The 133,356-nt window shown below is 31.3% G+C and overlaps 15 protein-coding genes and 1 non-coding gene across 55 annotated transcripts; 9 read left to right on the forward strand and 7 right to left on the reverse strand.

Annotated features, from left to right (window-relative positions):
• The first annotated feature begins 3,942 nt into the window (after positions 1 to 3,942).
• On the forward strand, positions 3,943 to 5,030 carry GUN4 (protein GENOMES UNCOUPLED 4). Its single transcript, XM_068632296.2, has one exon. The coding sequence runs from the start codon at positions 4,151 to 4,153 to the stop codon at positions 4,946 to 4,948; it is 798 nt and encodes a 265-aa protein (XP_068488397.1). The 5' UTR covers positions 3,943 to 4,150; the 3' UTR covers positions 4,949 to 5,030.
• A 1,046-nt stretch (positions 5,031 to 6,076) lies between these two features.
• Positions 6,077 to 10,645, reverse strand: LOC137826365 (glycosyltransferase family protein). Of its 14 annotated transcripts, none has more exons than XM_068632307.2 (11): positions 10,295 to 10,645; positions 10,087 to 10,162; positions 9,902 to 9,974; positions 9,739 to 9,790; positions 9,308 to 9,369; positions 8,312 to 8,375; positions 8,107 to 8,167; positions 7,923 to 8,009; positions 7,489 to 7,582; positions 6,735 to 6,837; positions 6,077 to 6,499 (listed from the first exon to the last, which is right to left on the reverse strand). In XM_068632307.2, the coding sequence occupies exons 1-10, from the start codon at positions 10,572 to 10,574 to the stop codon at positions 6,745 to 6,747; spliced, it is 942 nt and encodes a 313-aa protein (XP_068488408.1). In that variant the 5' UTR covers positions 10,575 to 10,645; the 3' UTR covers positions 6,077 to 6,499; positions 6,735 to 6,744. The 14 variants fall into 14 exon arrangements, with proteins under 14 accessions (XP_068488408.1, XP_068488423.2, XP_068488431.2 ...); XM_068632322.2 differs by having other exon boundaries at positions 8,107 to 8,164; positions 10,295 to 10,562; XM_068632330.2 differs by having other exon boundaries at positions 6,077 to 6,476; positions 8,107 to 8,164; positions 10,295 to 10,541.
• A 4,105-nt stretch (positions 10,646 to 14,750) lies between these two features.
• On the reverse strand, positions 14,751 to 20,963 carry LOC137825201 (aspartate--tRNA ligase, chloroplastic/mitochondrial). 6 transcript variants are annotated; one of them, XR_016517502.1, is made up of 15 exons: positions 20,581 to 20,963; positions 20,232 to 20,375; positions 19,871 to 19,980; positions 19,366 to 19,477; positions 19,160 to 19,231; positions 18,378 to 18,469; positions 18,032 to 18,152; positions 17,289 to 17,411; positions 16,884 to 17,079; positions 16,603 to 16,790; positions 16,446 to 16,512; positions 15,783 to 15,881; positions 15,590 to 15,670; positions 15,322 to 15,379; positions 14,751 to 15,070 (listed from the first exon to the last, which is right to left on the reverse strand). XR_016517502.1 is itself a non-coding variant. In XM_068630875.2 (15 exons), exons 1-15 carry the CDS (start codon positions 20,947 to 20,949, stop codon positions 14,904 to 14,906), a joined length of 2,004 nt encoding a protein of 667 aa, XP_068486976.1. In that variant the 5' UTR covers positions 20,950 to 20,963; the 3' UTR covers positions 14,751 to 14,903. The 6 variants fall into 6 exon arrangements, 4 of the variants coding, with proteins under 4 accessions (XP_068486976.1, XP_090153594.1, XP_068486981.1 ...); XM_068630875.2 differs by having other exon boundaries at positions 16,446 to 16,517; XM_090297468.1 differs by having other exon boundaries at positions 16,446 to 16,517; positions 18,378 to 18,465; positions 20,581 to 20,926.
• Positions 20,964 to 29,092: 8,129 nt separating this feature from the next.
• On the forward strand, positions 29,093 to 39,896 carry LOC137826387 (protein SEMI-ROLLED LEAF 2). 6 transcript variants are annotated; one of them, XM_068632353.1, is made up of 21 exons: positions 29,093 to 29,209; positions 29,527 to 29,578; positions 29,698 to 29,895; positions 30,504 to 30,578; positions 30,807 to 30,922; positions 31,620 to 31,734; positions 32,070 to 32,198; positions 32,609 to 32,656; positions 32,825 to 33,021; positions 33,111 to 33,307; positions 33,399 to 33,691; positions 33,761 to 33,910; positions 34,006 to 34,323; positions 34,589 to 34,738; positions 35,206 to 35,281; positions 37,118 to 37,245; positions 37,388 to 37,582; positions 38,264 to 38,404; positions 38,487 to 38,615; positions 38,859 to 39,065; positions 39,456 to 39,896. In XM_068632353.1, the coding sequence occupies exons 3-21, from the start codon at positions 29,761 to 29,763 to the stop codon at positions 39,615 to 39,617; spliced, it is 2,961 nt and encodes a 986-aa protein (XP_068488454.1). In that variant the 5' UTR covers positions 29,093 to 29,209; positions 29,527 to 29,578; positions 29,698 to 29,760; the 3' UTR covers positions 39,618 to 39,896. The 6 variants fall into 6 exon arrangements, 3 of the variants coding, with proteins under 3 accessions (XP_068488454.1, XP_068488467.1, XP_068488460.1); XR_016517298.1 differs by having other exon boundaries at positions 29,135 to 29,209; positions 29,687 to 29,895; positions 37,140 to 37,245; XM_068632366.2 differs by having other exon boundaries at positions 29,135 to 29,209; positions 29,687 to 29,895.
• Positions 39,897 to 42,738: 2,842 nt separating this feature from the next.
• On the forward strand, positions 42,739 to 50,851 carry LOC137814952 (cell division cycle protein 48-related / CDC48-like protein). 6 transcript variants are annotated; one of them, XR_016517282.1, is made up of 11 exons: positions 42,739 to 42,947; positions 43,584 to 43,867; positions 45,759 to 45,860; positions 45,950 to 47,773; positions 47,855 to 48,051; positions 48,201 to 48,343; positions 49,136 to 49,381; positions 49,493 to 49,679; positions 49,821 to 49,886; positions 49,983 to 50,223; positions 50,436 to 50,851. XR_016517282.1 is itself a non-coding variant. In XM_068618120.2 (11 exons), exons 2-11 carry the CDS (start codon positions 43,646 to 43,648, stop codon positions 50,795 to 50,797), a joined length of 3,582 nt encoding a protein of 1,193 aa, XP_068474221.2. In that variant the 5' UTR covers positions 42,780 to 42,947; positions 43,584 to 43,645; the 3' UTR covers positions 50,798 to 50,851. The 6 variants fall into 6 exon arrangements, 4 of the variants coding, with proteins under 4 accessions (XP_068474221.2, XP_068474146.2, XP_068474069.2 ...); XM_068618120.2 differs by having other exon boundaries at positions 42,780 to 42,947; positions 47,863 to 48,051; XM_068618045.2 differs by having other exon boundaries at positions 42,788 to 42,947; positions 43,637 to 43,867; positions 47,863 to 48,051; positions 50,433 to 50,851.
• A 1,696-nt stretch (positions 50,852 to 52,547) lies between these two features.
• Positions 52,548 to 60,846, reverse strand: LOC137829724 (uncharacterized). The gene is made up of 11 exons (XM_068636614.2): positions 60,711 to 60,846; positions 59,790 to 59,943; positions 58,743 to 59,343; positions 58,486 to 58,636; positions 57,859 to 57,969; positions 56,943 to 57,306; positions 55,195 to 55,437; positions 54,713 to 54,782; positions 53,943 to 54,100; positions 53,260 to 53,326; positions 52,548 to 53,056 (listed from the first exon to the last, which is right to left on the reverse strand). The coding sequence occupies exons 2-11, from the start codon at positions 59,925 to 59,927 to the stop codon at positions 52,908 to 52,910; spliced, it is 2,052 nt and encodes a 683-aa protein (XP_068492715.2). The 5' UTR covers positions 59,928 to 59,943; positions 60,711 to 60,846; the 3' UTR covers positions 52,548 to 52,907.
• An 8,244-nt stretch (positions 60,847 to 69,090) lies between these two features.
• NTH2 (endonuclease III 2) lies at positions 69,091 to 74,438 on the forward strand. 10 transcript variants are annotated; one of them, XR_016517666.1, is made up of 11 exons: positions 69,091 to 69,382; positions 69,509 to 69,655; positions 69,782 to 69,860; positions 70,416 to 70,481; positions 71,358 to 71,476; positions 71,858 to 72,010; positions 72,914 to 73,005; positions 73,197 to 73,334; positions 73,413 to 73,517; positions 73,916 to 73,999; positions 74,146 to 74,438. XR_016517666.1 is itself a non-coding variant. In XM_068634355.2 (11 exons), the coding sequence occupies exons 1-11, from the start codon at positions 69,134 to 69,136 to the stop codon at positions 74,293 to 74,295; spliced, it is 1,296 nt and encodes a 431-aa protein (XP_068490456.2). In that variant the 5' UTR covers positions 69,095 to 69,133; the 3' UTR covers positions 74,296 to 74,438. The 10 variants fall into 10 exon arrangements, 5 of the variants coding, with proteins under 5 accessions (XP_090153740.1, XP_090153741.1, XP_090153739.1 ...); XR_016517664.1 differs by having other exon boundaries at positions 71,898 to 72,010; positions 72,909 to 73,005; XR_016517663.1 differs by having other exon boundaries at positions 71,898 to 72,010.
• Positions 74,439 to 75,499: 1,061 nt separating this feature from the next.
• LOC137832007 (gamma-secretase subunit APH1-like protein) lies at positions 75,500 to 78,285 on the forward strand. The gene is made up of 6 exons (XM_068639958.2): positions 75,500 to 75,801; positions 75,996 to 76,151; positions 76,724 to 76,809; positions 77,095 to 77,220; positions 77,529 to 77,656; positions 77,914 to 78,285. Exons 1-6 carry the CDS (start codon positions 75,689 to 75,691, stop codon positions 78,052 to 78,054), a joined length of 750 nt encoding a protein of 249 aa, XP_068496059.1. The 5' UTR covers positions 75,500 to 75,688; the 3' UTR covers positions 78,055 to 78,285.
• Positions 78,286 to 79,151: 866 nt separating this feature from the next.
• LOC137832016 (uncharacterized) lies at positions 79,152 to 80,755 on the reverse strand. Of its 2 annotated transcripts, none has more exons than XM_068639980.2 (2): positions 80,634 to 80,755; positions 79,152 to 80,281 (listed from the first exon to the last, which is right to left on the reverse strand). In XM_068639980.2, exon 2 carries the CDS (start codon positions 80,245 to 80,247, stop codon positions 79,444 to 79,446), a length of 804 nt encoding a protein of 267 aa, XP_068496081.1. In that variant the 5' UTR covers positions 80,248 to 80,281; positions 80,634 to 80,755; the 3' UTR covers positions 79,152 to 79,443. The 2 variants fall into 2 exon arrangements, with proteins under 2 accessions (XP_068496081.1, XP_068496071.1); XM_068639970.2 differs by having other exon boundaries at positions 79,152 to 80,310.
• A 2,934-nt stretch (positions 80,756 to 83,689) lies between these two features.
• On the reverse strand, positions 83,690 to 83,761 carry TRNAT-UGU (transfer RNA threonine (anticodon UGU)). The gene has a single exon. It is a non-coding gene; the product is annotated as a tRNA-Thr (tRNA).
• Positions 83,762 to 86,165: 2,404 nt separating this feature from the next.
• CPK24 (calcium-dependent protein kinase 24) lies at positions 86,166 to 90,351 on the forward strand. The gene is made up of 8 exons (XM_068625360.1): positions 86,166 to 86,975; positions 87,612 to 87,735; positions 87,850 to 87,993; positions 88,116 to 88,268; positions 88,757 to 88,872; positions 88,951 to 89,118; positions 89,420 to 89,653; positions 89,727 to 90,351. The coding sequence occupies exons 1-8, from the start codon at positions 86,436 to 86,438 to the stop codon at positions 89,865 to 89,867; spliced, it is 1,620 nt and encodes a 539-aa protein (XP_068481461.1). The 5' UTR covers positions 86,166 to 86,435; the 3' UTR covers positions 89,868 to 90,351.
• Positions 90,352 to 91,822: 1,471 nt separating this feature from the next.
• Positions 91,823 to 99,830, reverse strand: LOC137832026 (putative E3 ubiquitin-protein ligase ARI7). Its single transcript, XM_068639993.2, has 15 exons — positions 99,443 to 99,830; positions 98,670 to 98,794; positions 98,391 to 98,496; positions 97,543 to 97,633; positions 97,135 to 97,307; positions 96,132 to 96,239; positions 95,955 to 96,043; positions 95,324 to 95,431; positions 94,893 to 94,983; positions 94,679 to 94,768; positions 93,632 to 93,679; positions 93,256 to 93,327; positions 92,843 to 92,942; positions 92,633 to 92,759; positions 91,823 to 92,512 (listed from the first exon to the last, which is right to left on the reverse strand). The coding sequence occupies exons 1-15, from the start codon at positions 99,605 to 99,607 to the stop codon at positions 92,239 to 92,241; spliced, it is 1,767 nt and encodes a 588-aa protein (XP_068496094.1). The 5' UTR covers positions 99,608 to 99,830; the 3' UTR covers positions 91,823 to 92,238.
• A 1,819-nt stretch (positions 99,831 to 101,649) lies between these two features.
• On the forward strand, positions 101,650 to 103,015 carry LOC137827658 (uncharacterized). 2 transcript variants are annotated; one of them, XM_068633891.2, is made up of 2 exons: positions 101,650 to 101,899; positions 102,363 to 103,015. In XM_068633891.2, the coding sequence occupies exon 2, from the start codon at positions 102,406 to 102,408 to the stop codon at positions 102,835 to 102,837; it is 432 nt and encodes a 143-aa protein (XP_068489992.1). In that variant the 5' UTR covers positions 101,650 to 101,899; positions 102,363 to 102,405; the 3' UTR covers positions 102,838 to 103,015. The 2 variants fall into 2 exon arrangements, with proteins under 2 accessions (XP_068489992.1, XP_068489983.1); XM_068633882.2 differs by having other exon boundaries at positions 101,694 to 101,899; positions 102,263 to 103,015.
• Positions 103,016 to 112,241: 9,226 nt separating this feature from the next.
• LOC137830125 (cyanogenic beta-glucosidase) lies at positions 112,242 to 115,572 on the forward strand. The gene is made up of 13 exons (XM_068637284.2): positions 112,242 to 112,468; positions 112,634 to 112,703; positions 112,804 to 112,862; positions 113,211 to 113,286; positions 113,376 to 113,453; positions 113,579 to 113,666; positions 113,746 to 114,001; positions 114,096 to 114,211; positions 114,338 to 114,555; positions 114,634 to 114,665; positions 114,755 to 114,857; positions 114,967 to 115,075; positions 115,170 to 115,572. The coding sequence occupies exons 1-13, from the start codon at positions 112,280 to 112,282 to the stop codon at positions 115,360 to 115,362; spliced, it is 1,587 nt and encodes a 528-aa protein (XP_068493385.1). The 5' UTR covers positions 112,242 to 112,279; the 3' UTR covers positions 115,363 to 115,572.
• Positions 115,573 to 116,233: 661 nt separating this feature from the next.
• Positions 116,234 to 118,298, reverse strand: LOC137822615 (uncharacterized). Its single transcript, XM_068627531.2, has 5 exons — positions 118,225 to 118,298; positions 117,968 to 118,113; positions 117,399 to 117,643; positions 116,829 to 117,000; positions 116,234 to 116,535 (listed from the first exon to the last, which is right to left on the reverse strand). The coding sequence occupies exons 1-5, from the start codon at positions 118,296 to 118,298 to the stop codon at positions 116,234 to 116,236; spliced, it is 939 nt and encodes a 312-aa protein (XP_068483632.2).
• An 8,004-nt stretch (positions 118,299 to 126,302) lies between these two features.
• Positions 126,303 to 129,855, forward strand: LOC137828147 (cyanogenic beta-glucosidase). Its single transcript, XM_068634602.2, has 13 exons — positions 126,303 to 126,495; positions 126,654 to 126,723; positions 126,847 to 126,905; positions 127,506 to 127,581; positions 127,682 to 127,759; positions 127,857 to 127,944; positions 128,035 to 128,290; positions 128,403 to 128,518; positions 128,633 to 128,850; positions 128,970 to 129,001; positions 129,093 to 129,195; positions 129,278 to 129,386; positions 129,478 to 129,855. The coding sequence occupies exons 1-13, from the start codon at positions 126,337 to 126,339 to the stop codon at positions 129,668 to 129,670; spliced, it is 1,557 nt and encodes a 518-aa protein (XP_068490703.1). The 5' UTR covers positions 126,303 to 126,336; the 3' UTR covers positions 129,671 to 129,855.
• Positions 129,856 to 133,356: the final 3,501 nt, after the last annotated feature.

The following is a 133,356-nucleotide window of genomic DNA, read 5'->3' on the forward strand; positions in this document are numbered from 1 at the left end:
GTTGTGTTAAACAACCCTAAATTTTGGATTAACCTTATTGATTTAGTCAACCCATGACTTGTTGTCATGAGTTGGTCAGTCACTTATCATCATGTGATCTTCTCATTGTGGTTGATTTGTTGAATAGTCAAGTTTCTGACGGACTCAGTCATTACAATTTAAAATATACAATTTTTAATAAATTTATAAATTATACAACAAACAAAATTTATGACCGTTTGACTTTGGTCACATATAAAAAAAATTGTTTTGTCGGTATGAATTAGACAACGAAACAATAATTATGACATGAAATTCTTTTTTAAACCGTGGTATAAAGTCTTTTTTTTCATTTTACATGTATTCAATTATTACAGTGTTGAAAATGTGTCACATTGATATATGTAGAATATTGATTTTTATTGTCACTCATTAATTAATTTCATTTTATTATCAACGAACAATCTAACACGATAACCACAAGTGCAGTACAATGGACTCTTTTGTATATACTTTAAGTGTTGTAGTGCTAAAACTGTTATTAATCAAGTTGAAATATGTGGTCATTTAAAATTTTCGTTTGATCAAATACTAATTTTTCTTGTTAATCATCAACTAATTTTATCTTATCATCATGGTTACTCAGATTAGTGACCACAATCATTTATTCAACGAAAATTCAATATTGACTACAACATCCGCAACACAAACAAATGCCAATCATCTTTAAGATTATCCCTGATTTAAGGTAATTTGGACAAAACACGTTCAAAATTATCCCCCATTTATGTTTATAAAACAACTTTATTTTGGATTGAGTTATAACACAAGAAGTTATGGATGGTAGAATCTGAAAACTATTTTGAAATTTTGTGTTGATTTTTAAATTATATCCTATAATTTATTTATGAATTTGAAAATTTTGCAATGTGGTAATCGAAACCATTATACTCAAATAGAGAATTAATCAAAGATCAAACATTTAAGTAGTACAATAATTATATAAATAAACATAAATTTCAAGAATCAGGTATGTCATCATCTAATACTAATTACACTGTGTACCGAGTGCCGAAGTTTTATTTTAGCGTCGAAGTGTCTTTTGCAATTACCATCCAAGTTCGAAATCACATAGACGAGAAGTAGAGATGTGAAAGTTGTAAAAATAATATATTCAAGAAGAAAGAAAGAAAAGACCGATCAACCGAAAAAAGAATAATCATTCCAATTCATACATTTCAAAGTATATTAATATATTATGAAATACACATTCTGAAAAATTCGAAGATGTACTTTGGAAGGTAGAGATACAAAAATTTGGAATGTATAGATACAAAAATGCATTATATAATGTAATTGTGGATTCCAAAATACATTTCAGGATCTGAAATACGTATTTTTAAAGGGTAATTTTATTTTATTTTATTTTAATAGGGATGCAACATTAATATATGGGGTGTAGAATGCAATGACCTCAACAAAATAGAGTCATGTAAGACAGGTAAGAGAAAAAGCTATTTCCTTTCCTACACCTACGGTTTCCTCGTGCACCTCCATATGATGTATAAAAAACCAAATTGTCTTATTCCTTTGCCGCTTTCACCCCTTATTTATGAGTTCTGTCATGACTAATGGAAGAAAGTCCCAATTTTACTTCAATACCGTGATTTGAACCATGTAATTTGAAATAATTTTTTATGAAAAAAAATAAGTTGGAAGTTTTTCTATGCAAAAAAGATAACTTTTTAATTGTTTAATCCCAAATCCTAAATCTATAATATAATGATAAATTCTTCCTGCGTCATACCAATTTAAAAATCCAAAATGCAAAAAATTTTTATGGATTTGAGAAGTTTGTTCCGAAAATCCAAATTTAAAAATGTATTCTGAAAAAGAGATTTCAAAAATATATTTTTATCTGTATCCTTCTTTTATTTTTAAAGTAATTTTTGTCATAGGGATATTTTCGTTATTTTAGTAAAAAATATGATGAAATTGATATGATGCAGAGAGAATTTGTCTAATATAATTTATAAGTTAATTTTTTATTTTAAAAATATTTTCATATCATATAATTCAAAATATAATATTAAATTTCAGATTGTATGATTTAGAAATTAGAATTAATTTTCAAATTACTATTTTAAATTATGTAATTCAATATGCCTTTTAACTTTTGGTTTCTGAATTATATAATTAAAAAAAAACTTCGGTAAATCATAAATTTTGATATTTATGGAGATATAAAAGAAAAGCATGAGAGTGCAAAAAGAAATCTCCGTTTGCAAGTCTTATTTAGCTCAAATCACTTTGACCGTTTTCGGTGGGCCGAAAGAGTAAAATGAATGCGTAATTCAAACCACATTATCATCCTAAATGAATGTGCATTTGACTCTTTCTTCCTGCACCTCCATATCTTCTTTTCCACCTCCAAAAATTTTGATATTTCAAAAATATCCTTCTGTAATATTCTAGATTACGTAATTTGGAAGTCTTTTTCCAAATTCGTAATTAGTTTCTGAATTACATAATCTAGAAGTTTTTTTTCTTCAGAAAGATGATTAATTTTCAAATTACAAATCTGAAAGTCTTTTCTAATACGCATTTTTTAAATGTGTATCCTAATTACATAATTCAGAAATTATTCTCAAATCCAGACTTTTAGATTATATATTATGGATTACATAATCCGTAAGCTATTTCTGAATCCAAGAATAACTTTCAGATTATGTAATCCAGAATATGAGGATGAGAAAAAAAATGAAAAGGTAAGAAATAGTTTGCATTTTTATTGTATTATTCATATCAATTTCCAATAAGTGGATTCGTGTATTGATTTGCTATTAACTATTTTAATTGTAGTGTCTACAAATTGCAATGACTAGACGACCACGAATCCATTCAATAGTTTACTTTTAGAAAACATTCTCTAAGCAATACTTTCAAAAATTATTTTCAAGAAGTACAAACTTCTTAAAATATATTTAAAGGGAAAAAATATTTTTCATAAACTAAAATCAATTTATGCTCGTATTAAAAATAAAAATTTAAGGAAACAATGTCTCTACCGTGTTCCCATAAACTATTTAAAAAAATTGTCCGAAATATGTAAATTATAACATCAACATCGTAAAGCACATGTCTCAACAAAATCACCGGCCAACAACAGTGTTGCCCCTAAAATCAAATGACAATTACATTTGTGTGCTGTGTAAAGAACCCAAAAAATATCTTTATACTTTTCTTCACAATTTTTACATTAGTTTAAGAATTATAGTTGGTAATGTCTCTTATTTACATAGTTAGAACTTTTTGAAGTTTTCGATGTTGATATCTAACATGTCTCATCTTTCATCTCAGTTTTCTATTAGCAAAAGAAAGAATTACTTATAAAAAATCATTCGACATTTTAGTTATCAGAATTCAATGGTTAAAAATAATAAATATAACTAAATACATACTTTTATCTGGTTGAAAATAATAAATATAATTAAATACATACTTTTGTCTGGTTGTTTAAGACGTAGTTGCAGAATGAAAAAAATACCAAATTTAATATAAATTACTGCATGAGTTGATCTTATAATTAATTAAAAGAAGGATTGTATGTGTTAAACTTAATTGATTATCTTTCTTATGTAGATACAGTAGACACATAATTTGCACAATAATCAATACTTTCTTTTGTTATGGCAAATTTTCTTTATCAGATGGCTTATTATGCAGGAAATGCTTACTCTTACTCTCTCTTGAATGTACAAATTAAGTAAGCAAACTCAAATTAGCATACATAGAAACTTCCAAAAAAGTGGCATACTCTTTCTTGTTTTCTTGTTTCTAAGAAAATAAAAAGAAAAGGAGCATAATCTGCCACATATCATTGTTTCTAAGAAAAGAAAAGAAATGAAATGAATTTGATGGGCTAAAAGGAATTAATTGTAGCAGAGAGGGAAAGACAGTGAGATCAAGCCTCACCCTGATTGAGCCAATCACAAACTCCCATTATATTGCTTTTGATTAACTCATCACAGTCTCACCCCACACATTCCTTATCCCCTCCTTCCAACCCAAACCTTCAAACCAACTTCATCAAAAAAACTCCTTCAAATCACATCAAAACACACTCTTCTTTAACCCTTTCTCCTCCTCCTTCTTCTTATCCCAAGCTAAAATGGCCACCAACTCTCTCCATTACTCCATCCACCACCATTCCCTCCTCAAACGCCACCACAACAACAACCCCTCAGACACCCCTCCCCCCACCTCACTTTTCCTCACACCCACCACACACCCCAACTTAACACTCTCCCACCACACTCCTTCTAACTCTCACATCACTTCCTTTTCCCTCTCCCAAACCACACCCTCCTCCTCCTCCACAACCTCCCAAACCAGCCCCTCCTTTGACCTCCTCCGCCACCACCTGTCCTCCAAAAACTTCCAGCAAGCTGACGAGGAGACGCGTCGTCTACTCATCGTGCTTGCTGGGGAAGCCGCTCAGAAGCGCGGCTACGTGTTCTTCTCTGAGGTGCAGTTCATCTCAGGGAGCGACCTCATAACCATTGACACCCTTTGGAGGGAGCACAGTGGCAACAAATTCGGGTACAGTGTGCAGAAGAGGATACTGGAGAAGGTCGATGGGGACTTCACAAAGTTCTTCATCAAGGTGGGGTGGATGAAGAAGCTTGATACTGAGGTGGAGCAGTACAACTACAGGTCTTTTCCTTCTGAGTTCGTCTGGGAGCTCAATGAGGACACCCCAGAGGGACACTTGCCTCTCACAAACGCACTCAGAGGGACACAGTTACTCAGCAAAGTTCTCAACCACCCAGCTTTTGTTGATACTAACAATGAACAACAAGATGATGCTGAGAGCAAGGACAATGGAGCACTCGCAGGATCCAAGGATAGTAGTTCATCTTCAAAGACATTGGCTCAGAAGATCTTTAAACGGGATTATAGCTTCTGAGTGCACAAAAGATGTACTTTAATTTGGACTCATAGTAATTATTAATTTATCAACCACTGCAGATGGATGATACTTCATTGTATTTTCTTCTCCCTTTTTCCCTTCTTCATCCTTTTCCATATATCGTTTTTTTTTTGCCAATGTTCTCTTAAATTTTCTGCCTTTTACAAACTCCTGAACCGAAGGTTCATTTGTTTTGGTTTTCAATTGTCGTCACATAATAACTTGTCTGGTGTGGTGTTAACTGTTACCGTAATAATTCGTCTGGTGTGGTGTTAACTGTTACCATTTTATACCAGTGACTGCAGTATCAAAATTATTTCAATTTTTTTTTTCTTCAGTTATAATACAACAATTTCGAATGTTGTTACTTAGTTTTCAGCAAGTTGGTGCTTGCCCAGAACTTCAAAATATTTGTTATTATTGCTAGGATGGTAAAAATTACAGATAAAAAATAATGTGAATGCGTGCAATACTACTGTTAGGAAGCTTTGAAGTTCAGGTATAAAGAGAGGGAAAGAAAAAGTCACCTGAATCATTCACCAACTGTATTTTTAATCAAATTGGAGTGATAAAGGAGAATAACTTTATTCTTATATCAATCCTAAAAAAAATAAAAATATCAAGAAATGAATTATAAATCTAACTCAATCTCATCAAATCAACTTATAAGTTGAGATTTACACCCATTTATAAATTATGAAATGTCTTAATCTCTAGTTAATGTGAGATATACAACACACGCCCCTCACACCGATCTTACCAACTCGTATAGGAGATTATATATTATGAATGGTCTGATAACAGACCGATGATAGGTGACTTGATAAGACCAACAAACACTCCTCGTTATGATAGATTTTAAATGACTGTAATATCATATTAAGAGGTGGACTATAAATTTAACTCAAATTCATAAAAACGACTTATAAAATGATGTTTGAACACACTTGTAAACTATGAAATATCCTAATCTTTAGTCAATATGAAATCTCCAACAAAATTCAAAAAATTTGCATTTATTATTTGTTTCATAAGCCTAATCTCTCAAAAAAGGAATAATAATTGGTCTATATTAAAATTAGATTAAATAATATGTGCATTGTAGATGTAAAAAGTATTTCACACTTATCGAATAACAATTTATGATATATTTGTTGACATTTTAACTTTAAAAATATGAAACAGTACTTATAATGAGTAGATCATGTAAAATGTTTTACATTCACCTTACATACCAATTTTATACTTACAACATTTTGCCATCTCATTTCCTCTCTCGATAATCCATTAAAGGTGAGGAAAGTAGCCTTTGTGTATAAAGCCATTTGGCCTGTTTTCCTTCCCTTCTATTCTATATCCCACTCCAAAATACAGCCTAAAGTAGAGTTCTTTCAAAATTTTGAAAGGAATAATGAAGAGCTAATTTTTACAACATAAGCTCAAATGAATGGTACATTTAATTTCCAAAGGGTTGATGTACACGAGTTGCTTCCTTGATCAGTGACATCAAATCAGGAGTTGCCTCCTTCAAAACCAACATTTTTAATGCTGAGAAAAACAGTACAACATTAGATGTAACAAAAAAACAAAGTTAGTTTGTATCGTTACGTGAAAATAATACACTTTTCCACATCAACAAAATTAACCAACCAGTTCAATATTACAGAAAAGAGAGTCTAAACTTGACTTTAGTTCCGAATAAATCTTTATCCATAGCAAACCAATAAAGAAAGCTACTTTAATGTTTTGACATAATGTAGACAAAATTTAGAGCAAGACTTACCCAGCTAACACTATGCACAGGGGCACAGTCTCCTGGTGTGCTGATGTAAACCATCACAAGAAAGCATAGAATGTGTTTCAGTGTACAAACAAGATCCTGGATTCTGAAAATAACACAAATCAAATATCAATGTCCTGAAACTTTTTTCCCCATGAATTAACTGAATATTTCAGCCATACACACTCCATTCGTTTAATTGACATGCTCATATTTCCAAATAACAATTTCTATAAAATTTTAAGCTCAAGATGCCCTGATTTCCATGGATGAACAATTCAAAGAAAGAACAATTATGAACATTGTAAGATTACCGCACAATAAGCATGAATTTAATTTAATATAAGCTATGAAAATGTGGAGACCATCTGATATTCAAAGAATTTCCAGCATATTACTACTTTGGTGGCTTTTGAACAAAAAATTAGAAGGATACAAGTCATTAAGAAGGATTCTCAAAGCTTATCAATGATCACCTGGACACCACCTTCCACATGGAGTTTTGAAATTAAAACCACCAACTAATGATTTTGTAAGGGTACACACATTAAAACAAATACAAGCCACTTTAAATGAAATTCCCAGTTTCAAAGGACCCATCAAATACCCAGTATTAGTACCTACTGACTAGTAAGGGATTCTATGACACCAATCATCTAATCCAAATTATATTTGAAAAGAATTACCTATTAGTTAACCAGTATTTATCAGTTTCTGGAATAGAGCATGTTTGTATTTAGTGAATCATAACCATTACCATATGCATTGGGGCATCATAAACAACTTCAGCGGGTTGATCTGCTCCAACACTTGCCAAGCAAGATCCCTTGCAGCTCATATATTTCTGAATACTGCCAGCATAGTCATGAACAATTGATAATATCATAACATCAACAGAAAAAAAATAATGATCACCATGCATGCATGATATTCCTTCCTCACTAAATACCAGTCTTTGTGCCAAGACATCAGGTCACTGGTAAGTAAGTTTGCATCAAAACAAAAAAAAAAGTGGAAAGAAAAAGAGGAAGTCCAGAAAGCTAAATATGTGATGAAAATCATGCAAGTTAATAAAATTATACATCTTGTGCACAGTTAGGATCAATTACACAGTAAACAGTACCATTGAAATACATTATTATACATGCATACCAAAAATACATTAGAACACAATTTCAGTGCATCACTTACATGTCACAATTATTGAGCACCACAAGTTTATTTGGGACGCATGATTGTCCTCTTGATTTGCAAACAGAATTACATGATTCACCTTGCCTGTCAAACAAGTGATAATAGGTTCAACTGCTATGCTACAGCAAGAAACTGCAAATGTCATCCTCAAAGAAAAGAAGCAATCTCAGTAATTATTGACCTCCCAACAACAACATTGATGCCATTCAGTCTTGCTTCTGCGACAGTATTATTTTCCCCTGCTTCAAATGCATGAAAAGGAACAGATTTCATCTAAATAGTGATAAATAGAATAAAATCATAAAGTATTGGTAACAAAATATGATTAAGAACTTAACATAATTACTAGCCATTAACTAACATGACAGTTTCCTCTCCAGACTTACAGGAAGAATTCAATGGCAGTGAAAAGCAGTGGTGGAAGTCACTAATGTAAGCATTTTCATGGACCTGAAACATTACATAAGAGATAGAAACATTAGCAACTCATTGTAAATAGTTTTTCAAGCTCTTGTGTTAACACTTGGACTCTAATGAAGTTTAGATTCTAGGCTAAAAATAAAACCAGCTCACATGCAGTGCGTATTGGGTTTGGTTTATGAACCTGATAATAATATTTTGTTTCATTTGACCAAACTACATAACAATGTATCTGTGGAGCCTAGTGTAATAGTATCGAGTCACATTTTTAGCTTAGTTTAATTACTTACGGTAAAAGTTAGAATTTTCAATATTAATTGCTCCTATGCTATTATGTTTAGTTAAATAATATTTTGATTTGACAACACTGATTGTAATTTGTAAATATTAAACAGCTTGGAACTATAAAGATATTAGACACCAAGATATATCTACATTCTTCTATTAGACCCATGTCATAAGATAAGTAAAATGCCAGCCCATGCTGGTATTTTGCTCTTCATACACCTAAAACTTAAAATGTAGGTGAGCTCCTATGGACTTGAATATGTATGAAATAGTAATTACTAATGGACTCCATTTTATCCTGTCTATAGAAAGTCATTATACCGGGTAAACCTGAGCACAACAGACTAAACGGGGGGCCTTTGCTATTGTAATTGTGAGAGAAAACAAAGAACAAAGAAAAAAAACCAAAAAAATGCTCCAAATAAGTTGTTATGCTAATAATGACATAAAAGTGTATGGGAGCACAGTCAACTCCATCATAAATGCCCATAAATAGACTTATGTTAAAAACTTCTAAATAAAGTCTGACAAAAATTAGTTGACATGAAAAGGGTTTCCTTTTTCTAACAGAATGAGCAACCTTCTAATTAAAGGTATAACCATATAATTAGTTTCTAATAGAAAGTTAAAACTTCAAGAATAACAATATAGCAGGAATGCAGGAGTATATTCACCACACTCTCAGAACTGTGACGGCATCTCCCAGCACAGTAGTCAAAAATACTAGTGTAAGTTCCTGCCAAAAACAAAATGACGTATGTGAGAACAAACAAATTTGGGCTTTATCAATGCGCATGTGGGTCACTTAAGAACCAATTAGCAGAAGTTAAAACCAAGTCACATCAGGAGATGAAAGAGAAAGATGAAAATCTCACTGTTCATGTTTCTTATTAAAATTATACATGGAACAAAATTCATCAGAAACATGTTGGTCATGAAGGCAAATACGTGTGAAATCAGTCATATATCTAAAACAGACTGGTCATTAGGGCAAAAGTGTATGAAATCGGTCATATGTCTAGACAAGTTAATGAAAAGCCCTAAACACAATTCTACATAACAACCAAACAAAATGGGAATGTAAAAAGATAGAAAGAAACATTACTTGCAGAAGCAGGCTTAGCAACCTTCATCTTCAGCACTTGTTCCTTGGTTGTCTGCTCAATTAAGTTAAGGAAGCATACATTAAGACCCTCACTTTGTTCAATTAGATGATGCCAAAAAAAGGGGAAAGAGAGAATAAAGTTAAATATCTTATAAGAGATTACCAAAGCAGGATTGAGGCAGCAGGAAACACAATGTTCATAAGAGTTGCAGCATCGTGAGAGAAGATTGCATCCGCTGCAAATAGAAACAAAAGTCACTATAAGATGGCAATAAGAAGTTGGTGTTCGTTTGTTCAGTTGTTCCCTTCAAATGCAAGTAGAGAGATTTATGAAACAGAAAAACTCACTGACAAGAAAATTTCTCCCCCTTCAGAGGGCAGCAACGAGAGAATGGATTAACAGACACAGCATTACACACATAACCTACCAAATACTAATCATTGTAAATCAATACTAATCAAAAGTAGAACATCGATAGTAAAAACTGTAGAATATAATAACACTAATAATATCATAAGTGAATTAAGAAAACTAGAAAAAATTGTTGTGACCAACCATTATCATCTGAAAGGAGGTATCTGCCTTGAACGGTGGTTTTGCAGGGATGAAGGGTTTGAAAGCTAACATCCTTCCTAATTGCAGTGATTGTAGGTGAAAACTTAAAGATAAACAGAATAAGCAACAAAATCCTCCTCGATGGTGATGCACACACTTCCATCACGGAATCATGTGATGTTTCAGTTTCGATTAATTTCCCACCTTCGACCTCGACCAATCCCAGATTCTGTACTAGATTTTGATTGTTCTGGTCGCTGTTTCTTTCGCACCCGTCCATTCCTGGCCCAACATTTTCTGGGTAAGTTGGAATGGGCCCGGCCTATTTGAGCCCAAAGAATTTTTTAAAACAACTTGGCAGTTTCTTCCTGCACCCTACGTTTTTCTTCCTGCACCCCTATAATGTTGTGCAAAGACTAAGCTGTCCTTATTATTTTTTGGAAACCCTAAAATGCCCCTAATTCCTAAAAACCCTAAAACTCTCACTTTCATTTTCTTCTTCCCAGCGCAGCCACAACTCCCAGTCCAGATCTTCATTCCGTGCAACGCCATTCCAGAACTCCACATCTTTTTATGCTTTAGGGTGATATTGTCAACTTGAAGATAAGTAAAATTTATGGGTTTTTGGATCTCTACTTCTTTTTTTTTTTTGGATTTTCGTTTCTACACTTCATCTATAATATTTCAATTAATGCACTTCGGTAATAAAGAATCCGTATATGTTTTTTCACATTCTGAATTATGGACTCCGTAGAAATTTTGGATTGATGTTTTTGGTAAAATTTCGGATTTCTATTTATGATAATATTCCGGATTGATGAATCTGTAGCACATTATTCAATTCCGCATTGATGAATCCGTAACACATTACTCAATTCTGGATTCATCAATCCGTAGCACATTACTCAATCCCAATCCTACTTCTCTACCTTGCTTCGCACAACTACAAAGACCCTGCATGCACGGCACCTGAGATGAATGAAGAAGATGAACAGTATCAAAGAAAATCTAGGCCCCTTTTCAAATAATAGATCAAGGTCATTTTTGGAATTTTAAAAATTGTGGAGGTGCAGGAAGAAGAAGCCAAACAACATTAATAATATATAATAGAAAAGAATAATGTAATATTATAAAAACAAAAAATAAACTATTTTTTAGTGCTTTCTGATAAAAAAAAAATCATGGAGAATCCTTTGGTGAAATTAATATGATTTAGAATTAAACAAAACTCAAGACTTCAATATTTCGCGAGACAATGTTACACCTATTTTTATGTATATTTTTTTTACAAAGAATGAAAAAAAAAATATTATATATAAGTAGTTTTTAAAAGATAAAATGAAGAATGATTTTGTATAAGCTGATTTTATAATTTATCTAGTTGTTATTGCATGCACTCTTGAATCCTCCATAAGTATTTACAAAAATATTTAAGTGAGTACTTATTAATATTTGATGATTGATATAAATATATGTTATTGGATGTGTACTATTGTATTACATTAGTTAACGTATTTATAGAATATAGAAAAATGTTGAGTTCTCGTAGTTATAAACCTAGATTGCATTGATATTATAATTAGTCTCTATATTAGTATCACATTGCGTAAAAATTATTTGTAAAATTAATGTTTAAAAAACTTTTATTCAAAAGGTATTTGTTGCTTTGGGTTATCAATATATTCTCAACCTTAGTAGTTGAAAACTATTTTGACTGAATATTCTAAAATATCTCGACTGATTATCCGTTATATACCGTATTAGCCATATGCACTATAACAACAATAGTAGTAGTAATAATAATGATAATAATAGTAATTATTATTATTATGGTATGTATACTTATATAGATAAAGTGGACCTAAATAGTACATGAGATTAGTTGTAACAATTGTTGTGGGTGTCGTTCGATCTCTTGTTTTTCAATATTTCACTTTTTCAAATTTCAAGACTCCTTCTCCTTAATATTTCTCAACACTTGGTCGGGAGTTAATTTGCAAAAAGTACTCCTACGATCAAGTAAGTACTATGCATTAAGAGTATATGGTGAAACTAATAAAAACGTATTTTACTCCAATGTAGATGGCCTGTTTATAGCATTGAGTCATGGGTCATCTAAATGATAGACCAAATTTGTATTAAATCAGTGTTAGATGATTTGTCGAGAGGTTACCTTGATTGATAGGGAGGTGTATTTAGAGAATATTAGTGTTAGCTGATTTCTCAGGACATCATCCAAATTTAACGGAATATGTTCATAGTTCGTAGAGAATTTTCATAACTATCTTAATTATCATTTATTACAACTGCACTTTTAATTATTATTATTATTATTATTATTATTGAATAAAGGAATGGTAACAGTGAGATGGTGTGGTGAAGAGAAGAGGAAAGTAACGTGTTTTCATCTGATTATTTGTGTCCTTCTGTCTCCAACCTTAACTCCAAAATCCACACATTAAATACTTTTTCTAATTAATATAAATATTTTTTACAATTTATTTCATCCACTTTTCACTCATTTAAATAAATGAAAAAAAGTCTATCTTTTTATTTATTTAATATTTATTCAACCAATATATATTTTATTTATTTATTTATTGCATTGAGTTTAGAAGACATAATCAATGGCAATCCACTCACCAATACAATCCAATAACTATAGTTAAATAATCAGAAAGTATATATTACAAGCAATGCAACCTTTGTTGGGCCTCAAAGCCCAGACAGAATACAGAATATTTTATGCGTATTTTTTCTGCACCGTTATATTTTTCTTCCTGGACCCCTACATTCTATGAAATAACCAGAATTACTCTTGATAATTTTGTGTGATTCTGGAATATTAATTCCATAAACAAAAGGTGTTTATGCTTTTGTTTATGGAATAGGGGTTGTGTAAGCAAAGTGTGTTTCCGGAATAGAAAATTTAAAAGGCAAAAAACCATTATGGAATATCCTTTCCAAACACATTTTTTCAACTTTCAAAATGGTAAATTCAGACTTCATAAAATTTGTTCTGGAAAGGATGTTCAGGAAATATTCTGGAAAAAATAATCTGAAAGTCATTTTTAAAAGGAGTAAAATAGTATTTTTGGAAAATGATGAGGTGCAGGAAGCCATTTGTTGGGGTGCAGGAAGAAACACCCATTTTTTATTTGAAGGAGCGTTTTCAAGCAGCAGAAAAGTAGTTTTGTAAGAAGACACACCTTCATTGACCAAACACACCTTCATTTCAATAAAATTATAAATTTATAACAAATAAGCCAAAAATAACTTATTGGTCCTTTATGATTTATTAAGACTATATATTAAAAAATTCAATTACCCTATGACTCTTTCATGAAAGATCATCTAACTCATTCATTAACCTCTCTTCTGTAGATAGATATCAAACTCATGTTGTACTATTTGTTTTTTTTGTGACACTTGTGTTTTTGGTGGCATAGTTATTTGGTTCTGAGCTTGCATATCCAAAAATTCAACCTACTGTTTTCTTATCAATTTTTTAAAGGCGGTTTCTTCCTGCACCTTCATATATTCTTCTCTCATCTCCATAAATTTGTATATTTCTAAAATTACCCCTATGTAATATTCTGGATTATGTAATCTGAAAGTCTTTTTCAAATTCGTAATTAGTTTTTGGATTACAAATGCAAAAGCTTTTTTTCAGATGAATGATTAGTTTCTAGATTATGTAATCCGAAAGTCTTTTCTAGCTTTCGAAATACATAATCCGGAAGTCTTTTTTTAAATGCGTGTCCAAATTATATAATCCAGAAACTACTTTCTATGGAGGTGGTCCAAGAAAAATAAAAATGTATTTTCAGGGAGTGGCAGAAGAACCTATGAGGCAGTCTTTTTCAAAACTTCTATACGTATCTGGCTGGATAAACATTGAAACAATACTTCAAATGAGGAAATATTTTCAAATGTGATTATAGGGGAAACTGAACTTTTTTTTTCAATGCATTATTATCAATCTTGAAAAATACTAACACGAAGAAAAAAACAACTAAAAGAACTAGTCAATCATATAGAGAATTCAATATAAAAAGTAGCCAATAAGATAACTTTAAGACTTAAATATCAAATCAAATCATTTATTATACCTAATACTTTTAGCAAATATCATACAGTGACAATTCTGACAGCAACATCAGTGATTAGATTAAGAATCATTTGTTACAAAATTTGCCCACAAGTCCCCACAGTATGTTAGTGGCTAAAAATCATTGAAATAGAATTTCAGGAGAAATCATTGAAAAAGACAAACTAACAAAATTGTTTTGCTAGTAAATTTCAACCAATGAGAGAACTTGTTTGATAGAATGTTTCAAAAATAGAATATGTTCCTAGAATTTCTCTTGTTAGTGTAGTTACATTGTAATGAGCTTTATATGAAGATAGTTTGCTTTATTCAGGCCCATTCCTCTGCACTCTCCAGAAAAAGCAATTGCAGAAGAAAATAATAACCACTTCCAATTCTAATTCTGATAATCCATCTCTTAATTTGTTTGGCTTTAATTAAATCTCCTCTTCCTTGATAAACATAATTTATTCCTTACACGAATACAAAAATGGGTGTGCAGTGAAATAGAAGAAAAGTTTATGTTTTAATTGAGAGATCTTTGAGCTGCTGAGGATCCACCTCAGAAGGTGATCTGGTTAGGGCACACTGTGCAGTGGTTGTTTTTGGAAAAGCAATGACATCTCTGATGGAATTAGCACCCGCCAACAGCATAATCAATCTGTCCAACCCATAGGCTATGCCTCCTACACAAGAATTATTAATCAAATATTTTATGAAGAAGAAGCAATAAGTGCCTCTAACCCAATGCTTCATATAATGTATTAAAAAAACCACAATGATCATGTTTGTTTCATTGCTATTATTAACCATTACTTCAAAAAGCTAAAGCAAAACTGCCTTTTCATAGATGAATGGTTAGACACAGAACAATGATCCTACTCTAGCCAGATATCAAATAGTTTCTCACAGGCAAAAACAGGAGGAATCAGCATACCATGTGGTGGAGCCCCCATGTCAAGTGCTTCAAGAAGATAACCAAACTTTGCTTCAGCCTGAAGAAATTACAATAACCAAACTCATTTACACTCTTACTAATGACCATGCATTCAGTTTTAGATCTCTTCAGTTTTTGTTTCTATTAGTATAGCCATTTTAAAATTTTAGGCAACATTTTATAAACATAAAAAGATAGAAAATAAATGAAGATAACTAAGCCCAATAATGGATTCGTAGTTATTATTTCAGATTAATGATCCACTAACCTGCTCCTTTGAGATGCCAACAGTCTCCAAAACCTTTTCTTGTATACCACGTTTGAAAATTCTTAGACTTCCCCCTCCAATCTGACAAAAAATAGGCACAAACTAATACTGTTACTCATACAGATTTCATTGGTCAAATCATCACTGTCACAGCTTATAGAGAGAGGAAAGTACAGAAATGAATCTCAATTACCTCCACCCCATTGTAAACCATGTCATAAGCCAAAGCACGAGCAGATGCAAGGTCATTCATGTCTTCAGGGTTTGGTGCAGTGAAAGGATGGTGAACAGCCTGCATTAAACCATGATTAAGAATCATAACAAAAAACAGAAATGATGTATTGTACCCCGAACACTTTACTAGGACATATCATATTTCCCAATATCAGAATATCACGCACCAAGCACAGGCCCTCCTGTTGAATCTGGAGGGAAGATTTAGAGAAATATCTGAATGGGAATGTTTCATTATTCAATTGAAATGCAGTACATATGTTTGGCATGTCATCCATACATAGAGAGTCAGATCATTTGATAGACTTTAGGAGATTATTTTCTAGGCTAATATTAATTGAGTACAACTTCCTTCACACTAATACCCATGATTACCTATTGCACATTTTATCATGTGATTCATGAAACATACTCTTTCCTAAGTGCACTAACTAATACTATTTTGAAAACCTTCCAAACAGAAGAATTGAATAATATTCAGGGCTTGATGAGAAGAAAATTGCCAATTCACACACATTGACTTAATTTCAAAGAGAGAGGATCAGCAAAGAATCATACAATTTCAGAAATAGACATGAATGATATTGTAAAATACACTTCAGTTGCTATTTAAAGAACAGACCTCCAGCCTCTGCTCTGGATCGTTCCACTCAAACATTGGAAAATCAGTTATCCACAAAATTGAATGCCTGCCCTAAAAATTCAAACAAAATAATATTAGAAATAGAAATAGCTGAGAAAGAGCTTCTTTTTTCTCTAAAAAACAACCTCTAACTTACATGGTCAATCAAACCTAGGTCATGGGCTACATAAACTCTTAGACAGTCTAAAGTTTTATTTACAGAGGCATGATGACCCACTGCAAATAGAATGAGGTCACTTGGTCCCGCAGAGCATCGCCTTAATAAATTCTCTCTAATTGTAGGATCCATACTTGATACTAAAGCAGAAATTCCCTTCATGTTCCCTAAAATCAAAGGTTTGCAACACAGAAATGGAATACAATAAATATCTCCCAAAAACATAAAAAAAAATTATTAATAGCAAATTTATCCTTTACCATCATCCAAGACCTTAAGAAAGGGTAAACCCTTTGCACCAGATTTGAGTGCTTCATTGTAAATATCACCCTTCTTAAGAGCTGAATTTGAGTATTTTTTTGTACCAGATGGTACGCATAACACTCTGATAACTCCCCCACTTTCTAAGGAATCAGAGAAAACTTTGAAGGAAGAACCTGAGAAAATGTCAGATACCTGCAGGACCGGAAAAATTATATTACATACACCAAGATTCCTTAAGAAGCAAATATAGGTATCTAGTGCAATACAAGACAACAGAAAGATACAACAGTTATCAAATCAAAGAGAATACATACAGACAAAAGAGAGGATTGTCAATAAATAACAACCATACACAAGAAACTACAGAAGTGCTATGGAGGAGGTGAAAGAAAGATCATTACATCTTTTAACTCAAGATCAAATCTGGTATCTGGCCTGTCTGAACCATATCTACTCATTGCTTCAGCATATGTAAGCCTGGGAAAAGGATTTGGTAACTCAACCCCTTTAATTTCAAAGAAAACCTGCAACAAATGTTCCCTACTTACACTTGGCAAATGAGAGATAATGGAAAGAAAAAAAAGAAAAGGAAGAAAAGAGAAAATAGTGAACTTCATGATGTTGTTTGGCTTGCAAGAAAAAGTGGAGAAAGAAAATGGTAATTGTCATTTTTGTTGTTTGTTCTAAGAAAAATAAGAGAATGATGAAAACAATAATTTGACAAGTGACATCAGTGCTACTTTTCCTGCAACTTAATCACTGCGATAGAGTTTGGCTTTAAAAAACTGGCTTACTAAAGCAGAATTTTAGTTTGAGAAATAAAAGAAGCTCTTAAGATAATGGATAATGATGTAGTTGTTGTCATTGATAAAATATTCCTATTAAAGTTTGGAGATGTATTGAAGAATAGGGTATATTTCGCTAGCAAAGCTATTTAATGAGATTTTTATATCAACAAACAAAGTTGTGTTTTTCCACTATAATTTGTCTTTAGTAAAGGAATCCCTTCTACTTATATACCTCATTGCTTTGTTCCAAATCTCCAACCCAAGTCACCATATACTTCCGAGTTTCAAAATAATGAATAAAAGGCATTTTATAAGCTATTGTTACAGAGGTCTCATTACAAATAGTATAACCTAACCTTTCTAATCAATTCTTCATTAAACGCCAACATATCCTCGAAAGGAGTAAAGGCCATTTCCATATCTAGTTGTGTGAACTCAGGTTGTCTATCAGCTCTTAAATCTTCATCACGAAAACATCTGCAAAACATAAATTGCATTTTATCCAAACAGAAAAGTCACTTGCATGATAGTTGCTTCAATTTTACACCTGGTATGGCTTACAAAAACAAGCATTATACATTTATTCTTAGTTTATGATAGTCACTTAAACAAATGCTTATTTTTATAGTGAGAAAGAACTACATGAGGGACAATAACATATTCTCATAAAAGTAGCTAAACACAAGAAAAAAAAAATATTACCTTGCAAACTGATAATATTTATCAAAACCAGCTACCATTAGCATTTGCTTAAATTGCTGAGAACTTTGTGGCAAGGCATAGAATGCTCCTGGCTTCATAATTCATGTGATAGTGAATCAACAAAACAGTATCAAGTGGCTCAGAAAAAATAGATAAAAGGACTTGTATTGATTTTCCAATTACTCTTGGCAATGTTTTGCTCATCAAAGATGTTACTCCAATAAAATAAAATATACATATATGAAATTTTAAAGAAATAGTAAAACAACATAAAAAAATTATCAGAAATTATGAAGGGGAAGGAATTCTTAGAACTGAGTGTTTTCCTGTTTGCATTCAGACAGCAAACAACACAGAGCAAAGCCAGCAAGACTGCAAGAGCACATCTGCACATTCCTATAATGCCTCATCTCTTGGCAAACAGGAAAGTGACTCGCAGTCATGGTAGCACTGTCAAGTGATACTGTCTTCATGACTAGGATAAGAGTTGCAGGCGGGTAGATTTGGTCTGCCAGAAGCTAAATTGAAACTGCCTCAGTACTGACAGGACAGGACCAATGTTTTTAAGTTCCAAACTGGACTACCAATTTTTTTTAGAGAAATCTAATGCTAGATTGTCAAAACTGGACATCCTTATTCCTGCCCAGGAGAAACCCAACTAATTTAAAATATTACATACAAATTAATGGTTTGAAACATATTGAATCAATTTCATGATCATAATCTTGAGAAACAAAAACTGATACTAATAATATAGTGCATGGTTGAAAAGATATAAATACCTGGATTCTTGATGGAACTAAGTAATCCCGGGCACCTTCTGGAGTGGATCTTGACAGTATTGGAGTTTCAATCTATCTTGTGACCAAAAAAGGTAAGACCAACACAGGATATCAAACACCAAACCCCAGAGAATAGTGGAGGACGAGAAGTACAATTACACAATGAAGAGAGAAAATAACTTAGTGATGAATTCATAGGATAGTACCACCACAAAACCATGAACATCTTCTAAATATCTTTGAATGAGTTGAACCACTTTAAACCGCAGCAATATGTTGAATTGCATTGGTTGCCGCCTCAGGTCAAGACATCGGTACCTGCAAAAAGATTTATAAGCAATAGATCTCCCATACAGACATACATGAAACAATATGAATAGGTATAATGAAAGAAACTTGGATAGGTCAACCACAAAATTCTCTCATTTCTACAAAAGCTAAAGATAAATCAAATATTTGATAACTAAATAAATGTCTCTAGCATGCAAATATAGACCATAAAACTAATAGCAATATTCCTTGAAGACCTAAAATTCCATAAAAGCAAAATGCACCAACCATGTGACTCGACAAAATTAAAGAATAAAACTTATTTTCCATCAGTGACAAGTAAAATAATAAGATTTGGATACAGTCATTACCAAACTCTACAAGAAAGGTAAATAAATACATATAAGCAATTGTGAGTATCATGTAACTTGCAGCTAGTACCTCAAACGGATTTCTTCTTTAGGAGAGTCTTTTGCATCATCTGCCGTAGTAACCAAGAATGGTAACTTTAAATTTACAGAATTTAGCACTTGAACGCTACTTGCAGCAACCTGATACGCATATTAAAAAAAAAAACTGGTTGATATAAATAAATAGAACGTTCCAAACAAAAAAAAAACAGATCTTTAGAGTCCAGAAACCAATCACTTGAGTACAAGCATTTATTCACAAAATAACAAGTGCTGGAGAAAATAAATAAGTTAATAAATAAAGGGCTTTGATATATAAAACAAAACCTTCCGGAAACAAATTCTTGTTGATCCAATACCAAAGTGAAATTACCCTTATTAATGATATATACCTCGATGGAACCTGTTATCATCTTCTTGTTGATTGATTCATTTGGCCTAGACCTGACAACACCGTCAATGGCAACCACGTACTCAAGCCTCAGGTCATTGATAGCGGAATGAGCATCTGGAAATTCATCTTGAAGGGTTATAACCTGAAATTCAAAGCTTATTTAGAATAAAACCAAGTACATTTACAAACAACAGTGAAGTAGTAAAAGCATAACAGAAAATCACAAAAGTAGCATTGGTAATACAAAAACTTTTCCAGATGAATGAGGCTAAGTAAACATTCAGGTGCCAATAAAACTCAAAAGAAAACTTCATTAAGAAAAACAACTACTTGCAACAGGCAAGTACCTGAACAATTCCAGTGAGATCTCTGAGATTAAGAAATGTGAGGCCACCATGGACCCTGTGATGGTCAACCCACCCACAAAGCTGGACCCTTTTTCCCACATCATTTGAAGACAATTCACTACAAAATGCAGTCCTTTTGGTCCACTCAAGGGATTCAGCGAGGGCCAAAGGTGCTTTAGCATTGGAAGTGAGTATTTCCGAAGCAGAAGGAAGTGGTTGTGTTGAAGGGGTTGTGGAGGCAGAAACGGAAAACACTGTTCTCGTTCTGCAAAGTGGCAATGGAACTGTGCGGGAAACTCTGCATAGAAACACCAAAGATGGTCTGCTGCGGAAGGTCATCAAAGGCAGATCTTTAAGGAACAGAGACATGGTTTTTATTTATGTGTTTAGAAAATATAAATTAGGCTATAAAGGGTATATATAAAGGAGATTCTCCTCTTAACTGCTCTTAATTTTTTTTTCTATGTTAATATTTAATTTTATTATTGTATTATGGTCATTGTGTCATTTCTTATTCTCTCTTAACTGTTCTTAATTTTTTTTTCCATTTTATCCTTACTTAATAATTTATTGTATTAATTTATTTTGGTTATTTGAACATTTTATAATTTCAAAAATTAATAAAATAATTTTTTAATTTTAAATTTTATTTTATTTGTTATTATTTAACTGGCAGGAGAGTGGAGAAAGTGATTAGTTACTTTTATGTTTTAAAGATTTTTTTTTATTAAATAAAAAATTAAAGATATTTGTAATATTTTGTGGACAGAATAATGGAGATTTAGTACGTTACTTTTTCTGATTTAAACTAATATTTTTTTTATTAAAATTGTAGAATTTTAAAATTGATTTAAGAATCAGATTTTATGATTTTTCATTACACATAACTCATGTATCCTACTTCCCACTTTCTCTCTCCACTACGCATAACACATCCTTTTTACCATATTTCTCACTTTCTTTTCTCTTTCCTTCTCACTTTCATGTAAAATCATACTTTCATCCTCACTTCTTTGACATTTGTTTCGTGAAATTGTAATTGAAGTTTGTGACTAGAGGGAACGAAAAGACTCAAAAAAGTTGCGTGCTTCATCACAACAATAGGTAATTCTCTTTATATGCATTTCATGGTTGTGATTGAAACATGTGACTAGAGGATAAAAAGGACTCAACAAGAGAAGGCAGAGGTACATGATGAAAGTATCATAAGACTTTTTTTGGTAACAATTTTATGGATTTAAATGAAATCATACCGACCATTAACTAAACTATATTCTCATTTCTTCATATTTTACGGAAAAGTTACTTCCAATTTGATTTTTATGTTTTCTGTCATCACCATTTCTTTATCTTTGCTCTTCCTCTATATTTTCTTCTTTTAGGTTTTGATTTTTGAAATCATCTTAACTTTTCATCAAGTTATGATAGGTTTGCTCACCAGAGAGCATTATGAAGAGAAGGTATGTCATCGTGTTCTTAAATCTATGTTTTACATGCTATACTAATATTTTGTTTGTTTTTTATTTGTTAATTGTATAGAGTTAATATTCATAGCAAAATAGAGGAATCAGAGAAGGAACTGATTTTCGTTGTCGCGCTCACTCCCCAATCGCAAGCTTCTAACATGAAGGAACATTAGATTTGGGTGCGAAAGATGTTTAAACGAGTCTCTATACAGGTCCAAGGTGAAGAAAAGAGAAGCATATTCATTGCATTTTCTTCTTTTGTATATAATATTTTTCATGATTTAAAGTTGATTGAACAATTGAGGATGAATTTTTGATTTATTGCTTAATGGTGTCATATGTATTGTAATGATTGTCATATATTATTGGTTGTTTACAGACCTAATGAAAAATATTGGTTTAATTTCGATAATTAATAAAATATTAAAAATTATTAAAAAAATATGAAACTCAAATTTTATTTAATTATTTTCTATTTTGAGAGACAGTTTTGATAGCAGTTTTGAATTTTAAATTTTGAAAATTCATTCTTTCTCTTCACCATATGTAACACATTTGAGAAATAAAAAATGCGGATACACAGGCACTTGCCGTGCCTGTGTTCCCGCTAGTATATATAAAGGGATTCCCCTTCTTAATTTTTTTTCCTATTTTATCCTTATATTAATATTTAATTTTATTATTGTATTATGGTCATTGTGTCATTTTTTATTCTCCTCTTAACTGTTTTTAATTTGTTTTTTCCATTTTATCTTTACTTAATAATTTATTGTATGAATTTATTTTGGTTATTAATAAAATTTCAAAAAAAAATTTCAAAAATTAATAAAATAATTTTTAATTTATTTTATTTGTTATTATTTGACTGGAGAGCGAAGAGAGTGGAGAGATTGATGAGTTACTTTTCTATTTTAAAGATCTTCTTCTCTAATAAATAAAAAATTAAAGATATTTATAATATTTTGTGGACAAGCAGGAGAGTGGAGATTTCGTACGTTACTTTTCTGATTTAAACTGATATTCTTTTTTATTAAAATTGTAGAATTTTAAAATTGATTTAAGAAACAGATTTTATGATTCTCCACTACACATAACCACGTATCCTACTTCCCACTCTCTCCCTTTTATAGTACCTACTGGTACCTACTTCCCACTTTCTCTCTCCTATATAGGTGTTACCTACTTCCCACTTTCTCTCTCCTGTATAGTACCTACTTCTCACTTTCTCTCTCCTATATAGGTGGTACCTACTTCCCACTTTCTCTCTCCACTACACATAACACATTGTTTTTTTTACCATACTTTTCACTTTCTTTTCTCTTTCTTTTCTCTTTCCTTTTCACTCTCATGTAAAATCATTTTATCATTTCTTTAATTGAAGTTTGTGACTAAAGATAACGAAAAGACTCAAAAAAGTTGCGCGCTTCATCACAACAATAGGTAATTCTCTTTATATGCATTTTAATTTGTAAAACACTAATTTGTCTTCTGAAATTGTGATTAAAATATGTGACTAGAGGGATAAGAAGGACTCAACAAGACTAGACAGAGGTACATCATGAAAGTCATCATAAAACCTTTTTTTGATAACAATTTTATGGATTTAAATGAAATCATACCGAGCATTAACTAAACTATATTCTCATTTCCTCATATTTTACGGAAAAGTTACTTCTAATTTGATTTTTAAGTTTTCTGTCATCACCATTTCTTTATCTTTGCTCTTCCTCTATATTTTCTTCTTTTAGGATTTGATTTTTTAAATCATCTTAACTTTTCATAAAGTTATGATTTTAGAAACCACCTATAAAACTTATCTCAACCACTAACCACTACAAACAACCACCATTGCTTAAAAATAAAGAAAACATCACACTTTTCGTCATATTCAAAATAGTATTATTAGAATTAAAAAATAAAAGAATAATAATAATAAAATAAATATATATATATATATAAAAGTTAAGAGGAAAAGTATCAAAATGCAAGGAGAATTTGTCTTCACCAAAAGGTGTTGAGGTTTTTTTTATGAGGTATCTTAAAAAATGCAAGAGGAATATTCATGAAAAAAACATCTTAATTGGCATAGTTCTTCATTTATACCTAATCTCATTTTTTGGAACCTAAAACAATTATAATAGACCAGGCAGAAAGGTTGGTAACAGGGAGAAATGAACTAGAAAAGTAAAATAATGATCAATAATAAAAGTAGAAACGTTTAACACCTTCGTAAATCACTATTTCTTTTCACCATCTTTGTTTTCATAGATTTATATACTTATTGCAATACCATTTTTACTATTTTGACCTTATTATCATCCTCTTTATATATGTTTATATATGTTGAGGTGGCAAGTGGTATGTGACCTCAATAAGCCACGTGTGACACAATACATCATAGATAATAATTTCACTCAATGTTATAAATAAATCCTCTACTATAATTTTAGATTGATTTTTTGTAAAATTACTCTTATTTATAATTTTAAAAAATAACAGTGTTAACTAATTTATTGACATATCATTCAAATTTGATAAGATATATTTCTAATTTATGAGAATTTTAACTATCATTTATTACAATGTTTTTAATGTAATTATAACCAAGAGTGACATTATTAGGCTCAATTCCCTAGCACCATTTACATCTTTATTTCCCTATCTAGCACCCTTTTGTTTTTATTTCCCTATCTAGCACCCTTTTGTTTTTATTTCCTTATCTAGCACTCTTTTATTTTTTATTTCCCTATCTAGCACTATTTTAAAAATAAATAAATAAATAATAAATTATTATTTTTTTAATAATTTATAATTTTGAATGCATTAAAAAATAAATATTTTTAATGTTTAAAATAATTAGAAATATAATTAATGAATAAATAAATGAGTTTTTACAAAATAAAAATAAAAAAGTAATAAATTAAAAATATTTAGTTTAAATTTTTATTTTTTTTTACAAATGTTACACTTATTTTATTGTTGTTGTTTTTATTTTCTAGACTTATTTATTTTTGCATTTTCTTCTCATTTTTAAGCATTAAGTGTAACATTTGTATTAGTTTTTTTTAGAATTTTGCATTTAGGTAAACACTTCAATATTATTTATGTGTCCACTATTAATTAATACTAATTGACTTTGATTTTTTTATAAATATGTCCTGTATTTTTTAGTTGAAATCAACACGATTACATCATCAATAATAATCAAAATAAATAGTAATTTATGTTTATAGATTCAACTTTTATGTTGTTGTAAAGTTTAATTTTTTATTTTCTTCATTTAAAAAATAATAATTTTAAACTAAATATTCTTAATTTATTACTTTTTTTATTTTTATTTTGTAAAAACTCATTTATTTATATTTCTAATTATTTTAAACATTAAAAATATTTATTTTTTAATGCATTCAGTAGCATTAAGTGTAGACACTTCAATATTATTTATGTGTTCACTATTAATTAATACTAATTGACTTTGGTTTTTTTTATAATTATGTCCTGTATTTTTTACTTGAAATTAACATGATTATATCATCAATTATATCATCAATAATAATAAAAATAAATACTAATTTATGCTTATAGATTCAAATTTTATGTTGTTGTATAGTTTAATTTTTTATTTTCTTCATTTAAAAAAAAAATTTAAACTAAATATTTTTAATTTATTACTTTTTTATTTTTATTTTGTAAAAACTCATTTATTTATTCATTAATTATATTTCTAATTATTTTAAACATTAAAAATATTTATTTTTTAATGCATTCAAAATTAAAATTATTAAAAAAAATAATATTTTATTATTTATTTATTTATTTTTAAAATGGTGCTAGATAGGAAAATAAAAAATAAAAGAGTGCTAGATAGGGAAATAAAAACAAAAGGGTGCTAGATAGGGAAATAAAAACAAAAGGGTGCTAGATAGGAAAATAAAAACAAAAAGGTGCTAGATAGCAAAATAAAGATGTAAATGGTGTTAGATAGGGAATTGAGCCACATTATTAACTCAACCAGCTCAGTATGCAAAATCAAACCCTTTCAGAGATATCTTAAAAATTATATCTCTTAAAGGGTCCAATTAAAATAAATTAATTTAAAAGAATAAAAGATTTAAAAATTCGTCTATAATTGAGAGAACCCAATACCTCAGTTTTTGTTCTCTTTCTAAAAAAAACCGTGTGCTTTTTTAATTCTGAAAACCACAATTTCAAGACACAAAGAAGGAGAATGAATAAGAAAATAATATTTTTCTGTGATTATATTGAGAAATATAAAAATATTAAACTTTTTGAAAGCATGGTAAAGTGAACACGAGGCATCATGAGCTAAAATGGAAGATGAAGTCAATAAAGAAAAAAGAAAAAAAAGAAAAGAAAGAGAACCTTCCTTTTTCAAAATCCAATCCAATTTCGGACCGTTGGACTTTTTTCGGTGGTTGCAATCATTATTAACATATATTAATATATTAATATTATAGTTTTATTTTACTCATTCTTTTACTATCTTTACTTTTATAGTGATATTTTTTTTGTCCATGTTAATTGATTATTACAATTGTTTTTATTTAATTTGTTTTATCACTTTTACTATTATATTGAAGATTATTAACTTATAATATAATATTAATAATTTTTAAATTTTAATTCAAATAGCATATTTAGAACGTTTTTTTAATAAAATGTTATTGTTAAATAGTTATCCAAACAATAAGGTTGATTGTAATAGAGTTCGATTTCATTCTCAACTTTATTTTATTTTTGTTTATTTAAAAGTAAAAGTAAAAAAATTAAATTAAAAATATCATATTAAAAAAAATATTTTGAATAAAATTATAGAAAAATATGTATTTAAAAATATATAAGTTTAGAAAGATAATTATATTGAGGAATAATACTTTAGAAAAATAAATATATTAAAAAATAATAATTTATAAACTAATTATATTAATAAATAATTGTTTAAAAAATATTATAATTTTAAAAATAATTATTTAGAAAAATAGTTATTAAGAATTAATTAATTTTAAAATTAAAAATGCGAAAATTTAATTTAATTTATTAAAAATTAAATATTTAAATAAGTGATTACTTTCTATAGAATTTAAAAATACAATGTTAATATCTATTTATATATAAATAAAATATAGATTAACTAGAAGTAAATGTAAAAAAACCTATATTAAAAAATATTGTAAGTCAATAAAAAGTAGTAGTTATTTCAATAAAAAGTTAGCAAGTATTTATGTGATGCAATTATATCATTATAAGTTATAACGATTAATAAGAGAGATATTCATTTTCATAATTGGTTTTCTATAAACATAATAACTTTTATAACCGTAATTTTTAGAAATTGTTTATGAATAATTATTATAATATTTTCATTATATTTATTATTCTTTATTATCATAATATTAATTGTGTTTTACTAGTTTAAGGAATTTTTCAAAATAGTTCATAATTTTTTTTTAAAAAGAAATATTGATTTAAGGTGTTTTTTTTTTTCATGTGATAAATTCCTGTGTTCTTTTTTAGCTATGTAATAATCAACACATGTTTCACCAAGTATTACTAAAAAAATTATTAAATAGAAATAATTTTAATTTTTTATTATATTAATTAAATTAGATACTAAAATAATTATTGATATTTAAACTAATTTCTATTATTAATAAATAATTTTTAAATTGATATTTAAAATTACATAAATTTTAATTATTATTTTTTATCTCTAATATTTATTTTCATTTAATAATTTTCTAGTAGTGTATAGAATTATTTTAGTATTGATTTACACATTAAAGAATATAAAGATATTTTGCTGCATGGCAAAAAAATTAACCACCCTAAATTAATATTTTCCAAAATTTTCTAATAATCAAGTTAAAGAATGTCAACTGGTAAAAAATCCGTTTTTTTAAAAATTTTTAATGTATAAAAATCTTCATAGATTCATTTTTGTTTCCTTGAAAAGGTTAATAAAATGCATAGTTGTTTTATCACAAAGGTATTGATCTGTCTATTACCCTATCAAGTTGAAACATTTTTATTTCTCTGTGTGAAATGACAAATTGAATAATTTAGTAAATATATTTTCCCTTTTTAAGTATTTATGAGTTTAATGGACACTATGCGAGTATAATTTGTATATAAAACTTGTTAAAAAGTTATTTTTGCAACGTCAAAATATAATTATTACAAAATTTAATGATAAAAATTGAAAAATATATTTTTAAGTCCTATATTTTCATTTAATCATGATTAGATCTCCAAGTTTTATATTGACGAATTTAGTCTTAAATTAAAGAAAAATATATTGTTTTAGTTTTGTATTTTTGAGAACTTAAGTTTTCTAAAATTTAAAAACACTATAAATAAAGAAATACATATAACTTACTCGTGTTTGATAAAAAAAATAGAGATATTGTTTTCTCTAAAATAATAGAAAATAAAATACTAAAATCTTATGCATAGTATTGTTTTTCTATTCACATAGATGTGAATGAACCTATGTAGCACAAACACGAATTTAGGAACATAGTCACGGAAATATGTATAATCTGTAGGATACGAGAACACAAATTTATATATTATATAAATTGATAATAAATATTTATGTGCACAAGTACGTTTCAGATTTTTTTGGAGAAAAATATGTTTTTCATGACTAGTTTAAAAAAATTTGTTCCTTATTTTTATAATCATAATAAAAATTTATACAATAAATTTAAAATTTTAGAAAATTATTGTATTTATTATTTTTAAAATTGTGTTAGAACGATGTTAAAATTATGATAAATCTAACAAATATTTTTTGAATTGAACACTTCATCAATAAATTGTTCGATACCGAGTCCGACACCTCACTTAAAAGTAGTGTCATATTTTGTATTTACACGAAAATATCAAAATTATACTCCATTTATTATTTTTAAATCTTTAATCAACACTTTTAATTAATAATTAATGACTATAAAGTTAAGAGAACGTGATTAAATAAGTTCTTAGATTGACTAATTTTAATCAGAAAAAAATAATTTTTGTATAATAATGTGTTTATATATATATACACGGTGATGGCGTTGAATGATTTACGCGTAAATGATGATGATGAAGCGCAACAGAGTGGTCATCGTGCAGTCAACTTCTCAACCACGCCAATGGTGACGTGACCCTTCCATTTCTATCAATTATTAATTAATATTTTGTTAGCGCTTTGATTTCATGCTTTAACTGAACAGTAACCAAGTACACGTTGATGCTGGAATGAAAGCGTTGTTTTCCTATAGCATTTATAATTTCCAACTGAAAACAATCAAAATGTCGATGCAGTGTTCCATCTTCTGACCCCATTGCCATTATTCCTTTGTTTATTTTCTCCAAATTTGATGTTCAATTGAATCCGAGAAACTCGTGAGCCACGGTTTTCTGAGCTTTAATTTTAGTCAATTCTGAAATTTTGTGTTGGAGTTCAATCCAGATCGTGAGCCAGAAGGCGGGGACCCTTGATTTTGCAACCGTTTGAGTTTTGGGTAAGTCAATGCAGGTTATTGTTTAATTTCTACTTTTCAATCCGTTGCTTGATTTTTGCCTAAATTTGTTGTGAACCCTTTTGAGCTCTGGAGTTGACTGAGTTTTAGCTGAGTTGTAGTGGTGAGTCTTGATGAACAACGGTTTATAGATATTGTGGAGATTGTTCTGGGTCCAAAGCAAAATGGGAGTTATGTCCAGGCGGGTTTTGCCCGTCTGTGGCAACCTCTGTTGCGTCTGTCCTTCTATGCGGGCGAGCTCAAGACAGCCGGTGAAACGATACAAGAAGTTGCTTGCTGATATTTTCCCACGCAATCAGGTGACATTTTCAGCTCATCTTATGCCATTTCATTTCAGATGTCAGATTTGGTTGTTACTTGTTACTTACAGGTGAGTTAATGACTCACTATAGATACCCTTTCTCTGCCCTTGCATAGCAGTACATTGATGTGTCCTTAAATATGAAACACTCATTGGTTGTTCCAACGTTCACTGTGAAAACCAACAGTATTCAATGCATATATGTTTGGCAACTCGTCAATGTACTCCATCCAGGAAATAAACATGGGTATTGAAGCAAGAGTTTTCTTCGATTCAGCAATTTGGAAATATATCACGAGTTTTCTTTGCTATTGGTGACTTCATTATGTAACTTTTAAGCTAGTTTTTGCATTTAATTTGTCATTTGACTGAGTTCGTTTACCGCTGCCACTCTTAGTGAGTGACTAGCCTAGTGTGCCCTCTGAATAGGATTTTTTAGTTTTCTGAAACAAAGGGGTACGTTAAGGTTCTTCATGACAATTTTTCTATTCTAGTAAAAATTATCAGAATTTAAATATTTTGATTGCTTTGGAGCCCCTCTCGGTGATTTTTCTTTCCCCTATCTACCCATCATCCATTATGCATGATAGTTACCGTATTTGGCAGGAGGCTGAACTTAATGATAGAAAAATTGGAAAACTATGTGACTATGCTTCCAAGAACCCACTGAGAATTCCCAAGGTAAAGTCATTCTCAAATGTCTTTTATTTTCTTTGTCACTTGTACTTCAATTACATTATGTGATAAAGACAAATTTCGACAAAATGGATAGAATGTAGATAATAATGATTCTCTTGAAAAAATATTTGATTTGATTGATATGATGAAACTATTTTATGTCTGAAGTTATCTTTAGTGGTGGAGAAAATCTCATTGGTTTCAATTTTTTTATGGTATTTATCTTTGCAGATTACTGATTACCTGGAGCAAATTTGTTACAAGGATTTGCGTTATGAAACCTTTGGCTCAGTGAAAGTTGTCTTGTGCATATACAGGAAATTCTTATCGTCGTGTAAGGAACAGATGTAAGTTTGATAACTTGGATATAGATTGTCATCAATCTCACAAATTCATTATTGATGAATAGTAGTTGTAGTTTGCCAGAACAAAAAAGTTCACATCAAATTACATATTGAAAGTTTACAATCATTGATTCTGTAAATTCTATATGCTCCTGATTTATACTCCAATGAGAAATAATTTATTTTAAATAAATGTAAACTAGTACCTTAAGGACGCATGGAAACAAAGATTATAATTTTTTTATTGGAAGAAACACACAAGTTATTAAACAATTTAGTTGAGTAACATAAGCATTTAATTGGCTGTATTTAATGCTCTTTAACCAGTGCCCTAACGGCACTTGTTAGCATGACCCACTCTTTTAACTACTACATCAATCTTAATTCACTGAACATATCTATAATGAATTGCTCACAACGCAATTTCCTTTATTATTATTATTTATAATGATTGTGCAGTGATCCGAATATCCTAAAGTTTGTGAACAAGAAAAGGATGTAAAATATGATCTCATTTCAAACCTTTTTTCTCATATAACATTGGTGATTTTACAATTTGAGGTAATATAAAACCGTGTCAATAGTTTTTCTTATACAATGAAGTCGTGGTTCCTTTGATATCTATTGTTTGATTGCTATTGCCTCTTCTTTTTATTTGAAATATGTGATGGTATTCAAATGACAATTCCTAATTTTGCAGGCCGCTTTTTGCTGGTAGTTTGTTAGAGATTATTCGGACTCTTCTAGAACAAACCCGAACAGATGAAATCAGGATCTTAGGCTGCAACATTCTTTTTGATTTTCTAGAATGCCAGGTATTTGGTTATTAAACCTTTCTGACCTAATGGAATTAACATCCCTGTAGGATTAACTTCTGTGGATGGTGTGCATAGTCAGAGATATCTGACATCCCTTTGAATTCTTTGCTTAAATTTAAGTATCTTCTCTCTGGGTGAAAGTTCATGAAGGTGAAAATGGATACCACTGGAGCTCAAAAATCACAGTTCCCTTTGTGGGGCTTGTTGGGAATAACTGCATTTATAGTCTGGATACTTGCTATATATTGCGTTTTTCAGACCTAGCATAATTTTTTTTACAGTTTTTGAAAGGCATGAGTTTTTGCTATCCTGACTTTTTAAAGTTAAAATAGACAGATGGTACATACATTTTCAACTTAGAGGGTTTTATTCCTAAGCTATGTCAATTGGCTCAAGAAGTGGGGGAAGATGAACGAGCTCTGCGTCTACGTTCAGCTGGACTACAAGCTCTATCCTATATGGTACCATTCCTTTCTCTGGTTCATTCGTTATGTCTCTTGGAAATTGCTCATTCATTCCTGTAATTTGACTTAAATAGCATTCAGGGCTTCTCTTTTCATTATTGATTGAATACACACAAGTAACCACATAACTATCTTTAATGAATATGAACTCTTTGCATAGGAATAGAATGTAAACTAGAGGATGACTATTAATATATGGTCGTTAGCAGTTTTAGTGATCACTGATCACATTATATGGTTACTTAGCTGTAAAATGATAGAATGATTGGCTTTGTAAATGAATGTAAGACTTGTAAATATATTGTTACCTCATTCCTACAATAGTATCACTTGTTAGTTGCCTTGTAGGTCACTTGTACATTTTCTTGTTAATACCTGTTGTTTTCTGCCCTTTTTTCTTTGGCTAGGTGCGTTTCATGGGTGAGCACTCACATCTTTCAATGGTTTTGGATGAAGTGAGTACCACTTCCTTAAAGAACAGATGTATAAGAAAGGGATGCATTTCTTTGAAGTTTGATTTGCTATGTTTTTACTTTATTTATTTTTCCTAATTTTGTGTATTTAAAGTTTTGCCTATCTAATTATTTTCTTTTACTTGGTTGGGCGACTGAGCTTTAAAATAGATTATATCAGTGACTTTGGAGAATTACACGAGTCTCCAGTCTAACTCCAAATCTTCTGTGGAAAATACGTTGAATTCTGAGTCCCTGGACCCTCTAGTACAGGGATTTCGTAAAGTAGAAGACCCTTTAACAGATATCACTAAGAAGGATCCTTTGTTGCTGAAAGCTGTTACTGGAAAAGAGATGGACTTTGTGTTGTATGTCATACCTTACTTTTTTTCCCCACCCCTTATTATGAAGTCAACAGTCATGATTCCAAAGCCCTTATGTGTTACACATTTTACAGGGATACTGAGAAAGATCCTACATACTGGTCAAAGGTCTGCTTGTATAACATGGTCAAATTAGCAAGGGAAGCTACAACTTTACGACGTGTTCTTGAACCTCTTTTTCATTATTTTGATTCTGAAAATCAATGGTCTTCTGAAAAAGGAGTTGCTGCTCATGTTTTGATGTACTTACAATCTCTTTTAGCAGAATCAGGTAACCCTGCAAAACTTAGTGGTGTGATTTTTCTTAAAAAAAGATCTTTTCTCTTATTTCAGTATATTGATTATCTCTTTTTACACACTAGGAGATAATTCCTGTCTTCTGTTGTCCGTTTTGGTCAAGCACTTGGATCATAAAAATGTTGCTAAGCAGCCCATCCTTCAGATTAATATTATCAACACGGCAACAAAACTTGCACAAAATGTCAAGCAACAGGCTTCAGTTGCAATACTTGGTGCAATATCCGAACTAATTAAACATTTAAGGAAGTCTCTGCAAAATTCAGCTGAAGCTTCCAGTTTTGAAAATGATGTGTTTAAGTTGAATACTGAACTACAATTTGCCTTAGAAATGTGTATATTTCATCTTTCCAACAAGGTATGCATAGCATTTTGTTTGTCTTTCTAACTTTATGCTGCTTCCGTTATAACACTTTGAGAATGACAGGTTGGGGATGTAGGACCCATTCTTGATTTGATGGCTGTGGCGTTAGAGAATACATCAACCACAACTACCATAGCAAGAACGACAATTTCTGCTGTTTATCAAACTGCAAAGCTAATCACGTCCATCCCTAATGTATCATATTACAAGAAGGCAAGTATTCTTAGTTACTTTGAATGGAAATGGATTTTTCTATATACTTCATAGTAAATCTGTATAAACTTTTGGGTAACTTTTTGTCCTTTCAGGCTTTCCCTGATGCTTTGTTTCATCAATTGCTCCTGGCCATGGCTCACTCTGATCATGAAACACGAGTTGGAGCACACCGCATCTTTTCTGTTGTGCTTATGCCATCACTGTTTTCTCCCCAGTTAGACCAAAAAACAAAGATGTCTGAGAAGGTACCAAGCGAAAGCTTCTCCATTCAGCATGAAAGTCTTTTAGGAGCAGAGTATATGAATGGGAAACACCTGGAAGGAAAGGCAGTAGTTGGTGTTCGTGAGAAGTATGCAATTCATCCATACCATGTTCACATCTTCTCTGGTGCTCTAACGGATGGAAAACATGTATGGGGAGAATTTTTGTTTACTTTTTTCATCATTATTAATTGATTTAGTGGACAAGTAGGAAATGCTTCTAGTAGTGCCTAATCTTCTTGGTTTATACTTTATACAAGCTTTATTAATTCCAATTATATTAGTTGTCCTAGGAAGTTAGAGTTAGTTTAGGTTATATTTATAATTTTTCTAAAATAGTGGAGATGACCATGGAGATTTCTTTTTTCTGTAATTGCTAATCAAATATTGCATTATTTAACTCATAAATTTTCAGGATCTAAGCTCTTTTCGGTTAAGCAGTCACCAAGTGAGTCTCTTGCTTTCTTCAATCTGGATTCAGGCAACATCTATGGAGGGTGGCCCTGCAAATTTTGAGGCAATGGCTCACACTTATAGCATTGCTTTGTTGTTCACTCGTTCAAAGGTGAGATTGGTAAAATACTGAAATGTAAAGATCATGGTTTTTTAGATTTAAAGTCACTAAATACAATAAACTAATGTTTTTGGTCATTTTCTTTTGGTAATTATTTATAATAGTTTACATTTTCAATAACCAGTTGACTGTTGCTGGGGTCACTTCTACTTTGATATCCCAATCTTATATTATTACAAAGCAGCAGCCTAGCTAATATTCTCATACTATTACCTCAGTACCTGGGTCAAGAACATCTATCAATGGGTATTTCAATTTGGTGCGATGCGAAATTATTAACTATATTTAGTGGTAGTGACCAGCATTTTGACTGTTTTAATCTTTCTGGAAATGAAAAAATGAAACACCATATTTTCTTAATTTTTTTATTAATCCAATAGTATATGAACCAAATAATTTAATTAACTCATTAATTTGTCTAATTTCTTGGTGATGATGATGTGAATTACTTTCAACAGACATCCAGTTACATGGCTTTAGTAAGATGTTTCCAACTGGCATTTTCCCTCATGAGCCTCTCTTTGGATCAAGAAGGTCAGTTGAACATACAAGTGACTTTTTTTTTTATCTTATCTTGACGAGCTTCCTTCTTTGCACAATTATTACTACATCCAACTTGATCTGGAACCAATACAAATTGTCTAATGTTCGAAAGTCCGGATTAGCTGCCTCAACTATTGGGGTACAATTTAAATACCTGCCGTAGAACTTAATTTCGGTTGTTTTTAAGATAAAATCTAGTATAGTATCCAAGCCTATAGCTTATTTTCATACATCCCTTGCCTCAACTGCTTAAGGTGCAGTTTAGATACTTGTTGGAAAGTGGCCTTAATTGCAGCCACTTTGGGCTGCCTTGGGATGGGGGTCTCCTTTGCAAGCTGATTTTGTGAGGTGAATTAGACCCTAAACCCAAATTCAAAGATAGTATCATATCTTTGCTTTCAAAATAGTTAGTATCCTATCCTATCTTAGATCCAGTGTTGGGCCCAAAGCCTCGAGCGTGAGGGCATTTTTTCGAGAACCATCTTAATTGCAACCATCCCCTTAGCTGATTTTGTAGGTTGATTTAGATTTTAGCCCCAAACTATAACACCTTGTTTAAAGTTTATGAGTAAACCCTCAAACCAATGCCATCTGATTTGCTGGAGCCTAGGAGCCTCATAAGCACTGCTTCATATTCCTTAGCAATTGCAAATTCTTGTACTCAGGGCTAATGATTCATTTTATAATTTATTTGAATCCTATTAGTGATTTTCTGTAGTGAGTTGTTTGACCAGTCCTAAAATTTGTATTCAAACATGGCCTAATTATCTCATAACAAAATAGGAAACCAATTGCTGCAGCAAGCCTTTGAACAAGGGTAGAAAAACTAAGAAGGACATTGTTGGAAATTATTCAAAGGGATTTCAGGTTCAAAATATCCCTATGAATTTAATTTTTATTCAAGCCCAGTGGTGTCGTGTGATCCACGTAACTGGTTTGTTATTTATCCTAATAGTGGTTAGTCTCAGAATTTTAGAATACTGTTTTGTTTTCCAATGGATATACGTGATAACACAAAGCTAAAACACAAAAGAATTAAAGGTAAAACTCTATGTTTTGTGGGTTGTGTTAATTTTACCAATGAATGCAACTAAAATAGGGACTCAATCTATATCTATCATAAATTTTCCCTAAAATAGTGTATTTGACTATACATGGTTTTCCATTATGTAATATCACCAATTATTTATTTTATTAAAAATAACTAGCCTTGAATGTGTTGTTGAAAGTGTTCTCTCGTTTCCACTCCTAGTTCACAGTCTTTGGAAAAAAATTGTTGACTTTTTTAGTTTAGAAAACTAGTACAAATCCACATACTTGATTTTGCAGAATTTCCTGGCTTTGTATTCTAAATATTATATTTGTGTTTGTATGTATTGAAGATCTCATATCAACTAGAAATATAACCAAAATATAGTGTATAAATAAATGCCAACCTCACCTTTTAAGTCAATTTGTAAGGTTGAGTTAGACTTGAAGTCTAGTTTTGTAAGATGGTTTTAGAGTCTATCTTAATAATATTAATTAGGCCTATTGTGTCACCTGCTATTAGGAACTCTTATCAACGACCCACAAATATCCAATCGACCATGAAATGTTGAGTTCTCGACATGAGGGGATTTGTGTTGCATATCTCGCATGATTAGATATATGTTCAAATTAGATATAGAAGTAGGTGCAAACCGGTTTTGTAAGGTTGAGTGAGGCCTAAAACCATTTTCTAAGACTATGTATAGCATAATTTTTTTATTATAACTAAACTAAATGAGATAATAGGTTTATACTGCAAATTTTCTGACATGCCTGTTGTCTACATGCCTGTTAAAGGAGGTTTACAACCATCTCGCAGGAGGTCCCTTTTCACTTTGGCATCATACATGCTTATATTCTCAGCCAGGGCAGGGAATTTCCTCGAGCTAATTCCAAAAGTCAAAGCATCCTTAACAAATACAACTGTTAGTTTCTTCCTAATGACTTATCATGTTCCCCATTGCATGACTTCATTTTTCAGCTTGTTTTTCAAAATTGAGTTTTATTACATGTTTGTTTTTTAATAGTAGTATAGTAAGGTAAATTAATTAGTGTTATAAATAACAGGTAGATCCTTTCCTTGAGTTGGTCGATGATGTCAGGCTGTGTGCTGTTTATAAAGAATCAGAGAAGATAGTTTATGGATCTCAGGAAGATGATGTTTCAGCTATGAAGACACTGTCGGCAGTAAAATTGGATGATAAGGAATTGAAAGAGACTGTAATATCATTCTTCCTGGCTAAATTTTCAGAATTATCAGAGGTAATCTAAATTTATCTCATTTGCTTAGATTCATAGTTGGGAAGTAGTAAGGGTTAGGAGGATGAAGTAGACACCACACCACTATATTTCAGTTCTCCATTGGTTAAACACATCAACAAGAAATCACATCATAGTTGTTGGCTTAAATGTTGAAAATGTTTTGCTCAAGCTTTTTTCTGAATATGAGATGGTTAAATTGTTTATTTGGAATTGATTTACCTTCCCTGCACTTTTGGTTCAAGGATGGAATAACAACTTAATTTCTGCTTCTTATTAGAAATTACAAAGGTGACATTGCCTTAATAAAGAACAAACTAGTTACAAAGCCATCATCAGTAAGTGAGCAAAACAATTTATGTCGGTTTGAAAAGCTTGTGCATCAGGTTTAGTTGGTTTGACAAATAATGTTTTGATATTCTATTTAGAAATAATTACCCTCTAAATGCCTAATCGCCTGTGTTTGATTCAATTTTCTGCATTTCAAGTTATGCTCCTCGCTGTTCATGCACATGCATTTATTCTAAAACTAAGCATGTGCGTTCTTCTTTATGGATAAAAGATACTAGCAAATATTATATTTGGTATGCAGAATGTCATAAAAAATAGTTGCAGTTGAGTTTTGCCTAGGAAAACTTGAGTAGTGGGTAAGTGTAAATAATGTGACTTTTCCATTTTAACCAGGACGAGTTGTCAACAATAAAAAAGCAACTTGTACAGGGGTTTTCCCCAGATGATGCCTATCCACTAGGACCTCCTTTATTTATGGAGACACCAGGACAGTCTTCTCCACTTGCTCAGATTGAGTTCCCAGATTTTGATGAGGTAAAATTCCTCAAAATTGTATTTTCATTTAAGTGATTTTAGAAGTTTTTTCTGTCTCAGTACTATGACATGTTGTTTCCAGATTGTGAATCCGGAAGCTTTGATGGATGAAGAGACCCGGCCTGAACTGAGTGGAAGTCTGTCAGATCGTAAATCATCACTATCTAGCAATAATCCAGATATTCTAAGTGTTAATCAACTCTTACAATCGGTAAAATTATGATATGTTTTTATTTTTAGTTTTAGCTGCTTGGCTATGTGTTTGTATTTTAAATCAATCTTGTATGCTTCAACTGGAGAATCAAGATTGAATTTCTTCTGTTAAAGAATATAATTTTATATTTAGTTCAGGCTGCTTGATTATGTGATTGTATTTTTAATCAATGTTGTATGTTTCTGTTGGAGACTGAAAATTATGTTTTTAAAGATACTGAGTGGATCATTATATGGATAGGTATTGGAAACTGCACGACAAGTGGCGAGTTTTCCCACTTCATCAACTCCTGTGCCTTATGACCAAATGAAGAACCAGTGTGAGGCACTTGTGACAGGAAAACAAAAGAAAATGTCAGTTCTTCACAGTTTCAGACACCAGCAGGAAACTAGGGCAATAGTTCTTTCAAGTGAAAATGAACTGAAAGTTTCCTCTTTGCCAATTCAGGTTAGTATGTTTTCTTAAAATGAAATTTCTTTACAGCAAAAAAATATATACAGTGAAAGAATATTTTTTCTTTCAGTTGATCATACTGCTCAGTTGATTGTTTGGAGTATCCATGTCGTGGTTTACGTAGTTTGTGAATTAACCAATGATCAAATTACTATCATTAGAAAATAAAATCTGAAAAGATGAAAGTCACTCACAGACAAAAAAAAATCATTCACTAACTTAAACGAGCATATGGAGATGTAGGTATAAAGGTTCATTTATTTGTTTTTTGCTATAATTTGTGGAGTGGACACCATTGCATCATGCATATTAACTGGTCCAAAGTTCAGATTAGACATAAAGTTGTTTGTTAACATTGAAAATATTATTTTTGTTACTGTGTAGACACTGGAGTATTCAGAAGATGATCTGAAGTTGGTGAGTCAGCAGCAATTTCAAGCACAATATCAAGTTCGTCCCTGCTCATATGATTTTGGGCAACAACATTCTTTAAAACTACCACCTGCAAGCCCCTTTGATAAATTCTTGAGAGCTGCTGGATGCTAGGGGTACAAGATTGTCATAATAGATATGGAACCATCATCTGACCTCCCCTGTCTTTTATTTTCTTTAATTGTCTCTTTCTCAATCATTTGGTATTTTTTCATTCTTTTTGTAACTGATAAACTCCTTATTTCTTTAGCTGCCTTCCACCCTAAGTTCCCAAAATGGTGTAGTTGATTTTTGTCAGGGGAGGATCATGTCTCTTCCAGCAAATATATGATTTTGTTGGTAATTTTTCATAATAATTGTTAATATTTTAAGGGGGTTTATTTTCTTCTACAACACTGTTTTCACTATTTTTATCCATTCAGTGTATGATGAATTATCAAATTCTAGGATTTTTCTGAGGAATAATATTTTAATATAATTATGATTCTTTTCGCCTTAATTTTAAAGGTTAGTAAACTGATCCTTCTAGGTCTTAGTCCTGTAAGTTAACAAATCTTGGACCAATTTATTTTGCTTGCATATTAATAATTTGTATAAAAAATGTAAAGACGAGAGGTTTTATATTGGGACACCCTTTTCTCCTAAACTCAAATCCTTACTAGAAGTATTATTGTAATGGGAGAAGACAATAGTGTGTCATGTTGATTTATATTTACTTTTACCTGCTGTTGCTATTTAGTTTTATCTATCACAATTATTTTATAATCTATAATTTCAATATATTTTAATTTATTTTGTAATTATAAATTTATTTAAAAAATAAAGTAATCATAATATCTTTAATTTTGAATATTTATAAACAAATTTTGTATTAAGTAATATATGTAAGTGTTAAGTAATTTTTTTAAGATAAACTGTGACAATTTTTAAATTTATTATACTAATTTAATAACTATATACTATTTAACTTTTATAAATCATTTTTAAAAAATAATATATATATATATATATATATAAATTGTTATAAAATATAGTGAATTAAGTTTAATAAGTTAAAAGAAATAAACTCAATAATATAGAATCGTGATGGTGTGCATTTACCCCTGTTTGCTTTTATGGATGTACTGCTCACAGACAAATAAGTAAGGGGATATCAACTATTTGGATCTATAGTTGTGTGGGGAAGAGAGGGAGAGGATATACCTGTGAACAGTAAATATCCTCTCCTCTCAAAATGAAGAAATGTACGAGGTTAGTTTCTTGAGGTTTTTTGCTTGGTTTTGTAAGGGTAAGAAGAGTTGGGTTGGTTTTTAGAAGTTAGTAGCTGGAACTGGAATAACGTTATATGTATAAGGATTGAACCACTCCTGAAGTGGTTCTATTTTATTTATTAATTATTGCCGATAAAAAAAAAGGAAAGTTATGAGAGCATCTCTTATTTCCAACTTTACCTTCATTTAAATGTGTCACAGTGCTTCATTAGAATGTATTAGTATTTAATTTTTTTTATTGTACAATGTTTAATATATATATATATATATATATATAATATTTAAAATAAATAAACAAATCATCATAAATTTTAAGAAAGTTTCAAGTTTGTTTAATATTTTATAAAATATAAGTTATATAAATAATGATAAACCAGTGTAAAAAAACATAGTTAAATAAAATCTTCCATTTATATATTAGTTATTAGAGTAAAATCAGATTATACCTATTTTTCAAGTTCTAATTAGATATTTTATTAAATGTGATTGGATTTAGTTTTGTTTAAAGAAAATAATATACTGTATATAATTAACATTGAAAATATTAACTGGGTTGTATCATGGGCATCACCAATACTAAACATTTTTTATTTTATTTTATCCTTATTTTTTATTATAAGTTTTTATGAAATTCCTTTTTATGGTTAATTAAGGTATATTTTGCTGTAGTATTTTTTATATTGCTTTATTGTGAGGTTTTTTAATATTAAAAAATAGTAACTTTCTATTTATATAAAATGTGATTTATTTTCTAATTTTATAGTATATGTTTAATATTTAAAGAAATTTGTTGAAGTTTTCTATTTAATTTGTTGTTGTTTTTATATTAATGTATTTCTATGTATAGTTATTATGTTTATGAGTTATAATTTATTTATTATGATTTTTTTTTCTATTGTTAATTAGGTTATATTTTGTTTAGTATTTTTTATTTTTCATTACTACAAGGTTTTTAATTTAAAGTAACATTTCACACTTTTAAAAAAATTAAAATTCTCTCACAACCATCACATCACTCACAAACTCCTATAAACTTTCTTCAAACATCCAACCTAACATATTCCAATCAAAACACCTCCACTTTCTTCACACTTTTCTCACACATCCACTCCCTCAAATCCTCACACATCCTCTCTCCGTAATCCAAACAAATCCTTAAGAACAAAAATAATAATGATTTATTCAACAATCAGTTATTATTTGCTTAAGAAAACTATTTTAAAGTTTTTTTGAAATATTTTAATGATATAAAAAAATGCGTTTATAAAATTTATTTTACAGCAAAAAAAAAAGATTATTTCCATTAAAATGATTTTGTGTATATAATTAAGAACAAGTTGAACAATATATTCATAACTAATAAATGAATAACCAAAACAGTCTATCCTCGTATTATGTCGGAAAGTTTTATTTTATTTTTCAAAAAATTCATAAGTTGCTTCAGTATAATGTCACATTTTTAAGATAATTATTTTTTTTAATATTTTTTAATTTGTTATTTAATACATTAAATAATAATAAAATTAGTAAATTATCATCTTTTGGGTTGATTGGTGCACCCTACATTTTTTTAGGTTGTCCTTCATTAAATATGTAAGTTTCAAAAAGAATTCTTTGATTCTGAGAATGAAAATCTGAAATTAGAAAAAATACATAGGTTATTGTGTTTCAGAAATAAAAATTCAAAAATTAAAATATCGTTTCGTAAAATCAATTTCAAAATAAAAAATATATATTCTAAAAAAAGTTCTCGAAAAGGAAAGGTTCAAATTTGATAAGGTCCATAAAGTAATTGTGAAAGTTCATATGTTTAAGAAAATGTTTGGACTTTTTTCTTCTGGAGCGGCCCAATTATAAATACCGGTTTGGTAGTTTCTTCCTGCACTTCTACATTTTTCTTCCTGCACCCCTACATTTTTCTTCTGGAGCAGCCCAATTACTGGGCGGGTCATTTGCAACGGATCAACCCGGATCTGGTTTTACAGTAAACAAATACTTGGCGTTTGGTTTGGAGCTAAGTGCGAATGGAGAGAGGACAGAAAAATACACACAATAGAGAAAGAGGAGGAACAGGGAGAAAGGGTTTTTGACTCTGAAACTCTAAGTTATGCTTTTCATGCTTCTGCAACCTTCGTCTAAACCCTAACCTATTACATTTATTCCCTGCGATCAGGTGTGCCCTTGATTCTTCTCTGATATTCACTTTTATTCTGTGTCTAATCCTTACTACACTCTCCTCACTCGAGTTCTTTACACTCAACTTCACTGATTTTTTTTTTTCGTGGATTTTGGGTTATCTGGGTTCTTCTTGTTTGTTTGATGCAATGTTTTTTTCCTTTTATTTATTATTTTGTATGTTTCTTTGTATTTTTAACAATAAATGCTGTGTTTATTTCGAGGTTAGTTTGAGAATTGCAGGTTAGGACCTGAAGCTTATAAACATGTTGACCCTTTGCATCTCATTTTGAAAATGGTGTTTCTGACTTTAGGTGCAAATTTCCTGTCTTAACTACTATGTTGACTAACTTTGTCTATTGATGTAAAAAAATCATTTTGAACGTTTTAATTTCTTTGGGTGGTTTTTTTGCATCTTCAACATATTCTAGACTTCTCAAAGTCTCACATAACAATGTTAATATTATGATTCTTAAACAAGTATTTAAATTTTTATGCATGTAATTGGAAAAGGGTTTGATATGAAGCTGTGGTGAAATCTTCTAGTTATAATTATCTTGGTATGAGATGTTTGTACATCTGTCTCTTTGAAAAAAAAAAATTTAAGTGCTGTAGATTTTGCTGATTTCTGCAGGTGTTGCTGGCTGAGATATGCTGATTATGTGAATTTTTATTTGTAAAATTTAGCATTGCTTCATGTATCCCAAACGGTCAGGCCAAGATGGCCCTGATTCGAGACAAGTGCGCTCAAGTGACAGGATCAAGACGAGGCCAAACATTTATGGCCGACCATACTTGTTTTACAACCAAAATCTTAGGCGCACTAGGAAAAACAAGAACAAGACAAGGACTGCAGCTTCTCAGATTGCCAAAATGTTGCGTCCAGGAATTCGGAAGTCACAAGATTCTAATACTAATGTAAGTGTCTGTATACCAAATAAGTTACAGAAGCAAAATTCCTAATGGGGATGGCTTTTTATTGTTTAAATTGCATAGGTTTTGTATCACTCAAATTGTCATGATACGGTCAATAAAATTCTCCTGCCCCTTCTAACTCAGTACGTGGAAATATGAACATATCTATGAAATTATCATAGTTGTTTGGTTTGAGAATTGAGAAAACATTTTCTCTCATCTCTTTGTTTCCTGTTTCTAAAAGTTTATATTGGGAAATAGTGAAAATAATAAACAATAAAAAACTGCTTATATTATTTCCTGTATGAACTTTAGAAAAGAAACAAAAGGAAAACTAGATTGCATATCTCTTATTAACAGTGAAAGCAGAAAATGCCAAACAACCCCTAATGGCATTTGCTATTTTATTGTTATTTTTCACCTTTTCTTAAGTATTTATTTTCCTTTTGTCAATTTAATTTTTTTAATAAAAGATTTAAAGTTGATTGACCCAACTCTGAAAGAAGTATCAATATCTTGAAGCAAGGTTCTATTATATTACCTCTTCATGGCTTAGAATTTTGCATCCAGTTTCTGTTTTTCACCATACCAGGTTTCAATGTTTCTTAAAACTTGTCTTCCCTGATTTTTTGGAAACCCTAATGATAGAATCATGGAGGAGCTGATAAAGTTGCTTTATCATAATACTGCTTTGTGCTTTCCATTGTTATTTTTTACTTGACTGTGATCTTTGAATCCAACTGCATCTTTTCTATGTAAATCCTCATTCTGTTTAGTTGATTTATCGTCCTCTAGTTTGAAATGTTTCTCTGTCTGTCTCTCTCTTTCAAAGGTCCTCTATCTAAATGTCAAGACTTTTTTGTGGACGATGGAATTTGATATAATTAGCACAAATGGTTTGTATACTGATGTGTGTGTATATGTACCAATGCTTCATAAGGCTCATTCTCTTGATGTTTATGTTGTGTTTTTAGAATTTAAGGACAAATTACTATCTTTTCTCCTCTCATGAAATTAAGATAAGGCTTTAGACAATTGTATCAATAATTTCCTTCTTAGCACTTATTTTAGGATGGTGTTGTGTCTTTGTTCGTCCCTGTTTGTTTTTTTTAAAAGAATTATATCCAAACACACAAACATTTGTTTGCTCAGAGTAGACACTATTAATTAGTTGTATTTGTATACTATTTTTTTCAAAAAGGTTTACCTCTTAAATGTACTGGAAACGTGTTGGTTCTGACTTCGTACTCCTTTGTGGCCTATTATTAGCAAAATTTAGCATGGGGCCGAGAGAACCCAGCAATAGCTTTGTCTAAAATTCCTGCATCATATTTTTAAGTTTACTGCAGACTAGTTGTACTTATAGAAATAACTGCTCTGAACTGTCCATTTTAATATAGAACTACTCAAACATAACAAGTGTGATACCAACAATTGGTCATAGCATCCAAGCACTAAATTACTAATTATTTATGTATAAAATTCTAGACATAATAGTTTCTTCCAATCCTCTGTTGTCTTCACTGATAACCTTAACAAATGCTCAACTTTAGCAACCAAGTTTGATTGATGAATAATCAGATACCTTAACTTCATCAATCTCTGGTCTCCGCTTTTCTCCCTGTTTCTTTGTTTTGGCTTCTTTTGAGATATTTTTGACAAACGCAATTGATTGTTTTTTATGAATGGGTGTCATTAAAAAGGACTGAAGGGTGTGAACTTAGTAGGTAGTGATGGATTTTATTGTTTTTCTAATATTGGACTCTGTATTTTATTCCACCTATTGCTCTGAATCATGTCATTCTCTGAATTTGATTAGATGCTTATTATAATTCATCAGTATTAGATGGGATGTATCTAAATCCTCTGGTTGTTTTATCTGTACTTCTCTTAGTCTGGCTCTGCCAACCTTCGACGTTCAACAAGGAAGAGAAGGCTTAATGTAAATCTTGAAGATTTTACAGACAGCTCTGGAGCTGAAGATGAAGACTTAATGGTGAGGTTTTATAGCATTGAATATAAAATTTTGTGTGATAAACTTGAATTTGCTATAATTTGGGCTGAAGGTATGTGGCTATGTTCCAGAGACCTGCATATCCGTTGTTGAGAAACCGGATTAAAAATAGAGTCAAACAGGATGGATTGATGTCTTCCAAGCGCAAAAGAGCAGCAGAGACTAAACCAACACCTCGACGTGAAGGTTTACGGCCTCGTCGTTCAAAGGGTGCTGTGATAGAACGATTAATTTCTGAATCAGATGACGAGCAAGACCTTTCAGAGGAAAAGGTTGATCAAGATGAAACAGAAAATGGAAATGATGTCGAGGACAATGATGCAGATGATGGCCAAAATGAGATTGAGGGGGACGTTGAGGGTGAAGATGAAGGTGAGGATGAAGGTGATGAAGATGGTGATGATGAAGAGGGTGAAGAAGAGCAGGATGGAAGAAGGCGCTATGATCTTCGGAATCGTTCAGATGTCCGGAGGTTCTCTATGGAGGAAAGAAAGGCTCGGCCTAGGTCTCCTCGTAGAGTGTTACATCAAGGTATGGGAACTAAGGTCAGCAGGGATGTAAGGAAAGGTGGATCACGAGTTCATAAGCGTCATCGTTTAGCAAGGCCTGAAGATTCTGATGACTCACTTCTTGTGGATGAGCTGGACCAAGGCCCAGCTATTTCATGGGGGCGAGGTGGTAACAGATCTGGTCCACCTTGGCTTTTTGGAGGCCTAGACATGCATGGAACAACAGCTTTCGGATTAAATCTTGCTTCATCAGGTTGGGGTCATCAGGGTGATGCTTTGGCTACTCTTACATCAGGGATTCAAACTGCTGGACCAAGCTCTAAGGGTGGGGCAGATATCCAACCCTTACAGGTTGATGATAGTGTTAGTTTTGAAGATATAGGTGGGCTGTCTGAATACATTGATGCTCTAAAGGAAATGGTTTTCTTTCCATTATTATATCCAGATTTTTTTGCAAGTTATCACATAACTCCACCTAGGGGGGTGTTGTTGTGTGGGCCCCCTGGCACAGGGAAAACATTAATTGCAAGGGCTTTGGCTTGTGCTGCTTCAAAAGCTGGCCAAAAGGTTAGCTTTTACATGCGCAAAGGAGCAGATGTGCTAAGCAAGTGGGTTGGTGAGGCTGAAAGACAATTGAAACTACTCTTTGAGGAAGCACAAAGGAATCAACCATCTATTATCTTCTTTGATGAAATAGATGGACTTGCGCCTGTGAGGTCTAGCAAGCAAGAACAAATTCACAATTCAATTGTGTCCACTTTGCTTGCTTTGATGGATGGTCTTGACTCTCGTGGGCAAGTTGTTTTAATTGGTGCTACCAACAGGATTGATGCTATTGATGGAGCTTTACGACGCCCTGGCAGATTTGATCGTGAGTTTACTTTTTCCTTACCTGGTTGTGAGGCACGTGCTGAGATATTAGACATTCATACTCGTAAGTGGAAGGATCCTCCTCCAAATGAGCTGAAAAAGGAACTTGCAGCTAGTTGTGTAGGTTACTGTGGTGCTGATCTGAAAGCACTTTGTACTGAAGCTGCCATCCATGCATTTCGTCAAAAGTATCCACAAGTTTATACAAGTGATGACAAATTTGTTATAGATGTTGATTCTGTCAAGGTAGAAAAGACTCATTTTATTGAAGCGATGTCTACTATTACTCCTGCTGCTCATAGGGGAGCCATTGTGCACTCTAGGCCATTGTCTCTAGTAGTTCAACCATGTCTCCAGCGACATTTAGAGAAAGCTATGAGTGTTATATCTGATATTTTCCCTCCAGCTTCTATTGCATCAGAGTTGAATAAACTTTCAATGCTTTCCTACGGGTCTGCAATTCCACTTGTGTATCGACCTAGGCTTCTACTTTGTGGTGGTGAAGGTACAGGGCTGGTAATTATCTTGGAACCTTCTATTATTATTGAAAAATTATTCATTACAGCAACTTAATATTGAATATACTTACTGCTCTAGTTTAACAGGATCATCTTGGCCCTGCGGTTTTACATGAGCTGGAAAAGTTTCCTGTACATTCATTAGGACTCCCATCTCTTCTGTCAGATCCCAGTGCAAAGACACCAGAAGAGGCATTAGTACATATATTTAGTGAAGCTAGAAGAACAACACCATCGATTCTCTATTTACCACAGTTTGATGTTTGGTGGGAAACTGTGAGTATATCTTGGTTACCTTTAATTATATATGCTAAATGAACTTATTTGAATGCCCCAAATTTGCGTTTCATTTCTGTCAGGTTTGCTTATATTAAATTACTGTTTTTAATATGATCTGAGCATGATTGTTTTAAATTATCCTGCAGTCTCATGAGCAGCTCAGGGCTGTCCTCCTGACTTTGCTGGAAGAATTACCATCTGATCTGCCTATCTTACTGCTTGGTACATCATCAGTTGCACTTGCTGAACTTGAGGAAGTGCCTACTTCAGTTTTCCCTCAGCGCACAATGTATGCATGATATAATTTACTGCAAGTTTTTTTTTTAGTTCCAAGGCAAAGAAAGTGGCTTTTTTCTTTATACCAGTACTATGTATGCAATTATATCATTATAAATGGATGGTTTTGTATGGGGAAAATTAGTCTTGGAATTCAATCAGACTTGCACTTTTTATGAGAGATGTATCTTAAAGCTTTTTGATGTAGAACTAGTGTTTTCTGAATCTTTTCTATATCAAAGTTTGTTGTTTGTAACATGTCTAAAAATTACAAAGGAAAAAAAGAGTTAGAAGTATTCATCACCTTAATTTTTATGTATCACTTCTATTAATCTAATGTATTTCAGAGATTCATGATTAAGTGGGTAGAAATATCAGCATTGCAATTACTACAAGTCTCATTTATAAGCAACAAAAATAAGCAAATTTGTATTACTTCTAAGTTCTACTTCATTTAATGATATTTTTTCTAAAATATTTTAACTTTAGTTAACTTTACAACAAAGGCATTTTAATAAGAATATTAAGGGATTTGGAAATTTTAATCCATTTAACTGATTTCCTTAGTTTGTTTGAATTCGGATTTAGGTTGCTTAATAATTAGAAGGGAGGTAGTATAACATTTACCGCCAGTATTCAGTGCCGTATTTCCTTATCGAAGTCTTTGTAGTTAGTTTTCCCACAACTAGTTGAATAACTGTAGGTTTGTTCAAATGCAAAGGTTGAAAATTTTGAATAATATTTTTTTCTTTGAATCTGAAAATACTCTCCATGCCTCCATTCACCCTCTTTCTCTTTGGAACAGTTATGAAGTGAATATGCCATGTGCCAAAGATAGGACTTTGTTTTTCAATCTTTTGATAGAAGCTGCTATGTCAATATTGTTGGAGGGAATCAACAAGAAGTCACAAGATACAGGATACCTCCCTGAACTTCCTAAGGCGCCAAAATTGGCTAGTGGTCCAAAAGTATCTGAGCTAAAAGCAAAGGTGGAAGCTGAGCAACATGCACTCCGTAGGTTACGAATGTGCCTTAGAGATATTTGCAACCGGTATGTCAACCTATACTTTATGTACAGTTGTTGGTTTCGTATGATTAATTAATGCCTTTAATTAACTGTATGGATCCTCTCAATATGTATATATTTTTGTCCCTATTACAGGATACTGTATGACAAAAGATTTAATGCCTTCCATTGTCCAGTGTCCGACGAAGATGCACCAAATTATCGGTCAATTATACAGAACCCAATGGACATGGCTACCATCTTGCAGCATGTTGATAATGGCCAATATATTACATGTGCTGCATTCATGCAGGATATCAATCTTATTGTATCCAATGCAAAGGCACGTATTTGGCCTTAAAGGCTTTTTTTTTGTGTGGGTGGGGGGCAGTTGGGCATTGGGCTAAATATATTGAAAACACTTCATACACTAATACTATTATTCAAAGCATGTCTTAAGTTTGGTTCTTCTTCTGCAACTCAGGCCTACAACGGAGAGGACTACAATGGTGCTAGGATTGTCAGTAGAGCTTGTGAGCTCCGTGATGCGGTGCATGAACTTTCTCAAGTTTTACATCTTGATGTTGACTTCTGTCAAGCAAGTGCTCCTGCGTAACTTATTCTTTTTTTTTTCTGACTTCTTCAGGTGCATGGAATGCTCTCACAGATGGATCCAGCACTGGCAGCATATTGTGACAAGATTGCTAGCGAAGGTGGCCCAGTTCAGTTGTCTGATGAACTAGAGGATTCTACATTCCCTGCTTCTCCTGTTGTGGGTATTGGTACTAGAATGAGTGCTCGACTTCGTCATGTCCAACCAGCGGTAAACGTGGATCAGAGTTATGAGGCATTGAAGCGAACCAAGAAGATCACCGAAGTGCATGCAGGTATGAGGCATGATTGTCGTGAATAGGGAGGCATCTTTAGAAGTTGTGGATTCTCTATACTAACTTCAAGTCCTTGCTTTTCACGCACATAAAACAAATATTATCTGTGTTGTTTGGTTTCAAATTAGTTTCTTGTTCTCTTGTTTTCATATACCTGTAAACTTCAGTTCAAATACTGATTTTAATGTTCATTCAAATTGGGTTGATAGCAGAAGACAAGTCACAAGATTCTGTACTGCCAAAGTCCTTCCAGGAGCATCAACCTGATGACACAGATGCTAAAAGCCTCGAAAGTATGTCAATGGAAGGAAACATGCATGAAACTGACCCTGCTGATGGCAACAGTTCTGAGGACGTCACAGTGCTAGATGATGAATTTTCAAGAGAAGTGGAGTCTGTCAAGGAACGTTTTGTAAAGCGTAGTGAAAATTTCAGCATTCCACAACTTGAAAGGCTTTACACGAGAATTATGAAGGGCGTGTTTGAAACCAAAAATAAAAGAGTGAATGGGGATCTTAAGTCTTCAGTTTTGAAGTTTTTGTTGAATTTTTTGGAGGATGATGCAAATTTCTAACTACTGTAATTTCCTTCTTTCTCAATGATTAAAAAGAAAGAATTTTACTGTAAAGTCGGGATTTTTTTAATTTAGTGTCATTTGATTGAGTACATAAGTTTCTTTCATCTCCATCTCCTTGAAAGCCACAATTGTCAAACGCAAACGTATATACAGGATATTAGGATTATATATTTATGCCAACAGCATGTTAAGCATTATGGTCTAAATCTTAAAAAAGATTAGTTAATGTTATAAAATGAAAGAAGTTTATAAATTGATATAGAACTAAATTTTAAAATACTTTATAAAAATATAGATTGAAATTAATAAAACTGTCAAATTAAAATGAAGAAAATCATTATAAATTAAAAGAAAATATATTTATAACATATTACAATTATTTCATAAAATATAAAAATTTAAATTATTTTTTTTTATTCTACCTATTGGTTTAATATTTTTTATTTTATTGTAATATAAAAATACATGTTAAAAAATTATAAATTAAAATCGATGATTAAAATGACGTGAAAACAATAAGAGTTTCCTTTTCATCTGAGCAAAAGTTTCCTTCAAACAATACATCTCCTTTCAGATTAATAGACTTTTTTTTCTCCATGAAAAGAAACAAAAGAGTCAGGTACGTTATTTTTTATAGGTAAATTCCCCCTCATCTTCGTAACTTAAATCCACCTTTATTTTTAATTCTAAGTACGGTTGAAAATATAATATTTTCTTTATTTTCAATGATAATGGTTGTTTATGATGATTGATGATGAAAGTTTGTGATTAAGATAAGTTTTTGTGGTGTTTTTGACAGTGGTTGTATTTTAGTTCTCTTATTTTTTTATTTTTTATGAAGTCCCAAAACTCAGAAAAAATACTAACCAGATATAAAATGAAGTACAAAATTCAAATAAAAAAAATTATCTTTACAATAAAAAATATCGAATACAAAGAATCTTTTGTCAATTCTCTCATGCTCAAACAATGAAAGTGAGTTCTGGCTGCAGTGAAGAACAGATGTCCTGCGGACTGAAATGAAAAGAAGGTATGGAATATGAGATTATTTGAAAATTTGAAATTATACTTCATTTAGAACTATTTAAAAAAATTAAAAATAACATTTTATATTTAATATGGAAGTGAAGGGGTAGAGGTGAGGAAGAATTTGTCTTTTTTTAATTGCTTATTTTCTTGCTCCTTTTTGTTATTTTGTTTACTTCTCACAAAAAAAACTCATATTATTTGAACAACAAATCTTACATAGTAAAAGAACAATTAGGAGGTGCTAAAAAAATATGAAATATATTTAATAATGTAATAAAGACAAAAATATTATATTAATTGTATGAATAACACAACAGAACAAATTGCACAATAAAATTTCATACTATTTAGTAATAATCTGATAACTTACGGTAATCTTGAACTTTTTTTCATAAGAGTGACAATATTTTAGCATTTCATGCGAATTTGATGATATATATTTGAAGTAATATGTTTTACATCCTATTAGTTGGAATATAGGTCAAAGAAGGTATATGTTTTTATTTTCTATCAAATTATTTTGTTTTAAACTGAGATAGTAAAAGACACATCACAAGGTAAAACTCTACTCTGAGAATCATTGGATAACAACACATACATAATCACACAAATGATCCAATCTTGTTTATTTACCTGTTTGTAATGAAGGTCATAATCATCAATTCATTTAAAAAAAGTTGCTTACTAAAAAAACACCTCAAACAGCTCTTATATCAAATTAAAATCCAAAAAACATCACTAAAATATTGAACACCTTGACTTCCTAGTTTTGGAAGGATATACAAAGGTAAGATGTCGCACAAACTAACTTACCAACTATGTAGAAAAGAAAGAGGTGAGGGGAAAGTTGAAATACTAAACAAAAAAATAGTTGACTAGAGTTAACTACATATCATATCATTTGTGTTAAAAGCAAGGTCCCAAAACAAAGAAAGAGATTTAAAAAGTGAAGTAATTTTAACTAGATTGAATAAAAATGATCAAAGACTGACAAGATATTTTGTCAGATTGTTATTGATGTAATTCTAGAGAAGACTAATAACCACAAGGGAAATATGTCATATCTAAGCTTCCGGTATCACTGTTCTGATTTTGCCATACTTCTCAAATTAGTCAACATCTGAACTGCAGCTGAATCTCTTGCTTCAGAAGGATTGGAATCCGTTTTACCTTCAAATGAACACTGAAACTCCACTCCTCTAACAGTTACACTGGCTTTAAATCCACCTTCAATAGAAACATTAGTTACATTTGATTTGCCAGATTAATATTTTCTCAACATAGGCAAATGAATAACTACTGGTCATTGATAAGGTGAACAAAGAGTGCAATGATCAAATCTTAATCTTTTTCTCATTTATCCATAACTTGATTCATAAAGAGAATTTATGCCGCTTATGCTTTTCAAAGTCTAGATTAGATAGCCTTACCCTCTGACTGAGATAGATGATAAGTTGGCAGGACCCAATTGTTTGTGCGACATATATCATCTAGTTCCTGCAAGATTTACATAGTATGCAAATAAGGAGGATGGTGGGCTTTCTGCTAATTAATAAGTAAAGTTCTTATATTTTTTTTAAGGCAGTAGATCCCTCCCAAAATGTATATTGTTGAAAAATGCCACACAAGAAAAGAGAAAAGATCACAGAACAAAGGTAGGTAATAATATCAAACTGAGTGCTTCAGAGAGATGTACACAGCACAAAATGAAAAAAAGTTAACCGCGCATGTTGCCCTTCTTGGAAGAATCTTTACTCATAATTGGGTATATAGTTGAAGACTTGCATTGATTAATAACCTTTCCGTAAAAATGAGCTTTTAGAGAGCAGTGAAAATGTGTACGATTGTAAAGATGAAGCCAAGCAGCGTATAAACAATGCCATGAGTGGCATTGTGCAAATTAACTACAATTAACATGTGCCCTACATAAGAATTTTTTAAAACATTTCATTCTAGTTTCAGTACTTATGTCTACCAGAAACAATGTTTCTAAGAAATTAGCAACAGAACCATTTGATCCTGTGTGCACACTACTAAATTGAATAATAAGGCATCATATAAGTGACAACTGTTTCACCTTTTACTCCAACTAGGTAAATAGAACATTGCTTACCTGGCATGGGCTTTGTGTGATAAAGACAGCCTCAGACAATTTTTTCCTCTTAAGAGGCGAGCTTGGTTGTCGATACACCCTTTCTTGATTCCTGAGCCATGTATCATTACAGCCTTCTATAACTGATTCAATCTTTAATCCAAAGTTATCTTCCCCATCTACATTTACCCAAAAAGACACATGAAAAATCAGTGCTTGTGCACAGTTCATCTATAATTCTAGTATCTGGTTCACAGTTCTATTTAGTGAACCAGACAACGAATCACACTAGGATTTGGTTCGCAGCTCACAAGTCAATTATTTTCTCAGGCTCTAACTAATTCTAGCATAAAATACGAAGTAATTGTGAATCTTCAGATGCAAAGGCAAAAAAGCAGGTGATCATTAACACAGTTGTTCACATGGCAAATCAAGATACTCAGGGCAGCTTGAGTTTGTGGACAAATCAAATTAGAGTGACATTCACAAATCAAGGACAAGCATTATTTTTGATAAACCGGATACCTTGCTAATGACACAGAATCATACAAAGTGGTCGTTGTTTTGTGGGATTAAGTTTGGTGTTAAGCCCGATTTCTAAGATTAATCACGAATTGAGAAAAATGTATAAAAGAAGCCAATAATCACTGCCTAAACCAGTATCAGACTTACTCTACAGTTTGACACATAGCAAAATAACAGTATTAATAATAAGAACAAAAATAACAATGAGAGGATAAACCACGAGAATCACTATAGAGGTGGGGGGTCATACTGAAAGGAAAACACACCAGTTAATATTCTCTGGATATTTTTATCACAAACAGCAATCTCGTCCTCTATCTTGCGTTGCTGAAGGGCCTGAATGGAGTAACTAAATCTCAGATATATGAAAATATAGAATTTTTTAACATTCAAAACAGTAGCAATGTAATCCTTAAATTAAGTGGAACCAGCATAGTAGGTATGGCTATGGAAGCAGAATACTACTTTAACAGTCACAACACATGCGAGCATGTGCATTGGGTACTATGTGCTACTCGTTATTTTTAAAATTAAAAGTTTGCAGTAGGTAAGCCAAAAATGATGGAAATAAACAGCTTACTCAACTGACAGTGCGGATTCAATCAAGTTACTAATACATATATATGTTCTAATATAACATGTATAAATGTTCTTCTAGGATAACAAGGGTATGTTCTCACTGCCCATTCATAGCTACTGAGAATGAAAATAATCATTCTTGTAATTAGATGTAAGTAATGAAGCTTACCAATTCATCCCTTTTTCGTATCAAAGCAGCTAGGGCAGTTTGAGTCAATATCTTTTTTGAATCTGAAATAACTTTGAGTTTCTCCAGATCTGAGTCAGAATGATTTGCAATCTGAATATGACCATCTACAGTACCTTTTTCAGATGACATATTGGGCCTAATGGCATACATATTGTGCAAAGAAGCAAGATTGTTGATTCCACCTTCAGTAATAAGCTTATTTGTTGAATCAACATTTAAAGCCTGCCAAAACAATGGCATTCAGCTAGATTACAGATGATAAACAACGGAACTAAGCCCAACAATCATGATAGCAGTGAGGTGCAGCTCATTTTGAAACATAATTATGATTTCAGTTAATAAACATTGAAATAAACCAGATTTTGAAAACTTATATGATAAGCACCACATTAATGATAATATTTATTTATCAATAGAATAATACCACTAAAAATATTTCATGAGTATTGAACATGACTATCTGACAATTTACAAAGCTTAAATTAATATTTACAAAAGAATTTTGGTACATGTACCTGTACGTAAGAATTTATCAATAAAATATAGGAAACATTTTGATAAATTTAACTATTATAACTATATCTTAAGTTGATAATTACTCATGGGGACTTCACTTCTGGACTCTAATGTGTATCTAAGCTTTAATGCTCACAGGGACAGATACCATATTCAAGTAACAAAATCTTCATTAGTCATGAATTATTCACAAAATGCAACTCTTAGGTAGTGTTTCGCCAAGCTTTTCCAAGATTAGCAGAAGCCCTTCTATTGAATCTCTTACTGGCTTTAGTCCATAAAAAATAAAGGCGCTTTATTTTCAAGCGCTTTTCTAAATTATTTAACCCAGCTTCTCTTTTAAAGTTGAGAAATATGCTACCCCAGTTCCCTCTCTGAATATATATTGATTAGTAGGTCCAAAATTAAATGGTTTTGGACAAAAAACAATGATTTTGAAATTAAATTTGATTGCTATCGGGACATTTTGCATATATTCCAAAACAACAACCTCAGCTATGCCAAAAGTATGGCAGCTATATGATGCTCAAATAATATAGGAAATTTCCAATTTTGGAATATTTGTGCATTAAGAATCCCTGTCTGTATAGATAAAATATAGGTTACCTAAGAGAGCACATTCCAAAAATAAGGCAGCTATATTATGTGCATGCAATAGGAAGTTTTCAATTTTGGGAGTATTTTTGCATTAAGGATACTTGCATAGCTAAATTATAGGTTATCTAAGTGATCCCAAAGCTTGTGTTTTGAAAAGGATCTTTACTCGGGCAAAGAAAAAATCTAGCCAAAATAGTCATAATTTAATCATGTGCGAATAATATAAGAAGTTTCCATTTTTTGAGTATTTTTGCATTAAGGATTCCTGTATAGATAAATTATAGATTACCTAAGAGAGCACATGCCAAGAAAATGGCAGCTATATGATGTGCATACAATAGGAAGTTTTCAATTTTGGAGTACTTTTGCATTAAGGATATTTATATAGCTAAGAGATCAAAACGCCTGTGTTTTGAAAAAGATCTTCTCTCAAAGTAAAGAAAAAAAAATCTAGCCAAAATAGTCATAATTTTAGCTGTAAAATTGGTGCCCGCATCCAATAAAACTCATCCAAAGAAAAAATTATAAGAAAAGATAATCAAAGAAAGCACATCTGAACATGATTTAAGGAAAGCATTAAGCTCAATAACTAGAAAAGTAAGCAAGTTACAAACCTTTTCAGCACTTGCAGAGCCGATAGAATTATACTTCACAGATGGATTCTTTTTTACAAGATCTTCACCGGCTTGTACAGTACTGCCAATAATATACTGACATTTTTCTTTGATCTTTGATTTTAAAATTGAATTTTCATTCATGGTCATTTCCATGGGCTCACATATAGAATCGGATAATGCAGGTGTGCAACTTCTGTTGTTCTCTTTCTGCTTCGGTGAATCAATATTATCAATCTTTGGCTTACTATCATGAGCAGTAAACATGTCCTCATTTACATAAAATTCTGTTACTTCAGGGGTGTCCACCTTTATATTTTTCTCTGTTACCCTTGTATCTTGCAAAGTATTTGAGAATGCTTTCCTGCCAAGATAGAAAATATTGCAGAGAAAGTGCAGATCAGGGAGATAGGTACAAAAAAAAGTGAAAATGACTGAAAATAGAAGAACATTGTATTAAATATTAAGGATTTGAGACAGCTAATGGATGGATCTTGGAACAAATTCCCGCAAATCATCCAATATGCAAGTGCGAACTCCGTGAGCAAATATTTGAAACTCTCATACATTAACTTTACTTTATTACTTGTGACAGACGATAATTCTAAACTAAGTAAAACTATATGTTAACACTAAAGAATCTCTTTAAATTCTATGATATCAAGGCTTGAAAATGTTAGAATAGTAAAATCAAAATGATTTTGGAATAATTTGGGTCATTAGTAAATCCCACTATGAATTTGATGTTGTAAAGGTACCAAAATAGAATCGTTCAAAAGGGCAACTGAAATTAGTATCAAAGACGAGCAAGTAGTTTAGGCACAATCATTGTAACTGAAATGAAATTTGAAAAGCAAACAATATCTGCTAACAATCTAAAAAACAAAGTTCTTTTAACAACGGAGAACATGTCAACCTGGATATCCACTTTGATATTGTTTCATAGTATGGAAGCACATGGAAGTAGTCAATTACAGGAGTGATCATCCAACTTCCAAAACTCTTAGTGAGCAAAGGACCCTGCAAGCTATGCAAAAATGAAGACACAAATGTTATTCAGAAACATATGTACAAAGTCAGCTTTTCTTCTCTGTGAAGGTCATATAAACGCCTAGAGACAAATGTCTAAGAATTAAATTAAAAAAATATTACTTCAGAAGAAACAGACTGTACAACTCTACTCGTTGATGTAAACATCATTCTTTGATGTTCAGTTAAAGACACCCTTTAAATAAGATTGCAACATTTTTTGCTAACAAGTAACCATTCCTCTACCCAAAATTTTTTGCAAAATTATATTAATAAAACAAAAGGGTAAGATAGCATTTAATTCCCAAAGACTACTTATAGACTACTTTATAACTTGATTCAGCAGTAACATTAATGTGCTGTGTGGTACTGTAGTATGAGCATGAGTATATTTTTCTCTGCAACAGGGAGAAAACATGTGACTCCAGCTGAATGCCAGAGAGAAAAAAGCCCCATTTCCTTGTCATCAGAACATCGGGATCTGAGTCATCACACAATAGCAATTAAAACGAACCTTTTAATTAGATCTTGGAGAGGAACTTGGATAACTTCTTCATTGATTGTCTTGGAGCACTGCATTATATAAAACTGAGAAGCTTCCTTCTCTTTGCTCTCAGAATAGACAGTGTCACTCTCCAAAAGAGAAATATCAGTATAATTGATACCTGTACCATAGTACAAGAATCATACTCAGCTATTTGTCTATCAGAACCACATGATAAACTTGATATTAAAATTAAAATATTAACTATAAAATGATGAAATAATTACCTATGGCTTCATTTATAGCAGAATACCCAACTTGCAGAAACACATCTTCATTGACTTTTAATTCATCTTTTGATGACTTCTTAAGGACTCTTTTCTTTTTGTATAGTTTTGTTCCTGATGTAACATCAGAACTTTGATTGGAGGTAACCATACCTTTGGAACCCAGAGAACTTTGGCTGGAGGTTTCCAGACCTTTTGAACCCGGAGAACTTTGGCTAGAGGTGCCCAGACCCTTCTCAACCAGAGACCACACCCCACTGGTAATCGAACTAAACAGCAAAAAACAATTCTCCTTCTTACTGTCGATTAAAAGGATAGCTACTTTTGTAATGGGCCATCCCTCTATATTAGGAACATTCTTTGATGCATCTAAACATTTACATACATCACATGCTTCCATAATCTTCTTTTCTGTTAATGATAGCTGCTTCTCCACGTCAGTGAGCTCTTCTTCATTTGAATTTTGCATGAATTGCATAAATGCTAATAAAGCTGGTCTCAAAACCACAATCAACTTGCAAAATTCATTTAATGGAAGATATTCAAGTTCTGGATGCTGTTTCCTGTGGTGGTAATTATAAAGTAAGACAGCCGACCGCACCTAAAACAAACAAACAAAAAACTCAAACAGGAAAATCAGTAACTAGATAATATCCTCCTCATGCACTCCTATAGATCTATAGTCATATTGTAATTTATAAATCATAAGGCAATATGAACCTGGAGTGTTTCTTTCCATTTTTAATAAGATGCAGAGGGACAAAAATAAATCAAATAGCATTGTAGTTGTAAAGTACAGAATACAAACATCTTTCAACACTCCATGCAACCAACACATGAAGGTAATGTAAATAGGAAGCAAGAATAAGAAAACATAAAAGTGAATATTTCCTCCAAATAATTAATAAAACAAATTACAAAAACAAATATTTCCTCCAAACAACTAATAAAACAAATAACAAAAAACATTATGTCCAAAACAGTCACAGATTACTGGTTGGATTGGAAGGTTATACAAGCACAAAGAGAGGTAAACAAGTTAGACACCTGTCTCGCAACTAACTTCTGTTGAGAAGGTGATGGATTATCGTGAACAGATGATTTTGCAGGTAGCAATGGGTCAACCAAGTGTTCTATAAATGCCTTAACTGCATCTTCGGTTGGACAAACATCAGATGGAACCATGTTCAAGGTCTGTCACCTACTTTCAGAAGCCACATGTTACTATTTTGACAAAATTAACTTGTGAAACACAAACTAAAGTATATTTTTATGAAACATATCAGAAACAACTCAAACCAAAATTGAATATTCACAATCAAATTTTATGAAAAAATTCTAAAAAAAATTAAAGAATAATTAATTACAGTGCATGCATAAGAAACTGATTTGCTTGTTTGTAATTGAGCTAATTTCTATTCTCTTAATTTATATTAAGAAGATACATAGGGTATATTTTTTTTTTGTTTATTCAACTCCGTGTCTACAAAGGATTATAATTTTTGTTTGTTTATTTTAAATAAAAATAAGTATCTTAAATCCTCTTTCATCTAAACTATTACTGATCATCATGCAAACACATCCTTAAAAATTTGAAAGAAATAGTTAAATATTCATATAACAAACACACACTCTTTAATTGAACATGCATGATCACCAAACAAATAAATTTGAATCATATGAATTTTAGAAATTCTTTTCACATTTTTTACATAATTTTGTTTGTTAATACAGTCACCTAAGCAATATTGGTCTCAATTTTTTAGTCTGAGTTCAAATAAGTTCTTCAATCTTTCTCATTGAACCCTAATAGGTGTTTATACAAATAAAAACTCCGCCGGAAAGCTACAAACATACAAAATCACAAAAATAAATGGAAAAAAAATAATTTAATCGGTTTCAAAAGCCACACAGAATCTCATAGGAGTCGCAATGCAGAAAGAGAATGCAGAACAAAGGAGAACTCACTGTTACCGAAGGAGGGAAAAAATGCTCAATTCCAACTATTGGCTCATGCATTCCACACTGCACACAAATTTCTTATGAGAACATTTTGTATTCTGATTTTGACAAAAGTTTATATAAGTCCATCAGAGTACAAGGTACATAAGAGTCTTTTCAACTTCTCAATAAATAATTTAGTTTCAATATTTTTTTAATTTCCGATTCAATTCTTTATTTTTACTTTTTTTTTAAGTGTTAATTTAATTACATCATATTGTAAAATGTTATATTCAGAATTCAAATAATAAAAAGACAGTCCAATGAAGGATTTTACCAAAATTGTAGATGTTTTTAAAATGAAAATTCTCTGTTTTGAAAAATAAGTGATTAAAATTGTGAGTGCAGCATAATAGGAAAACTAAAATAATTAAAATGATATTTTCCTAATTTCTAGGATTATTGTAATAGTAAATTATTTTACTTACATCTTACAAGTAAAAGTTATACTTTCTTTTCAAAATAAATACTTTTTCAAAATAAAAATTACACTTTTTTAAAATAAATAGTTTCAAACAAAAATATTCGTTCAGGAGTGTAATAGGTAAAAATAATTGTAATTATTATTTATTAACTTTCTTTAAAAAATAGAAATAAATCAGTATTTGTGTATTGAATATATATTTATAGTTTATGAATATTATTAATTGTAAAACATAATAATCTTAAATGAATTGTATAATATAAATAATATTAATTGTACGATAAATATTATTAATTGTAAAGGTTAACAATATAAAAAATGTATAGTATTAATATTATTAATTGTATATCAAAATAATATTAAATGTACTTGATTACTTGTAAGGTATAAATTCTATAATATTGATATTATTAATTGTATATTAAATAAATTTATATTATTAGTATTGATTCATCAATAATTAATAAAGCAAAAGTGTAAAAGAGAAATATATTCACTGTGCAAGTATAAACATTAATATGCTTATACAAATATTAGCATACATGTTTCATTTGATCTTAGAAAAAAACAAATAGTTTATTTAAAAAGGAAAAGAAATTGTGAGTTAGAATTGATGCATGTTTTGTTTATTTTATGGAAATTGTAGTTATAATTACTATTTTATTTTGTGTTATATTTACTCTTTCCTGTTTCATACTAATATTTATTGGGAATGTAAAAATCTGTCTTGGATATTTAAAGTAGTTGACAAAATGGATTTTTCAAGAAAAACGTGAACATAGTGTTTAATATTAATATCAATATATAGTGTTTAATAATAATATTAATATTGCAGTGTGTTAAAAAAACATATTAAGTAATATTATTAATTTGTGTTATTGATATTATTTATTGTATGGTAAAGTTTAACTAATATATAGTAATAATAATATCAATTTATATTCAATGAAATTATATTATTAATATTAAACCATTACTAATATTATTAAGACGAACTACTTGTACCAATACTTATTCTTATTTATAAATATGCATGCCATTGTGTTGAGTGCTTTATTATGATAATATTTTTAAATTTAAACTTATGATGCAAAATATTTTTGTTATAAATTTCATATATTACCTAAAATGTTAAATATTTTATAATAATTATATAATTTTAATTTAAAGTATAAAATTATATTACTTATATTATTTTAATAATTTTAGTATATATTAGATCAACTGGTTTATCATTTATTTTATTAGTGTTCTTGATGGAAGAGGCTCCAACACCAATCCATTGAAAGGCCACAAAAATGTCAAATTGAGGCAACAGAGTTATGGACAAAGAGGGGTCAAGAGGACGCATTTTACATGTCATAAACTCTAGTGTAGATTAGATTTTAATTTCTTGTCAAAATTAGATTAAGAATTTTATTTGTAATTTTTCCTTAGATGAAATTTGGCACCTTAAAAAACCAACATTGGTTAAATTGGGATTTCTAAATCACCTAATTTTAACCAAGGCACATTTTCCGCATATTCCATATTTAACATGTGCTAAATGTTTTTCATCACATGTTAAATATGTTGAAGATGATTGTTGTCCCTTCAAGACATGTGTTTGATGAAGACTTTTTGTGTACAATTCATGTATATTTCCTTTTGTTTTAAGAATGTCTTAGGTAGTGTTTAGAGGTTGTTTAAGAGTAGGCTTTTTGCTGAGTAACTCACCTCTTAACCACTGACCATGTGATAAGAGCAAGCACAAATTTCTTAAACTGTTTTCCACATGTTTTACAAAAAAAAAAACACATCTTTACTGCATATAAATAAATCTGTTTTTTTCCAAATAAACAGATTTTTTTTTAAACTGATGTTTTGGCTAAGTCTTGTGAAAATCAGATTTTGTGCATCAAGTATTTTGACTAAGTTTTCTCTCTTTCAAAACGATTGTGTTTCAATGGTTAAGTTTTTTTTGTTATTGTTTTGAAAAATAAATTTGTTCATCTGTAAATGAATAGATTCTTTTTAGTCTGGTGCAATGCTTATCTTAAACGGTTTTTCGTTTTGTCCCTGCACCAGAATGGTTGACTGAGTCTCCTTCACATAACAAATTCTCTAACTGTTTTTTGAAAATAAATCTGTTCATTTTATTTTCAATCTATTCTTTTTATAACAACTTTAACTGTTTTCTAAAATACTGTTATAGGCTGTTTTTTCTATAAAAAAAACTTGTTCCAACGTTTAAAAGTGGATCATACATTTGAGAAAACAAGTTTTACATCAGAGAATTGAGAATTTACAAAGAATTAGCATTTGTTCTCGAAAGATTTCCAAAATCAAAAGTGTGCTTGTTCTTATTTGGTTCCAAAGCTTGGTGTGAGGTGCTGCTACTGTTTAAGCGATCTGTTCTACTGGTTTAAGGCAGATTTATGCATCCTCTATCAGGTGTATTCATTTCACATTTCATTTCTTGTAAAAGTGTGGTTGTAAACTCTTCTTGATAGGGTTTCTTAAAGAGTGTGTATGCTGAAATAGGGTTTTTCAGCAAGTGTATCAAAGTTCTTGTAGGATTCAATAACAATGGTGTTTGTGGTTGTTTGAATTGTGATTTAGTGAATTTCACCTTGGTTTAGGTGAAGACTGGATGTAGCTCAGTTGAGTGAACCATTGTGTTCATTCTCCCTTAATCTCTGCACTCGAATTACTGCATATATGTTAAACTGTCAATAAATAAATTTGTTCAATAAAAAATAAACCTGTTCTTTCTGGGCTTATTTCTTACTGTTCTTATTTTCTGGAAAAACTCTTTGATTCTGAAAAGAACATACATAATCTGTTAAAAGCCACTGGAACAAATTGATTGTGATAGGTTACTCAATTAATTGTCAAGCTATCAATTGAACCTTAATCACTTGCTTAAAATTGAAGGTTGTTGTTTTGTGATTCACTAGTTTTCTTTCTAAATTAAACCCAACAAAATATGCTACATGTGCTCCATGTGCTAAGTGTAAAAATGGACGTCACTTTCAAAGTTATTTTCATTTGAAATTCCCTCCAATTCTCTTTTCATATTCAGCCCTCTCCTCTATATATAGAGGAGCTTGGGTCATGTAAATTCAAGATTAATACATGAGTGAATTGCTGCCAAAATTGTGCCAATTTCACTCATTGCACAAAACCTCATAGGTTAGGCTCTTAATCTTCACAAACTTTCCATTTCCAAGTAGAGTTGGCCTCACCACTCTCAAATCCTACCTATCATGCACCTTCAAGGTCACCAGCACTCTTAGGAGGACCTTGTTCCATCTTCAAACCGTGAAGCTTCCGCAACTCATCAACAAATCCAAAAATATGAAGGCACAAATTCATCAATTCTTCTAATATTTATATTTGGGATTTCATTAAACGAATTTTTTCTAGTATTGAATTTCATTCGGATGAGGATGTTATCTCTATTACTAATTTTGATGGTAGTTCTTTTATTAGATTGATCAAATTGATGTACATTTTTTGCTTAGATAATTTGGAAGATGGGAAATCATGTTAAATTTCAATATGAGAAATCATGCTAAATTCCAATAAAATATTGTCCTTTATCAAGTCATTAATTATACTAGAGAATTTATCTGTTTAATTGGGAATGTTTCTAACATCTCTATGAAAGATGATATCCTTAACCTCACTGTGATAAAGTTATTTGGCATTAACACTAGAAACAACAAAGTTTGTCAGTCTATTCATGTGACTTAGTTCCCTTCTTCTCGTTATATTAAGATTAACAGTGATGGTATTTCAAGAGGTTCTTTGGATCTTGTCTTTTGTGTTGGTATTTTTCATGTCAATATGAAAAAGTTTATTGGAGGTTTTTTTTTGGGGGGGGGGGGGGGGTCAATATCCTTTGATCGCCGGGTTTATGGGTGTTATCCTTGCCCTAAAAAAAACTCAGAAAACGGGTTACAATTGTCTTTGGTTAGAGTACGATTATTTTTTTAGTATTTATTTTAGAGTTTCTCATCTCTCATTTTTAGAGAAAGTAACTCTTGTGCGGATAAGCTTGTCAATCTTGTCTTTTTTCACAATATTTTGTCAAGCAGTATTTTGTTAGGTACAATAAAATGCCTTTTAGCATTTTTTTTTTCATAATAGGTATAGGTTACCTATGTTTCGCTTATTATAACAAGGTTGTTTATTTATTCTTAAATCTCATAATATTTTGTTTTTTTATAAACAAAAAAAATAAAGAATATTTAAGAATACTCCAACTCTTATACAACAAATCCTAAATATTTACCATTTACTTTTACTTGTCCAACTTAATAAAACATCATAAATAATAAACTTCTCAAGCATAAACTGCAAATCTAATATTTCAAAAAGACAATACAAGACAATCAAAATCTTATTGTATATTCCTAAGGAAAAATTCTAAAGAAAAGCATAAAAAAAATCATACAAAAGCTTAAACCATAGTCACAACACCACGACCAACGCTTTACGTTTTCTTCAACTTTCCACCTTTGAATTTCAACAAGACTCAATTCCTTCATAGTGATTCTTCTCTCTTAGCTACCAACCCAAGAACTTAAACCTTACATATACTTAAACCTTACATATACTGCACATCCTTTCCGCTAAAAAACATTTGATCATATTTTGCAAATAACAAACTGCAAAAAAGAACTCTCTCCAACCATCAAAACACAAACCAAGATCCTTCCGCATTCAACAACCTACATGAAGAAAAGCAAACGACGGTCTTGTCTACAATAAGTTAGAAAATACTATTACATAAAAGCATAACAAAAAAATCACAACTCAATTACCTTCTCTAATATATCTCATACATTCCAAAGGTTTCAAGCACCAATCTGAAAAAAGAAAAATCGATTACATGTTCCTTTGTCAGTATCCACGATCAAACCTTCAATTAACTCATCATTTTTTCAATATCCACGATCAAACCTTCAATTAATTTTTTCAGGTTAGAATGTGTTGGTGATGACGAGATGAAGATTAATTTTGATTAATAATTTTTTTAATTGAAGTAATTTTTTTTCCTCTCTCTAATTTTATCATTTTCTTGTTTGTTTCAGTTTCATGTAAATTTTTTGTTATCACATGTAAGTTAGACTCAAATAAAAAATATATATATTCATACTAAATTTTATCATGATATGTTTAGTTTATGAATCAAACATCATGGAAATAAGTTAAAACTTTTCCGAATTTTATAGTAATTCATTAAAAATATAAAAATTCAAGAGTAAGAGAGGTAATAATGTTACTTATGTAGATTCTTGAATTGAAATTAAATGTATTTTGATGAGTTGAGATCAGGATTGAGAAGATGGAAATGTATTAGAGTTTAAAATTTTGCAGTATTAACTTATGATTTTAGAAGTGTCACTGATCAATCTTTTATTTAAAGTAGTTGTATTTTGATGTTGCAACCAATTTAGTTATAATGGATGATAGATTATTATTGAATTCATAGTTAAAAATGTAATTAATGACATTTAGTGCAAAATTAGAGATAGTTAAAAGATATTAAGATGTAAAATACATGATAAGTACAATGTGCATTATAAAGTAACGTGAACCGAAAAAAAGATAAAGAGAAAAAAATATACGTAGTTTTTATACTAGTTGACTCTATCACAATATTTATATTTAGTTGCCTAATCACTCTAATTAAATTAAATTATTATATTTTTAAGTTGTGTAATCATCCTAATTAAATCAAATCATTATATTGATATTCTACCATCACTTGTGAAATCATATCAAAACAATATTATTGATAACTCCAGTCAATAAAAAATAATCTAAAAAATTATAAAAAATAAATAAAATCACTTGAAAAGTTCAAACACAGTTAAGAACAAAAGATACAAAGATGGTTAATTATGAACTTCTTAAAATTAAGGATTTGAAAGAAATATTAAGGCTGAGAATAATATTTGATGTTAAATGATTTTGAAATGAAAAAGTTATATAAATTTCGATCAATATGTTTTATTTATTAAATTAAATTTGCATTATATTTTAATATATTGATTTCATTTCATTTACTCGTGAAATTATTTGACAAGTCTTAATACTAATAGATTAAGAAATAATGAGCCAACGAAATTAAGTAATTTTAATAGTTTTAATCCACAACAACAAAGTAAAAAACTTTAGGTTTTAAAGAGATTTTAATACATTAAATCGTATATCAATCTCTTAGAACGTTCTTCATTGTTTTTCCAACAAGTTTAATAACATTTTAACACTTTTAATGCATTAGATCACAAACTACAAGGGTTCCATAATATTTTTAAAAGGCTTTTCAGCAAATACTCAAATAAAGTTAATATCTAATATCAATCTTCAAACTTATAATTATCTCAAATATCTATTAATAACTGTTTAAGTATGTGTATATAATATCTAAATAAATAGAAAAAATTTAAACATTTTACTTAAACATTTATATAGAAATTAAAATGATACATTTAATTGATTATTGTGATATGTTTAATTTGATTAATTAAATCACATAGTTAGATTTTTTTTCTCAATATCTATATTGTATATATTAAATATAAATATCTATATTTAGCAAATATATACTTTCAATGAGTGTTTCACATTAGTTTTTTTTTTCTTCTGAAAGCAGTGCAGTTATTTTTTTAAATTTCTAAAATAGGCAATTTATTTATTTATTTATTTTTGAAATGGATAAATTGTGTGGAGATTTGATAAGATAATAATATATGATATACGTTAATATATATATATATATTTATTTTTTTATTTTTTTTAATATTAAAAATATTTTTAAAAAATAAAAAATAAAATCGTATATATAAAATACGCTTTTAATTAAAAATCGTATTTTTCCCTTGAGTCTTAAATATTATAATATATTTAGTTGAAAGAGAAAAAAATATAAATTATCATTTTTTTTAAATATCTGAGAGTCTTAAGTTACAAAATAAATTTAATTTTTATTTGATGATATGGACGTCACTTATCTATTAAATAAAAAAAAAGGAAACAATGAATTGTGGGATGTTGTGCACTAACACACCTATTTATATGCATTTGAATGCAATGTAAGATATTCAAGTAACAAATTCACATTCACATGCTTTCACGAGTGAATAAGAAACATTAGTGAGAATATCTGCCAAAACACCAAACTTTCAAATAAAGCACGATAGAGTGTTTTACTCAACTATGCAATATGGTGATTTTCAGCAAATTCAGCCAAAATTCTTACGTGAACTAAGTTATGCCCTGAAAGGTTGTACACGAAAGAAAAAGCCAAAATGAATTAAGGAAAGGATATGAAAAAAAAAAGTAAAAATAAATAAAGAAAAATACATAAAAGAAAAAATCAAAATGAGTGAAAGAAAACCCATAACAAATAATGAGAAAAACGAATTTAAGTTAAATTCCTTTAACATATTAATAGACATAAATAAATTTAACAAATATCATTAAAACTAACATATTATATATAGCATAAGTTTTTAAAATAATAGATTCCGATTTCTCTTGAGTCTTATTTAAGGTTTTGGTTAAATAAGGAATATAAACCATCTTCTTACGATTTTCCACCTTCCTTCCACAACCTTCTCATCATCATCATGCAACTCACTCAAACTTCACTTTGAAATTTTGTTGATGAACATAATCCCAATCTTCTGGAATTATAGATCTTGTAGTACTTGAATAAAAATAAGACCTTTATTTCTCTTCTCTAAGGTTCATGAATTGAAAGTTTCAGACCAATTCAATATATGTTCATTGAATTTTAACTAAAACTAGTGGCGATCTTCAATGCATTTTGGAATTTTTTATTTATTGAAGACTAATTTTAAAAAATAAGAGAAATTTAGGGAATGGGGAAAGAGTGAAAAAGGAGAGAAAGAAGAAACATATTTTTGAAAATACAAGCAAAAATTATTTTCATCAACAAAAGATAAAAATGTCTCTGATACTACAACTCTCAAATCGATCACTGGTCGTTTCAGTTTCTCCTCCTTTGGGCATCATCATGTCTGAGAAAACTCGACCCTTTTGCAAAGTCACTCCCCCAAATCCCAACACACCCACTTCCTTTGTTGAATCTTCCAACTCCAAAGTTCGCGTCTTTGTCAGGAGAAATAAAAAACCCAGAAAAATGGCTGTTAAACTTGAAGAAGAAGACCATCTTCCGTTAACCCAGGATCACAAGGTCTCAACTTTTCCATAGTTTATTTTGTTTCTGCATAAATGGATCAATGGGTGTCTGAGTTATGAATCATGGGCTCTTCGAGTTGTTATAATAAGGTTTTTGACTTGCAATGAGTTATATGATCAGGTCCCGGTTACACCCAACTCAGCCACTTCCTTTATTGAAGCTTCCCACTCCAAAGCTCGCGTCTTTGTCAGGAGAAATAAAAATCCCAGAAAAATGGCTGTCAAACTTGAAGAAGAAGACCATCTTCCCGCAACCCAGGATCACAAGGTCTCAACTTTTCCATAATTTCTCTTGTTTCTGCATAGATGGATCAATGGGTGTCTGAGTTATGAATCATGGGCTCTTCGTGTTGTTATAATAAGGTTTTTGACTTGCAACGAGTTATATGATCAGGTTCCGGTTACACAGAAGTTTGGCCTTCCAGAAATCGAAGATTTTGCGTACTGTGGAGGAAATGAATTGACTCGGCGTAGTCAGTACCTTTTTCCCCTTCAGTTTTGTTTACAATGTTGATTGATATTCCCTGTTTTCACTTATGGCATGTTGAACCATTTATTTACGGCGTAATCTTTTATGTGCTTTGCATACTTAATTTCACAACAGCTACATGGTCCTTTATTAGAAGTATTATGAATTTTTCATTTACTACTGTAGTGATCTGAAAATAAACTGAGCCGATTTATGGTGTGTTATAGAAGGAAGAATATGTGATTACCCATAATAGAAAAGGAATAGAACATATGAATGAGTTTGAAAGGTACAAATGTAATAATTTGACAATGCTGATGCTTATTTTATTAGCTGTTTTGTATCTTGGAATTAGTTAACTTATATTGGTGTACACTAAGCAGCGAAGGTGATTGCTCCTTTTTAATTTTCTATCATATTCAACCAGGGTTAGAATCAGATGTTTGCATGAATGTGTTTGACACAGCCTGCCTAGTTACTCACTGTAGTAACCAAACATTCTCATGTTAAATATTCTGATTGAAGGAATGAGTTCTCATACTAATAGTTCTTCTTCCAGGGAAATCTGAAATGGAATCAGATGTGGCTTCAGTGGCAAGTGAAGTTGCTTCAACTAGACCTGGTGGTAAGAATTAGAAATGATTAGGTTTATAGTTGTGCAACATGCCAGTCTTTTAGGTGTTTGCTTATTAAGGAAAGTAATCTGGATTCTTTCCTCCCTCTCTATATTGGGAAAACAGTTTTAGGGAGAAACATTGCTTTCAATCGATTATTTTGTGTCAAAAGTAAATATTTTAGAGCAATAGGGATATCAAAATTTAGTTACTTCTGATAGGATGATGAGGTTGATAATTATGTTGACATATATTTTGCCTTGGTATTAATTTGTTTCAAATGCATTAATACTTGAGCAAAATTCTAATTGTGTGTGTCAATCTTGTGAAGCAGTAATTAATAGTACTGAAAATTGAAACTTGGAACTTTTGCTTCCTTTTTAAAAATATCTTTCCCCTTTAGATCAAACTTAGTTCGTTTTAATTACAGGATTTTCCTTAAAAAGGTTTTAAATACAATGCTTTTAAAATTGTTGAATCTGGGGGACCTAGGAAATAATTAATGTAGCCAAGCAGACTCTCGCTAGTTCAGCAATGTTTGTGTATGCACTCAAATACTTTGTGTTTACCAGAGTACTTAAATGCATAAACAAGCAATTATGTAGTAAAGTAGTAAACATATGAATTTAAAGCTGAGATTTAGCTGAATTTTTCATTTTTTATTTCATGTCTCCTTATGTATATTCAAGTACTCTGTTTTTTCCTGTTGATGAAACTCCATATTTTTTTTTCAGGAATGTATTTAATGAAGTGTACACTATTTAGTTTTTACCTGGAAATTAACATTTAATTGTCGAAATAATTTTGTTAGCATATTAATTTGTTACTAATTTACTTCCAATCTATTTTTGGTTGAGTTTAAATTATTTAGTTCATGTACAATATAGGTAAATCACCTGCCCACTGGGAAAAGGTGCTGGAGGGGATTCGCAAAATGAGGAGTTCTGCTGATGCACCAGTGGATACTATGGGATGTGAGAAAGCTGGTGATACACTACCTCCCAAGGTCTGGCTAAGTATTCTACTGCTGTTAATTTGATCTATGATGAAAATTTAAGGTTTATTTATTGGTTTCTGTGTTGTTACTTTTGAGGGAAAGTGATTGCTAAAGAAACATTGAATAGAATATGGCTTGCCAAACAACTTTTTGGGGTAGAAAAAGACAACACGGTGAATGCTGTCTATTTGACAATTCCAATAGTCATTCATCAACGAGTATAGCAATTACTCATTCAATTAGTAGATGATGATGATGATGATGATGAGTTGATGACCAAACTAGTTAGTCATCTGTGTAATCTTGTATTGAATAGATTGGTTGGCTTCTCATACTTTTATGGCCTTTTTGAAAGATAAATTTCTTCTTATATTGTTGTTATGATTTCAGGAACATTGTTATTCATTTAACTTCTATATTTTGTATGAAGCATGATGTGAACAAGTTTAACCTTATCAAAATTTCTACGTGCATAGGAGAGAAGATTTGCTGTCCTGGTATCTTCTCTATTATCTAGCCAAACAAAGGATCCTGTTACTCATGGTGAGTATGTATGCCTTCTGAAGTTTATAGTTAAAAAATATTGTTGATAAGTTTCCTGGGTTTTGTACATTTCTAAGATGATAATGTTCTGTTTTTTTTATCAAATACCCAAAGCACTCTTACCTTATGGACATATGAGGTTGGAAGCATTGACTTGCCACATGTAAAATATTTTAGAGTAGCAGAAGTTTCTTATGTCAACTTATTGAGATGGAAAATATAGAGAAACTGAAAATATTGGTTAAAATGAGATTATTAATGTATAGAAAGTAATGACTTTGTGTGGCTTTTTTTGGGTTGAATTTAGGTTGGCTTGGATTTGGGTAATAATAAGTTCAATATGCTGGTGTTTTAAAGTTCTGAGAGAGCTTGAAAGATTGGTAGGCTTGCATGTGTGTAATCCCGGTTACCAACATCTTTTATGCTGTTAAAAGCGGATTTGTATGTAAGTTAAACGCAAACAAGCCTCTCCTCATTTGAAGTAATTTAAATGAACATTGATAGAGCATTTCTTATGATTTATGATGGTATAAGACTAAAAGGGTGTTTCCAACAACCTATAAGATGGCAACATATTACTAGGACAAAAAAGAAAGAAAATACAGGAGATTTGAACATATATCTTTTTTTATAAAACACGACATAATAAGTAGTAGAAGGAAGTAGTCAAGGGAGGGAAGCGCTAGCAAAAATGGATATTATCTATGTATGTTGATATAGATTGAATTCTGTATTGCAAATTAATTGGTAATTTAAACAAATATTTTGGCCATGTTGTACATTTGCCCCCAAGATTTTGTTTACCATCAGTGTTAATGTATGTAGTTCATACTTGGTAGTTGCTTGAAAATGTTTGTCATGCTTCAACTACAGTTCTGTTACAAGTGTTTTTTTTAAGAATAGGAGCAATTCAACGCCTTCTTCAAAATGATCTGCTTACCCCCGAAGCAATCAATAATGTTGATGAAGAGACCATCAAAAAGTTGATTTACCCTGTATGTTCCTTGTTTCTTATGAAGTTACTGCCTCTCTTGTGATTCAAATAATTTGAATTTAAGTGGCAGCTGAAAGATACTTGTGAAACTTCCTGCATGTCCTCAGCTTGCATGTTATCAATTCAAGTTCTGTTTGGTTATGCTTCATTCTGTAATGTAATTATGCTTGTACATTTGTGCATCTTTTCCAGGTTGGGTTTTATACAAGAAAAGCCACTAACTTGAAAAAAATTGCAAATATTTGTCTCATGAAGTACCACGGAGACATACCTAGCTCAATTGACCAACTGCTGTTACTTCCAGGCATTGGTCCTAAGATGGCTCATTTGGTATGTGTAACCACCTCTCTAATTCAAGCACCATGTTTCATCAGATTTCAGAAGCTAAATCTTGTTAGTGCACATTAGGTTATGAATGCTGGATGGAACAATGTCCAAGGGATATGTGTAGATACTCATGTCCACCGCATTTGCAACCGGCTTGGGTGGGTCTCAAGATTGGGCACAAATCAGGTTCCTTTAAGTTTGGCATGTCCACATTTTATGTATGGGGCATTCTTGATTTATTTGTTCTTGCATGCAACATCTTGGGACAGGTGCAGCTGTAATGAACTTCATTAGATTTGCTTCTTTTAGGAGAAAAAGTTATGTTATGCAACTTATTTTCTACATGTATATGAAGACATTTTATGGAATGAATATTCTCTGTTTAATAATCATATCAGAAACTATCACATTTATAGTAGCAAACGAACAAAAGAATGTGACATTTGTAGCATGTCTGAAAGTATTCAATTTTAGTCAGCAGCTATATAACACATAATCTCTTTCAATTGGTTTGGATTTAGTTTCTCTTCTCACTCTGTCTAATGGTCACAAATGAAAGTTACCAATCTTCTTCAAATTGCTAGAAAACTTCAACACCTGAAGAGACAAGAGAGTCACTGCAACGGTGGCTTCCAAAGGAAGAATGGGTTCCAATAAACCCTCTATTGGTACGTCCAATTCATTCTCAAAGTCCTACTTGAACAATTTGTTGTATTACTCATTCATATTGATTTTTCTTGTTCTAATTTGGTATGTTTTGTTTCATTAGTGAATTTGATATGGTAAATTTATTTTTGTGGCTTGAATATAACAGGTAGGATTTGGACAAACAATTTGTACACCTCTAAGACCTCGTTGTGGAGAATGCAGTGTAAGAGACTTGTGTCCTTCAGCCTTCAAGGAGACCTCAAACTCAAGCCCATCTTCCAAGTCTAAAAAGCCCGGGCTGAACAAGAAGCCCTAACATTCACCACTCCCAAAAACACACTAAGCTTTAACCATTTTTTGTGGAATTGGGTTCCTTTTTTGGTCACTATTTTGACATGCACATACATATTTCCAAGTATATTCACCGTTGGATTATCTGAAACTTTGGGGGTTTTATAAGCCTTGAATTTTTTATATTTTTTCTATCTTTTTTATTTTGTGCAGAAACTAAAATTCATCCAATTTTGATTTGTGTATGTCTCTTTGCCCACATAATGAAGACTTCATCACATTGATATAGCAATCAACGTTATGTTTTGGAAAATTTGTATATGTTTAATTTTAATTTAACATGTTAATTTTCAATTGAAATAACATTAAATAGTTTTGGCATTTAATAAAAAATATGTACAGAATTTTTCTATTAACTTATAGCATCAAAATATTTAAATATCGATGTAATCAAAATTGGTTTTTTTAATACTCGAATATTTTTAATGAGTCTCAACTCTTATTCGTTAAGATTTATTAGAAATCACATCTAAGATAAAGAGTGTCCTATAACTTTTTACTAAGTGAAAATTTATAATTTTTAAGAAATTTTAATTAATAGCAAAAGAATAAAGAGTGTCCTAGAACCTTTTAATACTCAAATACCATAAGTGCCTGTCTTCTAAAGTCACATACAAAATTTGAAAAGTTGCAAATAATTATTAGTTATTTTAATTGGAATCAATTATAGAAATTAAATATGCTCTATTCGTGTACTAATTTCAGAGCTAAGTATAAATCAAACTTCACCTCCATGTTTTCTTTCTGTAATTCATAGAAGAAATAAAATGATAACTTTTTTTTTTCATCTTCTTTGTTAACATTCCTCTTTTCATTTATCTGGACTCTAAAATTTTGAATTTTAGAATTTATAATGTATTTTTAAATCCAAAAAATACCTTTTATTAAATTTTGGAATACAAGAAAATGTCTTTCCAATTATAAAATTTGGAATGTATTTTTAAACTTAAAAAACATATTGTAAATTCTATAATTTAAGATACAATTTTGTATTTTTAATTTTAAAATTTGAAAGGTGTACAAATTATTCAATTCGAAAATAAAAAAAGAAAAAATCTTTTTCTGAAGGATATTTTTGGAATTAAAAGATTTATGGAGATGCGGAAGAAGCTATGGAGGTGGAGGAAGAGATTGCCATCAAGTGGAGGCTATTGTGGGCTTTTTGTTCTTGATTTAGCCCAGATGTTTACAGTTAGGCCCAAAAGTGAAATATGGTTTTGTAACGACCGGAATAGCGATTCGGATCAGAAGATGAGTGACTCGGTGTTCATCGAGTGGAGGAGCCGAGCAGAGGAGTTTGGGAAGTGATTGTTACTTCTCAGATTCTGTTCCTTAGAAAGAGAGAGAGAGAGAGAGAGATGACGGTAGCAGCAGGAATCGGTTACGCTCTGGTAGCGTTAGGGCCCTCTCTCTCCCTCTTCATTTCCGTCATTTCCAAAAAGCCCTTCCTCATTCTCACCGTTCTCTCCAGGTACGCATGCTCCATTTCTTTTCGCTTGATCTCACGTAACCACAAACGCTGTGCCATGCATTATCGCAATTCACCCTCGCCATGTAATAGCATGCTCCATTAGTTACTCTTCTACGCGAGTTAGGGTTTTATGATTAGTCTATTGGCTTATTCTTATGAGTTTTTTTTTCTGTTGATTTAATTTGTGAATGCAGTACACTGTTGTGGCTCATTAGTTTGATTGTGCTGTCTGGAATATGGAGGGGCTTTTTGCCCCTAAATACAACTGCTTGGTGGCCTTTTGCAATTCTTATATTCTCATCTGTTGCTTTTCAAGAAGGCCTCAGGCTGTTCTTATGGAAAATATACAAGTAAGCTTATATTGCTGATTGCTCTGCTGTAAGTTGTTGCATCCATTCATGTTGTTTTCTTCTCAAATGCCGTGATACTGTTGTTAGGTTAAAATAAAAATATGGTTCCTACACCTCATCATTTTTCATTTTAGTCCCTTTATATGTAGAAAGTAAAATCTACATTTTACTCTTATATGAAGAAATTGATACTTTTTTTTCATTTTAGAATCTACATGAAAAAAATTAGTCCTCATTTTAGTTCCTTCCTACATTAAAAATTCTATGCTTTGGTCCCTACCGGTTCTTGCTTTGGTTCTAACACTGTTATAACTTTGATAAACAGTAAGAGCTAAATTGTGAACAACTGTCTTGCAGGGACTAAAACGAAAATAGTTTTGGATATAAACACTGAGTTTATAATTTAACCTTGTTATCATTTTATGCTTTTAGAAACTATTTTACAATATGATGGAGGAAGTATCTAACAATTTTGTACAGACTGTTTTATTTTATATGCTATACCAATGTTGGTTTTTCCTTTTGTGTCTGAATTATTTATTCTATTTTATTTTCCTGTTGATATTTTGTAGGAGGTTAGAAGACATGTTAGACGCCTTTGCTGACAGAGTATCAAAACCACATCTTCACCTGACAGATAAGATGCTGATTGCTCTGGGTAAGAAAATGGAGGCTTTCATGCCTATGAAGATTGCATTTGTTTGATCAATTTTATATTAGTTTATTAGCTATTTGCTTTTGTCAGCTCCTAAAATAACCTTGATGATAATCCCTTTGTTTTGGCGATTAACTGGATCCTTTATTTAATTTAGTTGTATGATAAAATGAATAACTTGTTAAGATGCTACTGAAAAAAGACATTTTCCTTTTGGTATATGATCTATATTGTGAACGATAAACTGTGATTTTTTAGTAAAATGTATATTGGATTTTTTTTTCACAGCTGGTGGGTTGGGTCATGGTGTTGCCCATGCTGTGTTCTTCTGCATCAGCCTATTAACTCCTGCATTTGGTCCAGCAACATATTTTGTTGGCAGGTGTTCAAAAGTTCCATTTTTCCTTCTTTCTGGTGAGTTTTCCCACCGCTGGTTGTTGTATGCATGTATATGATTAAGATGGGATTTGACAGCTTCAAACTTTTGAAAACTTTGCCATCTAAGGATTTATTGCATACTCATTAATGTGAGTGTATATAGAGTTTGGATTAGAGTTGCCTCATGAGAACCTTTAATAGCGTTTTCCTCCCATTAAGATAAGACTGTTTTTATATATAAACAGCAGCAATAGCTCTGATATTTTCTCTCTTTCAAATTGAGATATGATATTTTTAGTATTTAACTTCTCCAATTAGTTCACCGTTTTTTATATACATTGCAGCAAGTATTGCTCTTGCATTTGTCACAATCCACACATTCTCAATGGTCATCGCATTTAATGGGTACACAGAGGGGAACAAAGTGGATAGATATTTTGTTCCTATTGTTCACATTGTTGCAGGAATGGTGGTAAGATCTCACTCTTTGCATTATATTTTCTAAAATTTACAAATGAGTAACTAGTAACCAGCCATCACTAGTGGTGCCTCTCTGCTTGAATTTTAATAGGTTTCAGAAAACATGAAAACTGTAATAATAAAAGGTCCCCTGGATATACTGTGAATTATATTTATGAATTGAGATTTTGGAATGTAACTGATTTTTTATTAATTTTGCCTTCAATTAATACTACATTGTTTTCATTGACTTGCTGTTTCCTTATTCAGACACTGGTGAATTTGGCGCCTGGTGGTTGCGCTGTTGGCATTCCTCTTCTTTATTTCACTGCAATCTTGACCTTGGCTCATTGTGGGAGGATGGTTTGGAGAAGATTGACAGAAAACCCAATCAGGCCAGGTCACTCATAGTAATTGATAATCTTTGTAAAAAGTCTCCCTATAGTTGCTTAATGCTCGCCATACCCGTTGGAATACGGAAGATATTAGAAGTTATAATGCACAAAAGGTGTTTCCTTGATTCCATGCTCCCATTTTCTTACAATGTGCGGGGCCTAAAGTCAACTTTTTGTATTTCTCTGTTTTACTCATCGTTGTAATTAGGCTTATTCATGTTTTAGTTGCAGAAGCCAGTTTGTTGAAGTCTTGGTCGTTTAGTATTTAGAAAATGAAAATCTAGAAGGTTAACATGTGTCAACGAATTTTTCCGTAAGTTCCTTTTAAAAGAGAAAAAAAAATTGAATTTAGTATCTTCATGAGTTCATTTAGAAAAAGAAAATAAAATTAGCTTCTTCATGAGCTTTTTTTACAAGAAAAAGTAGAATTTAGTTTCTCCATAAACTAAAATTAACATGTATATAAGTTGAAAAATAAATTAACATGCTAGAATTTAGTTTCTTCATAAAAATAAATTAACATGTTTCTATAAATTAATTTTGGACATAGTGTTTTGAATTTTAATTTTGTGAAATGTTAATTGGGTATATTACTGAGAGTATTAAATGCGTTATTTCCTTGAATTTAATCACAGTTACTTAAAGAATCAGCTAGTTAATTATGTGTTTCAAATTCAATGCCAGGTGTGAAATATATTTTTCAGATGGAAATGTTACACCCAAGAGACACATAAAAATAGTTTTAGGGGAAGGATTTTTGGAAACAATGGCAATACCTCACCAGCTCTTTCCCAAGCACAGCTTGTTGAGACTTTTAATAAAAAATAATTCCTAAAGTAATTATAAAACTGAATTTTAGTTTTGTTCAATAACAATTAGGTAGAGTAATTTTGGAAATTTGAAATGTGTGTAATTGATAATTCTTTCCCCTAATGAATTAAATTATCATATAATTTTATTAAAAAGTTAACAATTAGGAATTAAAAGATAGTATGTAATTGATAATTTGAAATGTGTGTATATGTATATTATCCTATTTTAATTTATTTTAAATGATTAATTATTTTAACAACTAAGCTAAAAAAATTATAATTTTGTAATCATTTTTAAATATTGTATTAAATGAAATAATACAATATAAATCAGTATGACAAATATTGGGCAACTGAATATGGAAGTGTGCACAGTGCTAGTGCATCAGCACTGGTCAAAATCACCAACCCAACTTTTTCCGCTGGAATAGAAAATGTCACCTGTTTTTACCCAGTGACTCTGCACTAAGGTATCCTTCTACCAAAAAAGGATAAGGTATATGCTTCTTCAATTGTATTTTGAGGAAGTTTACCTTGGGCTTTACCATACAAAGTAGCAGGGTCTTATAAAAAATTCATGGTAACTCTGCTATTCACCCTGTTTGGAGCTCCAGCATGAACACATCGCCATTAAACTCTGAATCAAGCCCTTCACGTCCATCAAACTCCTTGAGCCCCACCAATGTCTCGATTGAAATCTCGGCCTCTTGATCCAAGCAAAAACCTTCTCTAACCAATAGAATGTCACAATTTGACTCATGGTCCTCATTAATAAGAGTCTTGTCTACACATAACATTTTGTTGTCATCTTTTGTGCCTTTCAATGCAACTTTCTCATCATTCAACTCTGGAGTTACCATCTCTGCTGAACTTTTAGATGACACATAAGGTTCAGATCTTACAGTGCATACACTTTCATGGCCTTTACTACCACTTTCCTTTATCCTTGGTGTCATTGATTTAGAACCAAACACAAGCCCTCCCCTAGGTGAGATACAAAACTGGCTCCAGGATTCCTCAAAACTCCAGCTGCATTTCCCTTCATATGGCCAAAAGAGTGGTCCATCAGTACTAAACTCTTGCATGTCTTCAATTTCTAAAAGATGCTCCACTGAGATATCATCTTCTGATCTCACACACTGTATTCCATTGGCCCTTAGAGGAGTTGAAGGGTTCTCAGATGACAATCCATGGTAAGACTTGGAATCTGATATCCACTCGGAGTCTTCACTATCAAGAGCGAGTAAAGAATCACAGCTGAAGTCACACTTGATGCAAAGATGAGTTGGACTGTTGTTAGATGAAGATCCACAACAAGACCCTGATCCTGAGGTCTCAGAGCAGCCACAAGGAGAATTTGTAGCAGTTGCATCATTCACAGTTCCAGTCAAACTCATTGTAGTAGCTCTTTTTGTTAATAACAGTTACTCACTGCTAAATTGGACTTATCAGAGATTGTCCTTTGAGGATACATTTTTGTTTTAAGATCACAAAGGAAAGAGAAAAGTCAAGAAAATATACAAGGTAAGAATTTTCAAATCAGCATCTAATTTAAAGCATAACACTCATTACAAACATTATGAACTGAGATTGAAAGAAAATCATAAGCCACTCAAAAGAGGTTCTACCAACTGTTTATTGGGGAAATGTTTTAGCCTTTGGATTTTAATTTGATGACAAAAGAAATATACAAACCCAATTCACCAAGTGCAATCTAGGACAGATGCAGGCATAGTGAAAAAAAATCACATGGAAGAAAAAAACTGCTTCTAAAACCCATTACCTTGCTTCTACTCTGGAAACCACACCTCATGTTTTGAGTTCGATCAAAGAAAGGGATTTTGAGAGAATGAGAAATGAAGAAAATAAGGTTTGGGTGAAAGAAAATGCCCAGAGAGAATAGAGCACAATGTTTAAATAGCAAAGATGAAAAGGTAGAACACTGTCTTTTACTTGTATTGTAGTGTTAGAAATTCAACCAAAAACAAAACACTGGGAAAAATTTGGAGTTTTGTGCTCTCACTAGCCATGTTGATGTCTCGTAAGTAAACTCCATTGGTGGATTTAATGGTCCACTCATTGTTGGCCATTGATTAATTGTTGAAGACTATGATCAGACCATTTTTCATTTCACTAATTTTATTTTAGTTCCCCACTCAAAGTTCACAAGGGGCACTGACTTTTCACACCTTTTTTCTACAAACCACACTTATTTTCTTCTTTATCAGTAAAAGTTAGTTATTAACAGTTTGTTTCAGTTTATAGATAATTTGAATCCACAATCCATTTCTCAGTCCCTTTCTTTATAGGTGTAAACCTTATTTTAATCTGATCAAACATTTTATGACAACTAGGGGGAAAAACAGTGTCACTCTATATAAAAAAATAAAACTATTTTGTTTATAGGATATGTAATAAAACTATCATTACATTATATCAACTAAAAATATATCGAAATATTTTTATTTGTATCCTCTGTTCTTTTGTTCTTTCTAACTTTCTCTTCTCTAATTTTGTACTTTCTAATTTTTTTCTGTATTTAATTCAAATAAAAAATATACTGATAGTAATTTCCCTCCTTTGTAGTGCTTTAGTTTTTATTTAATTTTTGTTAAACGAAATCCAAAATAAAACAAATTTTGGGCATCCAATAACGACCAAAAGGCACCGCATTGTGATAACAGAGTCACTGAATAATGTGCACAAAAACAAAACAACATGGAGAGAATATTATGCATGTTTACAAGTTTTTGTCCACAAGCCTCAACAGGAAAATAGCAGTCTCCATAAAGATTAAATATTACAATTATATATTATTTTATTAAAAAATTTGTTAAATTTATTCTACATTAAAATGTTTATCTATTTATGCTATTTTTATCTGTAAGAACTATTAGGAAAATTTCAAATATCATCTAATAATGTTGTTTAGATATAATATTGATAATTATATATAGAGAGCTTATAGTACAAAACTTGACATAAAAATGAATAAAACCATAAACACATGTAACTTATGTATATATGAGGCACAAACATGTTTTTTTTATGGGAATTAATTTTTTTTTCATTTATGATTCTGCGTAACATACAAAATAAAACTCTTAAGTTTTATAACAAAGTTATTCAGATTCTTCTCTATCACAAAATGGTAAATTTCTTCTCTTAAATTCACTTATTTCCTCTCTTCATTCCTCCCGTACAACCAAAATTTGTAAAAGCCATTCTTCCTTTCTTGTTATACGATATACTACAATTTTAAGAGTATTTCGAAATTTAGATATTTTGAGTATTTCAAAAATTTATATTTATATTTTTGTGCTATGTTATTTAAATAATAAACTGAGAGAAACACTATTTACTGGTATGAATCTATCACTTCCTAATCACTGTTTAAAGCAGAAAAGGTAGCAAAACTATAAAAGGTTGAACAAAAGAAAGAAAAGAAGAATAAATAAGCATTTGATAATATATTTGTGTTACAATTTTCTATACTATTATTTTAATATTTCATATTATTTAATTTTAAATATCTTTTATTATATATATTTATTTATAAAGTCAACTCTAAGAATTCTCAAAATATTATTTTCCATACTTTATGATAGGTAAATCTTAGCTTTTCTTATAAGAAATGTGATAACAGTTGGAAGATTATTTCCTACCACACTGTGATGAATAAGAAAAGAACGCTACCAATTTTTAAAAATTAAAATAATTAATTACAATAATAATTAAATTAGAGACTATTTAAAAATTAAAAAAAAAATTTAAATTAATTTTTAAATAGATATCTAATTAACGATCAAAGTTTTTCTACTAAATTTAAAAACTAAATAATTGCTAGTTAACATTTATCCAAAATACAAGTTCCATTTGATCTTCCATGTCAAATTCATTTTTCTGTTGCAAAATCAGTACTTTACCTTTTTCTGTCACCATTTCTTTCGTTAGTTCTTTATTTGTGTTCATGTGAACATTGATAACCCTTCTTTCTTGACTAGCTGTTGGGATTCAAGCAAAGAAAAATAGTCACAATAACTACAAAATAAGTTTTCAGAAAGAAATTTTTAGTGTGACGCAACAAAAAGCATGAACCTCGATAAAAAAAGTTCTATAGTAATTTCTCCTATTGAGACTGCTATTTTGACCCATCATACTGTATACAATCTTTGCATGTAAAGCATAAATAGTAAAGCCAAAATAGTTTAGTGGGGTATAATATTACAAAGAAAGGAACAAATAAGGGCCAAATAGGATATAGGTTTGTGAGTAAAATGTGTATGGAGGACTCTGGAGTAGGTTAATCTAGAGAGAAATATCAAGAGACTGATTTTTTTTGCAAGATATATGGATAAGACAATAAGGAGAGGAGGATGTCAAGTCATAACAAGTGGAAGCATATGAAAAAGAGAGTGGAACAAGATGATACAACCAAAAAATTGGAAGCTATAGCAACATGATTTTAGAAGATGATAATCCAGGTTTCTTCTGTGAAACAATGCAACCAGGAGTAAAAATGAAGATGCAAAATCGTGTATGTATAATTAGGTTATTGTGCCATGTATGAGTAGAAGTATGATGAGAATTATGTAGGAGAGGATAAGTTTTGTGTTGGAAGAGACAGCATGTTATAAACTATGAAACATCAAACATTTATGTATATAGTGTCTAAAAGGATTGGAACACTGCTCTCCACACTTATAAATATAATAGAGATTCTGATAAAAAAAAAAACTACAAAAATCCACCACATATTCTACTTCTATAGAACCTCTATTAGTAGGGTAGGGTTCCTTTCATTTTTCTGGTAGATTTATAACTCTATAACATGCATATTGCCCTCACGCAGGATCGAACTACGGACCTTCAGTTTACAAGACTGACGCTCTACCACTGAGCTATAAGGGCTTATTGATAAAGGTTTAAGCTGTTATGGAGAAGTTTCAGTAGATAATGAGGCTCCATAGTTGCTGCTGAATGGTGCCTAGGAGCTTCTGCTAAACAGAGTGGAAATTATATGCTGGAAGAAAACCAAGTGTAAGGACCAGTGCAGTCCTGCGGATAGCAGATGAAAAGAAAGTTACTCCCGGATTTGGTTTCCTTTTGATGGAGCTTGCTGGTTTTCCCTTATGGAGAGTGATTTTATTGGAGATCTCACATCGACTAGAGATTAAGACATTTCATTATATATAAGTGGGTGTAAACCTCACCTCATGATCCGATTTTATGGAGTTGAGTTAGGCTTAAAGTCCACTTTATAATATGATATCAGAGCCATTTTGAGTCTATCTTAACAAGTGTTTTTTGGACTTATCAAGACACCCGCTATCGGAGTTAAGTTTAAAGTCCACTTTGTAATAGATATTCCAGATTTTACTACTAGATTATGTTTTTTTGTGCTGCTCATGCTTTCTCTAGATGCTGCCAATAGCAGTTTTTAGGCACACGTTTTTGGCCATTCTTTAGGCATTTTCAATACAGGTTGGATGTAGGTTTTTTTTATGAGGTTTAAAGCCTTAGAATGAGTGGTTTGGGTTTTAGGCATAAGAGGATTTATTCTTTTGTACAAGGGCTGAGTATTTTTTTAAAAATTTAATTTATTCAAAAAATGTGAAATGATATATCATGATTGCATTATACACAAATTTGTAATCATATATAATTTGTAAAGGTGATATTGGTTGTCCCTTAAAGATCAATAATGATTGTCCAATGAGAAGGGTAATTTACAATTTCTCTTTTAAGTTGAGGGGGTACAAATCCATGTTTTACAGTGATGTTCTAAAGAAAATAAAAAATTGGGGAAAAAATTACTTGAGTCTTCCAAAAAAAATTAAATAAATGAAAAAGAGCACCAACGAGGAGAGAATGTTTTATACATTAAATTTATAAATAAAAAGGCCAACCAAGAATAACTAAAAGTGGTAACAAAATAATATTTAATTCTGTCAAAATAATAGTTCAATTTTGGAGATACGAAAATAAACTGATATAACTAAAAATCACAATTCACAAAGTAAATGTGCCATCCAATTTATTTGCATATATTAACAAGAATGTAAGCCTACATGGCTGAATTAGAAGTGAACATTTTCGCTGATAAACACAATATATTGGAAAAAAAAAAATCAAAGCTCGCACCATCACAGGAAACAAACAAATAGATATCTTTTTTTTGGAGAAAATTAGAAACAATAAATTCAAACGAAGGCTAGGGTCTAAGAAGCTCGGACACTTATCTTAAATGGCGTGTTGGTGTCCGATAGACACTCGTATGACACTTGTAGGACACGTATCCATAAAATGTTTAATTCAAAAAGTATTTGTTAGATTTCTGACAATTCTATTACAGTTCTATCACAATTTTAAAAAGAAAAAATACATTATTTTTCTCAAAATTCAAATTTTATTATATAAATTTTTATTATGATTATAAAAATAAGAAACAAATCCTTGTGAACCAGTCATGAAAAACATCTTTCTGCTCCAAAAAATAATCTGAAACATACTTGTGTACATAAATCTTTTTTGTCAATTTATATAATTCATAATTATATAATATATATAGATTTGTGTCCTCGTGTCCTACATTTTAGAGATTTTACGTATCTTCGTATCCGTGTCCCTATCAGTATCTGTGCTACCACTACAAGAAAATTATAAAATAGAAACCAATTTTTAGAGATCAAAATAATTAGTTGCAATAGTAACTAAATTAAAGACCATTTTAGAAACTTAAAAAAAAAATTTGATTTCTAAATTAGTATCTAATTAGCAATCAAAATTTTAACTACCAATTATTTAGTTTCTAGATTTGGTAGCAAAAAACTTGGATACTAATTAGATACCAGTTTAGAAACTATTTAACAATAATAACAACTAATTTAGAAATCAATTTTTTTTTAGTTTATAAAATAATCTCTAATTTAGTTACTATTACAACTAATTATTTTGGTATCTAAATATTGATTTCTATTTCATAATTTTCTTGTAGAATATAGATTAGGTTAGATATAGGTTAGGGTTAAGGGAAAAAATAATATAAAGGTCTAAATGACCGCAACTAGTCATGAAAATGATATGTAGAGAACAACCCTGGAAGAGAATATTCCCTGATACGTAATCGTTTTTGCATGCATGTCTTTTTATTGACCAAAAAACGTGAAAAAGAAATAACAGCCCTAAGAAAATGGCGGCACCAACTATGTATTTCCAATGTTCCAACTCATAAATCAACAGAAGACCCATAATGCCCCAATTCTAAATATAGCATTCCTTCTCATTCCTATTCTCCTTTTCTCACCATCTTTGCAATTTAGGATTCCCAATCTCCTAGGTTCCTCTTGTCTTCCCATGGAGATTGGGTAACATAACGTAACTCAATTCATCACAACCCCTTTGGATTATCATACATTACTGTAATACATATTCATATATATATACAGCAAAACACCAACGTAATATTGCTATTTCTTTTTATCATTCCTATTATATAATCCAAAACCGAACATTGTTCGCAACAACGTTTATTTTTTCTTAATTTTTAGAACATCGTTGTTCGTGTTATTGAAACCTATCATCCATGGGAAGTTGCATTTCAACGCAAGGCGTGAGGACACGCAAGAGGGTAAAGCACACAAGCAAGCCCTCGTCCCCGCGAGGGCAAGGGCATGGCCACGAGCAGACGCGGAGGTCCAGCGTGGTGGCTCCTAGGTCCAGTGTGACGGCGCGTCCGCTGAACGTGGTGGCCAACCCGAGTCCGGGGAACATATTCGACAAGTACCAGTTCGGGAAGGAGCTGGGGCGCGGCGAGTTCGGCGTGACTCACCGTGTGGTGGATTTGGTGAGTGGCGAAGCGTTTGCGTGCAAGAAGATTGCGAAGACGAAGCTGAGGACGGAGATTGACGTGGAGGATGTGAAGAGAGAGGTGCAGATCATGAGGCACTTGCCGAGGCACCCCAACATTGTGGCCTTCAAGGAGGCTTATGAGGACAGAGACGCTGTGTACCTCGTCATGGAACTCTGTGAAGGTGGTGAACTCTTTGATAGGATTGTTGCTAAGGGCCATTACACCGAGCGTGCTGCTGCTAATGTTGCCAAGACCATTCTTGAAGTTTGCAAGGTATCTTTCATTCTCTTCCCTCTTCTCAATCTTGGTTTCTTTGTATTGATTTTTTCGTATAAATTGAAGAACATATGGGTGTGTTGAGACAGAGTGGTTTTTCCCTTACTTTAGAAATATAACAATCAAACAAAATAGAATTAGAAGCAGGAAAGAAATTATCTTTGGACACCTAGGGGCCAATTCACATCCAGAGAGGGAAAAGCAAGAAAAAGATTTGTGTGTGTGTGTGTGTGTATAGAGAGGGTTTGACAAAAATCGTTGATGTAAATCATGGTTTGATATATACATGGGATTGTTTTACTTGTTTCTATTCAAAATGGGGTTAAAGGGATTGATGCAAGTTCAACTATTCTTGCATGCATCATAGTTTAAAGAAAGAGACACCTAAGTTTTTATGCAGACATTTATGCCATTTCGCAGAGAGAGGAGAATAGTTGAACTTGAATGTGAGTATTTCATGAAGGGCATAATTTCTGGAAGTGTCTTGCTATTTTGTCCTGTTTTTTCCTTCTTTCTTGGGATGATTGCTTTGCGTTTTTTCTTCATTGAAGCTGAACAAGAACTTGCGATCTTATCTTTCTTTTTTCTATTTATCTCCCATTAATATAAGCATTATGTGGGTACATTTTGCAGGTTTGTCATGCGCACGGAGTGATACACAGGGACCTGAAACCTGAAAACTTCTTATTTGCAGATGCAAGCGAGACTGCTGCATTGAAGTCAATTGATTTTGGTCTTTCCACCTTCTATGTGCCTGGTAAAGTTCAATTTATGATTTTACTGGAGTACTACTACTACTAGCATTATTGCATGGTCTTTTCATTGTTAATACTAAACAGAATAAATAACCAACTTTACCATTTGGCGACAGGTGAAAAGTTCAGTGAAATTGTTGGAAGTCCTTATTACATGGCTCCCGAGGTTTTAAGACGTAACTATGGACAAGAAATTGATGTCTGGAGCACAGGCGTAATTCTTTATATTTTACTTTGTGGAGTTCCACCCTTTTGGGCAGGTAGGTCCCATTTTGATTCATGCATGAGAACAAAGCAAGAAAAATGAAGTCTGAAGTCCCCTTTCAGAAAGTTTAATTGTTTCATGGAATTCCTTCTGATAATGGGTTCATTACTAGTACAGAATCTGAGGAAGGGATTGCACAGTCTATCATCAAGGGTAAAGTAGATTTCACAAGAGATCCTTGGCCTAAAGTTTCTGATGAAGCAAAACATCTAGTTAAACGCATGCTTGATCCAAGCCCATTCACCCGGATAACAGTTCAAGAAGTTCTTGGTATGTGCTACAGATTTTAGGCAAAAAATGATTTTCTTTTCTTAAATCTTTTTTTAGAAATAAAAGCAACGCATTATGTCTAACATACTCTCTAATACATTTTTTTTATTGAACGAAGTTCATGTAGAATTTTAGATATTTGGGTTCTACTTTTTTTTGTGTGTTTTCGTTCCAAATTAATAAGACTGGCGTAAATTTGAACTAATTATAAGAAGGGTTAAAAAGACAATGAAAGAATGCATGTTGTTAGTAGCATTTTTAGATCGTACAAGTTATATATACTAAACGTGGACATGTTTTATAAGCTGCATTAAAATCTGCTGCTTAAGAACCTGAAAGCCATGCTGCAAATGTTGGAGTAATTTGGCTTGCAAAACTAATTGTTCACTAAAAATCTCACAAGTTTTCCTAAAAGTTTGTGTTCAAGACAGTTTAATTTGATCGCATGGAAAAGCTGTACTGATATAATTACTCTGTTCCTTAAAAAGATAATACCTGGATACAAAATAGGGAGCATGGTCGAACTATTTCTCTTGGAGACCAAGTGAGAATGAGGATCAAGCAATTCTCCTTGATGAACAGATTCAAAAGAAAGGTTCTTAGAGTAAGTTTCAGTGTATCCCCTTCTAATTATAGGTCAATTTAAAGTAGCATTACATACCTAATTGGGTGCTCTCTTCAGGTGGTAGCAGATAACCTATCAGATGAGCAACTTGCTATGTTTAAGAAAATGTTCGATATGATGGATAAGGACAAAAATGGAAATTTGTCATTTGAAGAGCTCAAAGATGGCCTTTCAATGATTGGACACGCCATTCCTGATCCTGATGTCCAAATGTTAATGGAAGCTGTAAGTGCTTTACATATCCCAACAGTATAAACACTTATTTGATACTTCTCATTTCTCTTCGATTATGTCTTTTCTTATCACATCATGTTATTTTCAATATCTGAAAATCTTCTCTTAACATATACATGCATATATCTACAAAAAGTTATGCTAAATTCAAAGGCATGCATGCATGCATGCAAATGTGAGAGAAGAACTCTAATCATGTATATGTATAGAAAAAAAACACAAGATCTCTTTCAAAGTTCATAATAACCTTAAAAAATTCTTTCAACCTTTTGTATATTGCTCATGAGAACAGGCGGATATTGATGGAAACGGCACCCTTAACTATGATGAGTTTATCACAATGAGTGTTCACCTGAAAAAGATCGAAGGTGATGAGCATCTCTCTCAAGCATTCCGTTACTTTGACAAGAATCAGACCGGGTATGTTGAGTTTGAGGAGTTGAAAGATGCCTTATCAGATGATGAGTCGGAAGTCATGAACGACCAAGTGATCAAAGACATTCTAAATGATGTTGACTTGGATAAGGTAAGAACAAGTATGAAGTAAAACTTGTACCTTTTGGTTTTGCATATCTAACTGTTTGGTTTGTTTGGTGAAGGATGGTCGAATCAGTTTTGGGGAGTTTAAGGCAATGATGAAGACAGGAGGAGATTGGAAAATGGCTTCTCGGCAGTATTCAAGAGCATTGCTGAATGCATTAAGCATCAAGTTGTTTAAAGACACACCTATGAAAGTGTAACTAACTAAATTTCATGACGGGGGTAGGCCAAAGTTCTGAGTTAATGCCTCCTGAAAAAGGTCTAAAACTCACATCACATCACATATTAAGCGGCCTTCTGTAATATTTTGAGCTGTGTACAGTTTGGTTGCTTCGGAGTAAATGGAAACGGGCATGGAGAAAGAGATGAGCTCTTGTCATGTTGTAATCTCTGTTGACTTCATTTTTTTTTCATTAATTGAGTGTTGTGGAAAAATCAGAAAATCATCAACTGAAATTGGAATTTGTCTTGGAAATTGGACGTTATAAGAAATGAAATGCAGAAATAGTGACATTTTGGTTAGATGGTGGTGTCGAGTTTTTGCCTCCATTTGTTAGACATTTTAAGACTTTCCCTATTACACATAAAAAAAATATGAATGTTTTAGATATTAGATTACACTATTTGTGCAGCAAATGATTTATTGACCACACTAATTATATGAGATGTGTTTCACCACTTCGGATTTGGGATTGTTTCTTCCTGCACCTCCATATCTTTTTCTCCCACCTCCATACACAACATGAAAATACATTTTTGTCCTTCTTATGTCACCCCCATTGAATAGTTTCTGGATTATGTAATTTGGGAACTCATTTGAAAAAAGACTTCCGGATTATATAATCCGAAAGTTAAATAAGACTTCCGGATTATGTAATCCGGAGAATAATCATACATCTAAAAAATGGCTTCCGGATTATGTAATCCGGTAGCTAATTACAAATTTGAAAAATGACTTCCGGATTACGTAATCCGAAATATTATAAAGGAGCATTTTTGGAAATTTGAAAACTTATGGAAGTGAAAGAAGAAGGTATGGAGGTGCAGGAAGAAACAGTCCGGATTTGGCTTCCTTGTTGAAGTGATGTTTGTGTAGAGTTGTAGAGAAGCCCAGTTGAGTCTGGTGAACTGCATGTTATGTAACACGGTGTAGTTAATAGATTATTTACTATACTAATATTTCATATGCATTTGGCGTAGACAACTAACATTCGGAATCAGCAAATGTATTTTTACACTATCCAATACACCAAATGAAGAACATTATTGGACTTAAAAAATGTGGATTAACTCAATTGAAAAAATGTGGATTAACTAAAACCTTTAATTTTGTGTTTTCAACTTTTCTATGATAAAAATAGGAAAGAAGAGTATATATACAATAACTTACCTTAAATTTTGCATCCTTTACAAATAGGTTGCCACTTTAAAGTATTCATCTAAATTAATTTTAAAATTCTTAATTTTTTTTTATTATGAACTAGCCTGTTGGACTTGGTTACAACTATTGGAACATTGTGATGTTGGCTGGTCCGGTGGTCTAGTGATCTAAAAAAGTTTTCTATTCGACCGTCTTCTTAAAATATTATTTTATTTTTGGAAAAAGCATACATGAAATTTAATTACAATAGTTTAGGACACCTACTAAACAGTGATGGATCCATAGTCTTGGCAGTTTTAAAATAATAATAATAATAAGAAGAAGAAGAATTGATAATATAATTTTATATACATACAAATAGTGGGAGAAATAAAAAGTTAACATTATTTTTTGTGATTTCATCGAGTATTTGCTCACCCTCGCTTGTTAATGGAATGGGTCTGCTCTTATATGCAAATACTCTTACACTCAAGTGAAAAGGTGATAAAAAAAGGTGGTTACATTGGAAACAGGGAATATGTTCCTAGACAGAAGGAATATTAGTCATAAAAAATGCGTGTTAGGGAGTCGACATCAAATTAGTGCTTCATTTTGCCGATTTTTGTTTCCTTTTGTGCGATGATGGGTTCTTTGGATTGTGGCCATTTTTTTTGTTAGTGTTGCTGTTCAGAATGACACCAGTGTCCGAGGTGACCAAACTTGGGTCAGACTTAGTTCGGAGATACAACACGCAACAAACACACCAGCCACAAAAGTTCACGAAGGTGCCATGGATTTCAAGTGATACTGTATAACATTTATTGCAGTCCCTTATCATTTCTTAGAATGTAATATAACTCAGCTTATTACACATGACTAACCCTAGGTATCTTGGAAGATGCCAAGAGACCACCTGAAAGGGTGGGGCACAAACAAGCATATTTGTGTTATGATATTCAGTTACAAATGGCTTTAGTAGAAAACCTCGTTAAGTAAAGAAGATAGAACACTATATACATCAAATTGGGGTTGTATTGAATAGGAGGGCAACCTTTCTTCTGCCTTACTCCTTTCATCCTGTTCACATATTTAAAGAGCCTCACAAAACGGAAACTGCATATGTCAAGACAAACTGAGGAATAATTCCATCTAAGCTTCTGGTGAAAAGGTATTGGGCAGGACACAAATGTTTGAAATGGAGAACGAAGTTTTCATCGACGTTGTTGATAGCACATCTGGCATGTGATGGCAGATCTGACATTTGCATAGGTACAATGCTCGCAACACCAATGACTATCATCATTCATTCTGCTGGACATGCTGCTGGTTCGAAAAGTTGCCTTTACTCTTCCAGATTTCCCCTTACTGCTCCCTGCACCATTTTTTGAGCTCGTTGCTTTGCTGAAGGAAGCTCCATTACTATCCACATCACATAAACCATTCTCTAATGCCCTTACTAAATTCTCAAAGTAGTTTCTAGTCACACTGTCAACATATGTACCAGAAAATGAATCTATAGCCAAACTCCAATCCGAACAAAATTATGAATAATAAATAAAAACCGAGTTCAAGGCAAATGCTTAACAAAACATATGTAATATATACCTAGTCAATCCAGCTAGTTTTGTGCGAAAGTCATTGAACTCTCTAGATGGGTCATCAGCACATAGGAATGGCTGAAGTTCCTTTTCTGCACATTGATGAAGTCTCTCCAGACCAGATTCTGCTTCACCTGAAAACAAATTATAGTTGAGCATTATTTACAGAGGAATCACCACAAATATTTATAATTAAATTCAAGTTAAAAAATAGAACCTTGTAAGTACTCAAAGAACTGTTTTTTCGCATGCTCATGCTCCGGTAAGTAGAACCCATATGCGTATGTCCATTTCAGTACTCTTCTACACTCAATTATCTGAAAACATGAAACACTTACTAGAAAGGAACCCATCTATTTCACCCCAAATGAATTTTATGAAATAGTGGCTGCTGACATTGAATTTCTACAGTTCTAATAGTAGAAAAAAAAAATTTAAAAAATATCACTAGCACTAAAGAAAGTTCTCACAAAATCACCAGCAGGATATTGTTGAAATGTTCAATGACTAGCTAAAGCATTTAAAACTATCTGCCAGGGGGCAGATGAACTGGTATAATCTAACAATCAAAACCATGTTAAAGCTTCATATAATACTACAAAGCAAACTGAACAAAAATAAATAAATTACTTGTAGCCAGGCCTCAGTTATGAACTTAAGCTGTGACTCAGGCTGACACTGTATGTCACTAAGCTTCTCAATCTGCACCCCAAAAACAGAGAGAGGAATAGTGAGCATAAACAAAAGATTTTGCAATAACAGAAAAATATTACGTAGATTTTGGCTTATGACATGGAAAAGTGAGCTACTGTACTATGTTATAAAAGTGCATATTCATGAATATATACTACAAGTGGAAACGATGTTTTTTCAGTTGCCAGAAGTTATTCTAACATACCTGATGTGAAGGCTACTCCATGCTACGTGAAGTGCCAAAAATTACATGCAGGCTAAGAATTTTTTACAAACAATGTGCCTGGAGATGACAGATGTATATGTAACTTACATGAACAGTTTGCATCTGCTGCAGATCTGCAAGAGCTTTTTGCCTTGACTGTAGACAAGAAAAAATATATTGCATTGTTATATTAATATTTATAATGGCGTAAGATAAATTATCTGGTTTAAATGCATATACCCAGATAAATTAATAATACTACGGAATACAGCTTAAAGTAGAGAATAGAGAACAAATCAATGTCCGTAACATATAAAGTATAAACCGCTTCGAATTATCCAGCTAGCAGTCTTCTTCATATAAACTAAAAGCCACTTAAAACAGTCCTCGTTAAGTCAGAGGCACAATAACACTGTCAAGGACCAACTTTTGTCCTATTTTTGCTAGGTCAATACAGAAGATGTTTTTTGCATATTACATCTCTAACATCCCCAATCACAAGAGAATTTCAGTTAGGCTTGAAGCATAGATAATGCACAAACCCACCTATCTAATGCTGAAATTCAACTTTTTTATTAGTTGAAAGAATACACTGAGGATGGAACTTTAGAACATTTGGCCACAGACACTAATAAACAGATACTCCAAAAAGATTAAGTTGCTAGGTAGGGTAGGTGTTACATGCCTTATTAAGAAAAAACAAAATTCACTCTCTAAACCGAAACACACTGATTTCCTTTTCAAGATGATATTATTCCAGCTCCCTCTAACGTACACAACAAGCACAAACAAAGGAAGCACTTCCTTTCACACAGGAGGAATCTCGTCAAGAATCAACTATCAAAACAACCCCCTCAACCTACATGGTTGGTTTCTTCTATAATACAGTCTCCACTCTTTTCATTATCCTTTTGCCTAACCGTAGGTAACATCGATAGGTTTTTCTTTTAATCTAAATATCCACCAATTGAACACGAACATAATAACATGAAGATTATGACAAAAAGTATCACATATTGAAATAATATAGAACTAATAATCTAGCTCTCAGGATTGTAGAAATACAAGCAAAATATAAATTATGGAAGAATAAATTCAGAAATTGCTGAAGACAAATCCCTAGAACACGACTACTGAACAGTAACTGGTGCATACAGATTGATTGCTGGCCCACCGCTCATAATAATGTGTGTATCTCTCTAGTGAATTCTTCGCCATTTCCCTTCTTCTTTCAGTATCATCATACTACATACAACAAAATTTAGCTCATAAGCAAACACCATCATCCCAATAGATGTGGATGGAATATTGTGCTAATTATAGCCTGAAACCTGAACTGGGAGAAGTTGAGTATTATTATGTCCCTTACCACCCCTTCTTGTTTAGCTGCTTCATAACGATTGCAAGCATAAAAACCACCAGTTCTTTCACCATGTTCCGACCATTGACCAAGGCATAGCCTATGTAGATAAAATATTTTAAATTCAAATAAGCTCAAACTATTTGAAAACAAGGCCCTCCCCCGCTATTCCCACTATTTAAATTGATATTTCTTCCCCAGTAAGAAAATAAACACCGCCACTGTTTTCCTGATCCAACCTTCAATAAAAATGATAATAAAAAAAGAAAAGCTTTGAATTTTAAGTGTCCTAAAATTTATTCAATCAACAGAAAGCATAGGCTCTCAAGTCTCAACTACCCAAAATATCCTCTTTTTTTGTCAAATGCTTAGAAGGGGGTAAAAGGATGAAGCATGTAATTTGTTAATTATAAAGGGGGAAAAGGGAAGAGAATGCATACCAGCAAAACTCAAATTTACAGGGCGGTGTGCAAGTCATGTGCATGCACCCTTGATTTTTTTCAATTGGTCGCTTACACTTGGGACATGGCTTTGAATTAGCAAGTATCCTGAAATTCATCATATCACAGCAAGCTTAACCCATGAAGTCTAAAATACCCAGAAAAGCACCAGTTCATCCTTAACTAGTTATCAGTACACAGAGGAAAGTCAAGGATCAAGATGGATATAAAAAATTATACTTGTCCCGTTGGAAATTGTCCACCGAGTGTCTACCCAGACAGTTAACCACTAACCATTACACATTCCAATAACCCCTTTCACAATTAATCACTTGTGAAGACACTATTTAACCATTACCCATATATGATCCCAATTCCTAATAGTCCACACATTATGAATTGTTCTGGAGAATTTGCAAGGAAAATCCATACATAAGTAAAACACTAATCCGCATTTTATTTCTTTCACTCCTTCAATTGAAGGAATCACACCCCTTAGACAATTTTCACCCTTCAAAATACTCTACATTAAAAGTGTTCATTTTTTGGAAATTAGATATCTGAAGCTTTAGAGAGTATCACGTTATTTCAAGTACTAAAAATTTGTGAGCAAAATCTAAGAAATCTCTACCAATTCATGTTTTCAGACTCTGCACTGTTCTTCAAAATCCACTTTGCCACGGTCCCACAGTCCACTGGACGATGAGCCTCCTCAGTGCACTGTAGATTCAATTACCCAGCAGTTGGCTAAATAAACAAGAATCTAAAATTCAAAACTATGACAATCTGAAAAATCTACACAACTTACATTCCAACAAAAGCTATATGAACAGAGGCAAGAGACATCATAATTCCCACCACTACCAACATCAAAAGTGACTGCATATTCACAACCTGGAGCAGGACACCACTTGGACTAGACAAAACAAAGAAAACCAAAAATAAAATTAGTACGACAGTCATACATTGGGAGATATATATTGTGAAGAAAAGCTTACACAGTAAGCAATAATTTGGAATACTTTTCTTCATTTAAAAAAAACAATACATTGGTATTTATAGGAAAAAGGAAATCCTAATAAACAAAAATAAATCTCCTCAAGTAAAGGAAATAAATCTCCACACATAAAGACTCTAAATCTGGAGCAAACCTACCAAATAAACTCCCAATCTCTTAATTTTAGGGATTTCTTAGAAACAAATCTATATTTACTATTCAATCAATGTATATTTATTGTACAGTAAATGTGCAATATTTACACCATAGTTCAACATATATTAATAATGATTAAGAAAAGTAGAGTTGGAAATTATCACAGGAGATAAATAGTGAACTGTTAATCACATAAATTATAAATTTAGGGTACGTTTGTTAAGCCTTTGGGAAGTGCCTTTAGGAATATATAAAAAATTATTAATTTCAAAGGAGATTTTACGAAAAACAGAAATTTTATTCAATTCTGTTAGAACTATAAAGCGTACTTTTCATTAATAGGCAGTTATAAACTTGTAATTACAGCTTTTTAATAGAAATTTAAGTTTTCTTTTCAGATGTTTTAAAATAAAGCTTTAAACAAACAACCTAAAACTTCTGAACTGATTTTTCATAAAAAAAAATATATACTGAGATAAACACGCTCTTAACCAGAATAACATAAATAGGCCAAACATTTTACTCAACTGGAAAAATTGTGAACATCTTATGAAAATGAAACATGGAAAACATAGTCACATGGATTGGCAGTACAAAAAAAAGTGAATAACCCCCTTCACTTTATCAACTTCATAATTCCATATCTGGGAGGACACACCTTCTTATTGTCTTCAATGTATGATCTAAGAAGATAACGTGTATATTTCTGCTTATCTTCATCAGATTTTAAAAGACTAAGCATATCTTGACCAACAGCAGCACCACAAGTGGGATCAGGACATCTCAGCATCAAACATCCGGGACCATCACTAATGGATGTGCTGATATAGCCTAGCATGTCAAAAAGCACAGAAGATCGTGATATGACAGAAAAAGAAAAAAGGAAACAGAAGGACATTAAACAATATATACAAAAAATCTTCTAAGCTGCCTGCCACTACCCCCACCCATCCACACAAATAAAATGAAAGGAAAATTGCAACCAAAGCCAACATGCATTTTATTACGAGATGCTACATTATATCTGAGATCACAAAAGGTCAGAGTAATATCACACAAGAAGCACCTTCCCAGCATGAGATACAGTAGGGATGACCACAGGAAGCCATTTCAATTCTAGCCCGAGGATAATTTTCAAAACAGATACCGCAAGTAAGCTGGCCACAGAAAAAATGAAGAAAAAGAATTAAATACAAATAGAGCCCAAGAAAGAAGAGAAAATGAAATCAAATCCAACTACATAATTGACCAAGTCTAAAACCTATAAGCCTCAGCCTCAGATTCTGCCATGGCCACTAGACACGACAGAGACACCCCAACCCAACACAACAGATGCTCAAAATATAGGACTAGGGCATCATACACACATATATGAGAAGACAGAAAAATACTCAAATGAAATGAAAAATAACCAAGACGAACAAAAAAGGATCTAAATTGGTAAACAATATTTGTATATTCTTGTATAACTAATAATGAGCCTCAAATAAAATATCAAGAGACATCATCTTACAATGTAAGCACTTGGTCTCTTTATAAAAATCCATAAACAATGTGAAATCTCTAATAAAAGAGGTATACTTACTTTCTCAAACATCAACTTACTAAGTTTTACACTTTGTTATAATGATCTTAACCAAAAAGAAAAACCAAGAGGCATTATTTTTAATATTTTCTATTACATTTTAAGCTGAATTTCTAAAAGTTAAAAAATGTAACAATTTCTTAGAGAAATTAGTGAGAAAGGTGTTGGCTCAGTGCCTGAATCACCAAAACAAAATCTAACTAGCCACCTAATGAGAAGTGTCTTAAACATATGGGGCAGTATTGGTGTTACAAACATGTCTAACACTGACACTTCAAAAAGGACCCATTTGTGCTTCATAGTTTAAAACTCAACCATCCATATCTCACCTCTCTAGTATTATCATGCTGGACAATTGGCTTCTCCAACAATCCAACTGCTTTTCTGACTCCTTCTTCGTCTGCAAACCATGCATCATGCACTCTACTGACACTCCTGCCATACCAACCAACTCCTCTCTTAAGTATATTAATATACAATGCAGTGAAATCTAACATCTCATACAAACACAGTGCAGAAATGATCGTTTGGAACCATTGAAGAAGGTATGATCGGTCACAGAGACAAAAAAAAATGGTATCCCAATGAGGCTAAAAAAACTGATTTACCAATTGTGGTAACGAAGTAGTATGCTTGCAAAAACTCTTGATATGGAAAGAACAGTTGCTACTCTGGCGACATCATCTTCCTGTCTTTGTTGGATATCGGATTCCTTCAAAATGGTAAAATTTTGCTGAAAACGAAATTGAAAGCTGAAAATTAGTCGAAAACTGATATATAATTGCAAAAAAAAAAGGGCCATGTGCAATAACACAGTTGTTGAACTGGAAAATGCAGAACTCACTCAATCAGTGCCAAACCACGAAAAAAAAAAACTTTTTTCATGAATATGACTGGAAAGTACCTAGAAATAAGAAAATCATCTGACCATTGAAACCAACCTCCTCTTCTCTCAACATACAAGAAAATCACCAGTGCTATGAAGCAGAGTTGAGCATACATTTCTGCGACACCACTACTAAACAAGTAACACACTGACCTAGTCCAAAAACCACAACTAGCTCTCCCAATCTCCCTAATTAGCCATGAAACTGGGGATAGCATCCATCAACTTGTTTCACAAAATCACAACATACTACTTCAGCTCACAAAATACAGAAACACGAAACTCAGACATTTCAATTCCCACAATCACAATTTCAGAAACCTGACATTCTACGGTATCCAAGACAAGATTGATTGGCCAGTAATTTCTCTACGTATTCCCCGCAACTAAACACTAAGATGTATAAAACGGAATAACAGAAGTGATCCAGAGCGACAACATTCTCGCATTGAATAAAAAAAAAAAAGAGAGAGAGAGAGAGAGGGGAGGAGGAACCTCAGGGCGACGAGACTCAATCCTGTCGGCTTCATCGAAGTAATCATCGGCATCATCGTCGTAATCGCTGTAGTAGTCCAAGGGTGCATCCTCGGTTTCGCCGCTGTAGAAATCGTCGAGGGACTCGATGTCGTTGGCGTCATGCATATCATCCTCCGACTCCATCGCGGAAACCTAAGGGAGAGGGGAATTGAGGAGCCAACAATCGGTATGCAGCGGAAAGGGGAAAAATCTAGGGCAAGAGAATTGGGAACTGGAAAAGGGAAAGAGAAGAATGTGTGTTCCCCTTGCTTGGATATTTGTCTGGTTTTTTGGGGCAGGCAAAGGGAGAAGATGAGAAAAGGAAAATATGGTTATAAATAGTGAGAGAATAGAAAAGTAAGAAGAGAGAGAGAAATAGAAGCAAAATTAATTATTAGGACAAAAGAAAAAAAAAATAATAATAATGAAGAGAGAGAACTCAGAATCAATATATGTTATATATTATTATCAATCTAAATTTCATTTAGGTTCACTTCTTCATATTTATTAAAATGCTTAACATTATTATTTCTTTTAATAAAGTGTGAAACTTAGTTTATTTATTTTCATCATTAATATAAGAAAATGAGGAATAATATATTAGCGTAATCATATATTGAAGTGATGTAATGACATTTATGTAGTGTCGCAAGATATTGGTTACTATAACAACCCCATTCAATATCTACCCATCATAACACTTCTAAAAAAACTAATTTTGTATGTTTTAATTGGTGGACAAGTTTTTTTTCTATATTTACACGACACTGTTTTTCATCACACCTTTATTACATCCACCACTTTATGTATAGAATACCATAAAATTGTTTGGTACGACATAAATTTTGAAAACATCGTATCTTTTAATAGAAACCTCTACAAAATTACTATTATTATTTTTATAGTAGAGAAACTTTGTACAAGATGAATTGGGAAACTTAAAAAAATATTTTATATAGATTTCTTTTGACTTTATTAATCTACTTTTTTAAATTTTTGAAATATTTAATTCATATATTTAAAATTAAGTTTGATTTAATATTACGATTTAAAAACATAATCTTGGAAGATGTCTTATTATTTCATTATAGTTGTTACTTTATAATCAATTCAAGGAAATTTTCAAATTAATTCACTTGAGAAAAATATATATTTACTATTCTATTTGACTCTCTACAAAACTGTACACTTATAAGTGAGATTCGGGATTATTACTAAAAAACATTTCCAATGTCCACAGATAAAAAATAAATAAAATCATTTTGTGTTATATTTAAATTAATCACAAACACATTTAAAAAAAAAAAAAAACACATACACTTTTTTTAGTAATTGTTAGAGAGACACCAAAATATAATTTTTATGATGTAACCATAAAAAAAATAAAAAAAAATCATAATGTATTTAATGTGATTCTGACTGTAATAAACTTGTTGAAGTGTGTTTATATGAGTGGTGGACAGGTTGTACACGGTAGTAGGTCACTGTATGGTATGGAAAGCTGAGTACATTTAAGTTAACATTAATTTTAATAAAACATGTGTTTGGTTTGGTTATGTGTAATTGACATGTTTTTTTTTTTTTCTTAATTCTCATCCAAATATTTTGATTTGTTTGATAATGGACTATGTGTCCTTTGATATGCAATGGAAAATAGTCACACATAAATTAATTTCATAAAATTATCTTGATTAACTAAAATTTTTGTGTAAATTATTTTATTTTCTAATATTTTTATAGTGAACCAAGAACATCACAAGTAAAAATTATTTAATTGTTGAAAGTTGCATTAGTTTAATGGAACAGATTTTCTTTATAATAACAGTTTTATATTGTTGGGCTAAAGATTAGTAACAACACTGTAAGATGTGGGACCTAAAAAGTGTTTCTTTTGAGTCCATATGATATGGCTGAGAAGTGATGAAAATTTTGGAGAGTGAAGGTTTGGGTCTGGTTATTGGGAGACAGATGCAATGCACTCTACCTTTTTGGAGTTTGACATTTATGCTGATTAGCAGAATCCAACCTAGCACCAGTAAGTTTCACACCACAAACACCCTATTGCAGCCCATGGATTTCAAACTTCCCACACACGCTCACCACGCAACAAATACCCCACATTTTTTTTCTCTTCTAATTCTCACTAAAATTGTTTAAAAAGATTCAAAGAAAAAACCTTGCAAAACACCTTGATGATATAAAATAAATGAAGCAGTTACTTTTTTTTTGTATATATAAATGAAATGATAGGGTTGGGTTGAACAGAGAGAGTGGAGAGGATAGAGATCCAGTGAATACAGAGAAACTATATCTTTCTCTCTATCTCTGTTTCTGTTTTCTTTACACTACCCTGCAACAGCAGTTCTCATCCTCAATCATTAATCCAACTCAAGTGTTTTACCATCAACCTTTTGTTTCTTCTCAGGCCTTTACCAGGTTTCACATCGCTTGAGCTTTCTTTTGGATGTGCCAAAGCTTTTATCCATGCTCTTTTGCTCAGTATTTCTTGCTTTTTATTAGAATATCCTATTCCTTTTCTTTCCTAAAGCCTTTTTATTTCATCTATTACTATCATAGATTAAGGTTTTGATCATTGTTTTGCTCTGCATTTGTTTCAAAACTGTGTTTAGATCGGATCGGAAGAAGCCTTTTGTTGGTTCATTTACTATGCTGAATAATCAAATTCATGTTTTCTGATTTAGTTTTTCTTTTTCAAGGATAGTAGATATCTCAATTCTCATCCTCTGAAATTTGTGTTCAACTGTTTTGAGTATTGACCTAATCCTTTTAAATTTACAGTCTTTTACTGAAAAATCAAGACAAAAACCTGAAATTGGAAGAATAAGTGGAATTGAAGCAAAAGGGACTCTGTTTTGATGTGTTGATTTTGTTTTGGCAGAGAAAGTAGTTTGCATGATCACATTTTGTTGGAGTTGGAGATTATGGGTAGAGGCAGAGGAAAGGGTAAAAAGTTAAGTGTTGGCATGGGCAATGAAGAGGATGGTATTGTAAGTGGGGAGGAAGAGAGGGTTCCAAAGCAGAAAAGAAGAGGAAGGCCACAAAAAGTGTTGAAGGATGAGTTTGACGAAGAAGAAGTTGAGGAAATGGAAGAGGATGGTGGTGGTGAGAATGTGAAGAATGTAGTGTCAAGCAAAGAGATGAAAAATCAGAACAGCACAAAAGAAGGAAGAAAAAGAAAACGAAATTTGGAGGAGAAAATGGAAGCTGGTGAGGAGAAAAGTGGGGTTAGAATGGGATCAAAGATTGATGGCTTAACAAAGTCAAAGGGATTTAGACAGAATGGAAGCAGGCGTAAAAGTAAACCTTGCAGAGCTGCAGAAGCTGGTGTGCTGTGTAAGCAAGACTATGCTTGAAACACCTTTCTTCTTCCTTCTCATGATGCCAACAACATCATAGCTACCAATTCATTTTATTAATCAGCTTCTTTTCATTTTTTGTTTATCCTTTTCTGCTTTGAGGGCTTCATTTCGTGATTCATTGCTGTTATTTTCCTATTTATATTTTGAGAATGAATCAGGAAATTTACCACTATGCTTGTAGTTTTCTGTTAATTTACTACTTTGTCTCTTTTCCTCTCTGTTTTGAAACCCTAAACCTAAACCTCATTTCAATTACAAGTACTTAGTCTGTATTTTAATATTTTTTTTTTAAATAAAAGTTTTCATTTTAGACATCATTATGCAAATTAACATCTCAGTTAACTGACACCTAAACTAACAGCAATCATTTGTCATCACATGAAAAAAAATATTATTTAAAAAAAATACAAAAATACAAGAAGATTATACCAGAATCCATATGCTATCAAAAACGATACATAAGTAAATTATACTTGTTCATGAAATTTTTTAAGAAGAAACAAAATGGAAGCCAATTATATTAATGAAAAGATTCTTTATGAAAAAAATCATAAATTAACTGACTTATCAGCACACGCATCTCCTCACATTATCAGCACACGCATCTCCTCACAGAAAATATGAGTAACCCTAAACCTAATTTTTTTAGGAAAATTAATCAAATTCACTTTAAAGATTTTTAGAAAAATTATAAAAAAATAAAATTAACTTCTTTATAGTTAATGATAATTTATATACTCTGATACTGATTTGACTGCATCTAAATAAGTCATGGTAAAAATGAGACATGTCATAGGAATAATGCTACGTCTTGTTAACTATTAGAAAGCTTATGTGGTAAATAAAAATAAGATATATTCAATAGTAATTAGTCACTTGATATACTCTTATAGTAAAAATAAAAATTATTTATATATAAAATAATGGTTTATGTACACCAAATTTAAGTAGAATAAATTTTTCTGTTTAAAAAAATCCACACTAGTGTTAGGGCTCAAAGTAAGTAAAAAAATACATTTATTTAATATAATGTAAGTGGACAAGAAAAAACACATGTGTGCTCATACCTCAATAACTACTGTGACATGTTTTGCATTACCCATATCAAACTCGTTAACTTGTTCATCATGACTTTTAATTTGTAAAAGAAAATAAACCTTTTTTACCTTTATCAATATTTATGAAGAAGTTCATTAAAACATACTTAATGTGTGTGTTTTTTTTTCTTTTATCCCTTTTTCTATTTTAAAAAATATTCGTACTACAACCTTTTCAAAATATAGCAATTATTTTAACCACTTATATATAAATTAGGGTAGTGACTAAAGAGCAGCTACTAGCCTACCTCACTTGAGACACATAAGGGTGATTGTTGGGCTGTAAATAAATGGGCTTGTCCATATAAAGTTGGCTGATTCTCCGTGCACCATATCACACCCAACACACTCACATAAAATGTCCATTTTGTCTTTAATGTTTTTAAATTTTTGTCTTTCGGATATTTATATCCGTAAGTCAAATTACAAAATTCTGGATATATAAATCTGGAATTAATATGTCACTTCTAGATTTCACCATTCAGAAGCTTATTTGGACAACATAAATGATCTTCTGGATGTCAAGATCTGTAAGCAAACATAAATGAGTTATGGATCTCAATCCTCAACACCATTTACAATACACCATTCTGAATATGAAAATCCAGAACTCATTATTCACTTTCAGATATGACCATCTGGAAGCTTAAATGAAATATGAAAATGACCTTCCAGATTTTGAAATCTGGAATGTATAAAAATGACTTCTGGATATTGGAATCTGTAAGCAAATATGTGAAAAGGGCAAAATGGGGTTTTGAATTTTTCGTTGGGTGCGAGTCAAAATTGGTTGGGTGCAGGAAGCAATTGCCTATAAAGTTTTAAGTTTTGCTTTATGTACTCCCATTGGTGGAATTTTGAGTTTTGCATTATGAAGAGGATTCAAGGGCAGGGGAGTTTGAAACAAAAATAGGTTGGATAGAGGGGTGGGAAGAGTAACGAGGAAGTGTGGAATGTAGGTATGGGAGAAGCTGTTAGTTATCATATTTTTGTAATTTTCTTTTTTTTACTTTTTGGATTGTTTAATTTGGAAAATTCTCAAACTGCTCAATCCCTAATGTTTTCTGATTATATCATCTGAAAAGGGAAGGTGGATATTTGTATAATGTTTTAAATTGGCCATTTCGAAACATATTTCTGATTGTCTAATTCAAAACATGTTTTCGGATTACAACTTTTAAAATATATTTATATAATGTTTAAGATTGATATTTCAAAACACATTTATAGATTCTCTAATACAAAATATGATTTTGGATATTTTGTATTACAACTTTCATAAATATATTTATTTAATGTTTTAAATTTATCATTTTGAAACACATTTATAAATTGTCTAATTGATAACATGTTTTTGGATTACAATTTTTAAAAATATATTATGTAATATAAGAAAATCATCAAATAGAAACAAATTTTAGAGACAAAAAATAATTAATTGTTATATTGACTAAATTATATATTATTTTAAAGATTAAAAAAATATTGATTTCTAAATTAATTTATATTATTGACAAATAGCTTATAAATTGGTATCTAATTAGCTATTAAGGTTTTAACTACCAATTAATTTAGTTAATATAACAACTAATTATTTTTTATCTTTAAAGTTGGTTTCTATTTAATAGTTTTCTTGTGTTTGTGCGGAAAGATATCACTACAAGAAAATGATGAAATAAAAACCATTTAGATACCAAAATAATTAGTTGCAATAGTAACTAAATTAGATATCATTTTAGAAACTAAAAATATGGTTTTTAAAGTAGTTTATGTTAAATAGTTTATAAATTGGTATCTAATTAGCTTTAACTACCAATTATTTAGTTTCTAAATTTGGTAAAAAAAACATTGATTGCTAATTAAATATCAATTTAGAAACTATTTAACAATAATATAAACTAATTTATAAACCATTTTTTTTAGTTTCTAAAATGGTCTCTGATTTAGTTATTATTGTAACTAATTATTTTGGTCTCTAAAAATTGATTTCTATTTCATGATTTTCTTGTAGTGGATAATTCAAAAAAACATATAATATATTTTGAAAAACTTATATTCTAAAATATTTTCATAATAAATAATCTGAAAGTTATCATGGAAGTAGAGCACCGAAGTATACCATAAAAGATAAAGTGATTATTTTAAAAATAATGGAGATACAAGCAATAATTATGGAATGAAAGATGAAAAACCTCAAATTTTAGGTTATAATAAAAAGGGTAATGAAATAAAAAAAAAGTCTGATAGATGCTTAATATTTCTATAATCCCTAATTTGTGATACTTTTAGATTCTTGATGTAACATACATATATCGTGCTCACACTGTGCCTTTGATAAATTATCACACATCTTGATTAATTTATTTCCATTTTTTTTTATTAATGTTGTTGTTGTTAAAAGAGTGTTCCAACCAAGTAATCAAGTATAATTAATTTACTCTGTTTGCTTGAAGTTTTTCCACCTTGTATTGGCAAATATGGCAACTTAAATGAATATATAAATATTGTTGGTTAAAATATATGATGTCGTGTTGGAGGCAAAATAAAAAAATACAAATTAAATAAAAAACTATAGATATACTTTAAAATAAGAGAAACAAGGACCAAAATTACAGTTAGTATATTTTTTTTAAAGTATAGACAAGCATCACTAGGTTATCTACAATTTTAACTATGTTGACACACTAGATAACATCAATTATGTTATAAATATACTTAACATTATTAGATTAAAAATGCAACAAAGAAACTAAACAAACTTTAATTTTTGTTTGACATATATCTAAAAAAATCCACATTAAAAAATGCCTATTAATTGATCTCTAATATTGCGTAGCGCAAGTAAATTATTCACACACATATATATATATATATATATATATATATATATATATATATATATATATATATATATTTCTCTCTATATTAAAAAGATAATATAAAGTATGAAACCAAATATTTAAGTCTTTTATGCAAGAGAAAATATAGAACAATAATACTAAATAATGCAGTATTATATAAAATCAAATTTTTGTACAAACACGGTCCAAAATAGACTACATATGTTTTTGTTTTGTTTTTTTAGAAAAAATAGTTTATGGAAACACATGTACAATGCAATCACATAGTTCGTTTATTTTTTTTATGATAGTAAAAAAAAATCAAATCATAAAACATACTTTAGTAAAAACTACATCAAAATCTAATCAAATTAATCTTTCACATCTCCAACACCACATTATATATTTTAACCAACAATATTTGTATAATCATAAATTATTATAGTAGCTTTTAAAAAGTATATAGTCTTATTAAAAAATTATTACCTTTGAGTAGGGTCCACTTACTCTACAGTTAGAAAACGGTATCGAAACCCTTACTTAAAATTTGAGCCATAAATTTTTGACTTTAGACAATTTTTTTTGTAATTATTATCTAAAACAATAAATGGTCCAGTTATCCAACATAGCTGAGATGGAATTGGATATGTAAATAGATAAAAAAAAAATATTATTTATAAAATAGTTAAATATGTTTTTTAAATTAGTTTTAATTTTTAGTCCAAATTTTAGATATAGTGGATACTTTTGGTAAAAAAATTATTAGAATACGTTCTTGTTAGTTTTTTTCACGTGATAAATAAATTTCTTATATGTGAATTTATATATTAAAATGTTTTATATTGATTTATGAGTAGATGTGAATGTTATATTATTACAGTATACTCATAAAAAAAATTATTACATAAAAAAGTAATACTTAGTTATAATATTTTTTTATTATAAATATCTAATATCTAAAGTTTGAAATAAGTAAAAAATCAATTTCTGATAATACAGAAAAAAATAATTAATTCTTTATAAAATTAGAAGTTACTTGTGTTATTGATAATCCTTCAAACATACTAATATTAATAGTTTAATAGGTGATGAAAGAAAACTTAGTAATGATATACGAGTTTTGATGGCGACAACTCAACACCCAATTGTTGGAAATAGTCGTGTACATTAAGTAAGAGAGAATTTGATGAGCATGAGAGATTATTTCTTAAAAAAGTTCATGGTTTGAAAACTTCTTAGAAGCTAATTATATATTTATAGCAAAACTTGAACCATAGTTTTTGAGTTGAAACAATTCGTTCATGACATATTATTTTTTTTTCATAAACAATAAAAATAAATAAATGAGAACTATTATACATAAAAAGCTAGGATCTTACTAATTTCCTACCAAGGGACACCTTCCAACTTAAATAAGAAACAATCAAACCAAACTCAAAAAAACATTAAACAACTAGTCTCATACAATCCACTTAGTATTTAGTTTTTTGCTTTTGTGGTATACAATAATTAGTGTGGCAATTACTCGTACTAATCATATTAGTAGGATTCCTTTATTCTTACTTATGTGAAGATTGATACTCAATTTTACTGATTATTCTAATTTTATGATTAAGTTATTAATTATTCCTTTTTTTTCTTAATGAAGGTATGAGTTGAATATCTGTGCTTAGTTTAAGTTTCTTTCCATTTAGAAAATGTTAGAAACTCTTAGAACTAAAGTGAAATAACTAAGACCTGAATATTAAGAATGAAAACCTTGATCATCAGTATAAATTGTTTCCTTAATATAATTTTTTAACTGAATAAAATTAAGTAAATGGTTTAAGTAATTTGACAATTTGGATGATAAAGTTAAGGAAGTGAGTTGTAGTTGTTGCCTGAAAGTTTTCTTCATGCTTGTCAAGTTCCTTATAGAAAGTTCAGAAAAAAAAAAAAATAGCTCCTGTTATCTTGTTAAAATTGGAACTTCTATTTTATGCATCATTTAATTTGAAGATAAAATGCATTAGTCTTTATTTTTTTATCAACAAAAAATAAATAAAATAAAAGAAGATATTTTAGGATGTTTTAATCCTTAATTGAATAGAATTTGGCGAAAAGTCAAATTACTTTTAACACCTAATCAATAAAGATTCCGTCAAACTCTATAATTATAAAACCAAACACAGAAACTTATATGGAAAAATACGGGAGAACCACAACAAAGTACCGAAACATCATCTCTCAGAAGACCCTAACTTTTTTCCAGCTGCATGCAGAGAAAAATCGAAAGAAAAAAAAAAACTCCTTCCTATAACAACCACTATTAACCCTCATAATCAAATACATGCATTATTTGGTGCACCATTTTGGTGCACCATGTTGACAATTGTTATATCATCATTGTTTGGGATTTGTTTCACTTTATATAGAAAATTTGAAGAGGATAATTAATTTGTTTAAGGAATTCAAAATGTTTTATAATAAACTATATTGTTTGGCTAGTGAATTTGTAAAAAATTAAAATTCTAAAATTTTATTAGATTAATTGAATTGTTTAAAACTAAATAATTTCAAATTTTTTTTAAGAAAAAATAAGAATTTAAAAATTTTCATATTCTCAAATTTATGTTTTTTTCTTTGTAGTTTTTTCTTAACTCGATTTTAGTTGAGGTGTTATCGACTTGATTAAGAAAGAAATATTACCGAAAGTATGTGAAAAGAAGTAAGAAATGTAGTTACTGCAAATAATTACAACCTTGTTTATTAATTTAGGAGACGTATATATATCTGCTCAAGTGCATTGGGTAGCTTGCAAACTTGAGATGTTGTTAATATATGTTATTTTTTTATAACAAAAAAAAAGAAAAAAATATTGAATAACTTGTCTACTTAAGTTGAAATAATTTACGTAACAGTTATGAAAAAGAAAAATCGTATCTAATGATAGAGAAAGGAAAAAATGTTATATTTGTATAGAATTAAATTTTCCTTAAAAATAAAGGAAATTAAAGCAATAGCCAACTTTAGATAAGTGCTACTTGTCATAAATCAACTAAAAGTCAAAGCCACATATTTAAGTATTAAATATGTATTGCTTCCAAGTACAAGAGTAACAAATATTTAAGTATGTATTGATATCGTATATGCTTAAATTTTATGTATATATGTGTCATCATCCATTCCAAATACCAGAACTAAAAAGTTAATTATGTATTCATTCCAAAAAAAATAAAAATTAACAAAGTCAAAGTTATATATTTAATAAGTACGTATTGCTACCCTTTTTAAATTTAAATATGTATTCCTATTATTTACATCTAAGTTTTTTTATACACATTAAATCTCACGTAAAAAAAATAAAAAGTAACCAAGGGTCTACATTCACAATAGTTTTTTTTAAATAGAAAATCACATGAAAAATTGATTTTAAAATACAATTTAAATAAATTTACGTAATAAAATATTAGCATAAATAAATTTAAATAAGTTACACGTGTAATTTAAAAAAAAATATTTTCAAAAGTAATTTTAATTTTATAGGTCTAAATAAAAAATATAGATACAAAATCAAATTCTAAATTATTGGTTAATATTTATCTCATTAATTTGTTAATAATATCCAAATAAAATTCATTAACCATGTTAATTATGTAATATCAACATGGCAATAAATAAAATAGTCTTAGACATTACATATCATATCCATTAAAGATATTATTGTATTTAATATCCGTTACAAGATATCACTCTATGCCAATTCTTTTGTCATCCTTAGTTGTGATGGTGGACGAAGTTAGAACCTTCCTTCACATGTGTGATGCTGATGCTGACACGAGGATTAACTTAAAAATCTAATTAAAAAAGAAATAGACATGAAAGTTATACATCTACATTCAACAAATGACAAAGATACTAATTTTGTATACTCTTATTTTTCAAGAAAAAATAGTTTTAACAAGTTTATTTATTTATTTAGTAAATATTAATATAATTTTAGAAATTAGTTTAATTAATGAAGGTTTTTTAATCTTAGTTAAGTTATAAATATTATTTTAAAATTTCTGCAAAACAATGAAGCATTAATTAGATTTCAAAAGTTTATTTTAAAATTTCAATAAAATTGAAATGAATATTTAAAATATTGAAAAATTGTGTCGTCGGCTACTATTGAGTTTGTTTCAAAGAGTTGTATGTCTACGGTGAAAGAGAGAAGTCAGGAGTATGGTTAGAGATGATGGAAAATGAGATTGAAAGTTATTTCAGAAGACAAGTCATTTTACAAAAGTTTTGAAACTTATGGTATTTTATGAAAGTTCTTAAACCCATGGTATTTTACGGATGTTTTGAAACCTATGATATTTTACGGAGGTTTTTAAACCCATGGTTCTTAATGGAGGTTTTGAAACCCATGGTATTTTAAAGAGGTTCTTAAACTCATAGTATTTAACAAGTGTTTTGAAAGACTTTTCTTGAGATTTAAAAAAACTTCAGGGAACACTTTCTCCAAATATGATTTAGCGGAGAAAATTACAATCTGACTAAATGACTTAATAGTAGTTTTAAAGTTTATAAAAAATAGTTTTAAATTATTTAATATAGTTAAACTGGAAATAATAATGTACCAAGCTACTACTTTAAATTACTTGCTAATGATTTTTTTAATATTTTAAATATTCATTTCAATTTTTTATGATAAATAATGATAATGATTTTTTTTCTGTTTTACTAAATTTTTATACCAATAATTACTAATAATAAAAATTAATATTAAAATTGAAATTACACAACACTAAATAATATTAATTTACATTAAATTGTTTAGTTTAATATTGAAATTATTTTTAATTTAATTCATTATTTGAAAATAAAAAAAATAAAATAAAAAATACCCAAATAGTTATTTTTATTAATTATTTATTAAATTTTATTTCTCCTATATTTAAAAAAATAGAAAAATAAATTAGAATTCGGTTTCAAGAAAATTGAATTTCGATATGTCTTCAAAGATATAATGAAGGTGAGAATTTGATTTCCGAGTGAATTTTGACCCTAAACAATAAATAAATCTATTTTGATAAATAAATAGTCCCAAGCTTAATTATATAGTTTTTTAATTTTAAAAATGCTATTTAAAAAAAAAAATTCAATTTCGGTAACGACTCTGCATTATTTTTATACCGCTAAAAAAATGTTAATTGACATGTAAGAACACGTGAAAAAATTATTCTTACTTTATAATTTAATTATTATTATTATTTTAATAATATTTTTTAAAATATTTTAATATAAAATATTAATATACATTATTACATTATTAGAGTAGGTTGTAAAATGAGGATATTATATTAATATATATTATTAGAATAAGTGGCAAAGCAAGAGGGTTTTTGTCTTTAATGGGTGTGAAAGTATAGTTATTATTTTTCTAATAAGAAATATATATATATGTTTGTAGATAAACGTGTGGGTTGGAACAAAGTTTTTATCTATAAAAGTAATGCATTTGCTGAACACATGAAATACACTTTAGCAGATATGGCAAAGAACAGATATTATTTTCATGTTCATCTACATCTCATTGCTCTACTTTCTTCATTGATTACTGTTACAGAAGCTCTTGCTCCTACTCCTGAAATAACTCTGTTGAATCGAAGTAGTTTCCCACCTGGTTTCATCTATGGAACATCATCCTCAGCATACCAGGTAATACACACACATTTTTGTCTCTTACAATTATGTTTTATCACAGTTCAACTCCATATGAAACACCTTCCACGTTACAAGTTAAAAAGTTTTAGTTCTTTCTATCAGCTTTATTTTGTGGTGCTTGGTTCACTCACATGATTATGTAAGTATCTGTGTATGTAGTATGAAGGTGCAGCAAATGGGGGTGGTAGAGGACCAAGTATTTGGGATACCTTCACTCATAAATATCCAGGTAAAGTGTATATGTTTATGTATACATGTATGTATATGTATATATATACATGTGTGTTTCTGTCTGATACAATTGTTCACTTATGCTAATTAACATGCAGAAAAGATAGTGGACAGAAGCAATGGAGATGTTGCTGTTGATTCGTATCATCGCTACAAGGTAAATATTGCAGATTCAAAGTTTTTATTTACTAATGAACTGAAAGGTTATTTAGATATTTGCATGGTAAAATATGAAACGAAGAAAAGTGTTGCTTTTGTAATTTCTGATCACGATGATGACGTACACTTGTATCAATAACTTGTTTATTAAACTATTGACTATCATCTATGAAACGTTATCACCAAATTAGTTAATTAATTATTAATTAAGAAATAGATTATACACCATTGTAAGTTCAACTCAGATTTTTTTTTAAACAATAAAATATTAAAATAAATGGTAGTACTTTGTTTTCCATCGTTTTCAAGTAAAGAGTGTGATATCTTATTGGATACTATATTGCAGGAAGATGTTGGGATTATGAAGGATATGAATTTGGACGCTTACAGATTTTCCATATCTTGGTCTAGAATACTTCCGAGTAATTCAAATACACATCAATGATTATTTTGGACTAAAATATTTTATTTTGATCATTTATTTCATTTCATAAACTAAATATATCCACAGATGGAAAGTTAAGTGGAGGTATAAATCAAGAAGGAGTTGACTATTACAACAACCTTATCAATGAGCTGGTGGCAAATGGTCAGAACAAACAATCAACCTTATTTTTGATATTTTTAATAATAATTTACATTTAAGCAATTTCACATGTTACTGACTACAATAATGTATTAAATACTAATCATCATATATTAACATAATCACAGGTTTAGAACCATTTGTGACACTTTTCCATTGGGATCTTCCTCAATCTTTGGAAGATGAATATGGTGGCTTCTTAAGCTCTCGCATTGCGTAAGTGATGCAACTTAACATTTTCACTTTGTTAAAACATCTGGGTCAATTTTGTGAAGAGCACATGATTTGAACACAGGAAAGATTTTGAGGATTATGCAGAAGTTTGCTTCAAGGAATTTGGCGATAGAGTAAACAAATGGATAACTTTGAATGAGCCAATGACTTATAGCCACCTAGGTTATGCAACAGGGGAACTTGCACCGGGCCGATGTTCTACTTGGTTCAATCTTCATTGCAATGGTGGTGATTCTGGGATAGAACCCTATTTGGTCTCGCATCACCAGCTTCTTGCTCATGCAGCAGCTGTTAATGTGTACAAGACCAAGTACGAGGTTAGTTAGTTATTAAGTGTGGCAAACCTTGTAGATCTTAGGTTTCTTAGATTTGAACTTTGAATAGTTTTTAATAAAAGAACTGCGGTTGCAGAAAATGCAAAATGGTTTGATAGGCATAACTTTGAATTTTGTTTGGTATGAGCCACTCTCGGAAAACAAACTTGATCGAGAGGCTACAGAACGAGCTATTGACTTCATGTTTGGATGGTAACGTTCTTCTCTCCATATCCTTAAAACATTCTTAGTTTCATTCTGGGTGCATGGAATTGAAGTAAGCAAAAACATTCAAAGTACATAACAAAGATAACTGATTTCATTTTTGTTCCACTGAAGGTTTATGGATCCACTAACAAGAGGAGATTATCCCAAAAGCATGCGTTCCTTGCTTAAATCAAGATTACCAAAGTTTACAAAGGAGCAATCCAGATTGCTTACTAATTCATCTGATTTTATTGGCATAAACTACTATACCGCTAGATATGTCTCTGATGCACCTGAACTAAGAAATCTCAGACACAATTACATGACAGATGTTCTTGCAAATTTTTCATGTAAGCAGGCTTTTCTAATAACTTGTGTTGAATCTGATCTTTACAAATAATTTCATGCCTTTATTTTTGTTATTGCAGTTGTGCGTGATGGAAAAACTATTGGTCTAAATGTAAGCTTCTGGAGTGTAGATGCTTCACAATCAGTTTAGTATGTTTTTGTCAATAATGTTAAAGATATTTATTTTCCATGATTATGCAGGTTGCTTCAGATTGGTTGTATGCTTATCCAAGAGGACTTCGAGACCTTTTGTTATACACTAAAGAGAAATACAACAATCCTGTAATTTATATTACTGAAAATGGTAAATAACCTTAACATATGCTTTAAAAACTAGTTATAAATAACCTTAATCTATAGGGGATTTTATTTCCAATGCATAACAATTTACATTTTCCATACTTTTGTTATAGGTATAAGTGATTATGATGATCCATCACTTTCACTTGAAGAATCTCTCTTAGATATTTACAGAATTGATTACCATTATCGTCATCTATATTATCTTCAAGAAGCAATTAAGTAAGTTAATTTCTTTTCATCTTTTTAAAGAAATGATTCTGTTATCTGTCATGGAATTGCTTTTCTGATTGTTTTATTTCAATGTAAAATACAGGAATGGTGTAAATGTAAAAGGGTATTTTGTATGGTCACTCTTGGATAACTTTGAATGGCCCTTTGGTTACACGATAAGATTTGGAATGAATTTTGTAGACTACAGAAATGGCTTGAAAAGATACCCAAAACTTTCTGCTCTATGGTTCAAGGATTTTCTGAATATAGAAGTGAAACTTCAAGATTCCTTGTAATAGTGCTGCTATTTGAAATTCCTTAAGAAAGTATATTCGAAAATATGTAATTTGCTAGAATTATTTAATTCTTCACCTATTTCTTGTGCAGTTGTAGTTCTCCTATGTATTTTGCATTCATAGTTTTTGGAACTTCAAATTTAAATATAACATGTTACAATTGTATGCTTGTTTTAAAAGATGTGTTGATAGTTAAGCTATTTGTCCTGAGAATGCAATGCCTCCTAATAGTACTCTAGGAGTAATAACAAAGATTTTTTTTTTATCAGCAATAAAAAATAAATAAATGGGAACAACTTCGGGGTGGTCCAACCCTTATACATAAAAAACTAACGCCTTACCAACCTTCAACCAAGGAACACCTTCCAACTTAAAAAAGGAACAACCAAACCAACTCAAGAAAGCATTAAACAACCAGTCTCATACAATCCACTGGGTTCAAAACCCAGTTGGGGTACGTAAAGGAATTACAACAGGACTTTGCAAAAATCCAAGACCAAACATTTACTTGTACCAGTGCAAATACCTCAAGCGCATCTACTACGCCCCTGTCGAAGGTCACCGAGTTCCTATGTCTCCAAATTCCACTCACAACACCAACCCAAATCGCCCCCCAAACGTCATTAACCACATCAGAAGCCAAACACAACTTGAATTGTTGGAAGTTTACCAAAGGGTCCTTGTGGATAACAAACGACACTCCAAGCCACTCAAAACAAAGACACCACACCCACCAGGTAAACTCGCAGACGGAAAATAGATGACTGGACGACTCTTCCACCTTCCCACACAAACCACACACCAGATTCTCTACCATTACCCCTCGTCTTTCCAAATTTACCCTAGTAGCAATCCTATTCTCCATCACCCTCTAAGCAGTGACCAAAGCGGAAGGCAAAGCTTTGCACCTCCACAACTTACTGTAATTTGGAGAAACCTCCCCAACTCTATCCTTCCTAACCTGAATATAGGCTGAGTTAACCGTAAAAGTATGAAACCCCCCTGCCTTCCAAATCCAACAATCTGCCTTTCCCGATTCCAACTTCACCCCTTGTAGTAACTGAAAGAACTGCTCCACCAGAGGTTTCTCCCATTCAAAAAAGGGTCTACGCCATTCAAAGTGCCACACCCAAATACCATCAATCCAATTCCCTAGTTCAGCCACCTTTGCACCTTTTGTCACACTAAGAGAGAAAATTCTTAGGAAAATCAACGCTCCACAACTCAACCAACTGTCCTCCCAAAAAAGGATAGTCCTCCCCTCACCAACTTCCCACTCAAACCCATCTTCAAAACTTCTTCCCCAACCCTCTGAAGCCCACACCTCCTTCAAAACTTTCCACCAAAGAGAGCCCCTACCAACTTTACCTTCCTCTCTCAAGCTTCTCCACCCACCATACTTAGAGAAACGAGGATCTCTTTCCACAGACCACCCTTATCCGTACCCAACCTCCAGACCCACTTACCTAAAAGAGCCAAATTAAACAACCTTAGGTTAATAATATCTAGACCCCCATAGTCACGAGGCTCACAAACCTTTTTCCAAGAGGCCCAAGCGATCTTCCTACCATCGGAACCCCATCCCCAAAGGAAATTCCTTTGTATTCGATCTAACTTCTCTGCCACCACAGAAGGTAACTTAAACAATGACATAAAAAATAACGGGATTGAGGAGAGAACTGATTTTAACAAGCAAATCCTCCCAGCCAACGACAGACACCTGCCTCTCCATCTTGACAATTTACCCTGAACTCTCTCTATCACCCTGCTCCAAAACGCACCCCGTTTGACACCCTCCTATCGGCAACCCTAAATAAACAAAAGGAGTTACCATCACTTTACAATTTAGAATAGCCGCAAAACTCTAAAGCAAGCTCTGATCCAACCCCAGCCCACCGATAATACTCTTCACAAAATTGACCTTAAGCCCAGAAGCAAGCTCAAAGCAGAGTAAGATCGCCTTCATATTGAAGACACTTTTTTATATTAGCTTTACAAAAGAATAAAGTGTCGTTAGCGTATTGTAATATATTTACCTTCACTTTATCCCTTCCAACCTCCAGACTGTCAATCAAACTCTTCTCTTCTGCCATCCTGGAAACCCTAGCCAACCCTTCCGCAACTATCAGAAAAAGAAACGGTGCTAACGGATCACCTTGACGAAGTCCCTTCCCAGGAGTAAATTCTCTAGATGGACTACCGTTCACAAGCACCGAGACTGAAGCAGATTCTAAACACCCCTTAATCCAACGAATCCATTGAGCGCAAAAGCCCAACCTCTCTAGCATATAATAGAGAAAATCCCAACTTACCGAGTCATATGCCTTCTCATAGTCAACTTTAAAGAAAACACAACTCTTCATTTTCCTTTTATATTCTTCCAAAACCTCATTCGCCACTAACACACTGTCTAACAAACCCCTACCTTCCAAGAAAGCTGACTATCTAATATCAATGACTTTACTAATCACCTTTTTCAAGCGTAGAGACAACGCTTTAGAGATGATCTTATATAGGCACCCGACCAACGAAATAGGTCTAAATTCGCCAAGTTGCTGAGGGTTTTCTACGTTTGGAACAAGATATAGGAATGATGAATTTGAACCTCTAGGCCAATGACTCTTAGATGCGAAATCCTTCACTGCTGACACCACATCCGACTTAATGATTTCCCAGCAATGCTTTAAGAACCCAAAATTAAAACCATCAGGGTCAGGACTCTTAGAACTATCACAATTCCATACCGCATCCCTAATTTCTTTTTCAGAAAAATCGGCAATCAATAACTCATTATCTTCTTTCGAAATAGAGTTGAACCTAACGTTGTCCAACCTAACTTGACATCATTCTTTTCTGGCAAACCTTTCTTCGAAGAAAACTTTGACCTTGTCCTTAATCACCTCCTTATCCTCACACCACCGGCCGTCAACAAACATCCCATGTAACTCATTCCTCGCCCTTCTCCACTTCACGGGTGAGTGGAAGAACTTTGTATTAAGATCTCCATGTTTCAACCACTTTTGTCTTGTTTTCTAGAACATAACCGCCTCCTGTTTAAACATAGATCTATTAAGGTCAGCTAACAAAGTTCTCCTTTCCTCCCTTTCAGACTCAACCAAGCCTCTATCATCATCTTGTGCATCTAACACATTAATCCTCTTTTGTAACTCCTCACTAGCAAGGTTAACATCCCCGAAGACCTCTTTGTTCCAAACTTTTAAAACCACTTTAAGCTTTTTCAGTTTCTCTTTGAAAATATAAATTCCACGTCCTTGCACATCATAGCTAACCCACTTCCTCCTCACAAAGTCTTTAAATCTACTGTCTCTTTGCCAAACATCAAAGCACCTAAAAGGTCTCGGACCCCAGTCAACAGACACTTCTTTAAGAACAACTACACAATGGTCTGAAATTGACCTATTTAGGACAAACTGTTGACAACGGGGCCAAACATCGAGCCATTCTTTTGACACAAGAACCCTATCAATTGTGCTCTTCACCATACCATTTGGTTTATACCACGTAAACTTCCTGCCAACCAACGAGATATCTACTAATTCTCTCAAATCTTCATTTAATTGATAGACAAGCTATCTAAACCTCCAATCTATATCCACGAGAACAAAGATAAACAATTTGTATACATACTCTTATGTGTTCTATACATATAAAATTAGCAGCAATGGAAGGACATCCAAAAAAACAATAACATTATCACACCCTGCTAAGATTTTCGTTCATCAAGAGAAAGACAACGAATATTTGTATTTTTTTTTAAAGTAAAACCTCTAATAATTTAAAGTCATTAAAAATAGATGAATATAGAGAGATCACAAAACCTCTTTATTAAATGTACCGACTTTACTTGTCAATTCGCTTTGAAAACAAGAATCAACTTGTCTTTTCGATTAAGAATAAATCTAATATTGAATATTATTATAATTGATAAGGTTATTTTATATATTTTGAAAATTATAGTGTTTTAAATATAAATATTAATAATTTTGGTTTCCAAAATTTTCTCTCGTTATTTTAATTTATGATATATTTATTGCTTTATTAAATTGTGAAATAATATATGCTGAATATTTTAATCTTAGTGAGTTTTCTTTTCCACTCTATGTTCAGTTTAATTTTTTTTTTTTATAGATTAAATTTGTTTGCTTAAATTTATAGTTGATTTTATTAAGATTTAAATAAATGTTGAAGATTTTATGAAAATGTGATTTAAATATCCAATAAATTTGTCTGATTTATTTAATTTTAAAATAATTTATAAAAATATTAATGCTAATGTAAGTGTTATTTATTATATTTATTAATATTAATGTTAATATAGTAAAATATTTATTAATTATATTTATCATAAAATTTTCGTTAATAAAATAAATAAAAGTAAAGATATGCGTATACGAGCTACTGGTAATAAGTTGACTTGATCGACGCAAGTTCTATGTTATAGGTTTTGCCTCTGACACACTTGTTTAGTAAATGAGCAATGATATGTTGACATTTTGTTCCATTATACAACTCCTTATTAATGATATAAAAGAGAGTATTTTTGTCATTTCATATAAAATTTGAAATTTTAAACATAGAAAGAAGGTTGTATAGTAGAGTAAGGTTGTCATTCTATCATTTTTCTAAGTAAATACCGGCTTTGTCTCGCTCGCGCTCAGATTCTCCACAAATAAAAATAAAAAATTCAAAATTGAAAACCTAATTTTCTCTCCCTCCTCCGTCGCAACCTCTCTTCGCTGCTTCACTGGTCCCTCCCTCCACTCCGCCACTTCCTCTCTTTAGTGCTCTCTCTCGCTCACATCTTTCTCTTCTCTTCATTTATTTTTGTAATTGTTTTATTTATTTATTTTGTTATATCAACTCCATCTTCCAAGCTCCCTCTTTATGTACGTATTCTCTCCGAGGAAGCTTCGGTTTATACATATTTTGGTTTTGGATTGCTCAAAGATAAATTTAATTGAAGCTTCAATTTTGATTTGGATTTAAATGAGTTGTTTATCATTGTTGTTGCGGTTTTGTTGTGGTTTATTAGTGTTACGATTTATCATTGTTGTTGAATGAGATGTTGGTTTGGTTTGAGAAATTTTGGTAGAGCATTGAGTGTCAGTTTCGTGGATTTTTTTTTTGTTGAGAAATTGTTCCTCTTCTTGTGATGTTCAAACAAAACCAACACAATTCATATAGATTTTATTTAATTTTAAATAAAAAAAAGTCTAGAGTTGTATGCTTTTAACTCTCAATTTAAAAGTTTCAACAACTACTAGTTAATGTTTGGCAATTTAGCTGACAATAAATTAATTTCTAAATATAAAATAATGTAAAAAATATTTAAGTAAATTTTATTACATAAATAATTTTTATGTTTTAAACGAAAATACATTATTATATAATAATTATAGGATTTTCAAAATAATTAAATTTTCATTAAAAATTTAGTACTTTGATGGATCTAGTTTTTTTTTTAAAAAAATATTTATTATTATTATATATATATATATATTTTAAAAGAAAATAAAAGATGTGGGTGTATAAAATAAAAAGAATGGTAGATAGCAAAAGTTATGGGCCAGTTGAATGACCCCATGTTTTAAAACGCAGTGCATAAGTAATGACCTGCAGATAGGTGATGGGAATGGGCCCCGGCTTTTTGAAAACATGGTGCAGATATATTAAGTATATGATGCAAATAGTAAAGTGCTAGAAGTGGAAATATCAAAGAGAGGGGTCTGAAAAGTATTTGTACTATCTTATAATTAATAAAATCAGAAATGAAATTTTCATAATATAGGTTTCTCTATTTTTCATTTCATGGAACATTTTTTTTAAAAATTTTAGTACTTTCTCTATTATTAAAGTTGATGCATTTTATTATCACTAACAAAAATACAATTCTATGTTTGTGTATATGCATTTTTTAGTTTTATCATTTACATATATTTATGTTTAATATTAAAATTCAAATAAATAATGTCATTATTTCCACATTTATATTAACAATATAAATTTATAATTTATTTTAATAAATATGAAAACATATGATAAATATATAAGTATAATATTAGTAAATTAAATTATATATATATATATATATCATTTTACTAGTTTTTGTCATCTATCATTTTTTAATTGATTTTTGACTAACAAAACTTACCCCAACCAATTATTGCACAAATTCCAAACCTTATATAACACGAGACAAGATATAAAAAGGTGAGACACTATTTCCTCTTCACCTCTTCACAGGGCACATAGTGTATCTCTAAGGTGAACCCCCCTCCTACTCAAATTATGTTTAGTAGCAATCTTGTTCATTAGTGCCTTCCACGTTAAGCATTAAGCTGAGGGTATTACTGTCAAACTCCAAAGGACTCAAGTTCTCGCAAGTTGTACCTATATTCACATTGGTCAATAATTTATAAGTTGATTTCACAACATATATATTAGATTGTGGGTCTCTCTATATCCATTTATCCTCCCTGTCTAAATGTAAGGTAAATTCTGCCACCTGTGACCTTTCCCATTCAAACTACTCTATTCTTCACTTAAGATCTCATACCCATCTACCACTTTGTCAATTTCCAAACTTAACCAACAATTTATCTTGGGTAATCGAGTTACTGAAAATTCTAGGATACCTTGCTTTCAACTACAAATTGTCAATCCAAGTGTCTTCCCACATCCTTTGCCTACTTGCCACCCAATGTTGGTATCAAACCAATTGTTTCCCTGTTCATCCTCACACACCTTGTCTAGACCACTCCACCATTTAGAGTTGTGACGCGAAGAGTTATGTGTCTCCAAGATCCGTACTTCGACTCTAAAACTACTTTCCATAATTATGATTCTGGAGATCCCATTCTCCATTTCCATTTTCCCAATAGTGTCTTTTACTTGTGAGTGTGTTTGATACCTAACCCACCTTCCAATTTAGGTTTGCATATATTATCCCAACTAATCCAAGCCATTTTCCTCCTTTCAGTTCTCTAACCCCACAAAAATTTCCTTTATATCTTAGTAATCATTTTGCAAATGCCAACTGGGACCTTAAAGAATGAAAGATAATATAAATGAATAACATTCAAAACAAATTTAATGAGACAGACACATCCAACACAAAGGCTGAACATTTACCATTCCACTAAGATAATTTATTTCTTAACTTTTCTAACACAGGCTCCCAAAAGGAAAGCTTTGAAGGATTACCCCAATAGACAGACCTAGGTATGTGAAGAGTAAATCCATAATCCTACACTAGAGGACTTATGAGAATGATTCCAACACATTTCTTTCCACTCCTAATGCACCGATTTTACTTTTATGAAAGTTCTCTATGATACATGATCCTATTTCAAAACATCTAAGTATTGCTTTAATAGTCCTTATATTTTGGATACATGGTTCACACATAAATAGTGTATCATCCGTGAACTGAAGTAACTCCACCTCTATTTTATTTACCCTATCTTCAGACCTGTAAATAGATTCTTTTTAGTAGCTTGATTTACTAACCTCGATAAGTCTTGAGCTACTATTAAAAATAAGAATGATGTTATCAGATCCTATTGTCTGAGGCCTCTAGAAGGTTTGAACTCCTTTGTTGGACGATCATTAACTAGAACTGATATGGATGAAGATTCTAAACATGCTTTGATCCATTGAATGTATTGACTACAAAATCCCCTACCCATCATCTATCATAATTAAATTTTTTAGAACTTATGTCACTAAGTCGCACGCTCAAGATATCTCTTATTCTCAAGATGATTTATGAATTGGGTATATCCATCCACCTAGTTTATCAATATATTCTAATCTTTATAAAAGAAAGTTACAATTACATTTTTTTTTTAGTTGATCGTCCTTACTGGATAACAACTTTTAAAGTGTATCCGCCTCTAAAATGAGGTGGCAAATCCGTTAACTATGTTTGAGATAAGTTTTAGGCTTAATTACATAGGGTTATGAGTCATTAGTATAACAAAATTAAAAATGTTAGAGACGTATATGTATATATGATAAGTATGGAATTTTAGCGATAATTTCAGACGCAAATATAGCGTGGCTGGATAACGAAGTACGCGGTGGCAGATTGTGTGCTTTTTGCAACCTATGATGAGTGAATGCAAAATTGTCAACTGTGAAACATTCTACGTGTAATTGAGGTAACGTGTTCGTTCCTCACTTTTGCGAAACTATTACTTCTTCAATAACCAACATCTCCATTATACACGTTTTTATATAGGAAGATTCAGTCATAAGGATTTTTCTTTTCAAAAATATTTAAACCATTTTTTTCAATAAGATTTTTTTTTTAGAAAACCATACTTATATAAATATTTAACTATATTATAAATAAATTTGACTTAAAAATTGATTTAGTTTTATGTGAGGACTCGTGTTTCTAAAGTAACGATTTTCCTCAGTCGAAGTCTTGAGAAATCCAGGAAAAGTGAATAGGAAGGACCACATTCCCAATCACAGAAGTCCTACGGGAAAAAGGTTCACGAAAATAGATAAAGGTAGGACCAATTTCCTAATCAAAATAATAACTAGTCAACCTATATTTATCATAAAGGTCAAGGTCTTTTAAGGATTTAATTAATTAACAAAATTATTTTCTGCCTTGTTTTCCTCCATCAGATGGCTCAATTAATTACTTATTTTCTTACTTATATATATATATATATATTTATTTATTTATTGATAGAATTATTCAGTAAGAATTTTTTATATAAAGATGAAAAGAAAACAAAATCTAATTGTCAAATTCTATTATCAATTAAATTAAAATTTTGATTTGATTAGAAATTTTTGTTTTATTTTATTTTTCTCTACATTCAGTCCAAAGGAAAATATATCGTTTAAATAGGTAAAATCGCATGAGAGGTCAGGTCTTTTTGATTAGTTTCACCATATGATAATTTTGTCATTGAAGTTGATCTTTTTTAATCAATAAAAAAAACTATAAATTTTAGAATATTTTGAGATTTTCTTTATCAATAATAATAAATAAATAAATTTAGATAACTTTAGAAGTGATCAAACCCTTATACAACATAGTAAAACAACCATCAAACACAGAATCAACCAAACTACTTTAAAACCAACAAAACTACTCTAAAAGTCTCAAGTCTAAAAGCACACAGTCTAATTTCACTACAAGAAAAATCTGAATTACATACAGCCAAAATCCGTATGTAATTAATAATATTAATATTATTATTAATAATAATAAGTATAATAAAAATTTTAATATAATAAAAAAATTTGTGTGGTGTATTGATTAATGCTCTTTTAGTCACAAAAGGAATTTTGCTTTGATATTCCCAAGATCAAGTTAACTGAATTAGATGCATTACTACAATATTTCAAATATTAAAACTTAAAAGAGTACAAATGTATAAGATTTTTTTAAATAATAAAAAATAATTAAATTAAAAAGGACTCCTTAACTATCTTCCAACTTTATAAAAAAAAATACATATAATATAACTTGCAAAATTAAATCACCTAATAAACTTGTTATTCCAAGAAAGACCTAAAACATCACTTCACAATACCTACTAACAAAAAGTTTCAAACACGAAAATCCGTTTCCCTACTCTTTATCTTCCTTGATTTTTTTTGCTCCTTCCTCATAATTTGTCTCTTCCCTTTCCACTTCATGCTTTTTTGCACAAATATGCAAGATAGCATATGTAGTATGCATAAAGCACTAAACTTTCATGTGTGTACCCAAAGAGATATAATATCACAAGAAAAAGCTTCATGTGTGTCACTGAAGTTAATGTTTCTAAAAGATGAGATAAGAATATAAATTGGAGTGTTGCTTTATCTCCAATTAGTTGGTGCCATTCTGGTGTGTGCAAGGACAACATGCACGCATCAATCTTCACAGCTCTACACTATAACAAAATTATTTAATGAAGACCTTAACTTGTCTTTATATGTCTGCTGGCTATGGCGTCTAAATAGAGGGCAAGACAACATATGCTTTTCTGTTTTTTTTTATCTGCATATTTGTACAACCCTTATACATATGCTTTTCTGTTTCTGTTTTTTTTATCAGTAAAAATAAAAAAATAGATAGAAATTGATTATTTAAAGAATGCTCTAACCTGTATATAAAAAGAAGAGGGTGTTATCCATGTTTGGAGGGCAAGACTCAGAATCTACTGTAGCAGCAAATCGCAGGGTTACAGCAAACAACATAGTTTTACGTAAGACGAATTTGTTGACCACAGTTCCTTAAAATTTTCGTTTACAGCTTTCAAAAGTTCTTAGAAGATAATACTATATTTAGCCAATGTGGTCTAATCTAAGTGAAACAACGGTTTTGAGTTTCATTATATAATCTTAATAAAATTTTAGAAAAAGAACTTTACCGTCTTTCTGGAAAAATAGTTACTATATATATAGATATGGTTTTAACAAAATCTTGACTGAATATATAATTTAAACAGAACTTTTTTAATGGAAATTACATGTAATATGATGAAATAAAGAAGAAGCAAAGAATACAATAATAATTTCAGATTATTATCTTATTCTTTAATATTCGTAAGGTTGAAGCTTTTCAAATAAAAAAGTTGAATGCCATGAAACATTTGACGACAGACAACTAGAATGTCAATAATAAGAAAAAGTTCTTTCCTCTCTTCAATTTTTTAACAGCAAATATATATATAATATCAATCGTCGATTTTTCGACCATACATACGATTATCCAAGTTAGTTTAAGTGTAATAGTAACTTTTATCATAAATATCCTTGCCCAAGTTGGTAATCTTTTCTGACCAACGACCAGAGCCATCATACCTTAAAAAACATCTCTGACTGATTTAATCTTAGGACGGAAACAGCAATAAATATTTGGATATTGAAAGTGGATAAATGTTTTCCTCTATAAAAGGAACCCATTTGGCGAGAAAAATCAAACACAATTAAGCAGATATGGCATACAAAGAATACGTGCTTCTTCCTCTCATTCCTCTACTTTCCTTATTCATTACTGTCACAGAAAGCGGGGCCATTACTCCAGAAATAGCTTTGTTGAATCGCAACACTTTCCCAAATGGCTTCATCTTTGGTACAGCATCCTCAGCATATCAGGTACACACACATAATAATCATTATGTTTTATCAATCTTCAACCCCATATGAAACACCTTCCACGTTACAAGTTAAAATGTTTTAGCTCTTTTATCAGCTTTATTTTCTGGTGTTCGGTTCACATGATAATGTATGTATGTATGTTTGTCTGTATGCAGTATGAAGGTGCAGCAAATGAGGGTGGTAGAGCACCAAGTATTTGGGATACCTTCACTCATAAATATCCAGGTAAATATATATATATATATATATATATATGTATATGTATGTTTGATTTTCCCTTTTTGGTATACTGAATATCTTCTTTTTCAAAATTTATACAATTGTTCATATATGCTAATTAACATGCAGAAAGGATAGAGGACAGAAGCAATGGAGATGCTGCCGTGGATTCGTATCATCGTTACAAGGTTTGCCGATTCAAAGTTTATGTTTCTTGTGATGTAATTTAATTATAGTCTTCAATGAAAAGCAATGCTGAAAGTTTATTAGATATTAAAGTAAAGTTGGTTTCCCAAATTTCTTATCACCATCAATTTTTTTAGCAACGAAAAATAAAATATTATAGATTAAAATGGAAGCATTCTAGGTGCTCTAACTCTTTTATAAAAAAATGTATATCTTTCAGGATTTATTCTTTATAAAATCAAACTCTTATTTATTCCTCACAGAAGGATCGAAAGTGACATAAAACAAAGGAGTCAAATGAATCCTTCCCTCTCCTGCAATATACACGTCATGTTCTCTAGTTACATTCAAAGTCTTTCATACCATTGTCATGTTCTTATCACGATCATTACTACTCTTCTATTAATGATACCACTAGTAACTTGTTATCAACCTGTAGATTATTATCTTTGGAACATTCTAATCAAATAAATTGATTAGACCGTTGAAATTTCAACCAAGAAAGAAATATTAAATAATACAAAATTAAAATAAGTGTTGGTATCTTTTGTTTTCCATCGTTTTCAACTAAACATGAAGTCTTTTTGCATCTTATATTGCAGGAAGATGTTCAGATTATGAAGGATATGAATTTGGATGCTTATAGATTTTCCATATCTTGGTCAAGAATACTTCCGAGTAAGTCAAATATAGATCAAGGATTATTTTGGACTAAACTTTGCCTGTTTGGGTCTTTCACAGAATCATTTATTTATTTTAATAAACTTCATATCCACAGATGGAAAGCTAAGTGGAGGAATAAACCAAGAAGGAATTGACTATTATAACAACCTTATCAATGAGCTACTGGCAAATGGTCAGAATAAAAGCTTTATTATTTAGAAATTTCTCATATTATTGATGATAGACAACACATTTAATGCTATAATCATCATATATTAACATTATTTCAGGTTTAGAACCATTTGTGACTCTTTTTCATTGGGATCTTCCTCAAACTTTAGAAGATGAATATGGTGGTTTCTTAAGTCCTCGCATTGTGTAAGTGATGCAATTTAATTAGCATTTCCACTTGAATGCTTTGCTAAAATGTTTTTGGAACGTTTCTAAATCACACTGTTTTTAATACAGGAAAGATTTCCAGGATTATGCAGAACTTTGTTTCAAGGAATTTGGAGATAGAGTGAAGAACTGGATAACTTTGAATGAGCCATGGACTTTCAGTGTCAAGGGTTATGCAGTAGGGGCAAAGGCCCCAGGTCGATGTTCTTCTTGGTTGAATCTTGATTGCAATGGTGGTGATTCTGGGACTGAACCCTATTTGGCTACACATTACCAACTTCTTGCTCATGCTGCAGCTGTTAATCTGTACAAGACAAAGTATCAGGTTATTAATTAGTTATTATTAGTAGACAACCTTGTATCAGGTTAATTAACTAGTTTGTTATAAACTGGAACATGTACTTAAATAATTTTGTTAAAAAACTATGGATATGCAGAGATTTCAGAATGGTGTGATAGGCATAACACTGTATTCTATTTGGTACGAGCCACTCTCAGAAAGCAAACTTGATCAAAAGGCTGCTGAACGAGCTATTGACTTCTTGTTTGGATGGTAAGTTTTTTTTTATCAGGTTTTGGATGATAAGTACATGTCTCAGTTACCTCATGCACAACATCCTTAAAATAGACATTAATAGTTATCAATTTGATTCATTTGTTCTACCAGGTTTATGGATCCACTGACAAGAGGAGATTATCCAGAAAGCATGCGTTCCTTGGTAAAATCAAGATTACCAAAGTTTACAAAGGAGCAATCCAGATTGCTTATCAATTCATTTGATTTTCTCGGCATAAACTACTACACTGCGAATTATGTCTCTGATGCACCTGAATTAAGAAATGTCAGAGGCAATTACATAACAGATTCCCTTGTAAATTTTTCATGTAAGCAGGCTTGTCTAATAACTTACATATTTATTTATGTATACATGTTGAATTTGAGATATATTATATATGTGTTGAATCTGATCTTTGTTACATGTCTTTTGTTTTTGTTACTGCAGTTGTGCGTGACGGAAAACCCATTGGTGAAAATGTAATCTTCTTTGTGACCAAATTGTAAATGCTTTACTATTTTAGAATGCTTTTCTTATTAATAAAGATATTTACTTTTCATAATTATGCAGGTTGGTTCAGACTGGTTGTACGTTTATCCAAAAGGATTTCGTGAAATTTTGCTATACATCAAAGAGAAATACAACAATCCTTTAATTTATATTACTGAAAATGGTAAATAACTTTGAATGTCCCATTTATTTTTCCATTTGAATGCTGTGAAAAAGAAGAAGTAACAGTTTACATCTGTATGTAGGTGTAAATGAATATGATGATCCATCACTATCACTTGAAGAATCTCTCTTGGATACATATAGAATTGATTATTATTATCGTCATTTATATTATCTTCAGGATGCAATCAAGTAAGTAATATTTTTAATGTCTTTAAAGAGATTATTTTGTTTGTCTGTGATTTCAGTTTTTCTGATTTTTTTTTTAATTTGGATATTACAGGAATGGTGTAAATGTAAAAGGGTATTTCGCGTGGTCACTCTTAGACAATTTTGAATGGGAAGGTGGCTACATCATGCGATTTGGAATACACTATGTTGATTACAAAAATGGCTTGAAAAGATACCCAAAGCTTTCTGCTTTATGGTTCAAGGATTTTCTCAAAATAGAAACCAAACTTCATGATTCCATGTAATTAAACTATTATTCAAAAATCTTTCACAATTCTATATTGTAAATATGCAATTGCTAGGATATTGTTTTATTCTTGGGGGGATTTCTTATGAAGTTGTATTCTTTTATTTTTATCAGCTATGAGTTGTAATTCTTATAAATGTACTGTCGAATTTATAGTGAATGAAATGTTTGGTTATTTAAATACATTATGATGTTTATGTCAAGCTATCCTTAGAATGCAATGCCTCGTCATTTTAAGAAAATGACATTAAATCAATCCGTGTGTATGATGTGTTACAAAGAATTTTTTTTTAATTATAAAATATTAAATAGGAATATTTGGTGCTTCAATCCTTTAAAAATAATATAAAAAATCTATACACAATCTATCTGAGTCTAAAACTAATATTGTTTCTCTAAACCAGATAAAAAATTACACTTCCTAACTATAAGAATGTTGATACCAGATCAAGAATGCATGATGTGTTACCAAGATAATATATTTTTGTGGGGATGAGGATTGGAAGGCAGGAAAACTGCGTGGATTTCGTGGAAAAAAAAACTTGTGAGTCAAAAGAGGATGGAGGGCATAGCATGATAGATTTAATGCGTTTTAATATTATCTTGTTAGACAAGTGGATCTGGTGATTAAGATTTGAGAAGATAGGTTTGTGGAAAGAAGTTCTAGATTCAAAATATGAAGGTTGGAAGGATCTTCGGAGTCGAAGAAAGAGCATAATCAATTCTCTTTGGTGGAGGGACTTGAAGGAGGTTTGGTCTCTTGACGAGTGGAAAGATAAATTTGAGGATACTTTTTCTTGGGAGGTTGGGAATGAGAGGAAGATAAGGTTTTAGGAGGATAAATTGGTAGGCAACTTGAATCTCAAGGACGCCTTTCCGAGACTTTTCACCATTAGCTCCAACAAGGGTTCATCCATTTGGCACGCGGGGGAGAGGTCACAAAATTCAGAGTGGAATTGGAAGATCAAATGGAGAAGGAATCTGTTTGAATGGGATCAGAATCAGGAACAACAGTTGATGCAAGTCTTAGGGGATCAGAGAGTAAAGTTAGATAAGGAGAATTCTTGGGCTTGGAAAGACAAAGAGTTAGTTGTGTTCACGGTAAAATCAACGAACAAAGTCCTTAAAGAAGATGTTTAGGGGGTTGAGAATGAGTTGTATGAGTTTTTTTAGAGGCTGAAGGCACAACCATCTTCACAACTTATAGCTTGGAAGGTTTTGGAAGACAAAATAGTGTCTGAAGCAAACTTGGTTAGAAAGGGGTTATGCATGAATACCATTATGTGTTGTTTGTGTGGGGAGGAAGAGGAAACCACGTCCCTTTTTTTTGGAACATGTAGAGTTGCCTGACTCGTGTGGTCTAAGTGCTACGAGTGGATGAGATTAACAGCAACAGATCATAGGGAGCAAAAAAAAAAAACATTTCGAAAGCTTAAGGATGAGTGGTACAAGAAAAGTGTTAGTCAGATATGGGGCGGAATGTGGATAGTAGTTGTAGGAGTGTTGTGGTTCCATAGGAACAAGAGGACTTTCAGAGGTGGCAGGATAAATCATATTGAAATTTTCAATATAGCATAGATGAAGGCTTTGTCATGGATTCTGTCTAAAGCTAATGGAGTAAGTTTTTCATACTCAGATTGGTGTCTTGAACCTTTGATTTGCATGAGGTCAGTCAATGTTTATAAGAGATAACTGCTTGTAGGTTTTTTCTGTTCTTGTTAGGAGATTAGAAGATTAGAGACTCAACAGATCTTTTGTATAAGGATTGAAATATTCATAAAATACTTCTTATTTATTTATTTATTATTTTTTGCTGATAAAAAAACAAGATAATAAAACTTTAACAAGTAATGCAATAAAACATCATCTTGTAAAATCCATAAGAGATTTTTTTTTAATGGTTAAAGCCTTAATGATAAGATAAATGACATCAATGTCACATTCAAATTAGAAAAAAATTATTACAAATATCACTTCTTCAATACAAGACGTTAACATTCTCACTCCACTTTTTTTAAAATTGTGAGTATGGAAACATTTCTTTTGTAATTATTCGGAGAAATGAAAATAATGGTATAAGACATTGTCTCGTGTTCTACTATTAGTTGTTAACAAAAAAAGTCTAATATTGTTCAAAAGTTGGAATTAAAAAGATAAAGTTAAAAAATACTTTTGTGGTGGGGTTGTTGAGTGTCAAAACAAAAATATCATGGATATGATAATTCTAATGACACCGACAATTGGACAGAAGAATATTGGGAACATAGGTTATTCTTATCCCTTGACGAGAATTATTCAAATACATTATGTACCTGTATGGATATTGGGGACTGAGTAATGTTGATCCACGTCGATACAAGGTGTCTTCTTCACTCTTGGTTGTCCTATTCTTCAAGTCTTCTTTCTCTTCGCGTGCTTCGGTCGGCCGGCGGGGGTACCTGCGATTGCACTCCGACGCTCAAGTCAGCGATGGTGCTCAAGTGAGAATTCTCTGATAGTATGGAAAACGTACCTTTCCCCCCTTTTCAGAAGTCCCTTTAGTAGGTTGACCTGGGCCTTGGCCATGTGGGCCAATCAGTTGATGGTTAGAGACATGCTTAGTGGTCTTTGGGTCGTGCCTGGTGGTTTCCTGAAAACCAGGGGAGTGGTCTAGAGGACGTGTTTTTACTTCGTCAATGGTTGTTATAACTGCTCTTTTCTACACGTGTAACCACGTTCTGGATTAAATTCGATTTATTCGACATAAACCACTCGTTCGTCCGGCTAGAGGTCATGGAAGGACGAAGAGTCGTATAAGACGCAGGGTTTTGTGATGATTTTACCATGAGTATCCTGCGGTCGTCCGGTGCGGACCGGTACACTTGCCCCCCAGGCTCGAGGTCATGGAAGGACGAAGAGTCGTATGAGACGCAGGGGTTTTCTACACGTGTAACCACGTTCTGGATTAAATTAGATTTATTCGACATAAACCACTCGTTCGTCCGGCTAGAGGTCATGGAAGGACGAAGAGTCATATAAGACGCAGGGTTTTGTGATGATTTTACCATGAATATCCTGCGGTCGTCCGGTGCGGACCGGTACACTTGCCCCCCAGGCTCGAGGTCATGGAAGGACGAAGAGTCGTATGAGACGCAGGGGTTTTTGTGATAATTTTACCATGAGTACCCTGCGGTCGTCCGGTGCACGAAATCTATTCTATAATGCTGCTGGAGGCACAAAATTTCCATTCTATTGGACGGAGAATCCCACCTCTCTTGACCATCGGCTTTGGGAATCTTTGTCTCCCATCGACCAAGAAATTTTGATGGTCGTGAATCAACTACCGTGTAGGCCCCTACGTGGGAACTGATAGCTCTTTATGGGTCGTCCAAGCAGTAGGCGGAACTAAAAGGTGAGCACCTTCTTCTTGCGGTCGTTCGGCTAATAGCGTATCTGTTTCTTACTTTCGTGTTTATGTTGCAGAGATTGTTGTGAGCATAGATCCGGGTTTTGAAGAAGTATATGATTCGGATAGCCGTAGTTATATAATCTCGACCGAATGAACGGTTAATTAATAAATAATTTCGATTTCTGACCAAGGTTGGTGAATAACGTTGAAGTTATAATTCGTTATATATTCTGGCCGAACGCACGGTTAATGAATTAATAGATAATTCGGATGCCGGACGAGGCATAAATAATTCG

Source organism: Phaseolus vulgaris, chromosome 11 (genome assembly GCF_051622355.1).
Source record: "Phaseolus vulgaris cultivar YP4 chromosome 11, ASM5162235v1, whole genome shotgun sequence".
Classification (NCBI taxonomy): domain Eukaryota; kingdom Viridiplantae; phylum Streptophyta; class Magnoliopsida; order Fabales; family Fabaceae; genus Phaseolus; species Phaseolus vulgaris.

Coding starts and splice junctions, on each gene's coding strand:
- NTH2 (XM_068634355.2), top strand. CDS start 69,134: ATGTCTCTGATACTACAACTCTCAAATCGATCACTGGTCGTTTCAGTT. Junction 69,656..69,781: donor CCGCAACCCAGGATCACAAG/GTCTCAACTTTT, acceptor TTATATGATCAG/GTTCCGGTTACACAGAAGTT. Junction 73,335..73,412: donor GTCCTAAGATGGCTCATTTG/GTATGTGTAACC, acceptor AGTGCACATTAG/GTTATGAATGCTGGATGGAA.
- LOC137832007 (XM_068639958.2), top strand. CDS start 75,689: ATGACGGTAGCAGCAGGAATCGGTTACGCTCTGGTAGCGTTAGGGCCC. Junction 76,152..76,723: donor TTCTTATGGAAAATATACAA/GTAAGCTTATAT, acceptor GATATTTTGTAG/GAGGTTAGAAGACATGTTAG. Junction 77,657..77,913: donor ACATTGTTGCAGGAATGGTG/GTAAGATCTCAC, acceptor TTCCTTATTCAG/ACACTGGTGAATTTGGCGCC.
- LOC137832016 (XM_068639980.2), bottom strand. CDS start 80,247: ATGAGTTTGACTGGAACTGTGAATGATGCAACTGCTACAAATTCTCCT.
- LOC137826365 (XM_068632307.2), bottom strand. CDS start 10,574: ATGGACGGGTGCGAAAGAAACAGCGACCAGAACAATCAAAATCTAGTA. Junction 8,376..9,307: donor GTCACAGTTCTGAGAGTGTG/GTGAATATACTC, acceptor GTAATGTTTCAG/GTCCATGAAAATGCTTACAT. Junction 6,838..7,488: donor ATGATGCCCCAATGCATATG/GTAATGGTTATG, acceptor TGTTATTTTCAG/AATCCAGGATCTTGTTTGTA.
- LOC137814952 (XM_068618045.2), top strand. CDS start 43,646: ATGTATCCCAAACGGTCAGGCCAAGATGGCCCTGATTCGAGACAAGTG. Junction 45,861..45,949: donor CTGAAGATGAAGACTTAATG/GTGAGGTTTTAT, acceptor GCTATGTTCCAG/AGACCTGCATATCCGTTGTT. Junction 50,224..50,432: donor GATCACCGAAGTGCATGCAG/GTATGAGGCATG, acceptor TTGGGTTGATAG/CAGAAGACAAGTCACAAGAT.
- LOC137826387 (XM_068632353.1), top strand. CDS start 29,761: ATGGGAGTTATGTCCAGGCGGGTTTTGCCCGTCTGTGGCAACCTCTGT. Junction 32,657..32,824: donor TTTCAATGGTTTTGGATGAA/GTGAGTACCACT, acceptor GCTTTAAAATAG/ATTATATCAGTGACTTTGGA. Junction 33,308..33,398: donor ATCTCTTTTAGCAGAATCAG/GTAACCCTGCAA, acceptor TTTACACACTAG/GAGATAATTCCTGTCTTCTG.
- LOC137825201 (XM_068630875.2), bottom strand. CDS start 20,949: ATGTCTCTGTTCCTTAAAGATCTGCCTTTGATGACCTTCCGCAGCAGA. Junction 16,791..16,883: donor TCTTAAGGTCTTGGATGATG/GTAAAGGATAAA, acceptor CTTTGATTTTAG/GGAACATGAAGGGAATTTCT. Junction 15,671..15,782: donor TGGTTTACAATGGGGTGGAG/GTAATTGAGATT, acceptor ATTTTTTGTCAG/ATTGGAGGGGGAAGTCTAAG.
- GUN4 (XM_068632296.2), top strand. CDS start 4,151: ATGGCCACCAACTCTCTCCATTACTCCATCCACCACCATTCCCTCCTC.
- LOC137830125 (XM_068637284.2), top strand. CDS start 112,280: ATGAAATACACTTTAGCAGATATGGCAAAGAACAGATATTATTTTCAT. Junction 112,469..112,633: donor CATCATCCTCAGCATACCAG/GTAATACACACA, acceptor CTGTGTATGTAG/TATGAAGGTGCAGCAAATGG. Junction 114,666..114,754: donor GAAAAACTATTGGTCTAAAT/GTAAGCTTCTGG, acceptor ATGATTATGCAG/GTTGCTTCAGATTGGTTGTA.
- LOC137832026 (XM_068639993.2), bottom strand. CDS start 99,607: ATGGAGTCGGAGGATGATATGCATGACGCCAACGACATCGAGTCCCTC. Junction 97,634..98,390: donor AGCATGATAATACTAGAGAG/GTGAGATATGGA, acceptor TTCTGTGGCCAG/CTTACTTGCGGTATCTGTTT. Junction 95,432..95,954: donor GAGTCTGAAAACATGAATTG/GTAGAGATTTCT, acceptor GATGAATTTCAG/GATACTTGCTAATTCAAAGC.
- LOC137829724 (XM_068636614.2), bottom strand. CDS start 59,927: ATGGTTCCATCTGATGTTTGTCCAACCGAAGATGCAGTTAAGGCATTT. Junction 58,637..58,742: donor TGCTATAAATGAAGCCATAG/GTAATTATTTCA, acceptor ACTATGGTACAG/GTATCAATTATACTGATATT. Junction 53,057..53,259: donor TCATCTATCTCAGTCAGAGG/GTAAGGCTATCT, acceptor TTTCTATTGAAG/GTGGATTTAAAGCCAGTGTA.
- LOC137828147 (XM_068634602.2), top strand. CDS start 126,337: ATGGCATACAAAGAATACGTGCTTCTTCCTCTCATTCCTCTACTTTCC. Junction 126,906..127,505: donor ATTCGTATCATCGTTACAAG/GTTTGCCGATTC, acceptor CTTATATTGCAG/GAAGATGTTCAGATTATGAA. Junction 127,945..128,034: donor TTCTTAAGTCCTCGCATTGT/GTAAGTGATGCA, acceptor TTTTTAATACAG/GAAAGATTTCCAGGATTATG.
- CPK24 (XM_068625360.1), top strand. CDS start 86,436: ATGGGAAGTTGCATTTCAACGCAAGGCGTGAGGACACGCAAGAGGGTA. Junction 87,736..87,849: donor TTCCACCTTCTATGTGCCTG/GTAAAGTTCAAT, acceptor ATTTGGCGACAG/GTGAAAAGTTCAGTGAAATT. Junction 89,654..89,726: donor ATGATGTTGACTTGGATAAG/GTAAGAACAAGT, acceptor TGTTTGGTGAAG/GATGGTCGAATCAGTTTTGG.
- LOC137822615 (XM_068627531.2), bottom strand. CDS start 118,298: ATGTTTGTTGACGGCCGGTGGTGTGAGGATAAGGAGGTGATTAAGGAC. Junction 117,001..117,398: donor TTGGAAGGGATAAAGTGAAG/GTAAATATATTA, acceptor TCATTGTTTAAG/TTACCTTCTGTGGTGGCAGA. Junction 116,536..116,828: donor GTTTAATTTGGCTCTTTTAG/GTAAGTGGGTCT, acceptor GTGTGACAAAAG/GTGCAAAGGTGGCTGAACTA.
- LOC137827658 (XM_068633891.2), top strand. CDS start 102,406: ATGGGTAGAGGCAGAGGAAAGGGTAAAAAGTTAAGTGTTGGCATGGGC.